Raw genomic sequence first — 143698 nt, 5'->3', positions numbered from 1 at the left:
AACATCCTTTTTACTGAAGACTTTTAGTGAAAAGTGTAATTTAACAGCTAAGTAATTTTTCAGGAGTATGTTACAGAGTATAAACATATTTTCATGAAATGTTAAGGTAAAATGTGAAACTTTAAAGGAATTTCATGCTAATGACAAGCTGCTTCAGGTACCTGTCTCAGTCCTTAGGCAGAGTCTCGTTATTGGAAGCCATAGGATCCTGGAAAATAGTCATTGAAAGGGAATCCTCTTAAAATGGGGACCAAGCATTTCATAATAAATAGTAGGGAGAAAAGGTATAGATTAGAATTTTATATTGAAAATAAACAAAAAATACAACAACTACGTTCATTTTTACCCCAAGTTTAACAAAATTTAAGTTAGGAACGTCATATTTCTTTAAAACACAAGGGTGATTTATGGAGCCTGGGTGGCTCAGTCAGTAAGCGTTCGACTTTGGCTCAGGTCATGATCTTATAGCTTGTGAGTTCAAGCCTTGCATTGGGCTCTATGCTGATGCCTCAGAGCCTGGAGCCGGCTTTGGATTCTGTATCTCCCTCTCTTCTGCCCCTCCCCTGCTCACACTCTGTCTCCCCCTCCTTCAAAAATAAAGACACATTAAGGGGCGCTTGGGTGGCTCAGTCGGTTAGGCGGCCGACTTCTGCTCAGGTCATGATCTCGCGGTCCGTGAGTTCGAGCCCTGCGTCGGGCTCTGTGCTGACAGCTCAGAGCCTGGAGCCTGTTTCAGATTCTGCCTCTCTCTCTCTCTCTGACCCTCCCCCGTTCATGCTCTGTCTCTCTCTGTCTCAAAAATAAATAAACGTTAAAAAAATTTTTAAAAAAATTAAAAAAAACAAAAATAAAGACACATTAAAAAAGTTTTTTTAGTAAAAAAAAACAAAAAACAAAGAATGATTTACGTTTTGGGAAGATTTTTGGCAGGACACGATACACAAATCTGCAGCACGGTACCGCATCATTCTTTCCCTTTTGACTTTTCCAGCTTGATCATAAAAATGGTAATGTTTACAAAAATGTTCCAAAGGTCCATCCATGTTCTCAAGGGAGCTAAATCCTCGTTATTCAAAAATTCTCTTTCAGAGCACCTATCCAGGCAACAATTTTGTCAATTTTCTCTGCAATCAACCGTGATCTGTCATTCTAAAAGGGCTTTGTGGGTGCTTCAGTAGTTTACCGAACACTGCTTCATTGACTTCATGAAATCCCGCATTGCGTGCACGTTTTGCCATTGTCTTTGCATCGTTTTGTCAAGTGTTCACCCCATCTACCACTCAGACCACCAGGGAGAGCCTGCCAGACGAGGATGCTAGGCAGGGTTGGGGGATAGGGTATAGAGTTGAATGCTAGGTGGAACCAGGAGGCTAATTGTATAAGTGGTCCATGTGCCAGAGAATATTTTCACACCTCAATGACATTTTTCTTCCCTACATAGCCTTAGAAACTATAGGGGCTCAGAAACACTTAAAAAGAGACTCCAGTATACATGCTTTTGAAATGAAAGATGTCTTGGCGGGACAGGTGGAAAAGCACTTCATCGTGTAGAACTTTGGGAAATTAACGGACTACTTGTTCGTGGACTATCACAAAATGAGATCGGTTTCTGAGAAAAAGTCTGTCTTTACTTGCAAGCATCCTTCCAGCCTTCCTCTGGAGGAGCTGGAAAGACCCTCCACACGGGTCAGAGTCTTGGTTACACACCTTCGAAACGATATCAAAATTATACGCCACTCAACTGGTTTCCGTGCATACGGACCTATTCTCAGTCATCAACAAAGAATATCTCTTTATGGAATATAATAGTGAACAATCTGCTATTTAGCTGTCATCAAAGATCACATTCGTGACAATTTCTCTGAAGAACACAGAATTTATCCATTTCTCCAAATTTAAAAATTCTGTAAGTTTATTTATTTGCAGAGAGAGCGAGCATGAGTGGGGGAGGGGCAGAGAGTGAGGGGGAGAGAGAGAAATCCCAAGCAGGCTCCGCACTGCCAGTGCAGAGCCCCACGCAGGACTCGAACTCACGAGCAGCAAGATCATGACCTGAGCTGAAGCCAAGAACCACACACTTAACCGACTGAGCCACCTAGGCACCCCTAAAATTTCTATCTTTTTCAAGCAAAAAGTTGTGTTCTAAGCTATATCTACCATTGCAAGTTGGGATATGTCTAAGCAAATTTGACAAACTGGTGGACTAAGTCCTTGACAAGTATATTTGCATGAGTGACCAAGAGCCTTCCAGGAAATAATCCCAAGGGAAAAGAGAGGGTGACAGGTTTGACCCAGCAACAAATCTTAGTGTTGAAGGGGAAGAGAGAGTATTTCTGAATATAACTTGCTGGAGGGGAGGGATAATCTTGTGCACAATACTTTTGGGGTTTGTTCCTTGCCGTTTCTGGGCCTAAAGAAGAAAAAGGAGCAGCTTCATACAACAATCAAGAGTTGTTTTAATTGCAATCTTTGTCGATATCAGGACATACGACTGTATTGCTTTAGTGGACCTCTGATGGAAAATAACCTAAGTGGGGAGAAGGGCATTATCTGTTTTCCAGTTGAGAGCACAGTGTGGTGTTCTGAGAGCTTCTGAGATCCTTGTCTCACTCTGAAGGGAAAGGGTGTCAATGTCCAGCATAGGCCATGACGCCTAACAAGCCCAGTGCTACCTGTGATGTTGCCAGGCCCCAGCAGGAAAGGCAGCTGACTTGGGACTTAGTATAAGCCCTTCCCAGCAGAGGTAGCAGTGCTCAGTGGGTGCCCAGAGGACTGGGTTGCTTTATGAGCACCCGAGAGACACTCCCCAAATTCTCCTAAGAATAATTATGGGAAGACTTTGTAGAGAACCGGAAGTCCTGCATGAGCACGTCTGAGCAAGAGCCAGGAGAATGTGGACTGGTGTTAGGGCATCACCGTGTATCCCCCAGGCCGATGGGACCAAAGCAGGAGAGTGTAGTAGATGCTGTCAGTACTTTGCCCACACCTCCTTGGCCAGCGGGCACACTAGTCTGTGGTCCCATGCCAGCACCCTCATCTCTTTCCTGAGGGCTTTCTCTGCCTGCTGGGGCCCATTCTGCGGGTGAGCATGGCCGACTGAAGTGTCGGGGAATTAATGCTCCCTAGCAGCAGCCTTCAGCCACTGACTGGTGGGAGTATAAATGCCCCAGCTCCCACCCCTCATGTAGGATAACTCAGGCTTGTTTAATATCCTAGCATCCCCCCGTGGGGTAAGCTCTCATATCTCTTAGTAGTAAGAGATAACATAACACATCTGATAACATAACACATCTTTTCTTTTTCCTTCTCTGTCTCACTCGCCTACTGCCCTACCAGTGTTTATTTACCGGGCTGGTATCTCAAATGACTTGCATTTGAATCCTTTACTTAAGGTCTATTTGTGGGGGAACCCAAATTCAAACAGATGGGTTATGCTAGGAGCAAACTAAAGCAGCACCAGGCCACTCTTTGGGACTGCTTTATCTTGTGTCTTCACCAACCTGTTTTTACCTTTGCATTGTAATGTTTATGCCTTTGGTTTTCATTGGCCAACCCCAGAGTCGGCCACAGAAGTCTATTTCCATAGGGAGCCAGCTAGAGACTCAGTTCTGTGACACAGCTTCCTATAGGAGGTTCGTTGTGAGAAATTTTTTCTGAAAATTTTTCTAAAAGAATTTTGCTTAGCCTCAGAAGCTGGTGTAGTTCTTCTATTCTGGTAAAGAGAATTAGATACGAGATTCTCTCCCTCTCTCTCTCCCTCCCCTCTCCTGCCTTCCAGGAAGCTCAGCAGCCACTTTGGAGTCCAATAACAGTAAATACATAGAACCTTATCACCTGCATATATGTGTTTCTCTCCCCTAGTCTTGATTTCACTTCTTGTGTGTTTTTGCCGGTCTTGGTAATTTATTCCCATTGATATTTAGCTCTATTTTATTATACACATCTCTTTGTAAGCAACCTCAAATCTTCTGTGGAGCTAGTGGTCCTAGAAATAAGGTGCCTTGCAAGCATTCATTTAATGAATCACATTTGGATGCCAACGATGCAGAAATATTGTTATGAAAATAGGAACGTATGAATCTCCCCTCTACAACGTCTTCTTATTCCTTAGGGCAGGGCTATTCAAATTCTCCGGGCTCTATGATTGCTTCTTCAAAATGAAATGTCATGTGAAATATATGTTAAGTAAATGAAAAAGCTACTGTCTGGTTGAGATGTGTGGATAAGAGGGTGGCAGCGGGGGGCGGGGGGGGGCACCCTTTGCTCAACTTGGACCTTCCCCTTTCCCCATCTCCCACTGGCCCTTAGGGCACCACCTCCTAAACCTGAGGTCTCTGCAGAGCACGGGTTGACAAATAGCCTTAGTGAGCAGCCAGCAGGGTGAAGGGTCTCAGAATCCCCCGGGGCCAGGGCTGGGCCACAGCAGCTGCATAAGAAGCTATTCTGATACCACCCAGGAGGGAGGAACCCCTCCCTCTCATACAGGGCCACCCTCTCCAGTTTACCTTATCCCAGGCGCTGACCCACAGGTCAAGAACGAGCCTCAGGGCAGGCCTCTGCCACGGCCACCTGTTTGTCACTTCCTGTCTGACTGGGGCCTCTTCTGGCCCACTTGACACCTCTTCAAGGGTGTGGTGAGATGGCAGGAGTGGGGTTGGGCAGAGACGAAGGTCCTAGGGGCTCGGGGTGGGAGGTGGGGGCTGGGTGTGGATGGAGACTGCCCATCACACCTCCAGCTCGGGCTCTTCTCTGGCCGATCATGGTTCCAAGCTGAGACTGAAAGGCGCACCGCCCCCCCCCCCCCCCCCCCGCCACTCTCAACCCCTGTTTGTCTAATAAGGAAACCTTTTTGACCTCGCCAGTTAAAAGTCCTGGCTCTTCGCCTCATTACTGCCAAGCCCAGAACTAAAAAGGTGAAAGCTGGCAGCCTTGGGCTGCCTTCAACTTGGCAAGTGCTCCTCGGGGTCTGTGTCTCAAAGTCCCAGCCTCTCAATAGGGCTGTGTTTTCAATCCTGGTTAAACAAAGCCGCGGTCTCCCCCCCTGGGCCTGAGCTCTCCATTCCCATCTTTCTGTGGGGGATTAAGAGCTGCTCTCTTGTTTGGGTGTCACTCTCCCTTTGAACTGCTGTGGCTTCATCGAGTTTCAGGCTCAGCTTCCTGCCAGGAAGTGGATTTACCTCTGATTTGTTGTTACTCTCCCCGCAGGATGACGCCCAGGGAGAGGGCCTGCGAGTGAGTCCCTTTCTCCTCAGACACCCCACCCCTCCCCCATCTCTCTCCAGCCTGAGTCCCCAAAAGAGCTCCAAACCACCTTTTCCTTGCCCTGTACTCTCCTCCCACACAGGCAGAATTGGGGACTCCGCAGGTAGGGGAGCCCCAGGCTGCTCACGCTGGGGGCACAGAGGCAAGTGTGATGGAGGGGGGCAGAGAGACTGGGTGTGCGAATGCCAGGCGGTGGTGGAAGATGTTCCCGAACTGATGGGAGGCTGGCCCCTGGAAGAGTTCTTACTCAGTTCTCGAGAGTCCCAGAAAACCGGTGAAAGAGAGGTTTCTGCTATGCAGCTAAGCTTAGCCAGGAAGACAGATCTATTGAGTGCAAATCTAGGGTTCTATCTACCTCTACCTACATTTTTGAAACGTGTACTTTTGCCTTTATTTGCAATCAACAGAATATTATAGATATAGGTCTTGGAGTGGGGAGACAGAGAGAATGCGTGTGATGTAGGAAGGAGGATAAAGGTCATTTGATTTTTGGCACACTGACATCCAGGCAAAAGAGATTATTTTTTCTGGAAGGGATATAATTTTCCTTATTCTGGAAAAGATTTCCCGGAAAAGATGAAGAGAAATAACAAAGCATACTTAGGCTGACATTACTTGTAGCATATAGAAAGTGGTTGTCCGTAGGACCTACAAAAAAACTTGTTTTGTTAATAGTCAGGAAAGGGTGTGCTGTGGCAGTAAGAACCCACATCGGTCCATATTTCTGGAAATCCTACTCAGGGGCACGGAGTAGTCCCTGGAGAGCTTTCCAGATCTCAGAGAAGAGAAGCTAAAGAAAGGTAGTGATCTTGCCCAGGGAAAGAGGCCATTTCTGGATCAAGACAGGTGGTTTTTCTTGCCTGTTTGTGTCTGGTTTCATGTGCTAACCCTGTACACTACCAGTTAAGAGAGAAACTTGCACTCCCAAGCTGAGAGCGAAGAATCTGAAATGCATTGAGATTACAACAGGTTCGGGCGTGGGGTGTGAGTGTGTGTGTGTGTGTGTGTGTGTGAAAGACAGCGAAAGAAACAGAGACAGAGATGGGTTAAGGTGATAGAAAGAACCTCAAAGCATTCACCAGGGGAGAAGAATGGGTAAAGCAGCTAAATGTGTTGGGCAAATGAGCTGAAAAGAGGACCATAGCTCAGGCGGAGAAACTGAGGTAGAGAGAAAGCCTGCAGATAGCACCATCAGGGCCTGGCCCTTCTCTGCGCGCTGGGTTGCGGCCCCAAGGGTGCTGGCCAGGCTCGGTCTGTCCTTCTCACAAAGCCCCGGCTGTGCTCTCCGCCAGGGCTGGGCCTCCCCGTGTCTGAGGTCCTGGCTGGGGCTGCCTGCCCTGGGAGCCTCCCTGCGCAGCCAGAAGCCCCAGATTTGTCCAAGTGCCAATACCTAATGAGGAGCTCATTTGAATCCCTGAAAGTACCAGGGAGCAAGGAGACATGCTAATTAAAGTGATTGCTGTTCTTTAATTAAGCAATAATTCCCCCAAAGAGGGCATTATCATGCAAATACAGCCCTCTTGGGTGAGGTAAGGGCTTTGGACAACAGCTGAGCTCTGTTAATAAGGCCCCTGAGTATTGGAGGGCAGGGATCCAGAATGCCCCATTGAGCTGGGTGATAGAGCAAGGGAAATAATCATGGTGGCCGCACAGCCCCGCGCTGCCTTTTGTCTCTCCAGGCTTTGGCTGCAGAGCTGTGGGAGGCAGGGACCCTCCTCTCCTTCCTCTGCCTTCTCTCCAAGAGAGGCTTTCAGAGCTGTGTGGGGTGGAGAGGTTTGTAGGACAGTGTCTAGTTCGGCCCTTTGTACAGTCAATGTCCCAATTATCAGAGCATCAGCACAGAAGGGGTGGAGTGAGGTGGGAATGGGGCCCCTCAAGGCTCATAAACACGGACGAAGCTATAAAAGGTCAAGCCCCATTCAGCTGCTGGAATACAATGGAAAGCACACTGAAATTACTCATGCATCTGGACCCTGGCGAAACGTCCCTCTCCAAGACACGTCCCTCTCCAAGACCCAGATTCGACATCTTCAGAATGGGTCGCTAATAACTGCCTTACCCAGGGTTCATGTGGGTGCGAGGCTATGAACGCACCAGGCACGGGGTCTGTCTAGCCCAGTAGTTCTCGACCGATGGCAATCTGCCCCAGAGTAAAGCTGCCAGATTAAAAAGAAAATCTTTATATATTCATTTGCTAACTCTGATAACCTTATGTCTGGGGACATGGGCAAAATCTACAGATATTTTGGATTGTCACGACCGGGGCCATGCTGCTAAATGTCTTACGGGCTAGCCCCCTCAACAAAGAATTATCTAGTCCAGAATATCACAGCGTGCTCAGGCTGAGAAACTCTGATCTTAACAGCACTCAATAAATCTGAGTTAAATGAAAAACTGAACGGGGAGATGGTGCATTTTCTGGAGCAAGACTGGGGCAGTGTGGTTATAAATCACCTCCGGGGACAAACCCTTTAGATGTTTCTCCTTTCTTGAAAGGCAGAGTTTAAAAAATAATTTTTTTAAGTTTATTTATTTATTTATTTATTTATTTTTTTCAACGTTTATTTATTTTTGGGACAGAGAGAGACAGAGCATGAACGGGGGAGGGGCAGAGAGAGAGGGAGACACAGAATCGGAAACAGGCTCCAGGCTCTGAGCCATCAGCCCAGAGCCTGATGCGGGGCTCGAACTCACGGACCGCAAGATCGTGACCTGGCTGAAGTCGGACGCTTAACCGACTGCGCCACCCAGGCGCCCCAAGTTTATTTTGAGAAAGAGAGAGAGAGAGAGAGAGAGCATGAGGTGGGGGTGCAGGGGGGAGGGAGAGAGGGTGGAGCCCGATGTAGGGCTTGAACTCATGAACTGCGAGATCATGACCCTAGCTGAGATCACGACCCTAGCCAGAATCAAGAGACAGGCACTCAACCAACTGAGCCACCCATCTCCCGCTGCCCATGGAAAGCAGAGTTTAGACAAAGATTGTGGGAGGGTTTTTTGGGGGGGGGGGCATTGTGTTTTTGTTTGTTTTTTTTAAATATTTTATTTTTAATTTTTTTTAATGTTTATTCATCTTTTGAGAGACAGAGCATGAGCGGGGGAGGGGCAGAGAGAGAGGGAGACACATCCAAAGCAGGATCCAGCCTCTCAGCTGTCAGCACAGAGCCTGATGCGGGGCTCGAACCCATGAACCGCGAGACCTTGACCTGAGCTGAAGTTGGACACTTAATCCACTGAGGTGGCCCCAAAATATTTTTATTTTATCTTAAAGAGAGAGAGTGAGAGCAGGGAAGAGCAGAGGGAGAGAGAGAGACTCATATAAGCAGGCTCTATGCTCAGCGTGGAGCCCGAAGTGGGGCTTGATCCCATGACCCAGGGGTTATAACCTGAGTCGAAATCAAGAGTCAGATGCTTAACCCACTTGGTTAAGGCATCTTGGACAAAGATTGTGTTTTTAAACACTGAACAGACTGAGCGATACAGGCTGGTGCTGGAAGCCCCATGTAAGAAGCAGGAGCGAAGAAATTGGTTCTGAAAGCCAGGAGCCTCAGAGACAACACAAAGCCAGCTGGGAGGTAAGAAGAAGGTGCTCCTTCATGAGATGAGAGCCCTGGGAGAAGCACCAGGGCCCAGCCTGTGGGCACAATGACGCCGCTGAGAGCAGGTGCTCATGACTCAGACTGCGAAGCAGGACTTTACTCCCCCTTCCCCACCGATCATAATAGTAATAGCGTAGCCGACACTTATATTGAGCCTACGTTCTAATTGTCACAACAGCCCACGGGGGTAGGTACAATTATTATCCTCATTTTGCAGACACAGAAATTAAATAACTTGCCCAGGGGCACATGCCTAGTAAGATCCGGGATTTCAACTGAGGCAGCGTCTGAGGCTGGTACAGCCAGGGAACTAAGTCCGCCGTGACGTTGCCTCGGTGGTCACAGATCTGGAGGCGCCGTGGTCCGGCTGCGTGGAAGTGAGGCCCTCCACAAAGTGCCCCGTGTGACTGCTGAGGCTGCTGTGTGGGCCCTGAGCCACACTTGCATCTGGGGCTTTGGGAAGAAGCGGGAGAAGTGGGAGGCCATCACCAAACCTGGTTTTGCCCATCAGAGCTCATCTCTTCTGCTGTACGTTTCTCGTCCTCTCAGCCGCCTAGACAGTTTTCCTAACTTCTGGGGCCTCAGGTGGGGGACGATCTGGTGCTTCTAGAACTGCCTTCCTAATTGCATAGGTCTCAGGTGGAGCTTATCACTGCCACGGGGGGAGACAAAAGGCAGAAAGTCAACAAACCAGGCGGTCCAGCTAAGGGGAGATCAAGCCTCTTGCTCCCAGAAATCTTGGAGCCCTTTCAATTTTGTGTTCACTCGCTGCAAAATAAATGTTTTGTGTTACAAGGAGACAGAGATAGTATCTCATCGGCCCTACTAGTTTAGCACTGCCTCTGCCAACCTCTCACTCGACAGGGGTGGGGGGAGCGTGGAGAAAAACAGGCCCGGGTTCTGTTTGCAAAACATTTGCATCAGTCAAAAAACTGCCAGCACTGTGAATATTAAATATTAAATGACTCATGGAGACTCATGGAGACATATACCTTGCTTTGCTTTGCTTTGCTGATCGGCTGGGTAACAGACAGAGTTACGTTACTCTAGAAGCGACAGCTCTAACATTCTGCAGGCTTCTCGAGACTGCTCTGGCTTTTTCTGAACAAAGAACAATCCACAAAAACGCCCATGGTTTGCAAGGCCTAGGAGTCTGTTTACGGGATCACAGACTCCGGCCCTCTCCTTGGTCAAAGGGGACGTGGTGAGATCACCCGTTTAATCGCCTTCCTCCTCCAGGTGGGGCTGGGTGGCCCAAAGGTCTTCTGCCAGTGGATTTAGTGAGACTATGGCGCGAGCCTCAGGCCCTTACAGTGAGTTCCCGAAGGGCCAGCCTCGTTTTTTCCATTGCAGAATTTATAAGTGGGTTTGAAATGAGAGCATGGCGTTGCTTTGCCAAGGAACAAAGGTTTTCAGTGTATTCCAGTCACTAACCTAAGACACCATAATATAAGCCAGGCTCCCCTCTCCCCAACTGTAGCCAGGCTCGAAGTGAAAGTTCATCCAAGAACAATAATAGTAATAGTACAGCCAACACTTGACACTGAGCCTGCTACGTGCACGGCATTGTTCTAATCCTCACGAAACCAGGAGGGAGGTACTATTCTTACCATCACTTTGTGGAAAAGAACTTTGCTATTTTCCTGACTCTGAAGTCAGGCAAGGTTCCCACCCTCTGTCTTTCTTAGCTTCTCTTTGGATCCCCGGGTTGTCTGCCTCACGCTGCCTGAGAACAATGTATTCCATCAGCCAACCCAGCTCTTTCTGTGGTTCTTTCCCAAGAACCATTGCTTTCCTGCTTTTTAAACCCATAACCTCAGTCTACACCATAGCAAACGAGCGTTCGTTTATACGCTGCTTTGTGTGGCTTCCTCACCGTCACGGAGACCCGTTGGAAAGGCTGCATAGCCTGAGTTATGCGTGTGGATTCTGAAGTTCAGCTACTGGGATTCGAATCCAGCTCTATCCTCCCTAGTCGTGTCACCTTGAGCAAGTTACTCAATCTCTGAACTTTGGTTTCCTCACCTGTAAAGTTAGGAACCCTGAGGCCCATCTCGGGGTGCCTGGGGTGGCTCAGTCGGTTAAGCATCTCCGACTCTTGGTTTTGGTTCAGGTCATGATCTCATGGTTCGTGAGTTCGAGCCCCGCGTCAGGCTCTGCACTGACAGCGAGGAGCCTGCTTGGGATTCTCTCTCTCTTCCTCGCTCTCTGCCCCTCCCCCACTCTCTCTTGCTCTTTCTCTCTCTCAAAGTAAATAAATAAACTTAAAAAAAATAATGCCTATCTCACAGGAATATTAAATGAGTGCTTATAAAAAATGCTTAGCACTCTGTGCCTGGCGCTTAATAGAGACTACATAAGTGCGTATTTTATCGTATTTTATCTCCACAGCTGAAATGCTGTTGTGTTCTTCTACAGGCAAGTGATGAACAAACGGAAAAAAGCCTGATAAGCATTTGTTGATTTGCCTGGGTCTTTGGTGGCTCAAAAAAAAAAAAAAAAGGTAGGAAAATATATGGTGATCTCTCCCAGGAAAGCAAAAATAGGAGGCAGACACAACCAAGCGTAGAAACATTATGTTTTGCTTGACAATATAGCTTAGTAATAGCTTAGTAAATGTCATCGAATACATTTATTCTATTTAAAAATCAGTGAACTTTAGCCCTGAGAGCTATAGCAATGTCAGCATTTTAAAGGGAGAGAGAGAGAGGAGCGCCTGGGTGGCTCAGTCAGTGAAGCAACCGACTTCGGCTCAGGTCATGACCTCACAGTTTGTGGGTTCGAGCCCCGCATTGGGATCTCTGCTGACGGCTCAGAGCCTGAAGCCTGCTTCAGGTTCTGTGACTCCCTCTCTTTCTGCCCCTCCCCCACTGGTGCTCTCTCTCTCTCTCTCTCTCTCTCTCTCTCTCTCAAAATTAAATAAACATTTAAAAAATTCAAAACAACAATAAAGGTAGAGAGAGAACTACAGGAAGAGAGAGAAGAGGGACAGTGATCTATTCCACCTCCTTCGTGCCTTTGGCTCACTTTGCCAAGCGCTTATTAAGTTCGGCACCCTCTGAGCCATCTCTAAGGTCACCTTAAGCGTGGAAATACGCACAGATCCAGGCACTGGAGGAAAACAAAGGGCTAACTTTCCACACTGTGGCTGCAAATGTTGATAGAGGAGAAGCCTGGGAATGACCGTCTCACTGGTGACTTTCCCCTGCAGACAGATCACATGGCTCACAGACAGGAATCCAGATGGCCTGAGCATCTCAAAGAGGTCCTGAAACATTTCCCATGTTAGAGGACTATGCAGCCAGCCTTCTCGGTCTGCAAAGGACCCCTGAGATTACATGCCTCCTGGTCAGGAGTGTGAGGCACTGACTTGCGAGGGGGTAAATTAAGGCTTTTGCTGAGAGGAGCAAGCCATCTCTGAGCCATCCTTGTGCGTGGGAGCAGGGGCCAGGGCCTGCTGAGTTTAAGAGGGCACATATAATCCCCAAAGTCATGGCTCATGGTAGGTAATAAAGAAAATTATCTCACTCTGGAAAAAAGGTGGAGTCCTGACATTTTGTGTTGATTTTGAGTTTTAAGTCTCAACTTCCCCACTTCGATTCCTTTCTTCTACAGAAAGGCCTATCGCCCTCCCCCTCAGGCATCTGTGAAGAATGCTACACATAGCGTCTCCTCAGGCACAGTGCCACCATTAGGGTGAAGGGGCCCAAGAGCTGGCTGCTGGCTGTGGGCAGAGGCTAATTGTCTCAGTGTTGAGCTTTTGACAAAGCCTGAAATGAGGGGTGCCTGGGTGGCTCAGTCGGTTAAGCGTCCGACTTCGGCTCAGGTCATGATCTCACGGTTCGTGGGTTCGAGCCCCGCGTCCGGCTCTGTGCTGACAGCTCAGAGCCTGGAGCCTGTTTCAGATTCTGTGTCTCCCTCTCTCTCTGCCCCTCCCCCACTTGCACTCTGTCTCTCTCTGTCTCAAAAATAAATAAACATTAAAAAAAAAAAAATAAAAGCCTGAAATGAATACCACAGAGGAAAGGGGAAAGAGGTATTCCTGAATGCAGGTGGGGGTGTGAGTTAGAATGGGAGCGGCCACGTGAATGGGCTCTTCTCCAGCTTTTCTCGTGCCCCCTCCCAGCCTGGGACCAGGTTGGGATGGTTGCTAATCTCTGCCCTTAAAGCATTGCTTGTCACCTGAAAGAGCGGCTACCTGAGAGGTGGAGGAGATAGATGGTCCCCCAAATCCAAAACATCTCCCTAGGAATCTACTTACAATATCCAAAAATCTACTCCCGGAGAGCCATTTCCTTACATACTGGGAGAACTACTTATAAAGCTATCAGTCACTGACACCTTGGATTGAATTAGTTCACTCAAGTCTTGCAGCCCAAAAACACACTGGGAAGCCCATAGCCAGTGTGCATCTCCAACCTGGAGAAACCTGCAGAAAACCTGTCTCCTCGATTGCTTTCCCTTCATTAACAGTTCCCACGCAAGGAAGCCAGGGGCAGTGAGTAACAGCATCATGTAATTTCGTAACAGCAAAATGGCTCAGCAAAGAGAGAGGGAGGAGTGGATTGGAAGGAGAAAGGGAAATGACCCCTGATTTCAATTTTTCTCCATCCCTGCTGCCTCTTCCTAAGCCTCCCTCACTCAGTATCAGCTCCCAGGTGCTCTCTCCCTCTTTGCTTCCCCCCTCTACCCCACTTTGCTGGCATAAATGTGAACGTACAGGCTGTACCCAAAACTGCTGGGAGGAGAGTCACCCAAGACATGAGCCACTAGCTTCTTTAGTCTGTTAACTCTGCTCCAACATGCCAGAGTCCAGATCCCCTCTAATGGGATCCTCTCCCTGCGGGGCCCTGGTGGGGGGTGGGGTGTGTGTGTGTGTGTGTGTGTGTGTGTGTGTGTGTCTCTCTAGCCCCCAGGGAATCCATCTGGCTGGATGGCAATGCGGAAGTGAAGAGGACTCTGTTCAGAACCCTGGTCTTAAAGGGTATCAGCACTGATACCCCTTATAAGTACTTTTAATTAACCAAAAGAAAACACCTTGTTACATAAGGCAAAAGCAAGAGTAAAAGTAATGATTAATGAGATTCCCTTTTAAAATATACGTTTGCATTCATTTTGTTAACAAGCACAATGTAATATTTACGGAGCGCCAAGCTTCTCTGATCCTTACCAGTCTTCCAAATTGATGCCCCTTGTGGATAAATACCTATACGGTGTACACAGCAAGCATCACCCTTATTACTAATCTGTGAAAGGCCGTCACACAAACCAGTAGGTCATGTGTGCTTTGCTCTTTTATTGTCTGCCTAACATGATAGGTGCTCACAGCTAAAGCAATTAGAGACAACTTTGGTCTGTAGGAGGGAATGATTTTTACCACGATGATGATGATAAAAATAGTAACAGGCCGGGGCGCCTGGCTGGCTCAGTCGGTTGAGCATTTGACTCTTGATTTCATCTCGGGGCGTGATCCCAGGGTTCTGAATTGAGTCCCATGGCTGTGGAGCCTGCTTAAGATTCTCTCTCCTCTTTGGGGTGCCTGGGTGACTCAGCTGGTTAAGCATCTGACTTAGGCTCAGGTCATGATCTCACAGTTTGTGGGTTCGAGCCCCACGTCAGGCTCTGTGATGACCACTCAGAGCCTGGAGCCTGCTTCATTCTGTGTCTCCCTCTCTCTCTGTGTCCCTCCCGCACTCATGCTCTGTCTCTCTCTCTTTCAAAAATAAACATTAAAAATAAGATTCTCTCTCTCCCTCTGCACCTCTCCTGCTCATTCGCTTTCTAAAATAAAAAACAAATAAAAAACCCCTACAAAATAATAACAGTTCATCTTTACTCTTGATTATGTCCTTGTTTCTGGGCCAAGTTCTTTGTATGCATTATGTCACTAAACCCTCACAACAGTCTTAGCAAATGGTACCTTTCCCGTTTCTCATTGTGAATCGTACCTATTTGGATGGGAAGACGGATGCACAAAGCATGTTAAGTAATTTGTCCAAAGTGCAAGTTAATTTTCCTAACATTTTCTGCTGCTGCCATAAGGAATATTCACAACTGATAAAAAGGCCTCCAGCACCCCCGGAGACTAGCCCAGTTAGACTGCCCTAGATGTTTGATGTCCGGAAGAGACTCAAAACCAAATCCTTCCAGCAGCAGCTAAGACATTATGTCAAAATCTTTTTGTTCCAACTCATGCTAGAGCTTTGAAGTTGCCAGAATTTGCTCTGACAATGCCAGGCTCTCAGAGACCTTGATGCACTGTAGCTCCTTTCTCCTCTTTGAGAGAAAGGAAGGAAATTCTACCGTAGAGATGAAATGTTTGCCCCACGTTCACACAGTGGACAGGAGGATGAGGGATCTGGGAATAAATTGTACTGAACAGGTTTCCCTCCTTAGTTCAATAACTTTTTCTATGAGGCCATCCAGCCTCAAATAACTCATTCGTTAGCTGCTACCTTCTGCAAATATCCCCGGCTGGTCATTCTCTTTCACATCTCAGACAGGCGCTCCTTTGCCGCATGTAACTCAATGGCATGGAAGGTGGCATCCATATCTGTTCAGCGCCTCCCTGTCTTTCCATTTTCCGTAAAATGATCTCCACATTCTTTGCTAGCGCAAAGAAGATAGCGTAAAGTCATTTTCTTCTGTCCTGGTGTGTGGGTAAGTTAATCTAGCATCACAAACCCAGTCACAGAGTTAGGTGATCTGTGTGTAATGGGTTTAGGCGGTGAGTCTCCGGGGCTTAGCCTGTTCAGCATAAAAAAGGCCATAGAACTCTCCCTCTCCGTGAAATCCTCTTGCACACAATTCAGGAAATGTATAAGACAGTGAGAATACAGTCAAGCTGTAGGAATTTCTTTTTGAAGAAAACAATACCTCGCAGGGCCAAACTGTTGATTACCAACCTCTGGTCATGGTAAGAGAGTTTACCTTGTAGTCCTCAGATGTAAAACTCTGAAAGTCTGGGGGAGGGTCAGGTCATTTAATAGCATGTCAATATTAAATTACATCATAAATAATTAGAACTTCCTGCATATTTAATGGGAACTTTGTTGTATAAATTTGGAAATTATCCAAATAGAACAAGCGACTTCTGTTATTATTTAACCCTCTGGGTCCAGCTTATTGTGGGGATTTAGTTGCTGTTTTGAACTTTGGAACCCTTAGCAGAGAGCAAAGAGAAAGGCCTTAAACCAATTGACTTTTAGATGGTCATTTTCCCTTCTCTTTGTCAATTTTGAATGGATTAATGTTTTTCTTATGCAAATAAGATCACATAAAATCCAAAGCCATGACCCAAAGCAAAACATGTGAAATCACTCTTTACTTGGCAAACCTTCAACAGACTGAGCCAGCTTGATGCTGATCCACTTTGACCAATCTTGCTGTTGCCAAAAGGGACACTTTTTCACATTTGCAATGTCTTTTAGATTGTTTCTAGTTCAGGGATATTTTTTCTATTTTTAAGTGTTTATTTCTTTATTTTGATAGAGAGAAATAGAGAGTGAGCAGGGGAGGGGCAGAAAGAGAGGGAGATGGAGAATCCCAAGCAGGCTCTGAACTGTCCACTGGGGAGCCCGATGTGAGGCTCAAACTCATGAACTGTGAGATCATGCCCTGAGCTGAAATCAAGAGTCAGACACTTAACTGACTGAGCTACCCAGGCACCCCCAGCCCAAGGATATTTTAGAGGCTTGTAACATTAATGTGAGCTGGTATTGGATCCAGACACTAAGATTTGAGTTCCTAACGTAAGATACAATACAGTTAGTTATTATTACCCAAGAATAAAGGTCTTATCTACAATTCAAATCCTCCCCTATGTGGCCCCAATTTGTCTCACTAACTTCTTCACTAACTTCACTGCTCCTCTGCTGGAATCCCCCGGGTCATCCCCTATCTAGAGTCTTCTATCTGCAACCTTGATTTGATAGCTTTGTTCCATTGTCCCCTGCACGTCCTCATTGGGCATGGACCCCATTTCTCTACCTCTTTCTGAGTATTCCCCAGCCTCTGAGCTGAGGTTAAGTTCTCTTTCCTTCTTGAAGCCTTTATTTCTCCATTTCAGCTGAATGTTGGTTTTTTGTTTTTTGTTTTTTTGGTTTTGGTGGGGGTTTTTTTGTAGTGACCGTTTACTGAGCTCCTACTGTCCTTCAGTTACTACGCTAGGAATTCAACACATTATCTCATTTAAGCCTTGAAAGACAGATACTATTTTCACATTAAATTTTTGTTTTGTATAAGTAACCTATTTACGTGTTCAAAAATCAAAATATTATAAAAAGCTTTGGGGCACCTGGGTGACTCAGTAGGTTAAGCATCCAACTCTTGATTTCAGCTCAGGCCACGCTCAAGTTTCTTGAGTTCGAGCCCCTTGTCGGGCTCATCACTGACAGCGCAGAATCTGCTTGGGATTCTCTTTCTCTCTGTCCCTCCTCTGCTCTCTTTCTCTCAAAAATAAATTAAAAAACCTTTTCTTAAAAGCCTCAATTTTATCTCTGTTTCTGTCAATACTGTTTACCCACCTTCCACCAAAGCTAATCATTTTTAAGTTATTCTTTGCATCCCTCCCGTGGTTCTTTATGCAAAAGATCAGTAAATACAAATATATATTCCTAGTTTTTCCTTCCTAACTCTACATAATAGCACATAACAGTATATACACCATTCTTTTTTTCTAATTAAAAAAATTTTTTTTAACATTTATTCATTCTTGAGAGACAGAGAGAGACAGAGTGTGAATTGGGGAGGTGCAGAGAGAGAGGGGGACACAGAATCTGAAGCAGGCTCCAGGCTCTGAGCTGTCAGCACAGAGCCCAATGTGGGGCTCGAACTCACAGACCGTTAGATCATGACCTGAGCTGAAGTTGGAAGCTTAACCAATTGAGCCCCCACTATATACACCATTCTGCATTTACATCGCCCTCCCTCTCTTCCATTTCATGATGTGTCCTAGAGTACTTTTCTCCTCCCCAGTTTTACTATGATAGAATTGCCATATAACATTGTACAAGTAGAAGGTGCAAAACATAACAATTTGATAAATGGGTATATTGTGAAAAGACCCCCACAATAAGTTAAAATCTATCACCTCACGTAACTATAATTTTTCTTCTTATGATGAGAACCCTTAACATCTACTATCTTGGAAATTTTCAAATACACAAGCCATGATTGTTCACCATAGTGGCCACTCTGTGTGTTACGTCCCCAGGACCTCTCTATCTAATAACTACAGGGTTGTGCTTTTGACCACCTTCACCCAATTCCCCCTACCCCCAACCCCATCTCCAGTAACCCCCAACCTGTTCTCTGCTTCTGTGAGTTCTGTTCCCTAGATTCCACATACAAGTGAGATCATATAGCATTTGTTTTTCTGGGTCTGGTTGATTTCACCGAGCATGAAGGTCCATCCGTGTTGTCACAAACGGTAGAATCTGGAGTATCTTCCGTAGCAGCTATCTAGAGTGTCTTTTTTTCTTTTCTCAGCGGCATACTATTCCATTGTGTGGATATAGTTCCTCGTAATGGACACTCCGGTTATTTTCAATGTGTCATAGATAATGTTGCGATGAATGGGCCTTACATGCAGCATTTTACGTGAGTGCAAGAGCATCTGTAGGATAAGTTTTAAGACTGGAACCACTGGATCCAAGGGCAAAATCACAATAAATTTTGATAAATGTCATCAAATGTTCTTCCCTGGAGGTTGTACCATTTTTTACTCTCACCATCAGTGTATGAAAGTGCATACACTGGGGACAGTGATAATTCTCCCCATTTTATTTTCAACTTTTTTTTTTTGGGGGGGGGACAGTGAGAGACAGAGCATGAACGGGGGAGGGGCAGAGAGAGAGGGAGACACAGAATCGGAAACAGGCTCCAGGCTCTGAGCCATCAGCCCAGAGCCCGACGCGGGGCACGAACCCACGGACCGCGAGATCGTGACCTGGCTGAAGTCGGACGCTTAACCGACTGCGCCACCCAGGCGCCCCTCTCCCCATTTTACATATGAGGAAACTGAGGCATAGAAAATACAAGACCACGTAGCTCAGATTCAGGTGAGGACTCAAACTTGTGCCCTGCTGCATCCTACTCACTCAGTATTTATCACATACTTATCTGCATTGTTACTTACATTTTATGTAGAGGTAGGTCTGATCCTTCTAAAGTTTTATGAACATAAGTCCTTATGTTTAGAGTCTCTCTGGTAAACAGAAATTGGGGCAATTAAGTCAATTCCAGGTGAGAGTGAGGGAAAATGGAAATGTGGTAGGAAAAGTTGGGAAACAAATGCAAGGTCACAGCTGGTCACACAACAGGTGCTCCTGCTTGGTCCCGAGGTCACACAACAGGTGCTCCTGTTCCGGCACCAGGGACGTCTCCAGATAAGATTTACCGAAAACTCATGCCACCGGGTGGAGGGAAGGAGAAGGAAATCTGTTGAGCTCTTCTTCCATGTCCTTCTCACATTCATGGGGGAAACACGTCCTGCATTCTTGGGTTGGGTCACCTGGCCGTCTCAGCAGATGCTGGGCGGTGAGGCCCTAAGCTGTGCAGGGCCCAGGCACAGTGGGAGGAGCACCAAATACGTTGCCATGGTAGCCGAGTGTCCTAGAGACAGGCGAAGCCGAGGGATCCTGAGGAGGTCCATAGATGTGTTTAAATCTAGGCATTTTCTTACACCTTTTTTTTTTTTAATTTTTAAATGTTATTTTTGAGAAAGAGAGAGAGACAGAGCGTGAGCATGGGAGGGGCAGAGAGAGAGAGAGAGAGAGAGAGGGAGACAGAATCTGAAGCAGGCTCCAGGCTCTGAGCTGTCAGCACAGAGCCTGATGTGGGGCTCGAACCCACGAACCGTGAGATCATAGCCTCAGCCGAAATCGGACACCTAACTAAACGGATTAAGCCACCCAAGCACCCCTCTTATACCTCTTTTAAAAAATGTTTATTTGTTTTTGAGAAAGAGAGAGAGAGAAAGAGAGAGCGTGCACACCTGAGCTCGAGTCGGGGAGGGGCAGAGAGAGAGGGCCACAGAGGCTCTGGAAGGGGGCTCTGCTCTGGCAATGGAGAGCCCGCCGGGAGCTTGAACTCAGGAACCTAACTCAGGAACTGTGAGATCGTGACCCGAGCCAAAGTCGGATGCTTAACTGAGTCACCCAGGCGCCCCTTTTTTATACCTCTTTAATCTAGTGCCTTACGCCTAAAAGGTGCTCAATAGAAGTTTTTTGATTGACACAATCATTTGAAGTGATAGCAATAACAATAAATATTCTTATTGTGGGGATACATTAATGTGCGGTAATTAAGAGTCCAGCCTCTATCTAGAACCGGACTACTTGAGTCTAAACACAAGGTCTACACTAACTAGGTGTGTGATCCTGGTCAGGACACATCACGTTGCTCGGCCTCAAGTTCTCTCATTTGTAATACAGGACTAATGCTTAAAATAATACTTGGCATAACAAGTGCTAGATAAGCATTAACTATTATTATTATAATAGCTAAATTTTATTCAGTGTTTGCTTTTGCCAACTAGTATTTCACAGGTATTAGCTCAATTAATCTTCCTATGAAAAGAAGTCATATTATCAACTCTCAGTCGGGTGTTAGTATCATCCCTATTTCACAAATGACCAGCAAAAACAAGACTCCCAAGAGTTTAAATAACTTGACCAAGTCAAATGAGGTAGAGTCAGAATTTGATATAGGTCTGCTTGGCTCTACTTAGTCTATCATGTTATTCTTGGAGAACCAGCTTTAGTATCTATTTTGTATTATAAAAGCACCCAATTCAGGCCTAAAATTCATTGAATGTACCTCCGTGTCACTTAAGCATCTATCAGCCTTCCCACCCAGTCATTGTGGACTCGGGCACTGGGCTCATGGTATTTCTTTGAACATTTCTCTTGGGCTCTTCAATGTTGCCCATGTCTCCAGCTCTGATCCCATAAATTATGATGACCTGAGGTCTCTGCACCATTTCCTCCACCAGCATCCCGTAGCGTTCTAGATCTATAATCATTACCATCACTGTTGCGCTTCAGAAATGGTGAGTAATCATAACCAAAGACCTCTTGTCTTTTTTACTCCTCAATCTTGTAACAACCTCACGGAAATCTCCTTTTCTTTTGTCTGACCTTTTATTCCAATCTATCATTCTTTTCCAGCTGACATTTTGGATCCTGTGATTGATGATTTAAATTACTTTCTTGTGACTACCATGTATTTTTCTCCTTCTTGCACATCCCCCAGTGAAGCTGCAAACTTGGATCAGTGTTATGCTTCTCCCCTTACATCTGAATGGTTAAATTTTGATAGAGGAAATCAAACAATCATGCAGATGCCTCCCCTACAAATTCATGATCCCCAACCTTAGCCAGGCTCTCAGCATCACTCATTACTCCGGGGATTGATTTTCAACTTTTAGTTTTCAACTCTCATTTTTCCTAATGGTTATTCCAAACCCTTACCACCTTACTCAAGCATCTTTTTCATGTGTCACACCTTGAAGTCAGTCAACAACCTTCCGTCCAAATTCATCAAGATAATCAAGGGCTTTAGTTATCAGAGTTTTAGAAATTGACCCTTGGCTACAACTTTATAGGGTTCCATATTCTTTCTGAGGGAATATTTTTGTGACATAAATATACTCTATACTGATGACTTTCAAATCTATATGTCCAGCTTGGACTTATCAATCTGTGGACACCTGTACTTGGAGGTTCCACAGGGACCTCAAATTCAAAAGGCTCAAACTGAACACATCATTGTTTCCCTAAAACCTGTATCTCCTGCTGGGCATTATTTTCTCCCAGGTACCATGGGGGTAGGGAGCATGACTATCATCCACTAAAGCTAGAAGGCTGTTGTCATCCTTGAGTCCCCTGTCTTCTTCATTTTCCACATGAAGTCAGTTTCCAAGTCCTGCCAAATTTTCCTCTTGTTTCTGGACTCTCTCCTCTCTTCTCTGCTCTTGCTTTACTACTGTCCTTGATTCAACTGGAGCAGTTCAGTCTCTTGCTCCAACTGGACTGTCTAGACAGCTTCTGAAGCTTCTAAATTTTTTGATCTCAGACTTGGCTCCCTCAGTCCATCCTCATCACCGATGCTAGGTGATGTTTCTAAAGACAAATCTGACCATATTACACTCCCATGTAAAACCCTGCATTGATTCTCCATTGCCTATAGGATAAAGTACCAGCTTCTTGGTATGATTTGTGATTTGACTTTGGGTTCATTCTGCAGTGCCTTCATTTACCAATCCTCACCTAGCCCCTTACACTTCAACCACAAAGAAGAGCTTATGGGGCGCCTGGGTGGCTCAATTGGTTAGGTGTCCAACTTTGGCTCAGGTCGTGATCTCCTGGTTCATGAGTTTGAGCCCTGCATCAGGCTCTCTGCTGTCAGCAGAGTCCACTTTGGATCCTCTGTCCCCCTCTCTCTCTGCTCCTCTGCCGCTCACACACTCTCAAAAAAGAAAAAAAAAAGGAGAAGAGCTTGAAGATCCAGTGGGCTGCCTTGTTTCTCACCTCTATGCCTTTAATCATAATGTCCCTTCTGCCAAACTGCCCTTCCACTCCTTGACCTTTACCTGGCCAACTCCTACTATCCTTTAAGACTTAGTTCATGAGTCACTTCTTTTAGGAAGCCTTTCTTGACAAGCCACCCTCCCCTTCCCCCAAACTCCAGGCACTGTTAGCACCACTGCCCTGTGCTTCCACAGCTCCTTGTTCATTATACTGAAGACATGTCTGTGTACTTACCCATTTATGCACCTGGATCACAATTAGATTGTGAGCTCTTTGGGGACTATGTCATAATTCTCCATGTACCTCTTTGCCTAGCAGCAGCATAGAGTAGGTGCTTACTAAGTATATTTTTTTATTTTTTCTTTGTCTTTCCTTCTTTTTTTTTTTTTTTTTTTTTTTTTAATTTGAGAGAGAGACAGAGACAGAGAGTATGGGAGAGGGGCAGAGGGAGGGAGAGGGAGAAATCTTTAACCCGATGTAGGGCTCCATCCCTTGATCAGATCATGACTTGAAATGAAATCAAGAGTCAGATGCTCTGGGTGCTTGGGTGGCTCAGCTGGTTACACGTGTGGTTCAAGTGTGGGTTAGAGCCCAGCATCGGGCTCTGCCTGACACTCAGAGCCTGCTTGGGATTCTCTCTCCCTGCCTCCTCTGCCCCTCCCCCACTCTCTCTGTCCCTCCCCCTTGCTCTCTCTCACAATAAATAAATAAATAAATAAATAAATAAATAAATAAAATGTTTAAAAAAAGAGTTGGATGGTCAACCAACTGAGCTATGCTGGTGCCCCTTGATTTGTTTTGTTTTGTTTTTAGCATTTTTAAGTTTTTTAAAAATTTATTTTGAGTGAGAGAGAGAGAGAGATTGAGAGAGAGACTGAAAGTGGGAGACAGGGAATCCTCAGCAGGCTCTGAACTGTCAGTGCAGAGCCCAACCCAGGGCTCATACCCATGAGCTGCAAGATCATGACCTGAGCACAAGCTGGATGCTTAACTGACTGAGACACCCAGGTGCCCCTGGGTTTTTTTTTTTTTTTTTTTTAGCATTTTTAAAGCAAATGCTGAACAAATAAATGATTCATTGGTGAAATCCTTTTTTCATTTCTCTTTCTTTCTTTCTTTCTTTTTTTTTGAGAGAGAAAGAGAGAGAGAGAGAGAGAGAGAGAGAGAGAGAATCCCAAGCAGGGTCCATGCTCAGTACAGAGCTGATGTGGGGCTCAATCCCATGACCCTGGGATCATGATCTGAGTTGAAATCAAGAGTTGGAAGGTCAACCAACTGAGCCATCCAGATGCCCCTATGAAATACTATTTTATATCTGAAATGATTTCTCCACTTTATGAACAAGGCAGAAAAAGTAATCATTATCAATAAACATCATCATGATTATTTCTCAGCCTGATTATGAGGAATAATAGGTACAGTGATATTCAAATGGCACTGTGAGATTGGGGGTTCCCAGAGTCATATGGGCTCCAAGAGAGGAACCTGTAAGTGTCTCTAGTGTAACTGCAGTGGTGGGGGATGGCTACGATTCTTAACGAGTGTCACAAGAAATCTGCAAGACTTCCATTCTATTCAGACAGAACTCTCTCAGTGTTTATAAAATGTATATGCTGAATGAAAAATCATTTACTATACCTTAAGTTAATAACATACCGATTTGTGATTTGAAGTAAAACATGGGACAATGGAACACAAACTAGAGTCACAGCTTCTTTTTTGCCTCCTATCCTGACTTTCATAGGATCTAATGCTTTCACAAAGATCTTGGACATAGCAAAAGCAGAAAGTTAAACTGTTTGAACCCTACCACTTTCAAAGCATTTCTTTGTGAAATTCAAGTAAGAAGGTAAGGGAGACTGGCATATTTCTCCTGAAGTTCACTATTGAATGTTGGGTGTGTGTGTGTGTGTGTGTGTGTTCAGAGATTTTGTTTTATTTATTTTTATGTTTATTTTTGAGAGAGAGTATGAGTGACAGAGTGTGAGTAGGGGAGGGGCAGAGAGAGAAGGAGACACAGAATCAGAAGCAGGCTCCAGGCTCTGGGCTGTCAGCACAGAGCCAGGCGCAGGGCTTGAACCCATTAACCACCATCACGACATCCTGACCTGAGCCGAAGCTGGAGGCTTGACAGACTGAGCCACCTAGGCACCCCTAAAGATTTTAAGTAATCTCTACACCCACGCAACATGCGCTCAAACCCACAACCTGGAGATCAAGAGCCACTCACTCTACCAACTGAGCCAGCCAGTCATCCCAGTACTGAATGTTTTTGAACTTTCACTAGACTCCTTTGTAGTTAAACTATTAACAAGTAATGACAGTGGTTAAAAAAAAAAAAAAAAAAAAAAAAAAGAACTTCTAGTAATAGAAGTCACAGCTCTCAAATGCCCAGTGAATGTCAGGTGCTTTTCACCAAGTATCATACTTAGGCTTCACAACAACCTTTAAATAGAATTTATTTTTCCCTTTTTCACGTTTAACAACTTAAGTTCAGTGAGATCAAATAACTCGAGGCAGGTCCAAAGGACGAGGTGGGAAGACTCTGGGACCAAAGACCAGGTTAGTTTCACCAGGTGACACTGAGCCTCTCCTAGTCTCTTGAGTTTTGCTACCTGCTTGCGTGTATATGAATGCACGGCGGGATGCAGCTGCTTAAGAAAGGACGCACAGAAAGTGCTGAAAAGGCTCAGGCGCCTTAAGCGGCGGGAAGCTGGAATCCGAAGGCAGAGCCCAGGTAGGAGCCAAAAGAAGGGTTGGACTCATTGCCTCCACACACAACTTAGGTAAAGGAGCGAGGGGCGGGACCTGGGCGGGCAAACAGGGGAGCGTGGAGACCATTTGTGGACGGGCCAGAAATGCCGCCTCTCCCGGGGAAGCAAGGTGAGGGGAAAGTGAGTGCAGGCATCTTGGAGTCTCCGTGAGTTGCTGAGGCCGCTCAGCCTCACTGTCCTAAACCAAAGCAGAGACCGTACTCAACTTTCCTGGGGACGCTTTCCCGTGGAGCAAGCAGGAAGGGGACGAAGAGAAGCTCCTGGACGGAGCGCCCCCCCCTCACCGCAGATTGGTACGGCCCATCCCCCCGCCGCTGATCTGGCAGGCTGCGCGCGCACCCTCCGGCAGGGCGCGGGCCGGCGGGGCGCTGCGGCCTCTGCGGCCCGGTTCCCTCCTCCCGCTCCTCGCGTGCTGCTCGCTGGCCCCGAGCCCGCCGGTTACGCGCCCGCGCGCCTGAGCGGAGAGGAGCGCGGCCGCGGGGACGCGCCCCGGTGGCTCCGCCCCCCCCAGCTCCCCTCCCCTGAGTCCCGGGTGCCCGGCTCGCGCGGCTCGGTGCGAGGAGAGCGGGGACCCCGCGCTAGCCAGCCCGCCCGCCCCTGCGTCCCCGCCCCGGCGTGCGAGGCGCCGCGCCCTCCTGCTGCCCTGCTCTGTGCATGGAGGGGCCCGTTCGGATCGCAGCCGCCGCCGCCGTAGCCGCCGCCAGCGCGCGGGGGATGACCTGGGGGTGGTTTTCGGAGCCGGCTGCCGCGCAGGAGGTCCGGGGACTGAGTCTGCCCCGCTGAGAGGTGCGGGGGTGGGCCCGCCGCAGGATCGGAGGGAGGGGTGGTCCGGGGACCCCGGGTTTGGGGGCCACGCGGCTTGGGAGCGGGAGGTCCGCGGGAGGGCAGGTCGGTGCGCCCCGCAAGGCGTGGGGATCCCAGACTGCGTGCGGGTTCTGGGGAGGGCAGCTGACGGATGCCCACCGGGGAGCTGCGACGTTCCGCGTCCTCGGGGACGCTGAGCCACCTCGTGGGAGGAGGCGGGGTGAGGTGTCAGTAACACGATTAAATCTCTTTGACAATGATCCGCTGGGGCAGGTGAGCTCCAGCGTAGCCGGGAGTCTGGGGCGCCAGCACGTTTTCCCAAGGGAGCGGAGCGGGGTCCCTCGCCTCTCTCAACCTCCATCCCGCAGAGCCTCCGCGAGAGACAGTGATTTATGTGTAGGGAGAAGCAAGAGAAATTTCCTGCACAATGTATCTTTCTCTTGCCTTCCCAGGCTCAGTGACTTCCCAGCCCCAGGGAGTGTATTTTTCCTTCTTCTCTGTAAAGCTTTCTGTGGATTGCATTATCATTTGCTAAATACATTACAGCTCGCTATTTATCTCGGTCTGCAGCTTCCAGACCTTTGTTGCTTTCTCTGCACATCTAGGGATTTCAGTAATAAATCACTGAGGGGGATAGATAGACTCCCTTGCCCTTGCCTTCATTGTTCTCCCTAACCCCACCAAATCAGGTGGAAGGCTCTCCAAAAGGAGTTCTTCTCCAGAATGCCTGCCTTTCCTGGTGAGGACTACAGAGGGTGGCAGGTGCCTTAAGGGCCGGCTGCTTTCCACTTTAGATCTAGAATTTAGAGAACATCATAAGAGAAAGTCAGCCTCTGTGTCCTAAATCAAACACCTTGAGAAACAGAAAGTTGAACTAAAAGCTAACATGAGATTATTCTCAGGCCAGTGGCCAGCAAAAATGAAAGAGGCCAATTCTGTTTCCATGCCTCACTGGTACCATTGCCCTCAGACTCCCAGCTAACACCTGGTGTCCCTAAAGGGCAGTGTCACAGAGGGACAAGGTGGGAGGGGACCTGGGAAATAAATGGGTTTATTCTCAGTGTAATTCTAAGCATTTTATTACATTTTATAGCTCATTTTTTGAAAAGGAGTCTATTTTAGCTGAAAATGGGAGGGGGAATGTAGTTCAACTTTTAGGACAAGATGAAAGAAAAAAATTCTGGAAATTTTAAATTAGTGCTTAACTAGAAAGCATTCTTAGGAACCCAGAGAGGCACCAAATACTTATAGTATAGTTTCTGTTATACACATGTTGAAATAAACTGCCTCATACTTTAAGTTATATGAGAAGGATGGAGAAAACCTGTTTCATTTTGTAAAGACGTGCCCTGGGTGTGTGCTTGGCAGTGGGTAGAGCAGAAACATTTATATTTCTATAAAAAACACACAAGTGTATATTGTTTAACTTTCATGCAAAAGCTCAGATACAGTATTTGGAAATCTGTCTTTGTTTGAATAGTTTAGTTAACCAGGAAAATCAGTTACTAGAAGTACTGTGCTATTGTTTGTGTAGTAACTCACTTGGGATGCTTTGATTGATTGCTATGGTTCTCATCAACCTCCTCTTCTGTGGAAAGTACTTAAACAGCTCTGACTCTCAAGCCGGGAAGTACAAAGAACCCTTAGGACTTGGAACATACTGATCTAGCTTGTGTAGGTTGGCTTCTAAAATCAGTCTTATCCTTTGCCTTCTTTGCAAGTGAGGAATTAAGTTCACTTCAAGATAGGATTCCCCCGCCCCCTGTCAGCAAGGTATATATAGATGGAGGCTTTGTGTGGAAACTTTTGTCAAAGGGCTGTGCTCTAAAGCGGGCAGGTAAAATTTGTTGACCAGGTCTTCTGCTTTTCTCTTTTCCGCTTTGCCCTTATGCTCTCATAACTTTCTAGACGATTTCATTTATGGGTTTGTCAAAATATAAGTTGAAGTAAAAGTTTTCTTCTCTAGGAAGGTTTCTTTTGCAAAAACTTAGACTAAAAACTGGTGATTGTGTCCAGGTATATCCTGGGAAAATGATTTCAGGAATTAAACATTATCTTAGGGAAATTAGACTGGGATAGGAACTTAAAAATAACTAATTGAAAAATTGGTTGTTTATAACATGTAATTACATTAGCTATGGCCTTGTAATTAGCATTTGTACTTTGCAGAAGGAAAAATAAGACAGCACATCACAAGAGCAGAGGAGTTGTCTCCAAGGTAGTCTTTCTTTAAGATATATGGTCTTACTACTTAATAGGAACTAATTAGATTAGAAAGAATTTGGAGTCTGGTTGCTAAATAGATTGCTTTGAAGGACTTGATTTTATGGTGATTTTCAGTTAGTGCTTTTTTCTTCCCCAAGAAGTTTTGTTAATTGGATTAGATAATGTTTTATTGTTTTTATTCAGGATTTTATATTGTATGTAAATATCCTATTTATTTATAAACATTTCACTTATACATTTTTGTCATGTATATGGTATTAATTCACTTTTAAGAGGCTGACAAGGAGGGCTTTGATTCTTCTCAATTAAACTTCAAAGATGGTATATGGAATATACTTAATGTCACTTTAAAAATACTGGATTACAATTAAGTGAAAAACTGGTTTGTTGGTTTTTTTTTTTTTTTAATCCTTCAAGTTTTCCGTCATTGTTTGTGCTCTTTCCCCCATTGTCAGGCTTAAAACATACAGTATCATTGTCATCTGTCCCCTGAATAATGGTCCTGAGGTGATATTATTAATGTGGCTTTTTAAAATCAAACTAATTATACTTGCCTAAAAGAGCCACATGTGTGTGATTCTAGCTGCCTGGTGCCTTTTGAGAGCCCTGGAGACAAGCTAGTGAATAGAGCTGAAAATTCATTCTGTATTTGATTAAATGGAACAGACTCGCTGCTCCTTACCCCAGCAGGGGCTATGAGATCTCTTGATCCCCGAAGCGGCTCCAAGACCCTGGGAATAACATTAGCGAGCACCTGAGGAATTTCTGCCCTGCAGTGCCTTTTGTGTGTGTGTGTGTGTGTGTGTGTGTGTGTGTGTGTGTGTGTAGAGGGATTGGAGCTGAGTGGTGATGGGGCGGTGGAGGGAGGGGGCGGAGAGAGGCTACATTAGAAGACTCCATATGTTAGCAGATCTAAAATCAAGGCATGACTTAACAGCTTATCTTATAAGAGAAAACAGCCCAACCCGAAGGCAGATTGCTAGTCAGGACTCTCTTACGAGCAGGGCTGTGGTGATGTGTTTTTAGCACTGAACTGAACGCCACTGTTAAGTACAAAAAGTCACTTCTCTGCTCTCCCTCTGAAGCACAAGCATCTACACGTTGAAGACTTGGTAAGTTTTCTCTGAATGATCTTTTGATAAATATATAAAATTGTGTTACAGTTTGGTCTTGCCGGTAAGGGCTGATGTATTGTTCTAATAACTTTTTAAACTGAGGGCAAAATCAGACTTTTATGTGAAGCACATTGCTTTGCAGAGATGAAATGCTTGTTTGAATAGGCATATTTCACTTTTCTCTTTTGTTTTTATACGATTTCATTGCATTCTTGTTGCATTATTGAAGGATTTAAATTCATTTAGGGTATATGTCTCTTTCCTGGTGTCTTATTGAGAGGTCTGATCTTTAGTATTTTTTAAGGCATTGCTTTGCAGACTTTGCTTGCAGCCACAAGTAAATGAAAATATATCTACCAAAAACATTCTATAAAGTCTTTGGAGCAAAATTTTTGAGAAACATGAGTGTGTCCTCCTCCCCAGCCACCCGCCCCCGCAGCTGCCCCAAATAATTTTTGGATACAAACATTTTTCAGGATATTTGCCCAGTTTGTTTCTTGTGTACTTTTCCAGGAAGGGCAGTTCTGAATCTTGGATAGTATCATCAATCAATTTCCATATTCCAAGAAGAGTTAAAAATGAATTTGAATTCTGGTGCTAGTTTTCCACTGATGGAGAACTCAGTAGCGTATTTGCTGGGCAATTTGGTATATTTTGTTCCTGATTATAATCCTGTTGTGTGTCACAGTTCTCTCCATCCTATTACCATGTAGTCCTCTCCCAAATTCTCACAATACTGAGTGTTGGGAAAATAAAGAAGCCTTTTAGAGACTGTGTTTAATTTTTTTCTCACCTTAATCCTAGCACGACCAAATTGAAAGGACCTTTGCATGCATTGGGGTCAACACTGCAAGTTAGCATTGTGCCAGTCTTGGTTCACAGGTTTTTAGTGGCTTTTGCTGTGTGATACATTTTGATGGCCAGAGATCATAAAAAACTACCCCTAAAGCACATTTTGTTCTGCCGAATATTGGTCGGAATGTGACTAGGGACTTCAGTTCTTGAGAGCTAGAATGATGTGCCTTTCAATCATAGGATTAAGGGACAGTGAAGTTCCTTGTATCTTACGTCAGAGGGTAAAGAAATATACAGGTCATATGACTGAGTGTAGAAATATTCTGCTTACCATTTTGTTGCTTGGAACTGTGTGGTTGATTTTATTTTTATATTACCCTACTACAAACAGCATTCAAAAGTTGATCTACAAAGCTTGCTTCTCAGCTACCTCTTCTTGTTAGATACTCGCTCACCTTTTTTTATTTGGGGAAGCGAGCTTGACCGAAGTCTTGGTTTCCTCATCTGTAAAATGGGGATAACAATAGTATCTCTTACCACGGTTGTGGGGATTACATGGGATAATGAAAGTAAATTGCTTGGGATATGCTAAAACTGTAACACGTGAGTGTTAGCTCCTATTACTTTTACTTAGCTCCTTCTGTACATATTACTCTGATCCAGAGTTGGTTTAAGGACTAACATAGTAAGGAATTCTCAGAAGTTAGTAATCGTATGGGTACATGCAAGAGCTATAGATGTAATGTGCTCTTAATTTTGCAGTTGAACTGAAAGGTGCTTGGAAACAATGTTGCATTTTTCCTAGTTGATTGTGTGATATAGAAATGTACATGAGCGTGCAGTTAATGTACACTAAGTGCACAGCTGGATGAAGTTTTACATATGCACATATGGGTGGCAACTATTAGCCAGATCAAGATCTAGAATATTTCTTTCACCTCGAAGTTCTCCTGGTGCCCCTTCCCAGACAACCCTGCCACCCCCATCAGGCAGCCACTGTTGCGCCTCATCTGACCATAGATTAGTTTTGCCTGTTCTCCAGCTATACTCATAAAAGTGGATTCCTATGGCATGTATGTACTCTTTTATATGTGGTTTCTTGCACACTGCTCATAAGGTCTGTGAGATTCATCCATGCTATTGTGTATGGTAGTAATTTGTGCTTTTGAAATTGTTACTTAAAGTTTTTGTGTGTTTTGAAATTGGTAGTAGTTCATTTTATCGGCACATTGGATATGTGGTCACTGGGAAAAAAGAAAAGGACACTTCTTCTCACATTATTTGAAAATCGGATCCTAGTGGCTAGCTTGAAAATTTACCGTGACCTTATTTTTGTACATAAATACTAAAATGGGGTTGAATAGTTGCTCTCAGTCATAATTACATAAACCAAACCTGTTGTTAACTGTCCTTCTGTGTGTGTGTGTGTGTGTTTAGAAGGGAAGGAGGAGAGCCCCAAAACAGAGAAGAAGGATCATCTAAGGTAGCTTAGATCTTTTCGTGCTTAGGATTTAATGCCATAATCAATACTTAGAAACGTACAGAAGAAAGCACCAGCTAGCACTAGCATGAGAGTCTTAGAAGAAAACAAAATAACGTAATATTCTTTTGAAAACAAAAATACACCAAAAATGGAAGAAAGTGGAGTAGGATGTGATGCTACAGAAAAATTTTGAAGAACAGGGCTGCTTGCTTCAAGAAGAAGACTTTTGGCTACTAACCTGATGTGCTAAATAAAATTTATTTCACCAAACAGTGAAACAAGAATGCAAGATGATGTTGATGAATGAGAAGGTTCTTTGTTTGTTTGTTTGTTCATTTTGAGGGGTTGTGGTTGAGGTAAATAGTTTATTATATTTCTGTCCTTGGAAATGTTGATGAAGGATTTTCTGGGTGTCCTGCTGGAACACAAGCCACTTTTCTCCTTAGGAGACATTGTATTCTTCAGCTTTTGTAATTTCATTAAGTCTTATTTCTTCGTACTCCGTGATGCAAGGTCGTTCTTGGCATACAGCCACGTGCATGGATGGCTTCCCCTGGATCCCAGAGGGGCAAGCTGACCCCCTTTCCTTCTTAAATCAGACCCCCCGGTGGCCCAGATTTCGAGGGGATGGGGGTTGAAATAGTGATAAATGATTCATCTTCTGCCCTGTATGGGTTACTCAAAAGATGCAGATTTTGTTTCAAAAGAAGGGAGAACTGTCTGTCAAATAGAGCTGCCTCATGATAGAGAATGCTCTTTTGAGGGGACACGAGCCCCTGATTACTGGACATTTGCTAAAGACACTGGGGAAGGGATCTCTTCCTTGGGTGAGAGATTGACCTACACGACCTCTGAGAGCCTTGCAGTAGTGAGACTCCATGAAATGGGCTTTTACTACGTAGTGATTCTACATAACCAATACATGCATGATTTTGGAGGGAGAAAAATGTGTCAAAAATGTCCAAACAGCCACTGAGTCCATACATTTTCTCAAACCAACCCGAGTTTAAAGTTGAGGACTGCCTCAGCTTGCTGGCTTTGTTCACTTTAAATGTAATTCTTCGTTTATATCACTGACAACTAAATGTCAGCTACTCTTTTCTTTCTTACATAAAGAGAAAACAGAAACTTCCCAGTATTCTACGTGTGCCAGCATCAGCAGTGATAATACTTTCCAAGTATAGTATTTGCTCCCTCTTGATGTAGGTACACATCTGAGAAGTTTCTTGAGGCCATCTGCTGGCCCAGGTGTATTTCTTCACTCTTACAACAGGTGTACTGTAAAAATGAATAAATATACATCTTCTCTCTCTGCCTTCTCTCCTCCACCCTACTTTTCTGTACTTGAATTTCGAGAGAGAGAAATCACTCATCCTGGGTGGGGGAAAGTGACTTATCCAAGGAAAAAAACTATATCTGGGATATTTTCTGAGTCCCATAGTTACTTAATCTAACCATGTACATATCTTGTATCTGTAAATATATGTTAACTCGTGTTAATAATTGATACTTAACAATGGCTGAAGGTAATGTAGAATCCTGAATCACTGAAATAATCTTTATTTTGTAAGCAGAAAAGTATAGTATACTGAGTTTACTGAGCTTTTACTGTTTTGTGTTCATGTACACATATAAATAAACCCTCCGTTGCCTCCCTGTAACGTATAAGCAGGTCTGCTATGTTACCATTACCTTTTACCCCTCCAGCCACCTTTCCAAAATGGGAGAGGGGTGAGAGGAGATTTCGAATGTGTGACCAAAAAACCCAACTTTTGGTCTTCTGCTGAAACTGCTTCTGTGTCGCCTCCCTATCTCCAGTGGGGGTTTTGCCCCCACTCCAAATCATCCATTTTTCTCCGTGTTACCAGAGTAGCAATCTTCCTAAAACATAAATCCGACCATGTGACTGCTCTCCTTAAAATCGATTTCTCCAGAGACCCTGAATCGCTCACTTATTAAGGCCCAGGTCTTCAGTGGGGTGTACAGGTGCTCTACCTACTGGATGCTACTGCCATCTTTAGCTACTTTGAATCACTTGAATGTACCTTGCTTTCTGTCTTGCAGGCTGGGAACTCTGTCTCTCCTTTGCCTGATACTGTATCATCATTGTTTACATGTCTGCTCATCCTCGTCTTTCTCCTTAAGGACAGATGAAGTGCTGTCCCCTCTATGTGTGATCATCCCTCTCACCCCCTTACTCGCACTATGCCTAATGAGTACTAAATACCCAAATGGCTGAATGTATCCGAGTGGTAATCACAGTGCTTCTGAAGTGTCACTGTGCTTTTGGATTTCTTGGGGGCTGTTTTTTTTTTTTCTTTTAATTTTTTTAAAATGCTTATTTATTATTTTTGAGGGAGAGACAGAGTATGAATTGGGGAGGGGCAGAGAGCGAGGGAGACGCAGAATCTGAAGCAGGCTCCAGGCTCTGAGCTGTCAGCACAGAGCCCAACTTGGGGCTTGAACTCACGGACCCCGAGATGATGACCTGAGCCAAACTCAGTTGCTTAACTGACAGCCACCCAGGTGGCCCTCTTGGGGGCTGTTTAAAATGATTTAATGAGTCCGGGGTGAATCCCAAGATTGATTCTCCCTTTGTAGCGAGTTTCCAAATGGTGTTGATGATGTTGCCTGGACCCTACTGAGTAGCAAGATGCTAAACTGTCCTCTCTAGACCCATGCGTGATTTCAACATACAGTCTGCTCTTAAAAATCCAGTGAAAGTGGTGCCTGGGCGGCTCAGTCGGTTCAGCTCAAGTCACGATCTCACGGTTCATGGGTTCGAGCCCCGCGTCGAACTCTTTGCTGCCAGCTCAGAGCCTGGAGCCTGCTTCGGATTCTGTGTCTCCCTCTCTCTCTGCCCCTCTCCCCCACTTGCACTCTGTCTCTTCTGCCTTTCTCTCTCTCTTTCTCAAGAATAAATAAACATTAAAAAAGTTTTAAAAAATCCAGTTAAAGTCTGATTCTTCATGTCAAATTCAGGTAGACCACAGCTTCAAATAATGAAGATTAAAGAACGCTTTAGACAAAGGAAAAAAAAAAGTTAAATGTCTCATTATTGGAATGTTTGCATGATATCTTAACAGTTTTTTTTTCAGTTTTTGAACTTTTTAGTGTTAAAAAATTTAAATGGATGAATTTTTAAAATGATTATATATATTTAAAATGTGTATTTTTCTTCTGTGCAACATTTGGTGTCTGGAGAGGTGATACCAAGTTTTGTCTGGTTTTAAAATACTCACTATCGCAGGTGTTCTCTCGGATATATAGGTACTAAAAAGTGCAATTCTGGCTTCTGTCTCTTGCCAGGGAAATGCCTGGCAGTTATTGGCTTAATGAGTAATTGTACACACGGCCTGCTTGGAGGTAAATTTGGCAAGGGGGACAGATGTTTAATGGATAAAATACTACTTTTATCAGGCCATGAAATTACTGTAGTGACATCAGAACTTGGCAGCCTCTTTTATTCCAATAAAAACAAAAATAGCATCGTAAGCTAGGGAGAAGACATTTTTCTTGTCCATTTATTTTGGCTTATTTTCATGGTTTTGGCCTCAGGGTGTGTGTATAGCAAAATAACAACACAGTGAGTAACAGGCAAGAAGAATTAGGGAGTGAACATAGTTTCAGTTGAAACGGCCATGCTGTTTATCATTCACCTCTGTTTCAGTAATTTAAACTGTTCCTCTCAGTTTGGTGACTAGGAGAGTAGGAGGGGTGGGTATGAGGAACCCTCATCCATAGAGTGGAGTTAAACTTCATTATTTGGCTTGATATTATATAGCTCACGATGTATTGACAAAATCTGACAGTTGGCTTATAAAAATACTCACGTGAGGGTAAATGTCTGGGTGTGATTACAGATGCGACAGTACAGTTTTGCAGAAAAGGTGCCATTTAATTCTTTTTATAAACACTGGTAAAATAACATCGTGTTGCCAGTCAATTCAATTTGATTGAATATAGTGTTTCCTCCCGCCCGTTTTCCCCTGTTCACGCTCGTCGGGAAATTAGATTTTTAGATTGTTGCCATGACTTAGCGACCCCTCATATACCAGGATTTCAGTTTTGTGTCCAGGCATCTGAATAGCAGGTCAGTAGATCCTGGGACCACTCAATACTGAGAAGATACTTTTATTGTTCTTGATAGATTGTTAAACTCCTGAACAGAACCATACTGAAGTCTAACTATTACATTCTGTCCATGATTTACTTTGTGGGTTCGTCTTACTGTGATCACCTTTTTAAACAAGCTCATTTCATTTCTTTCATCAAATCTTGGATGTTCATCCAAAGTGGAATTACAAGTTTAGTTTTATAGTAAGGACTGTATAGTTCTGATGGGGTAAAGTATATTTCAAACTGTATTCTAAATAGATATTTCTGCTTAAGATGTATTTTCAAGTCCTATTATAATCTGATTAGGATGGTTCTGATCTCTTTATCCATTTGTTTGATTTCTATTTATTGATGATTAGGCATATTTTCTTTATTTATGGTCAAATCCATTTTGAGATTAAAACACATCAGAACTCTACCTTGAATTTCTAATTTCAATCTCTATTGATCATGTTTTAGATTATTTTGTGTTTGAATTGGGCTTTGTAGACCTATATAGGTCTTTCACATAATTTTCTTCTTACATTTTGGAGCTAAGTTTTTTTAAATCCCGTGGCTAACAAAAACCAATTTGAGTCATTATAAGATGGGTTGTTAACTGTGGTCTCCTATTAGGCTAGCAAACACAGTTGTCATTATTTGTTATTTCTTTTGTGTTTGAGGATGCATTTTAAAAGAGCTATTGTCGTAGTGGTTAGGTCTTAAAGTAATTTCACATTTGTTACTATGACAGCAGCCACAGTGGGGTTTTTAATCATACAATGCAGCTCGTGCAGAGATTGATATCAGCATTTTGTGGCATCAAATAAATTTTAGCCCAGGGATTTGACTACATACATCTTACTGTTGTCGGTAGGGGTCTTATAGCCAGCTCCCAAAGTGGGTTTCTAAATGTGAACCTTCCAAGTCCTGGCTGTATCCCATTCCACGGGAAAATAACAAATCGTTTTAAAGAGACATTGTCAGTGTTTTACTTATTTTGGGATTTCTCTTTGAGATAGGAGATTATCAGGGAAGAAAGATGAGGAAATGATTAACCCTGCAGGACAAAGATCAGATTCAGTGTTTTCTTAGCTGGCTGCGCATACATACAGAATACTTAATTAGTTGTGGTCACAGATGTCAGCTGGTCGTGGAATCAAATCAGCAGGCACCCCCTATCGAACTCCCATGGCCCTTCAACAACCAAGAAAGAGAAACTGAGTTTTCAGTTTTTCCTTTCTGCAATGCAGGCTTCCTACCACCCCCGCCTCCCGCCCCCTTCATGTGAAATGCCAGTTTTCTGGATAAAAAAAAAAAATCCTTTCGCTTGATATTTGGTACACAAAGGAAGTCCCCGTTTGCTTTGTGGAAGTTCTTTCTAATTCACTGAGAAATACTAACCTCTTCCGTATCTGATTTACCTGGAGCGGATGTAAACTCTGGCAGCTTAACAACAGGTGACGTGGTGACGTAGGAGTGACTGTATTGCTTTTGCAGACCAGGACTCTGGTCTGTCTGGTGTGCTGCAGCCTGGGAAAGGGAAGTGCTGTCCTGTGTGGGGTTGCAGTGGAGAACCACATCACCCGCCTTGCTCACTTAGCGCCTTGTGAAGTGTTCCAGCGATGACGACTCCTGCCTTGTGTTTCTTTTTATTCCAGAAGCAGAATGATCTCCTCTTTCTGATGGTGGTGTGTGTTTGTTTTTCTGCTTAAATGTACGAAACAGTAAAATTGTCATGAGAGTGGAAACCATGAGGACAATACGTGATTGAGCATTAGGATCGTGTTTATGAGAGTTTTCATGTAGTTGAAAGTTAGATCTTTAACATCTCTCTAATGCTGGGAAAGGAGGTTCTTTGAAACTGTAGTCATTCTTCTAAAGCTTAAATTAGATTATAATTGCACATTTGTCTGTGCTTAGGAAGAGAATAAAATACTTCTACGTTTTGTTTTGTTTTGTTTTCTCTTTGACATTTCTTTGACATTTCTAAACCACAGACTCTGCATTCTGGATTCTGTTGACCTCACAGAAGATATGGAAGTGAATTTTGCCTAAGATAAAATTGATTCCCTGGTGTCTTATAGTTTTGAACTCTTTCCTCTACAGAGGTTACGTTATTTTTATTTCTAGCCACAGGGATCCTTGCTTTCTAGCACATTTCTTTAAAGCAGGCGCTTGGAAATTTCTCTAACAGAGTGTCCCAGCTGAAATGAGGTTTGGAAACCCTTTCCAATTCTATGTAAAATCAGGAAAATAGCAAAGGAGCTTTTTTTTTTTTTTAATTTTTTTTTTAACATTTTATTTGTTTTTGAGACAGGGAGAGACAGAGCATGAACAGGGGAGGGTCAGAGAGAGGGAGACACAGAATCTGAAACAGGCTCCAGGCTCTGAGCTGTCAGCACAGAGCCCGACGTGGGGCTCGAACTCACGGAGTGCGAGATCATGACCTGAGCCGAAGTCGGATGCTCCACCGACTGAGCCACCCAGGCGCCCCGCAAAGGAGCTTTTTAGAAGTAAATCTCATTTTACATTTGCGTCTTTGTGGAATGAACATCAAATCTACATTGAGATGTTCTTTTCTCTTAATGGTTGTTCCATGATACCCCTGTATCCAAAACATGACGGATGATTATCAAGACATAATTTGGTTTTTCGTTTCTTAGATTTGTTAGAAAATGAATTCAAGCTTTGCAGTTTTTTTAATTTTATTTTTTTAATTTTTTTTTTAACGTTTATTTATTATTGAGAGACCGAGCATGAGCAGGGGAAGGGCAGACACAGAATCGGAAGCAGGCTCCAGGCTCTGAGCTGTCAGCACAGAGCCTGACGTGGGCTCGAACTCACAAACTTCAAGATCATGACCTGAGCTGAAGCCGGGACACTCAACCAACTGAACCACCGAGGCACCCCTCAAACTTTGCAGTTTTACATGATGCTTTTAATGTTGCTTTGACCAGTTGTTAACTTCTCTTTCATTTTGTGTCACTGTATAAGGTTGGCTAAAACAAATGCTAACGCTAAAGCATTTAATGACAGCTAATTTGTATTATTTTGGTGAAAATTAAGCCAGTCGTTAACTGTTTAATGAAACAGTTTAAAAATGGTTTTGATGACAAGATCGAGAAGAAAGAAAAATAGACATTCTTAAAGGCAAATTTTGCTCCTCCTTCATTGGAGTGAAGAGTGAGTTGTGATAGCAACAGAGACCAGCTTCCAGTAAGAGGTGTGAGGCTGTTTATTTTCACTCTGGAGATGTATATACTACAGAAGGAAAACTCTGGCCTTGCTTAACCTAAGCAAGTCATTACTTATCTACGATCTGGCAAGCAATTTGATTAAAGTTGACAGAGCTCATATAATACCAGAACCAGGCCCTCTTAATGATTGATGAGGCTTGTCTGTAAGTCTTTTTTTTTTTTTTTTGAAAGAAGAGAAACTGAACAAGAATGAATACTTGTTCAGATCTCTAATTGCCCGGTATAAGCCAAGTCTATAATGTAGTTTTGTGTATAGTGATTAATATGTATTAATTTGTATGTTGTTTTAGGTAATGGTTAAATGGCTTTAAAATAATACTTTTATGTCAGCAGGTTAATTTGGCTTTTACATGATTAAATTCTTAAAATATTAGGGTTCCTGCCCGATATTTTTAACATCTTTCAAATAATGGTTTTCTTTGATGTTTCTTTGATATTGTTTAGTATAGTGGAAGTTTTAACCTATAATTTTCTTCTTTGTTCTCTTGTGAAATTGAATTATTTGGAAAGTCTTCAGCTTTAATTTTAATTTTTCAACCCCTTGCTCTCTAAGGTTATGAAAATGATTTGGACAATTGTTAGAGCATATTTGGGCTGTGGGGTGTTGTGACTCATTTCTTTGCTGCATTATTTGTTTCTTTCCCAACAGACTGATACTAGGTGTGACTGGAATGTGCTGAATGTTCTTGCAACGCTTTACATCATTATTCTATGTAGGGTGCTTAGCTCAACTAATGAAGAGAATTGTTTTTTTTTTTTTATCATTCATATGCTGCTTAGTAGATGGTGGGCTACTAAGGACTGGCGGACAGCTCCCCCAACCCCACAACTTGTTTTAGGTAAACTTAGCATGTGGAATTTCCATTAATGGAACAGTTGAATTGAGAATGAATTAGTTTTCTGTAAAATTCTGGGAATTTTTAGGCATCGTATCATAGGGGTTTGGATGAGGGTAAGCTCTAGAGAGTGAGTACCTGGGGTCAAAGCCAGCTTGCACTACAGTCTAGTGACATGACCTCCCTGTGCTTTGGTTTCTTCACCTGTATAATGGGAATGAATGATAGCTCATCAGGCTCTTGGCCATCTCATTTTAGTGTTCGTGTGATCAGGTAGATGGTTCTCGAGGGCGGTGTTGCTGCTCTGATTGTTATAATTGCTATCGGTGAGATGGGCTCATATCCACAAAAGGGGGTATTATGGTGACACGGTGAATTAGAAACTGTGGAATCAGAATCAAATGAGTGGGGATTAAACTCTGGGGAGCCACAAATGGGGGAATACGCTGGAATTGATTATATGTTTTTGGACTGGTTAGAACCCAGTGCATAGCAAAGAGCACAGTTGGGTGAGTATTGAGCTAATACTCAATTAGCTCAATTAGTAAGAGCTAATGGGGAACTTTGGGGAACATTCCTTTGACTTTCCAAACAAGTGAACACCGTTTGACTCTCTTGTTCCACATGTTCAATTTTGTAACTTTGTGATCTCCCCTTCTCCCTTCTTACCTCCCCAAACAGTGTAAACATACTTCAGTTTAATACCAAGAAAATAAAATTTATTTTGTGAGAGATGTACTTTATACCTACCTTCACTGACATGTTCTTAGAAGCAAGGACTATTGTTGGTACCCTTTGCTAATTTTCTGTTGATAATTTCCCCAACAAATGTTTTTTCTTTTTTAATTTTTTTAATGTTTATTTATTTTTGAAGGGGAGAGAGACAGAGCGTGAGCAGGGGAGGGGCAGAGAGAGAGGGAGACACAGAATCTGAAACAGGCTCCAGGCTCTGAGCTGTCAGCACAGATCCCCATGTGGGGCTAAACTCACAAGCTGTGAGATCATGACCTGAGCTGAAGTTGGACGCTTAGCCGACTGAGCCACCCAGGTGCCCCATCCCCAGCAAATCTTCTTATCTATGGGAAATCCCGGTGTTTTCTGGAATTCTTATATGTATACTTAAATAATGAGCTTGACTCTTACGTCCTTTTAAATTTGTTACTTTTCTTTTGGGCTTACATATGGTCAGAACAAATAAACACTTAACTGGGATTGGTAGCATTAAAGACCACCAATAAAGTGCCATCCCCAAGTTGTTTCCAAGAGAGAAATAGAATAGATGTGGAATCATCAGATGCAAATATTTGACATGGAGATAGGCCAGTTATGCACACTGTCAGCCCCACCCCGGCCACTCCCCTATTTTGTTTCTAGTTGGCCAGCTTAAGTATGTTGCCCTCAAGTGACTGTTGAAGATCGAAGTTTAGCGGTGGAGGTGCATCCAAAAAATTGAAGAGGGGATTGTGGAACCAGAACATGACAGGTGGTGGGCAGTCTTCCCTTTTTGGCTCGCCATTCCCTCTTTATCTGTAGGGGTTTTTTTTTTTTGGTTGTTGTCCACAGTGACAGTAATAATGCTTCAGGAAGGAGGCACTTATGCATTTTGTTGTTGTTGTTGTATTCTTTCAGTTAAGCACTGAAAACTCCATCTGTTTTCTTCTAGTCCACTGGTTGGCCTCATTATTGTATTTCTATCACTGGAATCTGGGTTTTCAGGGAAACACAGTAATTTTTGTAGTGATACTGAATGCGTTTGCAGGAGAAAACGTTGTGCCACAACTCTGCAAATGCACAGACTTTAAGGTATTCCCAGGGGTGCCTGGGTGGCTCAGTCAGTTAAGCATCTGACTTTAACTCAGGTCATGATCTCATGGTTTGTGGGTTCGAGCCCTGTGTCAGACTCTGTGTTGACAGCTCAGAGCCTGGAGCCTGCTTCAGATTCTTTGTCTCCCTCTCTCTCTGCCCCTCTCCCGCTCATGCTCTGTCTTTCAAAAATAAATAAACGTTAAAAAAAATAAAAAAAGATATTCCTTCTGGGTCCTATAACATAGAGGATAAAGCTTGATTGTATTGCATTTATAGAGTTTTCTTAGGGTGGTGGTCTTGGTGGCTTTGGAGGTAGGTGGCATTTATAGGATTCTTTTAACTGTTTTGATTTGGGGGACTGTGAATCTTGTATTTGAAACTGTAATTCTTGTTCTATCCCCCAACCCCACTCTCAACTCAGATTTGCAGGAATGTGTGTGATCAAGGAAATAGCTGTGTGTTTGATTAGTGAACATAGTGTCTTAACTGAGATGATAATGTATTTTGCTAAAAAGGGGTCAGCACTCAAACTTTGTCAAAGGGCAAAATTGTTATAAACTATTACTGATTAAATGATTTTTATCACGAATCTCTTAATTATATAGAAAAGAAACTAGATGCAAACTTCTTGTAAAACTAAAATTTACAAAATAAATATATTACCACAAAACCAATATAATTCAAAAATGTAAAATCTTTAAAACATTTTTTAGATTGTCAGTATTGTAGAAAGAAACTTTTGCTTGTTTTATATTTCACTTGCTTATTTCATATGATTGTTTTAAAATTTTAAGCGTGATTTAGTACGGTTTTTCTTTTTTTAATAATGACCTTGTTTTTAACTACTGGTCCAATATTTTGTGGGCAATCACTTTAAAAGTGCACTGCTATATATATAGTACTGAGCAATTAAACAACCCATTCAACGAAGTGTTTGTATGTATTAATATTTGCTTATTGCCGATGAGCCAGAGTGATAGGGGATCTTTGTAATTTGTGTGTTCATGATGTTGTATAAGGCTGTGTGCCATGACATGCTTTTCGAGTTTGTCACACTTATGCCGCCATGAGCTGGAAGATAATTCACATCTGCTTTTCCTCTTACCTGTTTCAGAACTTCCTTTGAACTCTGTATTCTGTAACTTCATGTGACTTTCACATGTCACAGACATGACCCAAGAACACGAATGCAAATTAGGCACTGAAATCTTGTGTCCTGCCTTCATTGTCTGGCTAATGATTCACAGTAAGTTTACAGTAATTGAGTTCCAGAAGCGCAGAAACACAGTGAAATTTATAAAAAATAATTTTCGTCCCTCCGACAATCATTTCGCAGATTAAAATCGAGAAAGAGAGAATAAAAGTTGCTGGAGCTTGAAAAAATTAAAAAAAAAAAAAAAAAGAGAAAGAAAACTAAAACCTGATAGTTTTGAGAATCACTCCAGAATGGGAAGTGACCGTGGATTCTCACAGACATCAATGGACATAAAACCGGCTTTCTACTCAAGGCCTTTCTTTTAATTAGGAAGCTGTAGGTAGAAAGGGGTAAGAGGTAAGCGTAGGCCTGGGATTGCCCTGGGTTCAGATGTTACCCCTGCCCTTTACAAGCTCTAGAATCTTGGGGAGGTTACTAGAGTTCTCTTCTTTACTGTTACCCCTCTTGTAAAATGGAAACAATACCCATCTTTAGGAACGTTGTGGGGATCAACAATAATGCATGTAAAATCTTTCACCAATAAACTTAATAATTGGTAGTTGTTATCCTTTAGAATAATTAATTTCATAAGACAGCTGTTTGGTAAGATGTACAAGTAGATTTACTTTCACACACAGTAAAGCCAGTTAACTCCCTGCCTAGTGGAAGCAAGAGGCAAGGGTGGGGTAGAGTATCAGAATTATTTGGCAAGGTTTCTCATGCTGCGCGTAGAGCCCCGCCTCCTTAACTCATTTCCAAGTGACCTACCATCACCACTGGGACTGGATCATCGCTCTTTGGTGCTGGGGCAGAAAGATGACAGATCTACTGACTGAAGCATTTGAGTCTTTCTCCGGTAACTCGGACGTAGTAAGTGCTTGTACGACCTTTTAAAATCTTAATTTTATAAATACGTATAAAGACAAACATTTGTTTATGCAGGTAAATCAGCGAGTTGATTTTGTCCGGTATCGACAGGGAGTGACTAATCCACCTCATGTGTGTGTATAAATTAGCATTGTGGCATTTTGCTTTAAAAATGTGCTTGTTGGGGCGCCTGGGTGGCGCAGTCGGTTAAGTGTCCGACTTCAGCCAGGTCACGACCTCGCGTTCCGGGAGTTCGAGCCCCGCGTCAGGCTCTGGGCTGATGGCTCAGAGCCTGGAGCCCGTTTCCGATTCTGTGTCTCCCTCTCTCTCTGCTCCTCCCCCGTTCATGCTCTGTCTCTCTCTGTCCCAAAAATAAATAAACGTTGAAAAAAAAATATTTTAAAAATGTGCTTGTTTTCCTTAGGTATTTTTTTTGCCAAATTCAGTACTTTAAAAAGTGTTGGCAAGAGGTGGGACAGATTGACTCGATAGTTTTAAGGGAATTTATATAACTCTCTGTGGTTTCACCCAATGAATTTGGCCAGTACTGTCTAAGTATGTTTGAAACACCTCCTTGAGAGTTATCTTCCTAAATTTAATAACAACTTTATATGGCAGGATTTTATTTACGTGGTTTTGACCTTACAGAAATTCATGCCACATTGCAGGAAACATGAGTATGTACAGCAAGAAGCCCTGATGTTTTCGTCTGTAATGCCAATCTCTGTCATAAGTATATGAAGTCTTTTGTTTTAGCTACAAACCCTTCAACTGTAGTAAAAGCAGAGAATTGCATTTACCTATTGTTGGCGCTATGCCTGTATGACTTTCAAGTTCATGGTGAATGTTTCTGCAGACTCTACTGGGTTATTTCTGTGGGTGAGCACAGTGATAATAGTGCTTCTGATATTGTCGATAGTATCCTTTTCTCTTCAGGTTGAAAAGAACTTTTGATAACATCTTTTATTTACTGTCTTCTCACTTTTGCCCGTGGCTTTTCTGTAATGCTGTGTCCTGCACTGTGTTAGTCATTTGGCTTAAGTACCTATCACATTATACAGCACATGACTATTAGCTATTGATTTAAAAAAAATTGACATAATAAAAAATAGGAAAATATGGGTGTTCACTTCCATCAAAGACCAAATAAACTCAGTGAACAGGTCATAAAGCATTAGTGTTGATTGTCTTAAACTGCTATTTAGGAGTGGGACACTATTCTTGTATCTTCTCTTTTGGCTTACTAGAATGTTTTTAAGCATATTAAATTAGTAGTCTGTGAAATAACTTCATAATTCACAGGAAACATTGCTGGGTTTCTCTCAATGTACATTCATTCATTCATCGACATTTGTTAAGCACTCATTTTGTGCAAGAAACTTCCCAGGTATGGTACATAGTGGTGAGCAAAATAGACCTGGCTCCTTCCCCTCATGGAACTGACAAACTAGTGGTTAATCCAGGTCAGGTAGGAATTTTTCACATTTATGTGACCTGTAAGTATCTAGCCTAGTTCTTTTTTTTCACAGTATAAAGAGTCAGATGAAGTCAAATTGTGCACGTTCTCTTCAAGGAATCCTCCTTGGCCATAATTTTGACCCGGGGGAAATCAGGTTAAAATGAAAATCAAAGCCATTACTGAAGAAGGAAAGAAATTTTAAAGCATGAAGTTTTAGAGCGGTATGTGGAGAGAGAGTAATGGATTTTTTTTTTAGTTGAATGTGGGGATGTATACATGTAAATTTCCTGCGTCTGAAACACCGTTTTCCTAGCAGGGTCTAAAAGTTTGACCTATTTTGGAGGGGAATGTTACTAATGAAGAGAAGGGATGACACTCTGGTATCAGAGGGGTATCTTTGAGTGGTAGAAACCTGTCAATACCAAGAAGATTAAAAATGGTGTTTTAGGGACATTTGTTGGTTGAGATTCAGGATGAAAAGCTATGGGGATGTCTGTGTTCAATGCTCCATTGGGGGGCGCGTGATTTAGCCTATATTGTAACCAAAGGTTGGTATTGACTATTATACTATATGTATATTATAATACACTATGTAACAATTGTGTATACTATGCTTGTAATACACGACAGATTATAATATATGTTATAATATTAAATATACTGAGTTAAGACAATGAAAACTTAGGTCTATTGATTAGTTGTTTCTCAACATCAGTCTTCAAAGCAGCATCGTTTATAATGAAGATTTTATATTTGGAGTCAAATGAGGAGCGGTGGACCAAAAGACATGTAGTGATTGCTTTCTACAGCTAAATTTATTCTGAAACTATGTTTTGCCTGCCTTTTTGTTCTGTTCCACTGAGATGATAGTGGATGGCAGTTTTTAATTTGTCTAAAAAAGTATTCTTGGCGAATGGTTGGCCGGCTTGCATGAGATCATCCAGGTGTATTGCCTTAGTTTTCAGTATCACTGGTTATTGAAATCCGAATTTCTGGGAACCAGTGCTGTAGATTAAACCTAGTAAGTTGTCAGTATGCAGTCGTCTGTCCTGGGATGTGGCTTCTTTGCCATTTCTCGTGCCAGATGTTTGTCTGTGAGATACATGTGCCCAAGGGTTGACGATGCATCAGCATCAAGGAGGGTTCCCTTCTTGCCACAACCTTAAGTTGGCTTTTTATCTTTCTCTAAAAGAAATAGAAATGCCTCACTTGGTTTTCAGTGCACCTTCATTGTTCCCTGTACTGAGGTCAGGAGGCAAGCACCTAAAAGTCTCTCTATATAAAGGCTGCTTTTTAGATGTTTTATTGGTACTGCTGTTGGTTATTTTAATTAGTAGTATGTTTTATGTGCGCCCCGAGGCTGTTCAAGCAAAGAATGTAATTCAAATAAACAAAATAATATCTGATGTTTTGGAACACCCACACCTGCCATCTGGGCCTTTCCTCTTAAGGTAGACTTACTTAGGTTGGCAGGGAAGCTAGGAAGAGAAAAAGGAGATGATTATGTAGAGTTATGAAATGTTTTAAATGTAAATTCTTGGAAAGCTCGATAACCCAAGTGTTAAAATTGGGAAGGCCATTTTCTTCATAAGCAGTGGTTGAAGATAAATACTGAGTGTTCACAAGAAGACCGATCTTTTCCATTGTTTTACATGTTCCTAACAACTTTTACATGTCTCTCTAACAGTGTTTCCAGAGTTCTGCGAGTACCTTAGAGATAATTTGACTGTAAAACGGTGAAGGACACTTTCATAATGCAAGAGCATTTGCCAGGGAAATTTCTCCAGTTTTTTTAGTTGGATATGAAATAAAGGGGCCACCTCTATAGGTTTTTACAATGAAATCGTAAAATAGTCTCCGACTAAAATAACGTGTAAAAAATTTTTCTTTTCAACTTAGCTTTTTTTTTTTTTTTTGAGTTAACACAAATACTCTTTTTCTGTTTGCAAACTGAAGTGAGCTATATATGCTTTTGACTTAATTTTTAGAGCTGAAAATGTGTTGATTTTGGATACCTTGGCTGGATTCCCCCCCCCCCCCCTTCCCTCTTTCATTAAGTGCAGTCTTTTCTGGAGTTTGCCAGAGATGAGGCAAAACTTGTATAAGAGTTGCACCTGAGCTTTTAAGTGTTTTTTTTTTCCCCCTCACTTAAACACGGCACTTGTAAAAGGTTTGTCATAGAATCCTAAAGCTGGAAAAACTTACGTGGTTCTTTTCCCCTTTACAGACAGAACCTAAGCCACACTAAATTAGCAAATGTTCTACCTGGCTGACATTCTCTAGGAAAAAAGAAATATATCCATTTGGAGCACTAACTTCATTTTTAAAAAATATATTTAAAATATATTTATTAAAATATATTTAAATGCCTTATAGCAGTTTTTAAACATAATATTTTAAAAATGAGGGCTCCTGTCACTTCTTGAAACTTTTTTATACCTCAAAAATAGTTTTAAATGCTATCGTTTATATGTAATCCAAGAGTTAAAGATGCCAGAAACTTAGGAAATGAGATCATGGTAGTCCCTATTGTGTTACTCTACTTTTTGCCCCCCGCCCATCTTTTTTTTCCCCAGCTACCTTGAATATAAGCATGCAGTACATTTTTGTTGTGTAAATGAATGGGAAACTGCTTTTTTGTGTGTTTTTAGGCGGCAGATTCCAACTGTACTCACAGTCTGGCTTAGAAAATGGGTCAAGTGAAGAGATTTTAGACTATTAAGCTAAGGATCCAACCCACAACACTCTTATAATTCCAAGACCCACATTAATCATGTCATTGTATAAACAGTGAAGCTGTAACTCTCCTGTAACTCTCACCAAAACAAAACAAAACAAACCAAAATGAGACAAAACCCCCCTCATGTTGTTCATAGAAGCCAATGATGACAAGTCCTTAAAAGTATAGGGTCTATAGATGTATCAACATATAAATTGTATTCTACACATGTAAGGTGTTGCTATGTTGTGTATATAGGAAATGTTGAATACAGTGTAATATAAAAAATTTTAAGAAATAATACCAGAACTTGTATGTCTAAGTCAGAATCTGTAAGCTGTGTGTTCAGTCTCACATTGCTGTTATGCCACGAAATTTGGAGTTCCTTTGGAATTATCTTTACTGGTTATAGCACTGTAAAACAAAATTTGGTGTTCTTGATTTATTGGGAAATAGCCACTAATGAATAAATTTGTCGATAATGTTGGAGTTAGGACACTATAGTTTTAAACATCAGATGTTATCATAACAATGAGAATGGTTTTTTTTTAATTTTTTTTTTTCAATATTTTTATTTATTTTTTTGGGACAGAGAGAGACAGAGCATAAACGGGGGAGGGGCAGAGAGAGAGGGAGACACAGAATTGGAAACAGGCTCCAGGCTCCGAGCCATCAGCCCAGAGCCTGACGCGGGGCTCAAACTCACGGACCGCGAGATCGTGACCTGGCTGAAGTCGGACGCTTAACCGACTGCGCCACCCAGGCGCCCCAAGAATGGTTTTTACACCTGGTTTACACATTGTCACTGAAAATATTTAACAAAGGATTTTCAGAACAGTTTTACACAGAGGAGTGTCACTGGAATAAGTTGATGTGTCTTCCAAGTTGGGTCAGTCTGCTACTATGGTTTTCCCAGTATTTGTGTGTGTGTGTGTGTGTGTGTGTGTGTGTGTGTGTGAGAGAGAGAGAGAGAGAGAGAGAGAGAGAGAGATTTCTGTTTCAATGTGTCATTGGATCATTTCCTTTGACCATCCTATTTACTGTTGCTTAACTTCATGTCGAAATGTAGGCACTGTTATTTTCTACATAACGCTGGTGGCCAGCTTTGCTTCATTTCTGGTAGACAGGCTGTGCCTAAGGCTACATACAGCTACTTCTTTGGCTGCTTCTTTGGACTAAAAGGATATGCCATTACTGTGCTGTGTTTACAAAGATACCATGATGTTAATTGATTTTTCTATTTTCTAGTTCATCGGGGCATTGTATCTTGAGCATTTCTTTGACTTTAACTGCCTATCAAAGTTTTCTGGGGCTGCAAGTTTTCTTCATACAGGCCAATGCGTATTTTCACGTTTCTATAGACTTAACAGTCCACTTGAGGTAATTAGGTACTGACTACATAGTAATCTATGATTGGCTTGTATGTCCATTTATGAATGTGCTTGAAGAGTCCTATTATCAATGCACGGTCAGTCTTCCGTGGTGCTATGACAGCTTTGATGAAGCTGTGTCTGATCTAATTCCTGTCACTAGTTGAACAAAGCAGGGGCGCCTAAGAAATCCAAACCCCTTCGGTTGTTTTATGCAGCCATGTTTAAAGATGGAATGAAGTCCTTGGAAACCAGTGTCACTATGTTCCCGCTAGGAAGCTTCCAGCTCAGCAGGTAACATAATATAAGAGTCATTGTGATGGAGATCCCGTGCCCAGCCAGCGTTGATTCAAGTTTATTTACAGCACAGATATTTTTCTTAGATTTCTAATTTTTTCCTTATTTTGCTATGTCCTAAAGGTTTAATTGTATACAGTAGAATATATTTCATGGAAATGAATTTCTCCTTGAGGTTTTATTTCCTTGTTATTAAAATGAAATCTAAACCAAACCCCTGAGGGGGAGTCTTTTGTAACAGCCAGGGAAAAATTTGTTTCATTTGGTAAGCTCTGAGCAATGCCCTGGACATAATAACAACTATATTAAATTTATTACCCAACACTCCTCTAAAGCCCCCTTTCAAATGCATTCATATTCCTCCTCCTCATCCTTCATCGAAACAAGTTAGCCGAATGTCTGTCTGGACCTTTGTAAGATCAGTCTGTTCAAGTTTAACTAGTTCTTCGCAAACTTAAACATTTTTGCTCTTAGCTAGCTTTTGTTTTGTGGTTATTTTTTTTCCCCGTGAAGCCAATGCCAGTGACAAGCTTGAAAATCTACTGATTTGTGGCAAGTGTTGACTCTTTGGTGCCTGCAAAGCAATCCTTTTGAAACTTGCTGTATTTTGTCTTTTTAATAATCTCTCCCAAGTCTCCTTGGAGAATTTTGCTGTTTGCAGCTGTGTTTTAGAATATTCATAATGCTCCTGTCCAGTTCACGGTGGGTGTCAGAATTAGCCTGTTTCCGTGATTTTTGGTTTCCTGTGTTCTAGAGGCAGGAAGAAATAGGCTCTTTGAAAGACAGTGGAACAGGAACACTTGACTTTTTTAAACACACAAATACTGTGAAGAGACCTGAAATCCACACTCAGACCCCTTCTCTTTTGGAGCGTAATTAGGACCACGCTGACTCCCATTGCTGGCAGCTGCTCACTGTTGCCTTTTTCTGCTGGTGACCTTTGATCTCCGTGACCTTTCCTGGGGTTAGTCCTAGGCCCTTTTCATTGTGTTGGAGCTGAAGTGGCTCATGTGGAGTTGATTATTTCTTTGCTCATTTGGCCTTTTTGGTGCCATAACTCCAAGTCACTTCCATTTTATCCCTCTACTCTTGATGGTCCACAGTGAAAGGAAATGCTTTTGCAGACAGCAGGATCAGTTTGTACGCTTGGCTGACTCGATGGAGGCCCCGGGGACGTGGGGGGAAGGGTTGTGAAGCCTGTAGGTGTCAACAGTTTTCTAGAAGTTTGATCTGAATGATGGCGCGATCATCACCGTGCGCATAAAATGGGCACCGTGAAGAGCTGCCTTTCGTACGGAGGGGTCTGAGTTCTGGTAAGAAGAGATGGCCGCAAGTTACTGATGTGGACCTGGGTGTTTTGATGTCCTGCAGCTCTACGTTTGTAAGATTTATATGTTCTTCCTACTGCCTCCGAGCTACTTGGCAGGTCAGAGCATGCATCATCGTCAATTGCACATGACTGCTCTAAGGGATGCTTTCATTTCTAAGAGAAGGAGAGTAACCCCCGTAGATTAACATGCTATTAGATGGCGTATTTGCTGCAGCTGGACTGAGGAGAGCACTTTGCTGCTTTTCCTCACCTTCCTCCTGCCCCCACCGGCTCCTCCAGTGAAATCACTGAAAGATGGGTGACAGCTGTTACTCTCATGTTTTGAGGCCCCGCGTGTACAGCGTGAGGACTGTCGCGGATCAAAGGCTGGAGCGATCGTGAAGGAGTCAGCAGTTGAGGAATGTGTCTGATCACCCTAAACCGTAGTACCTTTGAAGGGTATATGTGTGTGAAATTCGGTGACATTTTGAAACTCATTTTTAAGAAACCCGAGTGTGCATCCCTATTTCATCCCCATTTTCTTTTTCGTTTTAAAAGTTTGTATTCATGGTATTGATAAGGTGGATTATTTTGAATGAGGAATTGCTACTCCTTCCAATGTAGTGGATTTTTTTTAAATAAGGATTAAAAGGGAGCACCTCCTCAAAAGGGAGCACAATCTCGTCTCTCTGTTATTGCCCCCCTCCAATCTCTGAAGCACTTCAGGCTTCTTTCTGTGCCTACTTGGCCTCTTTCTTAGAGTTCCACTTATGCCCAACCCAACTCATTTTCTCTACGCCTTACGGGATGCACTCTGTATTCACGCTGCCATCAAAACAGCGACAACAAGCCGTGGAAAACCCTGCTGCTTCTCGTGTATTTCCTGTGCTTAAGTGAACGCATGTCAAGCACTCACTCACTTGTCCAAGTAGAAATCTGGACAGCAGCCTTGTTCTTTTACTTAAGGTCAAAGCACTGGGCAGGGGAAGCAGATGACTGGACGGTAGTGAATTCCAGAGATGTCTAAGAGACCGGTTCTTTCCCAGTCCAAATCCTTCACTGTTAAGTTCTATCAATGCCACCTCTTAATAACATCTGGTAAATATGTCCATGTTGAAAAAATTTTTAAAAATCTTTTAAATCTATCCCCTGGTATTTCTCTAGTACACATCTCCACCCTCATTCGCCAGGGCCTTCTAACTTCTCTTCCATCCCTCGGCCATGCTCCACATTGCAGTGTAAATGATTTTTCAAAGGCACAAGTCAGATCTTGTCCCTTGCCTGCTTAGGAGCCATTAGTACTCCCCTCTCATGATAAAAGCTGATACCTTGACCTGATTTCTTTTCTTCTGTATGCTGCAGCTTCTGCTTAACTACGCTGCCTTACCTGCTACCCCATATTTCCTCCTCTTATCTGCAGCCATACTTCCTTACTCTTTTTTTATTATTATTTATTTTTGAGAGAGAAAGAGACAGAGCGTGAGTGGGGGAGGGGCAGAGAGAGAGGGAGACACAGAATCCGGAGCAGGCTCCAGGCTCTGAGCTGTCAGGACAGATCCCGATGTGGGGCTCAAACTCACAAGCTGTGAGATCATGACCTGAGCCGAAGTCCAACGCCCAACCGATTGAGCCACCCAGGTGCCCCTCCTTACTCTTTTGTTAAATGTTTATTAATTTATTTTGAGAGAGAGGGAGAGAGAGTGTGAGAACGGGGGAGTGACAGAGAGAGAGAGAGAGAGAGAGAGAGAGAGAGAATCCCAAGCAGGCTCCACACTGAGTGCAGAGCCCGACACCAGGCTCTATCTCATGAACCGCAAGATCATGACCTGAGCTGAAATCAAGAGTTGGATGCTTAACCGATGGAGCCACCCAGGCACCCCATCTCCTTGCTCTTTCTAGTTCTGCACACACATCGCTCTTTATGTTTCGGAGTACCACCTCCCCTTGCTTTTCCTCTCTTCCGCCCCCCAGAGCCCTCTCTATCAATTCTCCTAATCATTGTTTCTTCTGAGGTGTCTTCTTAAATTTTTTTTTTTCAACGTTTTTATTTATTTGTTTTGGGACAGAGAGAGACAGAGCGTGAACGGGGGAGGGGCAGAGAGAGAGGGAGACACAGAATCGGAAACAGGCTCCAGGCTCTGGGCGGATTGCTCGGAGCTCCAGGCTCGTCACTCCCAGAGCCTGACGCGGGGCTCGAACTCACGGACCGCGAGATCGTGACCTGGCTGAAGTCAGACGCTTAACCGACTGTGCCACCCAGGTGCCCCTGAGGTGTCTTCTTAAACCTTCTCTAAGTCCAGGTGAAGTGACCCTTCTGTGTTTCCTGCAGCATCTCTGCTTTGGTCTGTGGCTCAGCCACCTCCCCCCCTCACTTAACTACTTTAATTCTTGAAAACTTGTATTCCCCAAAAGCTTTACCTCTTAGCAAAAACCATTTCCTTGATTTTGGTGGGAAAAAATAATCATGACGTATTCCATCCCAATCCAAGATAGCCACGGTTTTCATGGGTGGAAAAAAAAGTCAACTGAGCGATAAAAACAAATTTGTTTTAAAAAAAATTGTACAGGTGATAAACAGTATTTTGAAAGTAAATAAGTACAGGATGTTCTTAAATACAGTGCAGTGAGTTTACTGTGCTCAACCAAGGAAGAGAAGACTTGAGGCTGGTGGCTGGAGGAGGAGGACCATGAGGAAGTCCTCCTCTCGAGACAGTGGAGAGACAGGAAGTTGACTTTCAGACAATGAGTCTTTTTAAGGCTCACAGTGGTCTTCACTTACATTGCACTTAAAAGCTGACAGTACAGAAAAACACTTCATGGCAAAATAAAGGCTAAACATGGGAGTGCTCCCCAACTCGCAGAAATGGTGCTCACAGCGCAGAGAGATTAGCAGAAAATGCTAACCGATCTCCCACTCACATGGCATCTGTACACAGAGCACAGTGTTTTGGGTTCATCCAAACACAGCGGGCCATTCCAATTCTCCTGTACGATACTTTCCGACTAAACACTGTGGGGTCATGTAAACTGGTGGGTGTGTCTTTGCCCGAAGCTGTAATATCGAAGTACTCCTTTTTTGCTTCTAATTGAAAAAGTTCTGACGCTGAATAAAAAGCCATCCAAAAAGTGAAATAACCACAGGAGCGCTTGTGGCAAAAATGTTAGTCGTTCTGTTAGGTGAGTCTGTGTTTGGGTGGCTTCTTAGTTGTCCCTTCCCTCACGCGACCATGAACCTCAGGGAGACAGAAGTCCTATCTGTCTGTGGCTGAGTTCCCAGCACAGCCTGATGTAATATTTGTTGAATAAAAGATGGGTTCCTCTGCTTTGAACTCTGAATATATTTTACACGCTCATTGCACTTAATGATACTTTGTTCCAAAGCCAATTATGATTGTGCCCTCTTTTCTCAATTAGACTGCAGAATCCTTTAGTTCAGAATGATGCCTGATGCCTGCCTCATCTTCCTTATCTTTGTACCCCTTGTAGGTTCTTGCCCAAAGTAGATTCCCTGTGTATGAAATTCTTTGATTGGATGAATGTCTCCTAGAAAAGGTAGGGTTCTTTGAGAAGTCTGTGTAGAAAATGGTTATTAGCTGCTTAGGTAAATTATTCAAATATTCAGAGTGAAGAAAACTTTTATGGGAGATTTACAATTTGATGTGATTAAGGTCAGGGTAGCTCAGTGGGCTGGGAAAAAGAAGTGTATGTTTGACTTCTGTAATTGAAATTGTGCTGAATTAATCTTGATAGCATTCAAAAATTTTTCGGTAAACCTGTTTTGTTTTTTTTTTTGCTTAGTTACTGCAGAAGATCCACTTTTTAAAATCAACAGTTGAGAAATAGCATGTTATGGAAGAGATTATTTGCAAATAAAGACCAATCTTTTATTTTTCAAGAAGGAAATTGTTTTTAAAAAAGGAAACCAACTTAAAGACTTTTTCTGTTTTGAAAACCTATCCAGGTCCCAAGTGGAGGTTTTGTTCACAGATTAATCACAGTTATTCCCTGAACCTGAAAGAGAACTATAAGAAAATTTGATATAGGACTCTGGGGAGGGGGATGATTCAGGGAGACAGCTTTGATCATCCTTAGGAAAGCAAAGGCATTGCTTCAAAAACAAAAGAATCAAATCGAGAAATTCAGGAAAGACTTTTCCCAAAGGATTATTCTGGCAGCATGTTAAAAAGAGGTTATAAAAGCATTAAGTTCACAACCTGAACAATAAGTTAAGTAAATGTTAGGGAAGTATTTCCTTTCTTATTCTAAGACCAGGCATACCTTTAGCTTGCTTTTGCCAACAGAAATGCTGGTAATCCTGGGCCTGGCCTTAAAGTAGTTTGCTATACAAGACAGATTGCCTTCTGTGTAGATGTGAAGGAGAGGCTTAAAGAAAGCTTTATAAGTTAGGAGATACCAGTCATTCTTTGGGAACATCAAGCAAAGACTCCAGGAACAGCACTCATCCCATGCAAAAGTGGAGGGTCCTCCAACGATTTTTATAGCATGAACGAAAGGGTTGTCCCGATTTGTAGGTTTGATGGTGGCACTCCGCCTAGCTGTTCTTTTTTTTTTTTTTTTTGTAGCTTATAGTCTTTTCCTTGGAGAGATTGTCCTACCAGGTGCTTTCTTGGGAGGATCTTCTCAGACACTTAATCAGCCACTCAGAACTGCCGTGAAAATAATAGAATTACGTTGGCCGTAACTGAAGTTATGATCAGGGTAGAAGAACTTCCTCATGGTCATGTTAATTTCTTCTGGGACCAGTGAGTTGGATAAGTCTCAAGAGTTCAGATTTTCACATAGGGAATTGATCATGTCTTTGTTAAAGCCCTATAGTAAGGCAAGAACAAATCCAGTTTAAAAGCCAGTGCCTTGGGGCACCTGGGTGCCTCAAGTGTTTTGAGCATCTGATCTGGGCTCAGGTCATGATCCCAGGATCGTGGGATTGAGCCCCGTGTTGGGCTCGGTGCTTAGCATGGACCTTGCTTGGGATTCTCTGTCTCTCTCCCCTTCTGTCCCTTTTCCCTGCTTGCATTCTCTCTCTCTCTCTCTCTCTTAAAAAAAAAAAATCCAATGCCTTGAATTATTTTACTGCCTCTAGTAGTTTAGGGAAGTAGAGGTGTTTAAATGCTTTTTGGACAAGAAAAGCAGTAGGGAAGGGAGAACAAAGCTTTGAAATGAATGGTAATTTACTATTTTTAATGCCAGCAAATATTGCCAAAAAACGTCTGTCAGCAGTTTTCACACACAAATTTATTTTTAGAGAAATGCATGTTACAAATTAAAATCACCCAGTATAACAACAGTGACCCGTATCCTATTTTACAATAAATTTTGGGTAAAAAGCAGAGATTTTTGTGTCCGTGGTGTTTTTTGTAATTAAAAGTTCAGAGATTAACAAGGTTGATGAATGTGGCCTGCAGCATCCATTCCTTTTATTTTATTTTTTTGTAGTTTTATGTATATTTAGAATATTATTTTTAAAAGTCTCTCATAAGATTAGGCAGTAAATGTTGCTCTATGCCTTCACAGATATTTTAATGAATTGCTCAAATTCATATGTTACATCCAAGCTTTGTTCACCGCAGAGTTGGGATGTAAATCATACTCTGGTGACTGGGAGTCTACCCCCCCTACTGTGTTGATGGTGCTTACGGGGGATAGAGTTATGCATTATTGCCATTTTGGGGGAAAACTACTTGCCAGTATATAAGTTAGGAGTATTAAAAATGTTTATACTCCTTGACTCAGTAATTCCACTTTAAAAAATCTATCCTAAGGACATAAGTAGAAGAGTGATTAATGATTTACGGACAAAGATTCATGACAGCATTATCTGTAATAGCAAGGAAACACACATGTGTACGCACACATATCAAAAATGTACCTGGGGTACCTGGGTGGCTCAGTCGGTTAAGCATGTGACTTTGGCTCAGGTCATGATCTTACATGGGTTCGAGCCTGGCGCTGGGGTCTGTGCTGACAGCTTGGAGCCTGGAGCCTGCTTTGGATTCTGTGTCTCCCTCTCTCTCTGCCTCTCCCCTACTCATGCTCTGTCTCTCTCTCTCAAAAATAAACAAACATTAAAAAAAATAAATAAAAAGTAGAAAATGTACCTAATTATCCAGAAGAGAGTGACTAAAGTATGTCTATTCAGTAAAGTTATCAATCACTGTTATAAATTGTGTTTATGAATTATTTAACAAGTAAAAATGATCATTAGATAAAAAATGGATAAAGCAGGTTTAAAACTGTATTGCACACGTTATGACCGCAATTATGTACATAAACACATATACGAAAAGGATTAGAAGGAAATGCATCAAAATATTGATGTGTTCTCTTAAGGTGGTAGAATTGTGTTGACTTGTTTCGGTTTATCATTTATGCATTTCCCAGATTTTCTGTTATGAATGTGTAGGGTTTTTGGGGTTTTTTTGTTTTTTGTTTTGGTCAATGAGCATTTGTAGAAATTTTCTGTTAACAATTTTCTACTTTGTGAAAGTAGCATATTCAATGGAGAATATGTGAAGAAAACTTGAATATTTTGTTTAAAAATATCGTCTGGCATTATGTTAACCACATTGGGTACTTTAAAAAATTTTTAAATGAGAAAAACACTGAAGCTGAAAACATGACAGTATGATTTAAATCAGAATTCTGTTTTTAATTTTTTAAAGTTTGTTTTATTTATTTATTTATTTATTTATTTATTTATTTATTTATTATTTAGAGAGCATGAGCGGGGGAAGGGCAGAGAGAGTCGGAGAGAGAGAATCCCAAGCAGGCTCCGTGCTGTCATCACAGAGCCTGACATGGAGCTCAAACTCATGAACCTTGAGATCATGACCTGAGCCGAAACCAAGAGTTGGGCGCTTAACCGACTGAGCCATCCAGGCGCTCCTGTTTTTAATGTTTGCATGAGAATATTTGAATGTTATACATGCTAGAACAAGAGGTCAGACAGGCTTTGGCAAGTGATGTGGCAAAAATGATGTGTGGAGGACTGGGCTGTTGTGATCCTACCATGGACCTTTTCTCTGTTGCCCACTGTTTCCAGATCAGAAGAGAGGGTAAGAGGAGGATAGGATAAGTATTTCTGTGCAGAGGAAATTAAAGCTGTTGTCTCTTGCCCCGGTAAATTTCTGTAGGTAGGAAAAGTGACATATGTGTTAAAGGCCATAGTTGTTTTCCAGTACCTTCTTAGTTCAAAAAGTATAAGACCAATATTAAACGTTTTCTTTTTTTTTAAACAAAGATAGAACTTTTGAAAGTGACATAGCATTGAGCAGTTTTCCAGTAGTGCTAATGGATATATTCTGTTTTATACATCATCTCACCCTCTTTGTGGGTGAGATTGGACCTACATTACTCTTGGTGGCTGTTAAATGTAATTTTAAGGTACCTGACTCCTATAGCAATGGAATCCAGGTCCGGGTCCTCATTACCATGGTTCTCTAACAGACGGAGCAAGCTTTCTCCTTGGATAAATGTAAACCAAGTCAACAAATATTTACGTTATGGTCCTAAGTTCTTTCCAACCTCCAAAGTCAACTGGCAGCGTGTTGTGAGTAACCTAATAGAAAGATAGAATTAAAAAAGGATGGTCCTGTGGGATAACTATTTAGGTAGTAATGAACTGTGAAGATTTAAAGGACAGCTGTAAAATAACTCAGCAGATCGTGTGCTAGGGTTAAAGTTGACTCTGGAATTTGTTTCACCGCTTTTTAATAAATAAATAGTTGAGGAAAGATTTGGCAAAAGGAAGAACACCCCTCCTTTTCCTCATTCTTTCAGGACAGCGTCTCCTGTTAACAAGTTGTTTGAATGTTTACTTTGCCTTGACTGCTCACCAGTGGTGTGTCAGTCCTTGCCCTTGAACCAAGTGAGAATTCAAATAAACCGAAAAAAGCTTTCACACAGCTGGCCCCTTCCGCCAATGAGTGGTACCAAAATATCCTCTCCCACTTTTTAAAAGAGGTCAGCAAGAAAAAACGTACAAGGCAATCCATGAACTGATAGTCTGTGATGTAGATACACTTAAGTTTGCAACCTGTAGATTTGGGATTGCATGCCATAGAGAAGTGAGCAGATCCCGGGAGACATTATTTGCTTTCTTTTTTATTTTTTTTAATTTTCAATTTTTTGTGACACTTTGATTTGTTTAAAGTCATACTCAAGGTGCCTTTGTATTTCTACCCAGTGTTACCAATGGTTAGAATTAACCTTTGCAGGGGCGCCTGGGTGGCGCAGTCGGTTAAGTGTCCGACTTCAGTCAGGTCGCGATCTCGCGGTCCGTGAGTTCGAGCCCCGCGTCGGGCTCTGGGCTAATGGCTCGGAGCCTGGAGCCTGTTTCCAATTCTGTGTCTCCCTCTCTCTCTGCCCCTCCCCCGTTCATGCTCTGTCTCTCTCTGTCCCCAAAATAAATAAACGTTGAAAAAAATTAAAAAAAAAAAAAAAGAATTAACCTTTGCAGGAGTGAATATGCACACAAAATTCACAGTTCTAAAATGTCATTACTGTAGCTCTTTGGCTACATTGTTGTGTTCCATAGTCACAGAAGCTGTGTCCAACCCTGGCCGAGTAGGAATGTCGGGGAGAATTTGCAGACAGAGTAACCGCTCTTTGGATCCCTCATCTAACAAAGTGCCTGGCCTATCTACAGTAGACACTTTATTTTTGATTTAAGAAATCATATATATGCGTGAATAAATAAAGGAAAAAAATATAGCTAGAATATGCGGAATTCACATGACATGAAAGTTCTCACTAAATACTCTTTAAGGTATTTCTGGGAATTGCATTATATTAAGGTATTACTTACATTAAAAAAAAATGTTCTGTGCCTATTTTCTGCTAGGTTTTAGAATTTACAGAGTTAAACGTGAGGCCATTCTTGCCTTCAAGGACGACAAAGTTATGTAACCAGATAAATTATAGAACACAATGATGAGTGCGATGGTAGACATATGTCCAAGGTGTAGAGGCAGCACGGAGGAGGGAGAATGGATCACATCTGGAGGGTGGCATAGACATTGTTAATTTTAGTAATTTCATTTATCGTGTTTGTTGTCCATCATTCCCACTAGAAGATGAGGTGTACATTCTTGTCTGTGTTACTTGTTCCTACTCATGTATTTTTACATTGTTCTCTCTCTAGCTTCTAGAATACTGCCTGGCATGTAATTAATAAGCATTCCTTAAGTATTTGTTGCACAGATGAATGATTTTTGATAGATATCGCTAAATTCCCTCCAGAAAGAATTTACTGATTATATTTCCGCCAACAATGCATGGGAGTGATTTTTACCCTCATCCTTGCCTGTGCTGTTTTGTTTTTGTTTTTTGCTTTTTTTAGCTTTAGCTAAATATGCTATACTTTATGTTACAAAAACACAAAACCAAACCTTCCCTTGACTGTCATGTGTTTACAGCAATTCTCCTTATTTTTCTGCTGCCCGTTTTTTTTTTTTTTTGGTATGTATGTATGTATGTATGTATGTATGTATGTATGTTAAGAGAGAGAGTGCATGCATACATGAGCAGGGAAGGGGCAGAGAGGGAGAGAGAGAGAATCCCAAGCAGGCTCTGCACTGTCAGCACAGAGCCCGACACTTGGGGCTCAATCTCATGAACTGTGAGATCATGACCTGAGTGGAAATCAAGTCAGATGTTTAACTAACTGAGCCACCCAGCACCCCTCTGCTGGCCTTTTATAGCAAGGTCCTTGAAGGAGTTTTCTGTGCTTTTTTCGTTTCCTCCCTTCCCGTTCTGTCCTGAACCCACCATCAGATGGTAGTCGCCCCACCACTGAAACCACTCTTGTCTGTATCACCTGTGCCCCAACGTGTCTTCAAGATGGTGTCTCACTTTTCAGCAGCGTTTGCAACATGCCCTTCTTCTAGAAATATTTTCCATTTTTCTCCATGGACACAACATTCTCCTGGATTTCTTCCTATTTCATTGGCTACTTTTCTTAGTCTCCCTTGCTGCTTCCTTGTCTGTTTGGTTTCTAAAGGTTGAAGTATTCCAAGGCTTCTGCCTGGGCTCTCCTCTCCTCTGTCATACTTTCCTTAGAGCTCATCTAGCACTAAGGCTCTAATAGTTCTGGCATCTGTATTTCCAGCTCTGACTTCTCTACACAGCTCCAGACTCCTGTCTGCAGCTGTGAACTTGACACTAGTACTTGGATGCCTCATGGATATCTCAGACTTACCTTCCCAAAACGGAACGGCTGACTAACCTCCTCTTCAGTCTGTCTCCCCCTTTCCTGCCTTCCCCTCTTCAGTAAACAGAACTGTTCCTGATTCTGTTACACCAAATAGTAAGTTAGCCTTGACACATCTTTTGATCATACTCTATATCCAGATCTTCAGCAAATTCTGGTGGTTTTACCTTTAGAATGTATTCTGAATCTCGTTACTCTTCACCACCTCCACAGTTGACTCACTGGTCTGCCCCACCGTGTGCTCACCTCCCTCCTGAGTGATTACATTACCTCCTACTTGGTTTCCCTCTTCCCTTCCTGGCTTAGTCCCATCTAGTCTCACCACAGTGGTCTTTGGATGATCTGCAGACATGCCAAGCTTGATCCCCACACAAGTCTGCCCTTAAATCTGTTTGAACAATCCATGAGTCTGAGTCCCCCATCTGAAAAAAAGGGAAGAAACCCAGTAGTACCTATCTCCTGGGGTTGTTGTCTGAAGATTTCATTAGTATACACAAAACATTGAAATGCTGTCTGGCACATACTCAGCACCATGTAAACGTTTGCTGTTATTTTGTTATTACTGTGTCTATTTTAGGACTGTCAAGGGGGTAGTGGGGCATTTTGGTGGGGTTGGGTTTTCGATCCTTGTGAAATGTGCAAACAAATGGACTAAAGGCAGTTGAACGTGTTCATTTGAGATGATTGATTCTGTACAATAAGAGGCATCCTAGTACCTTGGAAGGATGAGCAGAGCTTCCATGTTTATTTAGTGTCTGGAGATTGGTTTGTGAATCGGGGAGATACGGACCATTAAGTGCCTTGTATTTGCCGCACTCTATACAGAGCTTTCAAAATTGACGGCAGCCATCATGCTCACAACCCTGACTACTCAGATACAAGATTTCAGCTGTTTTGGGGTGTTTAGATGATCTTTTCTTTCTCTCTTTCTTCTTCTTCTTCTTTTTTTTTTTCCTGGATGTCTTTTAGTGAGCCAAAGCCTGGAAGTCTGTCCTGCCTGCTTCTGTAATCTGGCGCTATGCATCCAGATCCTCGGCCCTTACAGACACTGCTGTATGTTGTTACTCTTGCGATTCTGTGTCCTTCCGTGAATTCAGGTAAGAGCTGAAGAATGGTTGTGTTTTTGTTTTTTTCAGGTTTTAAATTTTAATCCCAGTATAGTTACCATGCAGTGTTCTATTAGTTTTCAGTATATAATATAGCGATTCAGCAGTTCTCTGTATGGCTCAATGCTTGTCATCAGTCCCCAGGAATGGTCATGTCTTTTTGTTGTTGTTGTTGTTGTTTAAGTTTTTACTTATTTGAGAGGGACAGAGAGAGAACGAACAAGTGGGGGAAGGGCAGAGAGGAGAGACAGAGCCCCAATCAGGCTTCGTGTTGTCAGTGTGGGGCCTGAACTCACTGCACTGCAAAATCATGCCCCGAGCTGAGATCAAGAGTTGGACACCCAGGGTGCCTGGGTGGCTCAGTCAGTTGAACGTCCGACTTTGGCTCAGGTCACGATCTCACAGTCCGTGAGTTCGAGCCCCACATCGGGCTCTGTGCTGACAGCTCAGAGCCTAAAGCCTGCTTTGGATTCTGTGTCTCCCTCTCTCTCTGCCCCTTCCCTGCTTGCGCTCTGTGTCTGTCTCTCCCCAAAATAAATAAACAGTAAAAAAAAAAAGTCAGACATCCAATGACTGAGCCACCCAGGCACCCCAAGAACGGTCATGTCTTAACTGAAGCTTTTCCTCATCTTAATCCTAATCCTATACAAAACAGACTTCAGCTTCAAATCTTTGCTGATAATAATGATTTCCAAAGACGTTTCTAAGATTTGTTTGACCCAGCCAAATGACTTAAAACTGATTAATTCAGCAATTTAAGGATCTCTTAGTAGTGCTTCTGGGCACTGGCAGGCCTTCCCATCATTGTCCTTATAAATTCATTCCTCTTGTTGCCTTAAAAACAAATATTGTCCTAGCCTGCTCTTTTCCGTAAGAGGATATGTTACAAATGTCTGATTTGGGAGATTATAACAGGAATAAAATGCTGACTACATACGACCGAAGAAATTTTAGAATCAGCACATATCAGCGCTCGTCTTGGAGCAAGAGAACTTGGTTCAAATCCCAGATCTGCCACTTTCTCGCCTGAGCTTGTCTGAGATTCTCTCTGCTTCTGGGTCACTGAAAAGCTTAAAAGTGTTTAATGTTAAATGTGTTTATAAGCCCAGGCCCATATGCATCTCTAGTAATTTTAGGTCTGTGGAGAGATTTCTTTGTAAGTATATAGAAATGCGAGTGATGTTTATTCATTAAGTAATATTTGTTGTCTCTGTTAAGAATACTGTATAACTATATTGGATTTGTAAGCAAAAATCTTGGCTCGCTGGTTTTATTTCTGTTTTTGTTTTGCTAAACAACCACCTCAGATTTTAGTCAAGAGAGGCACTTCCCTTAATCTTCGTATCTAATTAAATATCCTGCGAAAGTAGAGTCAGGAATTTATTGGTCTTTTTTTTTTTTTTTGGAAGTACTTTATTCCCCCAGATTAACAGTATTCTTGTCCCCCTCATTCTTTTGGGGGGTGGAGGGGGATTTGTTCTGATATGTTAGTGTAAGAACTCACCCTCTCCCCCAAGTTGCTGAGGAAAAGGTCTAACAAATGAAACTATTCTAAACACCAAATAAAAATATTAAGATCAATGCTCCAAAAAAGGGTGGACTGTATTTCACCCTGGCTTCCTAATGTTCTACTTCTGCTTTCCTAGAAGTTGAATGTTATTTTCTATTAAAGTTGAATGTTATTTTCTATTTTCTATTCTTTCTTTCCAGGAAAGAAGACCGTAGCCACTATTTATACAATAATTTACTCTTTAAAATCAAGTCCTTAGTAATGTAGGAGAGAATTCTTTTTACTTTGCAAGTTATCTTCAGTTTTTCATATATATATTTTTAAATTATTTTTGAGAGAGAGAGAGAGAGAGAGTGTGAGCAGGGGAGGGGCAGAGAAAGAGGGAGACACAGAATCCGAAGCGGGCTCCAGGCTCTGAGCTGTCGGCACAGAGCACGATGCGGGGCTTGAACTCGTGAATCGCGAGATCATGACCTGAGCCAGAGTTGGACACTTAACTGACTGAGCCGCCCAGGAGCCCCTCAGATTCTTGACTTCCATTTCTCAGAAGCTACTTCATACACAGAGCAGTTTGCTTTTTCTCACTTAAAGAATTGGTATTTTGTCGGATTTACATCATAAGGTTTTTCATCTGTTCTACCCTGGTCCTTAAGTCCTAGCTTCACGCATTGCCCTTTTTTACTTCCAAAAATAGTCATATCAGAATGTTCCTAGAACTTGTACAAGCATTAAGAACTGTAACAGGTATGGATAAAATACGGAATTGCCTCTGGTTCCATAGATTCAGATGAAATGTATTCAATGTACTCTTCTCTCTCCCCTTACCTCCTTTCTCTCCTATTCTCCCCACCCCTTTGCACGTGGGGAACGTTTCCTGGTAGACTTGGCACCGTCTTTTATTTCTGAGCCACTGTCCGCTGTCCAGAGACTTGGTGGACCCGTAGTACTCCATTGTTCTGCTAAGCCTGTGACCGCTCATATCTCATGGTTGCATAATGGAAAAAGACTGGATAGAAACATGGAACAGATTAAGATGCATCAGGGGACTTTGACTATTCTGTCCCTTAATCCCTCCCTTTCGGGTTCCTACCAGTGCGTTGCCAACAATAGCATCGGGGCAATTGTGAGCGGCCCTGCAACAGTATCTACTGCTGGTGAGTTTAATTTTATCCCTCAGATTTATGCTTTTTCCTAGAAACTAGAATGCTGGTACTTGCATGTGTGAATAGAGGGAAGAGCGTGGGCTTTGGAGTAAACACATAGCGTTCTCATCTCAGCCTTGACTCTCACTGTTGAGCTGGGGGAAGTGCACTTGAACCTCCGTGAGCTTGGCCTCCTGTCTTCCTGTGTAACAGGGGCATGGAAGTAACTCTTACATGGTTAGGAGGGTTTTCTAATGCAAATTCTGAATTTCTTTGCGAATATTTAGAAGTCCTTTAATAGCAGCAGCAACTAAAAAGCTGTTGTCAACTTTGACACTCAGTTGTTTCATGCAGTCCCATATCTCGCTCACATCTAATTGTTTTATTTGTCTTGATCACTGAGTGATTTTAGTTTATTTAATTGAAACCAGGCTAAAGAAGGAGGAATGAAATCACTGGCTGTAGAGAAAGGAATGTCGGGTATTGAACTTATGGCAAATCTGGAATGTGGTGGTTTTCTTAGTAGGTTTGAGCCATCTGCCATTCAAATGGTGATGGCTTCCAGTAATGGAAGATGTCTTTGTCAGGGCACCCCTATTTACAGAAGAAATCTGGATCCCCCAGGAGTAGTGAGTTTGTCGTAACTGAGAAGAGTAAATGTTTTCGTAGAGCTTTGACCCATGGACAGCTCCAGGACTCACACGGGAAGGCTGAACTCCTAGTGGCAGGCGGCTGGATGCTTTCAGCACTGCAGGTCATAAAGAACCCTTCCATGCAGGCTCCATCTGTAGTGAACTCTTAGTAGTGAGAGGAATTGGGTTTGTTCCTGAAAGCCATTTTATTGCAGTGTGAGTAGCGACAAACAGCATAAAGATGCGTAGGGAAAGTGGGTGTTCATGAGGGACTGGATTGGAAAAGGATGTCTCTTGACAGAATGGGAATGACTATGCTTTATGGTTCTCCTCCATGTTTTAAGGGCCGCTTGCTTGTTTGTCTTGTGGTCTCCTGGAAGCGTTGGCTTCTGGAAAAGGGTGCCATGACTTAGCTCTAGGCCTCAACCGGGCACCTCTACTCCAGCCCCTTCCTGAGATAAAAAAAATCACGCTCCTCTGTGAACTGGGGTTAGCTGCCGCAAACGGCCGCATTGCAAGATGTGGCTTCTAGTTTTTAAATTTCCTTGGGGATCGTTCACATTTGCATTGATTAATCAATTAATTTTCTACTTATTTACTTATGTATTTTAGTTCTTGGTGATTTTGGTTCACCAACAAAGCAGGTTATTACAGCGGAAGAAAAAAGTACCGGTTTCATTGGCTGCAACGTACCAGATAGTAACCCCAAGGCTGAGGTGCGCTATAAAATCCGGGGAAAGTGGCTGAAACATTCCACAGGTGAGACCTTCAACAAAAAGCCAGTGGTACCCACAGCACAAATGTCATGAAGCAACCTACTGTTGAACTCCGTGTCCTAAGGACTGTGGCTACAAAAATGCATAAGATATATTGCCTCTACTCTCAGAAGTCAGAAGAAGACCGGCATGAGTGGTTACACTGTAGAAATGATTACAATCCCAGATTCCCTCCATTCATTCAGGGTTCCACTCGGATATTTCTTCCTCTGAGAAGACCTCCCTCATCATGGCTCTATGTAAAATACTATGCCATGCCCCATTGGTCCGTGTCCCCTTTACTTAGCTGCTTTTTAAAGTTTCCACAGCACTGTAATAGACAGATTTCTGGTTGTTTGTTTGTTATTTATCCCTTTCTTTGCGGCCCCCATTTCCTGCACTGGAATGTTGGCTGCCTGAGTGCAGGGCTTGCAGTCTGCTTTCTTCATCGTATCACTTGTGCCTGGATCAATACAGGCACCCAGTGTGTATTTGTTGAGAAAAAAATGAATGGGTAGACATGAGTGGACACTGGCGGATCAGTGAGTGCTGTCCGGAGAGGTTTGCTCAAGGTGGGGGCTGTGGGCATTGTATCTCTTTCTACATATGCTTGTGCTTTCAGTGTGCTCAACAAATGGTCTGAGGCCAGATGTTTCTGATGGGTTCGATTTTGTTACTCTAGAACTGTTGACTCTTCCCCCCACCGCCTTGACTTCCCCTTTCTTTCATTTAATAAATTTTCTCTGATTGTTGCTGCTGTTCTGATGTCTAAATTGAAAGCACGACTGCTAGCCTTTGTTTTCATTGGGGTCTTTCATATAGAGGCCTAACTGCATTCCCTTCTTTCCTCAGAGAAGTACTTAATCCTTCCATCAGGGAATCTGCAGATTCTGAATGTATCTTCAGAGGACAAGGGATCATATAAGTGTGCAGCTTTTAATCCTGTCACTCATGAATTAAAAGTTGAACCCATTGGCCGAAAGCTTCTTGTCAGTCGTAAGTATTTGGGAGAATAACGGTAACCAGAAGCATTCCTCCGGAGAAGCTTCCTCAGAAGCATTCTTTAGAAAGCACTGGAAAATCAGAGTGAATTTTTCTTTCAGATCCTATTTGCTTATCATAAGAAAGTCTTATAAAAAAATTAAATACACGAATGCATTATAGTATAGTACTGTACATGTGTTTAAAAGATAATGAATTTTTAATTCATTGATTAATTTTTAAAAATATTTATGTATTTATTTATTTTGAGAGAGAGGGAGAGAGTGTGACCAGAGGAGAGTTGCGGGGCAGGGAGCAGAGGATCCAAAGTGAGCTCTGTGCTAATAGCAGAGAGCCCAATGTGGGGCTTGAACTCATGAACTGTGAGATCATGACCTGAGCCAAAGTTGGATGCTGAACCGACTGAGCCACCCAGGTGCCTCCCCGGCCCCTACCCTCCACCCCCGCCGCGATAATGAATTTTTAGAAGAGAATTTTGGTCAGGATGACAGAGTGGAAACCAGACAGAGAACTTGACCCTTTGCTCAAATAAAAATAAATAATAGAGACAATATAACTTTATAACAGTGGTAATCAAATTGGTGGCTAACTGAATTATGAAAAATTAATAGCTGTCCTCTTTCAGCTGACAGTAGTCATAGCTGATTTTGAGATTACGGTAGCTGAACTCAGAACCAGTGGTCAAAGCACAACGAAGTGGTGGTTTCTGGACTGGTCAAAAATTCTACATATCTAAACTGCTAATGCAGAGATAGCCCTAAGGGGCCACAAAGTGTTTTCATTTTAATTCTCCACTACAAATGGATTAAGCTACCATGTAGGACCTTGTGGCATAAAGAAGAATAAATGGGAAGATGAGAAAGCTTGCAGATTTGGTAAGGAAGAGATTGGAAGTGGATGTTTAATAATGACATTTTTTTGTTCCCTTCTTTTTCCAGGCCCTTCTTCAGACGATTTTCACATTCTTCACCCCACCTTTTCACAGGCACTAGCTGTGCTTTCTCATAGCCCCGTCACCCTGGAGTGTGTGGTGAGTGGGGTCCCAGTTTCTCAAGTGCACTGGCTGAAGGACGGTCAGGACGCTGTGCCGGGAAGCAACTGGCGAAGGTTGCATTCCCATCTTGCCACAGACAGCATTGACCCGGTGGACTCTGGAAACTATTCTTGTATAGTGGGAAACAAGTCTGGAGACGTAAAACATGTGACTTACATGGTTAATGTGCTTGGTAAGACGTTACTTCTTAAATTGCTTTTCGGGTCAGGCTATTTTTCTGGTCTAACTGATGTTTGAATGGAAGATCTATTTGGGAACTATAAATGACATGTAAATAACGTCTTCACATATGATGTCACAAGAAGCTTCGTTTTTTGTTTTTTTTTTTAAAGGACTGCTGATTTCAGCAGTATATCTTGGTGGCACAGAACAGTTCACTTGGGATGTTTATGGGAACCTCCCCCCCAACCTGGTTATACAACACAAAGCTTGTTCTTCCTTCCTGATGATGTGGAAGATTCTGGGCCATGTCAGTGTGTTGGACCTAGTAGGAGTACCTAACAGTACTGACTAGAAAAGGTCACCTCAAAAAGAAATCTATTTCATTTTATTTTCCCTTAAGGAATGCTTTCACTGTATTATTTGCATTATTTCCACCCACATTGCTGTGTATACACTCTTTATCTCAAAGCTTTTCCTTCCTTTTTTTTCCAGTTCCCTGTCTCACTGTCATGTCTAGCACCGGAAAATGTTTTCCTTTATCAAAACAGATTTTCATGAAAGCCAGAAAAAAATAGGTTGTAAGTGGTTTCATAGTAAATATTGTTGCTGTAAACCTTCTGCATGTGTTTATTTGCAACATAGGTAACCCTGGAATTAAATAAGTGTACGGCAAATTAGATTTAAAGTGACGTGATAATCAGGTCTAAGTTAATATGCATAATCATATAATTTGGGCATATGTTACCAATGTTGCTAAATGATTTACTCGGTCTAGGGAAAAGTGGCTTCATGGATAGTAAAGGAAGTTTTCTGCCCAGTATAACATCTAGCCTAATGGCAGAATTGACCATAAAAAGAATTTAACCTGTGAATAAACATTCTTCTTTTGGCTCTTGTTTAGTGTGAAGTCATGGGAAACTACTTATTTCAAACAAATCACCTGCAACAAATGCTCAGGGAGCCCAAGATGTGTGTGTGTGTGTGTGTGTGTGTGAGAGAGAGAGAGAGAGAGAGACAGAGAGAGAGAGAGAGAGAGAGAGAGATAAGTGGGTGGGAAGATCTAGAAAAAGAGACTATGAAATGTTAGTAACATATGGTTTATTTGATTAGAAGGAAGTTCAAATACATTTCTAATTTTGTCTTGATGACCATAGCAGGTAGGAGAATGTGAGTAAACAATGCAATTTGATTTCAACTAGTTATTGGTAGAGAGATTTTATGTGTCTTGTGTGATAATTTAAAAAGTACCTCTTAAGGGCTAGAGTTTAATTTATATGTTTTATTTTTAGAAAATGCTTCAATTTCTAAAGGACTTCAGGACCAGACAGTCTCTCTGGGTGCCACAGTACAATTTACTTGTGAGATTCATGGGAACCCAACTCCAAACCGTACCTGGTTTCATAACGCACAACCTGTTCATCCTTCCCCACGACATCTAACTGTAGGAAACAGACTGAAAATCAGTGGTGTTACCATGGAAGATTCTGGGCTGTATCAGTGTGTAGCAGATAATGGGATTGGATTCATACAGTCTACTGGGAGACTTGAAATTGAAAAAGGTAGGCTTTTGGGTCCAGAAATCATAGGAAGTTTTACTTTACAGATAGGCTTTTGTTTTGGTTAAAAATTAAATCATTTTCACTAGAGAACATAATTCCGTTACCATAAAGGAACTATGCCTATTTTCCATGTTCCTTTCTAGTTGCAGATGGGCATTTCCATGAAGAGGCAATATTATTTGATTAACTTCATTAAAAAAAAATTTTTTTTTAATTATTTTTTTCAAAAGATACTATAGTTTAAAAGGCATATGGTGAAAGTCTCTCATTTCTATTCCCTGGCCAGCCATATTGCCTTTAGAACTAACCAGTTTTATCAGTGTCTTTAATATCCTTGTGTGTATATATACAGTCACACACAATGTGTCTGTGTGCACTTAATAACGTCTTTTTTCCCCCCGTAAATGGAGGTAGTATTCCTCAGTTTGAGTTTTTTATTTACCATATCTTTGATATCTTCCCAGATGGTTCATTAAACAGTGTTTTCATTCTTTTTCAAATGACTGCTTATTAAGGAGTTCTATAATGAATGTCCCTCTGCATAGATTATTTTGCACAGGTGTAAATATCTATAGAATAGATTTCTGGAAATGAATTTGCTAAATGAAAGCATCTTTGTTTGGTAATTTTGGTAGATATCACTGAGTTGCTCTGCAAAATTGTTACTGGTTTTTATTCACAGCAATGTGTATCTGCCTGTCTCCTCATATCCTCACCAGGGCAAGGTGTTAAATCTTTGCCCATCTGATAGTTTAAAAAAAAAATACCTTTTGGTCTGTATTTATATTACTATGAGTGAAGTTGGGCTTCCTATCATATGTTTATGAGTCATTTGAATTTGTTTTCCTATGTATTGACTGTTCATTGTCTTTTGTCCATTTTAAAAATTAGATTGTTGGTCATTTTTCTTGTGGATTGGTAGGAATTCTACATTAGGGATATTAATCTTTTGCCTATGAGTTATAAATATTTCAAGTGTCAAAGAAACAGTGTGATACAGACCAGTTCTCTGACCTTGGTGCAATTATTTTAGAAGTTAATAGTAAAAGTCATTTTTTACTGGCATGTATTTGGAAATGTAAAATTATGCTTCTCAATAACAGAGAAAAAACTACAGTGCAATGTGAAAATGCCACAGATTGAATTGTGTGGGATGTAGTAAAAATGGAATTTACATGGGACTGTATAGCCTTAAATGCTTATAAAAGAAAACTAGTAAGACTGAAAATAAGGAAGCAGAGGAAAAGAGATACTAAAGGGCAGAAATCAATTGAATAGAAAATGAAGATAAAATGGAGAGGTTCAGTAAAGAAAAAAGTTGGTTCTTTGCAAATCTAATAAAATGGACCTACCTTTGTGGCAAAATACAAATAAACAGTTTTAAGAATAAAAAGTACAAGTCTTGTAGAGATTAAAAATAATAAATAAAGGTAAAGATAAAATAAAAGATAAAGATATATTGTGATAAACTTTATGTCAACAGTTTACAATGTCCTAGGGAATAGACAAATTCTTAGGAAAAATACGACTTAGTAAGGATGACTTAAAAGAAATTAAAAAGCCTATGTAGTCCTGTACTCATGAAGGAAACTGATTAGGGGTTTAAAATCTTCCCACAGAGAAAACACCAGGCCATATAGGTTTTATCGAGAGGTCTACGAAATTTCAAGTAACAGACCATTCCAAATATTACACAAACTCTTCCGGAGAAAAGTAAAAACTGGGAACTCTCCAGTCCTTATGATTTTGATTCTAAAATCACAAAGGAATGGCATAAGAAAGGAAAACCAAACGCCAATGTCATTTATGAACATAGATACAAAAATCTTATGAAAATATTAGCAAGCCATCAATATTTAAAAAAGGAAATACATCTTAACTAAGGAGTCAGCCCAGGAATCAGTCAGAAAATTTAAAGTGTCATTCATCATGATTGAATAGAGGCAGGAAAACATTTGACACAATTCAGTATCCATGTTAGACACACTTAGAAAAATAGAAATAAAAGGGAATTTTCTTAATATGATAAAGAGTATCTAACAAAAACTTACAGGAAACGTCACTTTTATGGTGAAATGTTGGAAGCATTCTCTTTAAAATCTCTTTTATTGGGGCACCTGGGTGGCTCAGTTGGTTAAGTGTCCAACTTTGGCTCAGGTCATGATCTCACCATTCGTGGATTCAGGCCCCACCTCAGGCTCTGTGCTGACAGCTTAGAGCCTGGAGCCTGCTTTGGATTCTGTGTCACCCTCTCTCTCTGCCCCTTCCTGCTCACACTCTGTCTCTCTCTCTCAAGAATAAATAAACAGTAAAAAAAAAAAAAAAAATTTAAAATCTTTTATTTGCCATCATACTGGAGACTCTGATCAGCACAGAATGACAAAAAAATATGTAAACAAAATAAAATATATAAAGATAGGAAAGAAAAAAATCAAACCCATAACTGCCGTGATTGCCAATACAGAGAATTCTCAATTTGCTGGCAAATTATTAGAAATAATAAAGGCACTTAGCAAGGTATCTGGATGAAGACCAACAAAGAAGAATCACTGTCTTTCTATATACCAGTGCATTAGTCATGCTTCTCCAGAGAAACAAACCCAGTAGGATATATAAGATATAAATAAGAGGTGGTTTATAATAGGAATCGGCTCACATGATTATGGGGGTTGGGAAGTCCCATAGTCTAACCTCTATACACTGGAGAAGGAGGAAAACCAATAGTGTAATTCATTTGTGGGGTGGTGGAGAGCCTGTTGGTTTAAGTCTTGAGCAAAGTCCAAAAGCTGGAGAACCAGAAGCGCTGATGTCCAGTGTTCGAGGGCAGGAGAAGGTGGATCAGCTTAAGCAGAGAGAAAGAATTCACCTTTACTCTGCATTTTTGCTCTACAGAGTGCTCAGCAGATTGGATGTTGCTCACCCGCGTTGGGCAGCGCCATCTGCTATACTCTGTTCACCAATTCAAATGCTAATCTCTTCTGGAAGCACTCTTGCAGACCCACCCAGTTATGTGGACATCCTTTCGTCCAATCAAGTTGATACATAAAATTAACCACTATAGCCAACAACAGGCAGAAAATATAATTTAAAAGTCACCTTTTAATATTAGCAACACTTAAAAAGACCAAGGTATATCCTAGAAAGATATACCAGTTGGTACATACCGAAATTCAGTATTACACAGTTGTCAGGTCTTTCCAGAAACTTTCTGTAACTTCATGCAATTCCAATTAAAATCTTATTTGGATATTTTGAGGATGTTGACAAACTGATTCTGGGATTTATATGCAGGACCAAAGGCCCAAGAATAGTTAAGGCATGCTGAAAGAAGAAGAAAAACACAGGGACTTATTTTTACAGGTATTAGAACATATATAAAAATCTGTGGTAACTAAGATATATTGTATTGGTGCAGGAACAGATAGGCTATTGAAACAAGACAAAGACCCACCAAGAAGACATTTGCACCTAAGGATTTGACTTAGGTGGCATTGCAGATTACCAAGAGGAGGACATCCATTTCAAGTGTGGATGTGGGATAATTGCTCATCAAAATGGAGAAAAAGAAATGAAATCTCTAACTTGTAATGTGTATAAAGACAAATTACCAGTGGATTAAAGACCTATCTGTGCAAGGCAAGATGGCAGAGTTTTTGAAGAAAATGCAGGAGACATCTATCTGATTGGATATAACTTAACATTTTAGGCTAATTTTTTTTTTTTAAAGATTGATATGACTACATTGAAATTAGAACATCCTTATTAATAAAGGATACCATTAAAAATGAAAAGAAAAGAGGCGCCTGGGTGGCTCGGTCGGTTAAGCGTCTGACTTTGGCTCACGTCATGATCTCGCAGTCCGTGAGTTCGAGCCCCACGTCGGGCTCGGTGCTGACTGCTCAGAGCCTGGAGCCTGTTTCAGATTCTGTGTCTCCCTCTCTCTCTGACCCTCCCCTGTTCATGCTCTCTCTCTGTCTCAAAAATAAATAAACGTTAAAAAAAAAATTAAAAAAAAAAATGAAAAGAAAAGCAGGGGCCCCTGGGTGGCTCAGTTGGTTAAGCGTCCGACTTAAGCTCAGGTCATGCTCTCGCGGTCTGTGAGTTCGAGGCCCGCGTCGAGCCCTGTGTTGACAGTTCAGAGCCTGGAGCCTGCTTCTGATTCTGTGTCTCCCACTCTTTCTGCCCCTCCCCCACTCATGCTCTGTCTCTCTCACTCTCAAAAATGAATAATGTTAAAAAAAATTTTTTTAAAAAGCAATAAACTGTGAGAAGATATTAGCAGCATATATAACGAATAACAGAACACTAGCTGGAATATACAAAGAACTCTGAAACCATTACAAAAAAGATAGATGACCCAACAGAAAAATGGACAGAAAGCATTTCAAAGAGGAGGAAAAATACCAGTGACACATAAACACGTGAAAAGATGTTCAAGCTCATTAGTACTCAGGAGAGTGCAGTTTATGACCAGTGAGACAGCATCTTACACTTTCTAGATTGGCAGAGATTCGGGAATCTAACCATACCGAGTATTGGTTTTGTCAAAGGTAGGAAGTAGGGCTGGAGAAAGAGAAGGATGCACTGGAGAAAATTCCATTTGTAATCGATATTCCATAGTAGGCACACTTAAAAATGGCTCCAGAGAATACCTGGGACCAAAAGGAAAGAGAGTTAGTTTAGAGACAAAAAATGTTGTTTGTGTAACATGATAAGAAATATACTCATTGACTTTCACTCAGAACAGATTTCTCTCCCAGGCTTTTTGTAATCAGAGGTTCCCCCTGGAATGAACTATTTTTGTGAAGGAATATTATTTTGTTTTATGCTCCTTGACACCTTGTTCATGGCTTCACCTGTTTTATACTTAACAGCAGTCAAATGTGTATAGGAAACCCTTTTTTTTTCCCTAAAGGACAGGAAGTCTGTGTAGGAAATGTCCAGGAGCCCACAATTAAGAATTCTACTTTTTAGGGACAGTTTTACGTGGTGAAAGTTGAGAAGAGAATTAACAAGGAGGGGGGTTATCTTTGTTTTAGTTATTACTGTCATGTATCCCTGTTTGCCCATGTCTTTGCAAACACTTATTTCAGTGAATGAATGTGTTCTCCATACTGTTCTGCATGTAAAACATTGTTTAGGGGATGGTAACCAGATTTATTGTGGTGATCATTTGCCAGGGTGTATCCATATGTTAAATCATGATGTTGTGCACCTGAAACTAATGTTGTATGTCGATTATACTTCAATTAAAAAAAAAACACTGTTAAGAAATACATGTACGAAAGATGCTTTTAAGGCTGTTACTTGGGCATGACATGGATAACATTTATGCAAGAAGATGAATTTATTTTGCATTGTAGGTACTATACTCTTAATTATGTGTGTGTATTTGTGTGTGAATTACTGTTTTAATAGGCAGTGGACTCAAGCCAGTTATAATTACAGCACCAGCAAGTACAAAGGTGGTAGATGGAGACTTTGTTACTCTGTCCTGCAATGCCACTGGTGTGCCAGTCCCAGTCATGCGTTGGTATGACAGGCACGGGTTGATAACCAGCCATCCGTCTCAAGTGCTCAGATCAAAATCCCGGAAATCACACTTACGACCTGGGGGCTATGACCTGGAGCCTGTCTACTTCATCATGTCCCGAGCTGGCTCAAGCTCTCTGTATATTCAGGCCATCACTCAGGAGCATGCTGGGAAATACATCTGCGAAGCCGCAAATGAACATGGTGCCACACAGTCGGAGGCAGTCCTCACAGTTGGTGAGTTGCCATTAGTACTTTTTCTCGGGTGATTAGCTTCCTCTGATTGTAGGGGATAAAGTGCTTTGAAGTATGTTTTTTTCTTGAGTCCAGCAATCTCTGAATATATATATATATATATATATATATATATATATATATATATATATATATATATATTTTCCCCAGCAATAGTGAAACACAGAACTGTGGTTTTGGGTATTTGGCCTTACCATGAACCGGATGAACCTTGGTTTCCATTTCTGATGTTTTGGTTAAGGTTGTAGTTGTCCTATAGAAAGCTCTCATATGGGAGCAAGCCCGAGTTGTGACCTGTTTTCATGATTAATGCTTTTGGTTGTCTAAGCTACTGAAAGTGATCATTGCTGACATTTTTTAGGTGAGCCTTTGATAAGTACAGTATCCAGAGTCTAAAGGGTTGGCTTTCTTTTTTTTTTTTTAATGTTTTTATTTATTTTTGAGACAGAGAGAGACAGAGCATGAACGGGGGAGGGGCAGAGAGAGAGGGAGACACAGAATCGGAAGCAGGCTCCAGCCTCTGAGCCATCAGCCCAGAGCCGGACGCGGGGCTCGAACTCACGGACCATGAGATTGTGACCTGAGCCGAAGTCGGACGCTTAACCGACTGAGCCACCCAGGCGCCCCTAAAGGGTTGGCTTTCATTGAGAAAGTAGAATCATGGTACTACCAAACAGTATCTCCTATTCAAAGTTATTTTTCTAATGGGATGTATAACATTAATTCTTGATATTTTATTGATTTTTGGTGAGGATGACTTAAAAGCTTTATACAGTATCAATATTGTTAAAATTAAATAGGTATAGAGTATCAGTATTGTTAAAGTTAATTCAAATTTGACTTAATTCAAATTCAAGCCTTACATCAGTATTTAGAGCAGCAATGCGCCAGCAGGTAGTCAGCTGAGTGGGACTGTCACCTTATTTGTCATGCAAGAAGCAGAGTGTCAAACACAGTACTGCCCTTAGTCTTGGCAACTGAGTTCCCTGCCTTGGGCCAGTGCGTTAGAGGACTCCTTGCAGCTTTCTTCTGCCTGGGTCCTCAGCTCCCACTGGTCAAATAGTCCATGTGGTTAAGGGGTTAAGTTATAGTCCCTGGAGCCTGGAGCCCGTGTTCCTCCTTGTGTATAGCAGGTCTGGGGCTCTGGGAGTCCTTGCTTTAATTAGTTCACAGTCTGGTTCCACACAGGTCCCGTTCCCTGACCCATCCTCCAGAGTGTAGACCACACCACCAGTGTGCAGGCACCCTTAATCCAGAGGAGCGGCCAAGGGGTGGTCTTTTGCAGAGGAAGGAAGGTAAAGTAGACAGAAATTGGGTGTGCACACAGGTATTTCCATTCACAGGCACACAAGGCCCCTGGAGCTCCAGAGGAAGCTGGAGGTAGAAAGAGAAGTGGGGAAGGCCAAGGACATCCATTTGTATTAGATTATAATTATTACTGTCTGATTATTGGTAAATTAGGATTATTCCATGTAGCAGTTAGGGAAGGAAGAAATAGCTACTCACTTCAGACATGTTAAGAATCCTCCAATGAAGAGGGTAGTTGGGTGTTGTATAAATTTATACATGTGTAAATATGAATATGTATACGTGTGTGTGTTTATATATCTGCTCTGCCAAGCGAAAATCAGAGTGGCTCTGCTCAAATTGTTAGCTGGAGGACAGGTATAACACAGGTGATGCTTGGTTAGCTTTTGGCTGAAGTGATTGTTTTATATAAATATAGGATAGCAAGAGGCACAGATGTGATAGTCACGGTTGATGGAACTGGATCTTTTGTCTCACTGCCTCACTTTAAATATCAAAGATCTGAAGCCTTTAGAAAATACACAGGCTAACTTGTTTAGGTTAGAATTTTTTAGGTCTTTAAGGTCTTCCCCACCCCTTCCAGGATTTTATGTCTTGATAAATACCATTTTCATGTACAGTAACCCCATCACCGACCTCCTTCCGAAATGTTCTTATATTTTCTCTTTCGCGCGCCCTATAACTATTAAGATCCAGCCAGGTTTACTAAAGCTCACAATACATAACAACCCACCTCTTTCTACAGGAATCTGAGCCATATTAAATTCTAGCATACTGAGAGCCATTTACTTGTTTTTTTGGGGGGTAAGCAAGGGCAAAGAGAGAGATGACTGCCCCCTCCTCCTTTTTCTTTCCAGAGACCTTGGGTTTTGAGGTCTTAGATGTACAAATATTTGTAGAGTGGGTTGTAACTCTTGAAAACTCTAATGGGAGTTGGTTTGGGATAGTTGGGGTAGGGGATGCTGGTGTGAGTGGTCACAGTGGGAACGGCTTTGACAAGTTTGGTTATATTCCTTATTTAGTTTCAGCTCTGAGTCATTAAATTCACTGCCATAGTTATAGTACTTAGAAAAGCAGAATTTTATCAGCCTCTTCTAATTCAAAAAGCGTTCTACATTTAAAAATACTTGGTCTATTTTTTTTTCTATTTTTTTTTTTAATTTTTATTTATTTTTTTGAGACAGAGAGAGACAGAGCATGAACAAGGGAGGGTCAGAGAGAGAGGGAGACACAGAATCCGAAACAGGCTCCGGGCTCTGAGCTGTTGGCACAGAGCCCGACACGGGGCTCGAACTCACAGACTGTGAGATCATGACCTGAGCCGAAGTCGGACGCTCAACCGACTAAGCCACCCAGGCGCCCCAATACTTGATGTCTAAACTGATCATTTCACACTTGATCTTAGCCAAAAGGCCAAGAAGTGATCTCGTCTGACCATTTCACAGAGTTGTTTTGAAGACAAGTTGAGATAATATATGTGAAAAAACTTTTGAAAGTGGTGTTCAGGCCTTATAAATTATATCGTGTGAGTACTCAAATATTACTGGAAATAGCAGAGAGAAAAGAATTGAATCTTCCTCCTCCTCCCCTCTTCTCGAATCCCCTTTTTAATAAACGTGGCAGAAAAGTCTCATCGCGTCCAGAATAGCAGGAGCAGAATTGTGACACTGATACCGTTAGACACAGGCTGCGGCATAAGTTTGTCTCCTGCCTCTGCATAAATTGAGGCCTGTGGTCTTTAAACTCTTGTACGGCCAGATACCACTTCCCAGTGGTAAGCAGCCCAAAGGCTCCGTGGAACTCCTAATGATGAAAAGGTCATTCTCCGCTACCCTAAGCCACAGCTAATTACCTCCACTTGCTAGAGCCCATCTCTCGCCCCAGTGGGCACCAGCCGCACGCCCTTACCAGCCAGCCCACGTCCTGACTCACTAGATAAACACGGCTGCTCCAGAAGCAATATTGTGAAGTTGTCTCAGTGAAGTTAATTAGTTTTCTCCTGGATTATTTTCTCACTAGCTTCTTTAATGGAGGACGCGTCGGAGACACCTTTTCTCCTCTAAACAGAAAACCGACCTTACGCCGTTAGCCGTGGTTTGTGTCGGTTCCCTCCTGAACTGCAGGGCTTCTCAGAACACACCCACCTTTTACCAGGAATCCGACTTCACTGTGCAAAAGAAACTCTTTCACATTGTTTCCTCTGCTCCCTTCCTCCACAAAAGTGGACAAAAAGAGGAGACCTTTTTGTTGCCAGCGTGAATAGCACTTGAGAGAAACCAAACTGTCAGCACTTGGGTTTCATGGTGCTCGGAGTGTATTTGTTTTCATCAGCTGCTTTCTCATTTTTTTCCAGCAGCATCACCGGAGTTCTTCTGCTGCCTGTTGTCCCTTAATCTCCCAGAACCCTAATTTCCTCAGCTGTGAAGTAGGAATATTACTGTCCACCTAAGAATGTTGTTTTGAGAGCTTGAGGAGATTATATTTATTAAATGTCTAACACAATGCGTGGCCCATAATATGTGCTCAGTAAATTTGGGGGATGGGATGTGCAACCTATTTCTTTTTTCAGCGCAAATATTTTTCCCTTCTCTTGTGTTCTGTATGCTTTTAGTAGCATTAGGACTATTTGCTTGTTTCATTTTTCTTTAGATTGGCAATTTTTTTGACGTTTCTTTATTTTTGAGAGAGCGCGAGCAAGGGAGGGGCACAGAGAGGGGGACAAAGGATCCAAAGCGGGCTCTGCATTGAGAGCAGCAAGCCCGATGTGGGGCTTGAACTCATGAACTGTGGGATCATGACCTGAGGCGAAGTTGGGCGCTCAGCCGGCTGAGACACCCAGGTGCCCCTAGATTGGCGATTTCTTAAGCCAGTCTTCAGTTCTATCCAGAAAGAGGGCTTGCTTGGAAATAGGTAAACCCTTCTTTTACCTTGTTTCCTCTTGTCGAGTGTAAATTGTTTTGCTTGTGTAGGGTATTTTCATTATCTGTTGCTGCATAACTACCCCCAAAGATTACTGAAACGGTAGCCCCTTTATTATCTCTTACAGTTCCTAGGGTTAACTGGACGCAGCTGGGCAATTCTGCCGGCCTTGCTTGGGGTCTCTTCCGCCATTGCAGTCAGATGTACCTGGGGCTGGAACAGCCAAAGTGGCTTTCCCCACATGTGTGACACTTTTGTGAAGGCTGGAATAACCGGCCACCTCCCCTTCCTTCCCTTTCTCTCCCCCTCTCCCCCCGCCACTCCACATGGCTAGCTTGGATGTCTGTATAGGGCGACACAAAAGTAGACGTGCCAGGCCTTGTGAAGACTCAAGCCTGGAAGAGCACAGTCTCACTTTGGTTGAAGCCAGTCATAGGGCCAGCCTGATTCAGCAGGGAGGGGACTGTCCAAGGGTGTGGATACTGAGGGGTATCATTGGAGACTGGCTCCCCAGCAGGTAACAGCCTAGCTCTTGGTTGTTTCCTTACTATTGAGTTCACCTTGCCGCTGAGGGAATGCATCGCTTCATGTGTTTCATTTACCAACTGGAATTACCACTCGGTGTTCTCCAACTTAAAATCTTTCAAGGTTAAACTAGCAAATTGTTGTTGTAAAAGAGGGAATACTAGCGTAGAGCAAGGAAAAATAACATCCTCAAAATCACTTCACTGCCGCAGCTTTTTCAATAAGAGATTACAGTTGGAGGTTGGAGGTTTCCATGAATTACAAACTGAGCTGTTAACCTGCTGTCACTTCTGGGGCTCAGATTGTCTGTATCCTTGTGGGCAGTTGGATCACTGTGAAGAAGGCACTGAAATAATGAATTTCCTCAAGCTGTCTCTTCTCTCTCTCTCTCTCTCTCTCTCTTTCTTCCATTCCCTGCAGTTCCTTTTGAAACAAATACAAAAGCAGAAACAGTTACACCTTCCAATCCCACTCAGAATGATAAAAGAGATGGTTCAGAAGCTGGATTATTGAGCTCATTTCCAGGGAAGAAACGCTCCAGCGCAGTGGAATCATCGCCAGAGAAAAACACTAGTGGTGCCTCTGTCCCTGATGCCCCCATCATTCTGAGCCCTCCGCAGACTTACACATCTGATACGTACAACCTGGTCTGGAGGGCGGGGAAGGATGGCGGGCTGCCCATCAATGCCTATTTTGTGAAGTATCGAAAGGTAATGTCTTCTCATTTATCAGCTTTCTCTTCTCTCACCTTAACGTTGTGTGTATATAACACATGCTTATTATCTTCGACATTTATAGAGCAGCAGGAAACAGGAGTGTTCTAGGATTATGAGTTTGGGAGAGCTATCCCAACAGCCATGCTGGTTTTACCAGTAAGCAGTAAGAATGAAAGATACACAGTATCCCCCAGAATAGGAATTCCAAGAACCCAGTGACTTCTTGACATTTTTTTTTTGACATTTTTTATCAAACACTTTAACCCCTTGAGTGTAAACCTCTAGAAACCACTTTTTTAAAAGTCACCCTTTGCGAGATAGTAAAACACAGTTTATTTAACAAATAAAGCAGTTTCTTATTAGAAACATCAAAGTCCTCTGGTATAATCTCTGACAATTATTTTTATTTCAAGTTGTCTTCTTAATTGTATCGGAATCTTATGTTGTTTGGTGATTTCTTTGAGTGAACCTCGATCCTCTCAGTTAATTTTCCAGTGTTTCTTCCAGAGGCTTGTATTAAAGCAAAATGAAAAAAAAGTGTTTCTTTGTTTATGAGACTAAAAAATGAACAAAAGACACCCTCATATTTAAAATACCTTTCTTTGTCCAAGACATTTTGGTGCCCATCGTTTAATAGTATATATTTTTATTTTTTTTTTAATTTTTTTTTCAACGTTTTTATTTATTTTTGGGACAGAGAGAGACAGAGTATGAACGGGGGAGGTGCAGAGAGAGAGGGAGACACAGAATCGGAACCAGGCTCCAGGCTCCGAGCCATCAGCCCAGAGCCTGACGCGGGGCTCGAACTCACGGACCGCGAGATCGTGACCTGGCTGAAGACGGACGCTCAAACGACTGCGCCACCCAGGCGCCCCAATAGTATATATTTTTAATATCTGGAACAATTAACATGGTGATATTTGAACGTTTATTCACTGTTTCTAACCTGATGATTCAAGATGTAGAAACTTTGAATGATTCAAGATGAAACTTTCACTGGGATTCTTACCCACACAAAAACTTCTGTGTGATGTCGTTTCCTGGTTCTATTAACTAAGACACAACAGATTGGATCTTTTTTTTTTTTTTTTTAGTTTATTTATTTATTTTTGAGAGAGCAAGAGAGAATACGCACAAGTAAGGGAGGGGCAGAGAGAGAGGGAGAGAGAATCCCAAGCACACTCTGAGCTGAGTATGAAGCCTGACACGGGACTCCAACCCACAAACCGTGAGAACATGACCTGAGCTGAAATCAAGAGTTGGACGCTTAACTGACTGAGCCACCCAGGCGCCCCAGATCTTTTTAACATTTATTTCCTCCAGTACATGTGGAAGTGGTGAGACGTGAAGAATGCTGGAAATATAAAATGCATAATTATGTAACTCATATATGCATCTGTATTCTAACTTAACATGTATTTATTTATATTATATATTATCATTAGTCCAGATTATTATGTACTTATTTTATGCTCCCATTAGCCCAGTAAGAAAGGAGTATTGTTTCCTTTACAAGTAAAGGAGGCAAACTCTGGGAGATAAGTAACTTGCTTGAGGCCACAAATGAGCGGTAAGTAGGAGAGCCAGGAAGGAGTCTTTTTATTCCGGAGAATTCCTAAGTTCATGTTACGGGTCTCCTTATATTTCTTAATGTGAAGAAATATCATGTCTCTTTCTTCCAGCAGTATATTCCTTACCAACATACATCTGGAATGGAAGATTTTCTCAAATTGGAATGGAAGGTTTTTCTGCCCTTTATGTCCTTTTCTTTAATGACTTATTTTCTCTTGAGCAGCTAGATGATGGCGTTGGCCTGGTGGGAAGCTGGCACACAGTTCGAGTCCCGGGAAGTGAGAATGAGCTCCATCTGACAGAACTGGAGCCATCTAGTCTCTACGAAGTTTTGATGGTGGCAAGGAGTGCGGCAGGTGAAGGGCAGCCCGCCATGCTTACCTTCCGAACCAGCAAAGGTGAGTATAATCTTCCTCAGGAGGAGCGAGCTGGCCGTGTTGATGTCTCTTTATTACTGAGTGTCCTTTGGGGTCATAGACATTCTTTTTTATTTTTTTTTTTATTTTTGAGAGAGAGAGAGAGAGAGAGAGAGACAGAATGCAAGCAAATCCAAAGCAGGCTGCAGGCTCCAGGCTCTGAGCTGTCAGTAAGAGTGCTTGACAAGGGGCTTGAACCCACAAACCATGAGATCATGACCTGAGCCAAAGTTGGACGCTTAACTGACTCTAGGTGCCCCTAGAGATTCTTATATATAAATCCATTAAATAATTTTAGTATAGTACCTTTGTTGGCCATGCTTGGATGGTTGTATTATTCCATCCCATCCAATGTTCTACGAGTATTTCTGAGAGTTTGTGATATGTAAGGCGTTGGGGTAGGTGATACAGGGAAAACAAAGATGATCAAGATAAGATTCATCCTAATGGTACCTCTACTTTGCTAAGTAGGCTAAGACACATAAATACCAACTGCAAGGCAGGATTTCAGTTCAGTTAATATTTACTGAATGCCTTCTTTGTGTCAGGCAATAAACAAAAGGGACAAACTCCTTGCCCTCATGGAGCTTACAGTCTAGTTGGGAGATGTTTCCACCTGAGTTATAAGTACATTAGAAAGTGGTGAATGCTAATAAGAGAACTAAATTAGGGGGTGGCTGTAGGAAGTGCGTGGGGTAGCACTTGTCACAATGTAAGCAGGTGGCCAGGGAAGTCCTCAGTGAGGAGTCGACAGCAGAGCAGCACGTCGAGGTTTAAAGTGGAAAGCCACGTGGATGTCCGGGAAAAGAACACCCCGGCTGAGAGGATAGCAAGTGCAGAGACTCTGGGGTGGGGTGTGCGGGGTGTACCCCAGGAACACTGAGGGCACCACGGTGACGGTAGCCAAGGGACTGTGACCGTGGGGGAGGGCGCTCAGGAAGATGACAGAGCGGCCACCCCACACAGTGCCTTGTCCATCCTGCAAGGACATTGACTGACTCTGAGAAAGTGGAAACGTTGGAGGGTTTGAGCTGAGTTGTGTGACATAATCTGTTGTGTGTTTCAACGGGGGTAGGGTAAGGATAGACCGCAGAAGGGCAAGGGTGTGAGCGAAGTACGACAAATACTGGGAAGGACTGAGAGACAGTACAAAGAAAGGATGTTCTTTCAAGTGGGGTAGCTCGTTGAGGGTAGGCTTGATTGAGAAGATGCCATTATAGCTTGGCCATCAATGAACAAAAAAGATTTCAGTGAGGAGAGAGGGGAACTGGGTAGCAGAGTATTTTAGTACAGTACAAAAATAAAAAGGAGGTATGATTGAGAAGAAATTATTTATTGGCTTTTGGAAAAGACCCGTTCATACTAACTACAGAGTGTAGCTAGAAAAATGAGTATTTCTTGTTTGAACTGCACTTTGAGTTAATGTTCATCATCAGTCCACAGTCGTTTATAGAATCTGACCTATAAATACTGAATAAGAAGAACATATTTCAGTTTTAAGATAATCACCCATTTTCACTTTTTGCCTCTTGGAGTTTTTAAGCTTAACATGATAATTTTCCCACGAAGAAACAGAAGCTCTTTAAGAATGAGTTTTATGTTTTAGAATGAAGAAATAGGTACAGTAAGAAGAAAAAGGGATGAATAGTTTGAAAGCTTTTCGGCATTTGGCTTTTTTACTTGTGGTGTTTATTCTGTGTGTAAATTTAAATTAGCCTGATGAAGAAAGACACATTTTAGTTTTCCCTTAAAGCTACTAGAAAAAGACGAAGTAATTTTTAAAAACAATATTTATTTATTTTGATAGAGAAAGAGAGGGAGAGAAGTGGAGGGAGGGGCAGAGAGGGAAAGGGAGGAAGAATCCCAATCAGGCTCCACGCCTGACGCAGGGCTTGATCTCACAAATTGAGATCATGACCTGAGCCAAAATCAGGAGTCAGCTGCTTAACTGACTGAGCCACCCAGGTGCCCTGACAAAGTAATTTTTTTAAGTCAGTTCCTCAGATTATCTAAGTGTTGACAATGTAGGTCTTAAACTCAGACCCTGTAACAGACAAGTTCATGTATTTATATTGATACACCAGTTGAGTTTAGTATCTTTCCTTAACTCTACATCTACACAGAAGCTTATATTACTGTCCGTGATTATGTGTTTTCTAACTTCTCTAGAGAAAACAACCTCATCAAAAAACACCCAGGCGTCCTCTCCACCCATGGGCATCCCTAGGCGTCCTGTTGTTTCGGAGGCTGCGGACAACTTTGGGGTGGTACTTACAGATTCCTCTAGGCATAGTGGAGGTAAAGTAGAGAACCTTCATTTTTATTGATTTTGTTTGTTTGCACATGTAACTGGCATGTTTCAAATTATTTAGGGGGTGGAGTGGGAGAGAGTGTTTGTTTATTGTTCAGATTATAGCCTACCATAAAGCTCTTTCAGGTCCTATTTCAACCATGTTTAAAAAAAAAATTTTTTTTTAATGTTTATTTTTGAGAGTGAGAGAGAGCACGAGTGGGGGAGGGTCAGAGAGAGAGAGGGAGACACAGAATCCGAAGCGGGCTCCAGGCTTCGAGCTGTCAGCACAGAACCCGACGTGGGGCTCGAACCCACGAACCATGAGATCACGACCTGAGCCGAAGTCAGGTGCTTAACCGACTGAGCCACCCAGGCACCCCCATTACCATTTTTTTAATGCCCTGTGCTCCGATCTTGGTAACTCAGTGTCATGATTGCTTTTTGAGGTAATAAACTCAGACCCAAAATGTTCTGGTACTAAGATTTTATAGCTCATAACAAGGATTTTTCTCTCTCCTCTCTGGCAAAGAAACTAAATTTATGTTTTGAACTCTGAAAGTCTGACTTTTTCTTTTTTTTTTTCGGTGATTTATCAAAACGTGTGGTGGTGCCTACGGTATGGTTTAGTGTTTTGAATGATTACATGTCATATTCCATTTTATTGCTATATCTTGCCACTTGTATGGTTTTCAGATGTCATAGCCATACAGTTTTCAAAAGATTCTTTTTAGTATTTAAATTTCACACATACTAATTCTACAATTACAACATAACGTGCTCTTTGTGGCTGTGTTAATGTGTGTTAGCAGGATGTCTAGGGAGGGCTTAAAATTTCATTGCTGAGCTCTAACAGTGTTCAAGCCTCTCTTCCCTATTTGTATAGTCTTTCACGAATTGGCCTCAGACAAAAGCAGGTCATAACATTTGAACACCCTTCTGGAACCCCTCTGCTTCTTCAATATCATGAGCCTCTTCTGCTTGAGTACTTTAGCCTCTGAGGAGCAGTTCAGCTCCCTTAATAGAGTACTTACACGAGTATCAACTTTATATAATTTTTTTTAATGTTTATTTGTATTTGAGAGAGAGAGAGACAGATAGAGCATGAGTGGGGGAGGGGAAGAGAGAGAGGGAGACACAGAATCCAAAGCAGGCTCCAGGCTCTGAGCTATCAGCACAGAGCCCAACGGGGGGCTTGAATTCACAAACTGCGAGATCATGACCTGAGCTGAAGTCAGCCGCTCAGATGACTGAGCCCCCCAGGGGCCCCGAGTATCAACTATATATGAATAAAGTTGACATCTGAAAAACAAAAACCTTATGACTTATTTAACATCCTGTGGTAGATACTGGACCAAATGCTGTTGCAGCAGAGGCAAAATAAATCTTGCCTTCAAGGAGTTTACAGCATCGTGAATGATCTAGACAATAAGTCCGCAACAATATAGTGGGTAATATATACACATTAACCCATAACAATGATTTGGATTCATTGTGCTGAGAGTCTACCCTTGGCGTTCTGGGATCGCGAGAGAAATATGCAGAAGAGGCAGGTGGTGGTAAGAGAGGCTCCCTCTGCTGAGCTTCAAAGACAAGAATGCTATAAAGACAAGAATGGAGGAAGGAACAAGAAATGCAAGACAGCTCCTGTGCAAAGAGATGCAAAATTGACATGTTGGATTTCGTGTCGAGGTTTAGAGGTTAGGGTTTTAATTTGGTGTGATTGGTTACTGTTGGGAGTGACACCAGAGTAGGGGGGGAGGCAGGTGGGCACCTTGTATGATGTACTTAAAATTTTAATCTTTCCTAAAAAAAAAAAAAATAATAATTTTTCCTGGAAAGCTGTGAAGAACCATAGAAGACTTTAAAGAGGGGGAAAGGAGAAATGGCCAAAGATGAGGCTAGAGAAATAACGAAAATAGTGAGAGTGTGGATGGAGAGGGACACAGCTGTCAGACAAAGGAGATTGAGTCCACGTTGAAAGAGAGGCAGAGGTGTGGGGCCTCGGGCTTGGGCAACCAGGGCCCATTTACCGAGACAGGTAATAAGGATAGTTTCGTGTAGCTTAAGGGTTCAGTTCTGGAAGTCATGAGTTTGGAATCACCCAGGCAGAGATAGCCGTAGGAAGTGATCTCTTGAATCTTCGCAATAACCCTGGGGGAAGGATTAGCATATTTTACAAATCCGTTAACTGAGACTCAAGAAGGCCATGCAGCTTTGCCTGAGCTCTCCAGAACTGCTATTCAAAATTCAGATTTTTGAACTCCCAACTACAGTCTTTCTTTTATCCCATAACTGCCACAAGCTCTCTCTTTTACATATTGAAGATTCTTTTCTGTAATGATTCTTTTCCCTAATAACCTTCTCTTTCTGTTTGATCTTTGGTGTTCTTTGATGAGTTTTAACCTCCTATGCATCAGTGTAAGGAAGTGGTTGGTTATCTAGTACCAAAAGAGAGATTCACTAACAGTACTGTTCATTCTGTTTCCATTGCTTTCTAACTTGAAAGGAATACAGTAAGTATCACTCAAAAGTTGCCTGCTTTGAGTATTTTCCTCTTTTTAATCCATCAAGCGCTTTGCTTTTAAAATGCTACCAATTTCTCCATACAAGTACCATCTGCAACATTATTATGTTCTTTCTTATGTGTTTGTTCAGGCTAAAGGGGTGTCGAGTTGAGACAGAGTGGTGTTGCTTAAGGAATGTGGCACGGGCCACACAGACAGGGTTCGCTTAGTGACTTTACCCAGGTAACATCACCATGGCCCAGAGCTGGACCTCCTCCTTCAGCTCTGGACACCTGATTGTTAGCATGCCAAACGACAGTCAGTCTCTTGAGACCCAGCTCGCCTTTGCAGAATTCATAGGCGATCAGCGTAAACCAGAATGGAGACTTACTAATTTCCACTGAAACCGTCCCACAGACCAGATTGTCTCTGTCGGCATTCTTCCCTGGTAGGAACCAAGTGGGAAGACAGTTACAACCACAAGTGTGTGGTCTTCTTGGTCAGCAAGAAGAGTTAGGTACGTGCTTTAAATGGCTGGTGGACTTAATCCTGACGTTTCTACCTGCCACGGGAGTCTAGACTGTCCAGGTTGTGGGCCAGGACCTCCCCTCCCCTTGGCCGTGTCACCTGTAACTGCTAGACATTCGTTCTCTGACTCCTTTTTCTAAAGTTTGTGTGGATGACTAGGTGGCTCATCTCGTTACTGAGAGCCGTTTTCTTGATTTTTTTAATAATTTTTAAATGTTTATTCGTTTTAGAGAGAGAGCAGAGACAGAGCATGAGTGGGGGAGGGTCAGAGAGCAAGGGAGACACAGAAAGTGAAGCCAGCTCCAGGCTCTGAGCTGTCAGCACAGAGCCTGACGCAGGGCTGGAACTCACGAACCATGAGATCATGACCTGAGCCGAAGTCAGATGCTCAACCGACTGAGCCACCCAGGCGCCCCACCCCCTTTTCTTTATTTAACTACATATCCTGTCTTCCTGCTTCCATCCCACGTAGCATTCTCTTTGCCCATTAATATCACTGTTGATTTATTAATCAAATTTTATCTCTTTACTGCCTGCAGTCTGTGTTTTTGGAGTAGCATTCCTATAGCCTTGAGGTGTGTTAAGATAGGATATGATAGTCATAGCTAATAATCTGTATGTGTGTTATGTAGCTTGGATGGGTAAAGAAAAACATTTAAATAACACCTAATTTTGAAAATTTACTATAAATTATAAGCACCAGGTAATAATTACTTATACACTATTTAGCCATGAATCTAAAGTAGCATGGTCACTATTATGATGCCCATTAACTTTCCATTTTCTAGAGCTAATTATCAAGTTTATAGATGACTTTGTTTTTCCTTTATTTCCTGTATCTGGTCATTTCATTGCCCCTTAGCTTTTAAAAGATAATAGGAAGATTGTCTTAATATTATTAACTCTGGCAGTTAGTTTGGTGACGAATCTTTAATAAAATGACCCTTTTAGTTTGAGTTATTCTTGTCTCTGACACCAGGGGTTATTGGAATAAATGTTTCCGTGTTTAGTTCCAGAGGCACCTGATCGGCCTACCATCTCTACGGCATCAGAGACGTCCGTCTATGTCACTTGGATTCCTCGGGCCAATGGGGGTTCTCCAATCACTGCCTTCAAGGTCGAGTACAAACGGATGAGGACTAGTGATTGGCTGGTGGCAGCTGAAGATATCCCTCCTTCCAAACTTTCTGTGGAAGTTCGTAGCTTAGAGCCAGGTAGTAATATTCAAACATTTCCTTTTTTGCCATCCACTGCTGACTTGAGATGCATATTTATAGTGGTCTCGTACTCTTCTGATTGTTAAAGTAATACAAGCCTGTTGTGTGAAAACGGAAGAGAAACTATGAAGAAAAGAATAAGTCACCTGAAACCCATCCAGCCAGAGATAAGCATTGTTTACAGTTTGGTGTATTTTTGTAGCCTTTTTTTTTTTTTTTTCATACAAACCAGGATCGTGCCATAAATACTGTTTTGTGATCCCATTTTCCCTCTATCACATGCCTTTTCCAATATCATTAGAAATTCTTCAAAAACTCAAGTTTTTAAGAACTGTATATCTGCTGTATTTACTTAACACGTTCTTTTCTTCTGGGTCTTGGATTCTTTCTAACTGCTAATCAGTAGAAACAGTGCTGTGTGACATCTTTGTGTGTGTGTGTGTAAGGTGTTTTGCTATAATTACATATTTTAAGAGGAAAATTGCTGGTTGTTTGACAAAAATTGTTGGCTCTGATGATGAATCTCTCAACGGAAATGGGAGAACACTCATGCTTTGCTCAGCAGAACACCCGACTTCCCTGTCCGTATTGAGGCTGTATTGAGACGTTAAACCACACAAGGAAAAAGCAGTAATCACAAATACACTTTGGTTGCTTTTATCTATGTTCCATGACCATTTTTGTTTATGGCCTTTTTAAATGTACTTTAGTGACAGATGTCGGTGTTTGTCTAGACAGGTAACATGAGCCTCAGAACCTGCAGGTAGAGTTGGGAGAAGGTGACAGTTTTAAATGTGGGCGAAGCTGGGTAGCATTTTACAGACAGAAAACACCGTCTTCAGAAGCCCCGTGGTTATTTATGAGCCATCAGGAAACGTGCTGGGGGAGTCTAATTTATTCTTTAGATCTAGATCGTCAGAAACTCACAATCCTTAGAGGTTTTTGTTTTTTTTTTTTTTTTAAGTTCTTAATATGTAATACAAATAAATACCTTCTGTTGTGGCTTAAATCTGTCCGCTCTTATCCCATTATTGGTGAAATCAAGTGACATCTGCTGTCACCCACACAGCGCCCCTTCCTAAGTGTATTCACTGTGTTAAACTTCGCTTCAGTTGTTTCTTTCAAAGGGGAAAGAACCTCGTTTTGAACACAGATACTTCAACCAATACTGCATTTGATGGTTATGATTTTAGAACGTGATGGTAAAAAAAAGTAAATGCGCTCTTTCCTGTTCTCTACCTGCCCCTGCCATGACAGACATCATTAATCTTTCATGGCCTTGTCTCCCAGTGGCTCCTAATAAGCTCTTGGACCCGGGAACACGACATCTTGAACATCCGCTGCCAGTTGACAGAAGCTGGCAAGTGGATTGAAATCTGTTTACCGTGGAGACTTCAGAGTGTGTTTTCGTGACTGTAGATAGATACTTAGGCACAGTTGTCATATCTCGTATAATGAGATGACCTTCCGTTGTCTGTTTGCAGATTTTTAAAAACTCTGTTTTTTCCTTTTTTTTTTCCCTCCCTCAAAAGGTTCAACATACAAATTCAGGGTTATTGCCATCAACCATTATGGTGAGAGTTTTCGGAGTTCGGCATCTCGTCCTTATCAGGTGGCTGGGTTCCCCAATCGTTTCTCTAACCGTCCAATAACTGGACCCCACATTGCTTACACTGAAGCTGTCAGTGATACGCAGATCATGCTGAAGTGGACGGTAAGTGGGACAGCTTTTCTAATGAGACGGTTGTCTAGTTTGGCCATGGTAATGATTGATTTGATATCCTCATGACACGATATTACGAATAGCAAATGTTTTTAACTTCTAAGTGAGGGAAAGTTGAAGGGCATAGAATATTTATCTAAAAGCACCTGTGATGAGTGGGACAGTCTTCTCAGCTCTCAGCCAAGTGTTAACTTAATTGCCATTTCAAGATTGAGTGATAGATTTTTTATCGTGTTTATTTATTTATTTTGAGGGGGAGGGAGGGGGAGAGGGAGAGAGAGGGAGAATCCCAAGCAGGCTCCATGCTGTCAGTGCAGAGCCCGACATAGGGCTTGATCTCACAAACCACGAGATCATGACCTGAGCCGAAATCAAGAGTTGGACGTTCGACCAACTGAGCCACCCGGGCACCCCCAAGATTTATTTATTTTGAACCAAACGTACTTTTATGCCTTAGAACCTGGTGAAATATATTACATTATTTTTGCCCAGCCCTCCAGTAAATTAAATGCTTGCAATACCTTTGAATTAAATTTAAAATAGCCATCAAGGATGTTTACAAAATGAAGCTGGAAAAGTATTGCCACACAGATATTTCACATCATGGATGCTGAAAGTTACACTCATTTTTGTCTTTGACAAGTCTTTGCTTCTATTTTTTAGTACATTCCATCAAGTAACAATAATACTCCCATTCAAGGATTTTATATCTACTACCGGCCAACAGATAGTGACAATGACAGTGATTACAAGAGGGATGTTGTAGAAGGTAAGTCCCACTGGCAAGCTGGTGTAAAGAGCTTTGGGCGGAGAAAGTTTATAAATATTATGAAAAACATCGTCCCAGGTTAAGCTAGATAAAATATGAAATGTCATAGACACTATTACTTTGATTTGTTTTCCCAAAGAGAGACCATCTTTCCAAGGTAATATATATAGTATCTTCCATTTTGGTTATAGAAACAGTTAAAAAACCCTGGGGGAGATCTGACTTGTCAGTAGTTCATCTGAAAAAAATTCTTGTTTTCTGTTTTATTTAAGTGAATAGTAACGTGAGTATAAAAATCACTTGCAACTTCTAGCTATATGTAAAAAAATGTCTCCGTCTCAGTTCCATTAACGTCTCTACTGGAATGATTGAGTCTTAAGCATGTTCTCCGCTTTGAGAGATGCTCAGGAATTGGAATATATAGAGACAAAAAACCAGCCAAGATAGGGAAGTGTGTTGAAACTACCTTTCCCTTGCATTTAAAATACAATCTAGAACTTTGCATGTGGTCTGAAGGCCCCACATGACCTGGCTGGCCCCTGCCTGCACCTTCCTCCAGTCTCACACACGTCTCCCCTCTCACTGTGTCTTCCGTGACACGCCGGCCCTCTTTGAGTTTCCTTGTGTGCACCAGGATCTCTCTTGCCTCAGTACTATGACACGTGGCAGTTCCTACTCCCTACTGTGTTCCTCTTCTGGTGTTTTATTTAGTTTTTTCTGTTGTGGGCCGAAACGGTACTTCCTCAGGTAACCTCTGCCGGTTCATGTGAGTTACCCTTGGTGTAATTTCTAAGTGTGCCCTTTATGGTTATGTCATAGAATTCACCACAGTTGGTATGTAAGGAGTATGTGTGCATGTGTGCGTGTGTGTATGAAAGTATTTACTTAGTTTGTCCCCACCGCTAAACGTTAGCCTCTTTGTGGGCAAGGAGTCTTTTCTCTAGTGTCGTATCCCCAGCCCCTCCAGTGGTGAGGTGTTCAGTATTTAATGAATGAATGGAGTCGAAAAGAACAGTGGAATATCTGAGGATGATCAGGCTGGAAAAAGGACGACTAACAAGCAATGTGACAGCTGCCTTCAAATACTGAAAGACTATTATGTGGAGGAAGAACTCAGCCGGTGGGGAGGGGCAGCTAAAAGGAAGTAGCATGAAGAAGAAACCTCCAACACGGCTCTTTTAACAAACTCAGAAACTCCTTAATTTTGGAGGTGTTCAGTAGAAGCTGGATGCTTCTTTCTCAGTGATCTCTTAGAAGGGATTCTTGCTTTGGGAGGAAGGCTTCCTCCAAGGGTTATTTTCCCCTCCCAAGATTCTGATCCTTTGAGCTATTAACATCACGATGGATCATGTCAAAAAATGGCCCTGGGCCAAGGTTGTTTTCATACGACTTCTTGATGTCAAAGGCTGCATATAAATTTCGTTGTAAGTAGTCTTATAATAAATTCATTTAAATATGCTAAATTAAGTTTTCTTTAAATAGTGTAATTTAAATAATGTTTTTCCAGCAGATTACTTTTGTAATATAGTAAAAAATTATCATCTGAGTTTTAATACCTGGTGCGTAGCAGGTGCTCAGTAAATATTTTTTGAATGAAAGAGTGATTATTTTTCTTAATGTGGAAAAGTAGGAAACAAATTAGTTTCCAAAATCCACTTTAAACATGAAGCACTGGGGGAATGAGGTAAGATACTTGTTAGCGGCCAGACTATTCTGTGAAGTTAAGACGGTAGCTGTCTTGAGGGAGATATGACCGGAAGAAGCATGGGGGGTACTTTTGGGGTGCCGGTAATGTTTTCTTTCTTGACCTAGGTATCGGTGCCATGGGTATGTTCAATTCATGAACATTCAGCGAGCTGTTCCGTTATGGGTACTTTTCCGTGTGCGCATTTCACTTTCTGAAAAAGCTATGCAAAAAGAAGAAATGATAAGAGTTATTAGTAACTGTTCTATATTTGAGTTCTAGCTAGGTCGTCATTTTAGTTTAGCTGGGTTAGGAGAGTGGCGCTGTCACTTTTATTTCTAAAATCTTTTGACAGAGATTAACATTTGCTATGAAATAGTTCTAAACAAGGTAAATGTAAACAAAGCGAACATCTCTCTTTGTCTCGCTCTGTGCCATTCTTTTTCCAACCTCCCCTGGTTCTACTCTCTAGAAATATCCACCAGTGAACAGTTTTTAAAATATATTCCCTAGTTCAATCTTTGAAATTTTTGCAAGCTTTTGTGATGTGAATATGGCGTGTGGAACTGGGAAATTAACTTTCGTATCCAGTAGTCGTGTCTGCAGATGTGAGTTTTGCCTTACGGTTCACAGAGAACTTGTTTATAAACTTCATAGACGGAGCAGTTAGATGTTTAAGTGGGCTTCACTGTGCTGTGTAATTTGCTTATTCCTTATTTTCAAGTTTATGCATTTGAAATTCTTTTTGTGGCAGTTGGAAACTATTGGCCTGTTCTCCCAAACCAAGGAACAAAAGTATTTACCCTTTGCCCGTAAAGTTTTCTTTAAGGCAAAGTTTTAGATTACTTATGTATATGGACTCAGAATTGTTTAAGCTTTTGGAAAAAACCTGAAACTCAATTACAGTGTTAAAGAATACACCAAGAGCAATTACATCAAGTTATCCTATCTTCTGAATTAAGTTCCACATTGGAGTAAACCGTAAATGTTTCCAGCATACCAGTGCTTTTGTGGTGAATATTTTTGTCTTATAAAGTTGAGTTTCCAAAAAAATTAAAGTATCAGGCATCCTAATCGTTAAGCCTGTGCTTTGGCTTTTCACCTTTTCTAAAATATTCTTTGAGAAAAAAAGAAAAAAAAAATGACCCGTTTAAGAAAAGGGTATGCTGGTTGGTTGACTTTCAACCTAATAATGTACTTTGTTGTCTTACTCATCAGTGATCAGGAAAACTCTCTCTGCTAGTGCTTCCTGTCATTTTAGCCATTTGAATAATTACCATAACAGTGGAGTATTATTCTAACAAGATATGTGTTCTTTTACCTGTTTTTCTCTTATTAGTTAACATATTGCAAGCGCAGTTTAATTACGTTTTGACTAGGACTCTGAAAGGAAAACTTCCAATCTAGTGTGGTCATTATTCAGGAGAACGTTTATAGTTAGGTGAGTGTAGGGCTGAGCTAGGAAAGGCCCAAGGACAGAGAAAAAATAGAAGTCTTTGAGAAAGTGTTTGGAACTTAGAAATAGATCTATTCCAGTCTTTGAATCAAGATTGTGAGTCAAGTTTATTTTAGGGTCCTCTTTATACTTACAAAGGGGGCATAGAATTCCTTACTTCTTGAGCCTTTCAGAGTCCCTTGATCCTAAAGCAAGCAGATTCTCTTCTGTGTAAACTATGGGTCTTTATGAATGAGGGGTTTTGTAGTGGTGACCTGGAAAAGGGGCTGTGTTTCCGGTCTGAAATATTTTTGTCTGTGTTGAATTAGAAAGGAACCCAGTGCTGTTGGACCTGTCAGCCGAGTAGATTTGACTTGCTTGTGTGGTTTGGTTTTGTTTTTCCTCCCCCTTCAATTAATTCTTAAATCAGTAGGTGGTATAGTTGAGCTTCTAAGGAACTGTGGAAACAGTTTGAGGAGGTATGCTCTAAGAGGGATTAAAGGTGCAGGAAGAGTTCATTAAATCTGCCAGAAGTGTCCCTGTTTATTAAAGTTCATCACATGTCCATGGAAGTAAAAATGGAGAGTGGTTCGCATGAGAGTTGGTTCAGTTTGGGGAGTGTTTCTAAATGAAACGTTGGCTGGGTGCCATGGATAACAGAAGTCATTCTATTAGAGATACTTGTGTGGTTTGGAGACCCTGACTCAAAAGAAAAGAAACAGTGGAGCAGGAACCAAGAGTTTCCGCTAGTAGATTTTGCTTTTTGATTATTCTCAACCATTTGTTCAGACATTCACTTAGACGTCTGTTCACGTCACATCCAGTCCAGCAGAACTGAGAGTTTCTCTGAGGCCTGTCTTGTAAATAAATGGTCACTTATTCTGGGTCGGGCGCCATTTGCTGATCTCGTTTATAGTACTGCTTTCTGGAGGGTGGACGGACTGGATTGACTTGCTAGGCTAAAATAGACCATCAGAGGACTTGAGGGGTTTTTCTCCCTTAACTTATGCATAAAATTAACATGGATTTTACGAAAGGCCTACTGCTAATTCTTGGTAACGAAACAAAATATTACTGCCAGTGCACGGGTATAGCTTTAATTCTGTGTACCTCTTGTCATTTGTTTCATGGCATGTCACAGAAATGCTGTTTATCTTGCTGCATTACTGAAGTGCTTCGCTGAAGGACATTTTCATCACGCAAACAGACGCTATGGCGATAGGATGCTGTTCCAACTGCGTTTCGAAGTTACCTTTGGGTCGTGCGATGCGTAAAGCTTGCCTTTTCCTTTTCCTTTCTAGGTTCAAAGCAGTGGCACATGATTGGCCATCTGCAGCCAGAAACCTCCTACGATATTAAAATGCAGTGCTTCAACGAAGGGGGAGAAAGCGAGTTTAGTAACGTGATGATCTGTGAAACTAAAGGTAAGAGAGGAATGAGAACTCATGCTTTTTTTTCCTGGCGTGAAGACTGTCCCAGCGGAAAACATAATACGTTGACTAGAGCACTTGTCTAAAACCTAGTTTACGGAAACATTGATCATATTCATTAATTTCTGTGTGGCTCCAAGCAACTCACTCCTCTTCTGTTTTTCTTTTTCTCCACAAAGAGAGTAGAAATATTTGCCGAGTAATTGCTGAGATTGCTGTGAAAATTAGAATACTTTTTTAAAAAAAGCATAATTTTAGGGAAAAGTGCTTTATACCCTTCAAGTGGTTTCTTGAATGACAGTTATGTGTAACTCTATTTACTTAAGTGTGGTGGTTAAATTCAGAATTAGCAGTGCGCTATGCTAAATTGAAATTCCCAACTCTGCCTCTGTATGTAGATTGACTATAAAATATCTTCTAGTTGTTTTTTTTAATGTTTATTTATTTATTTTGAGAGAGAGAGAGACAGAGACAGAGAGAGAGAGCTGGAGAGGGGCAGAGGGAGGGAGAGAGAGAATCCCACACGGGCACCTCACTGTCAGTGCAGAGCCTGATGCAGGGCTCGAACTCAGGAACTGTGAGATCATGACCGGAGCCAAAATCAAGAGTTGAACGCTTAACCCACTGAGCCACCCAGGTACTCCTATTATCTGTTTTTAAAGGTGATAATACTACACGTAATAGAAACAGCTAATGTGGCTATTTACAAATTCGTGTCCAGTCTCAGTTAAGCTAATAGAAAAAGAGACTGTTTTTAACTTGTGTCTGTTTTTAAGAACAAGAGAAAATTTCCCATATTCCTCCCCGTCCCCCACTGGTCTCAGTGATCAGGACTCAGTCACATGCTCCCCAAACTATTCCCGGGAGTGAAATGATTGATCAGGACCTACTTTAGTTGTTGGGGTTTGAGTGGACAGCTCAACAAAATTGGGGCTCTGCAAGTATGGGAGGAAAAGGCTGCTGACTGGGCTGGGCAGCCTTGAGTGTGTCTGCTACAGGTGATTTTATGATACCAATTCAAAAATGGAACTGGGGCACCTGGGTGGCTCAGTCAGTTGAGCGTCCAACTCTTGATTTCGGCTCAGGTCATGATCCCAGGCTCTTGGGATCGAACCCATGTTGGGGTCCACGCTGAGTGTGGAGCCTGCTTAAGATTGTCTCTCTCTCCCCCTGTCCCTCTCCCCTGCTTGCTGTCTCAAATAAAATAAAAAACATTTTTTTTAATGAAGAAACTGAGGCTCAGATAAATTGAATTATAAATTTTTTAAAATGTTTTATTTATTTTTGAGACGGAGAGAGACAGAGTGTGAGCAGGGGAGGGGCAGAGAGAGGGGGAGACACAGAATCCAAAGCAGGCTCCAGGCTCTGAGCTGTCAGCACAGAGCCCGACACGGGGCTCAAACTCACAAACCGTGAGATCATGACCTGAGCCAAAGTCGGATGCTTGACCGACTGAGCCACCCAGATGCCCCACATAAACTGAATTATAAAGACAAGACATTGTTCCATCTTTTAATGCTAAGTTAGTCATATGACTTTCTGCTGCAAAACCCGCATATTAAATCCACATTAAACGTGTATATAAATATACAGACATTTAAATTTACCTTGGATTTAATTTGGGTAGTATATATTTGAGGGGCTTTTTGTATTAGTCACTGTGATACGTTAACGGACATTTCTTACTTGCCTCTAGAGTGTTGTAATACGTAGGGCAAAATTAAACAAAAATGGAATTTATCATCTCTGTCCCCAGGACATTTAAGAATCTAGCCAGGCAAAACATAAAAGATAGACAACAGTGTAATAACTGTATTATTTAAGCATAGATGTGTCTATAATAGTATATGCCTCATTAATTGACTTTGTTGGAGAATAAAAGGTTCTACCTACAGACTTCCAGGTCACTAAAAAATGAAAACAGCTCTTTAAAACAGTAACTGTTCATATTGAATAACTTTCTGAAATGTATTACACAATTCCCAGCCTGTTTAAATAGAATGTATAATACACAATCTCAGTTTTTAAAGAAATGACTCAAGGGGTGCCTGGATGGCTCAGTCAGTTAAACGTCCAACTTTGACTCAGGTCATGATTTCAGGATTTGTGAGTCCAAGCCCCACACTGGACTCTGTGCTGTCGGCACAGAGCCTGCTTTGGTGGATCCTTCTACAGATTCTCTGTCCCGCCTCCCACCCCTCCCCCACTCGTACTCCTCTCTCTGTCAAAAATTATAAAAACATTAAAATAAAAAAAATAAATGACTCAAGGTTCTTGTTTTTTTTTTTTTTTAATTTTTTTTTAAAACAATCTTTATTTATTTTGAGAGAGAGACAGAGTGTGAGCAGGGGAGGAGCTGAGGAGAGGGAGACACAGAATCCGAAGCAGGTTCCAGGCCCTGAGCTGTCAGCACAGAGCCCGACGCGGGCCTTGAACTCACAAAGTATGAGATCATGACCTGAGCCGAAGTCGGATGCTTAACCAGGCGCCCCTCAGGGTTCTTGTTAACGGTGATTGTCTTATCTTTAGTGATTTAGTAAGGTTTTTCAGGAATGGTGTTGAAACCAGCCCATTTCCCCCCACTCTTAAATATCAGAGACTGTCATAATTTTTCTTAGTTCTTTGTTTTCTCTTTATGTTTTCCATCTCACTTTTCTTGTTCCATGCTCTTAGCCTCTTCTTCTTCCTCATCCTCATTCTCCTTCTTCTTCCTCTTCTTTTCTTTTGTTTTAAAGTTTATTTGTTTATTTGGAGGGGGAAGGAGCCAGCAGAGAGAGAGAGAAAGAGAAAGAGAATCCCAAGCAGGCTCCACACTGCCAGCACAGAGCCTGAGGCAGGGCTGGAACCCATGAACAATGAGATAATGACCTGAGCCGAAATCAAGAGCCAGAGCCGAGGCTTAACCAATTGAGCCACCCAGGCACTCCTCTTTTTTTCTTTTTCTGCTTCCCCCTGCCTCCTCCCCTGCCTCCTCCTCCCCCCTTCTTCCTCTTCCTCCCCCTTCCTCCTCCTCATCCCTTCTTTTTCTTCCTTCCTTCTTCTCTTCCCTTCCTTCTTCTCCTCCCCTCCTCCTCCCTTCCTCCTCCCCGTCCTCCTATTTCTTCTTACTGATGTTGATGAGTCTGTGTCACCTCCACCACAGAATTTATTAACTTTAGCAGCAGTTGGCAAAATCATCAAGCTTGGTAGAATGGTGAATAAATAAAAAGTAAATGAAGAGTAGATAAATCTGACGGACTTCCCCATGGGTAATCATGATCTTTAATGTATGATCTGTAACGTCTGTTTTGCCTCAGAAACTCATTTGTTTCCTTTAGAATTGGCAGGGACCTTCAAATTGTCTAAGCCAACATACTACCTGAAGTAGGAGTTTCTTTTAGAGTCTCTGCCGAGTATTCATCTAGTTTTCACTGTTGGAGACCTCTTTCCTTTGAAAGGTGGCCTCTTTTTTATGGATTCCCAGCTCTGTGCTGCATAAAGTTGCTAGAAAGTTCAACCCCACTGTACTACTTATTGACTGAGATTGTTTTTAAAGACCACTCTGCCCCAGTACAAGCCGTAACAGGAAGTATAATAACTAATAATAACAAAAGTGATCGAACACTGCTATGTGCCAGTCTCTGTTCTAAGTGCTTTACATGATTAACTCATTTACCCTTCATTACAGCCTTCTGATAGAGCAGTTGTTATCTCCAGTTTCCACCTACAGACACTGGTCCGTGGAGGTTAAAGTCCTACAGCTAAGGATAAATGGTAGAGCTGAGAATATAAAGCTGGGCTGTGTGGTTCCAGAGGCCGGGCTGTCAGCCACTATGCTCTGTTGCTACTCTATGACATTTAAAACATTCAGAACATGTTTTTTGAGGACAGAGACAATGGGGTTTGAGGCCACCTGTTACTAGCTTCTGTTGTCACTCTTACTCAGAATATCAATGCATTAGGTAAAAAGACTGCATGTACGTGGACTCCATAGGGTATTGGTTTTGAAATGCTTGTCTTCAGAATTGCAGATGATTGTTTGAATAGTATCTTGTAATAGTAATCACATGAAAGAGACATAAAATATGTACTTTTGAGTCTTCTTCAGCTCAGAGTATATCACAGAGAAATATTTGTTCCATCCGTAAGTTGGAATATTTTTATTTCAACTCTGATAGTCTTCTACAAGGATAATTGGGCAGATAATCATATAGGAGCTTGGGTTCAAGTAGGTACATTTGTTTCCCTGATTTTATGATTTCTCTAGAATTTGTGGACAAAGACTTTGGCACATCCGAGTTTTCAACTTTTGAGCCCTCTTTGTGACTCATTGGTGGTCACATCATCTCAGTAACAAGTATAAACACATTGGTTTGCATTCCTAACCAGACCTCCTTCAGAGAGTAAACCATTTCATGGAGTCTGTTCGCTCTGACATCATGTTTTCCTTTATATTTCAACTAGTAAAACGTGTTCCTGGAGCTTCTGAGTATCCCGTCAAAGACTTGAGTACCCCTCCAAATTCCCCAGGAGGTGGACGAAACGTTGGGCCTGCCACCAGCCCCACCAGAAGCAGCGATATGTTGTATCTGATAGTTGGCTGCGTGCTGGGTGTCATGGTCCTCATTCTCATGGCTTTCATCGCAATGTGCCTGTGGAAGAACCGCCAGCAAAGCACCATACAGAGTAAGCCATTCAGAAATATTTCCTTGTCCTTTTATAAAGATGGGTGGGAAAATATTGTCAGAATACATACTGATCCCTAATACTTTTGTGCGTGAGTGTCATGGCATAAAACATGTTAGATACTCTTCATTCAGGGAGGGGACTTTAAAACTGTTCTAGCTGTCAGCCAGAATAAGTGGAGCATCACATTAAATTGCCCAGTAGAAATAAACAGCAAAGCCAAAACCAGGCAGGTCTCTAAGTAAATAGCTGACTTAGTGCTGGGAAACCCTGGCTTTGTCGGACCACCAAAGAGCAAAGAGTTTTTGAAGCGTGAGCTCTGGGATTGCTGCAGGAACGCTTTCTTACTGGTACAAGACCTGTCAGCAGGAATAGAAGAGGCTGGAAAGTCTGGAAAGGAATACTTTTCTAAGTTGCTTTTACTGAATGACACAAATTAAGGTAACATGGTCCTGTTTCAGTACCTGGTGTACCCAAACAGCTCGAGACTGCTATCTCTTCCCCCTAAGTGTATCTTGTAATGAGAGTGTTTACACGGTCAGTGATGATGCTATATGAAAACAGCTAGCCCAGGACCCCTCTTCCTTTCTCTTTCCCGACCTCTCTCCCTTCCCCTCTCCTTTGCCCCTTTCTTGTTCTCCCATCCGTTATAATCAGGGGAATCAGATCCAGCAGAGACTTTAGTCTTTGGTGGGAGGAGGTTTTTTGATTTTCTCACTGGCCCCAGAATAAGAGAATTAAAGCTAACAGCTCAGGGGGAGAAAAGATGATTTGTTTTTATCGAATTGGTGCCCCCCAGGAGACAGTAGGGAGAGAATTGGTAGTGGTGGTGGTACCAGGCTGAAAGGGTTGGAGATCATTTGATTGGCTCTTTTTCTAAATGGTTTCAGTATCATTGACTTTAATTGTGTGAGCTGAATCATTAAAGGAAAAATACTGCTTTGGTTGTCTGGGCGAGATTAATCTGGTTAAGGTCATTTCCCTTTATGACTTGGTAATATGTTCAAAGATAGAAGCTTATGATAGTGATGTTCATTCAGTCATTTATTCAGAAGATACTCATTAACTATCTTTGAGGCGCCTGGCACTGTTTTAAGCAATGAACGCTGGTAAAAAAGTAAACATGGCCCCTGCCCTGTCAACTTACAGTTGTAGTGGAAAAGATAATCAGATATACTGATAATAACTCACCTGTGCAAAAAGTTCAGTAATAGGAAGAACACCTAATCCAATCTTGGCATGTTCTAATACCTTCAAAGAATTTATCCGAACTCTGCCAGTAAGTACTGTAGAGTTTAGGTACCATATTCTCTGAGGACTATTTCACTTTTTCTAGATATGTCTAGTAAGTGTACCCCTGGAAATCAGAATTGAGGCAACTATTTAATGTTTTTAGTATAAGGAAATGGAATAATTAGCCTTTAGTAAACCACAACTTCCATGTGGACTGTATTAACCAAGGAACTGTATGGATAGTCAGTGAATGTATACATAACTCCATCCTTTCATTTAAAAGTGTTATTACTATTTAAAATATCCTACCTAGGGGCGCCTGGGTGGCTCAGTTCGTTGGGCATCCAACTTCAGCTCAGGTTGTGATCTCATGGTTTGTGAGTTCGAGTCCCGCGTCGGGCTCTGTGCTAACAGCTCAGAGCCTGGAGCCTGCTTCAGATTCTGTGTCTCCCTCTCTCTGTGTCCCTCCCCCATTCATGCTCTTTCTTTCTCTCTCTCTCTCAAAAGTAAATAAACATTTAACAAATTCAAAACAATAATAAAACATCCTACCTAAAGGTTGCCTTTTGTTGTTTAAAAAAACCCCTTTTTTAGTGTTTTATTTATTCTTTTTTTTTTTTTTTAATTTTTTTTTTTCAACATTTATTTATTTTTGGGACAGAGAGAGACAGAGCATGAACGGGTGAGAGGCAGAGAGAGAGGGAGACACAGAATCGGAAACAGGCTCCAGGCTCTGAGCCATCAGCCCAGAGCCCGACGCGGGGCTCGAACTCAGGGACCGCGAGATCGTGACCTGGCTGAAGTCGGACGGTTAACCGACTGCGCCACCCAGGCGCCCCGTGTTTTATTTATTCTTGAGAGAGAAAGAGAGAGAGAGAATAAGCAGGGGAGGGGCAGAGAGAGGGGGGGACACAAAATCCAAAGCAGACTCTAGGCTCTCAGCACAGAGCCTGACGTGGGGCTCGAACTCACGAACCGTGAGATCATGACCTGAGCCGAAGTTGGACGCTTAACCGACTGAGCCACCCAGGCGCCCTGTCTTTTGTTGTTTTTTTATACGGTTTCTCTCGGCACTTTGAAGCACGAGGGAGTTTAAACACTTTTTCTTAGTGTTGCCAGGACTTTGATAGTTTTAACTTACATAATTTATTAATTCTTTTGAGTAATTTCTCTCTGGTTAATTTCTTTTCCCATTAACAGAGTCTTAATTAACTCAAAGTTCCTAGCTATCTCCTTACAAGGAAATAGCAATAATTTTCTCAAAGCATATCTCATAATTAGGCGTTAAGTGAACACAGTGAACATATTTAGGGCATTTTATTTTCTTGTATTTATAGTTTCTTAGGGGTTTGTTTCATTAATCAAACTGCCTACCCAAGAAGATTGTCTTTTTTAGTGTCTTACTGTTGTGTGTTTTTGGTTTTTTTGTTTGTTTCATTTTGTTTTGTTTTGCTTCTTCTCTTTTAACAGAGTATGACCCTCCAGGATATCTCTACCAAGGGTCAGATATTAATGGGCAGATGGTGGAATACACTACTCTGCCTGGCACAAATCGGATAAATGGGAATGTTCATGGAAGCTTCATAAGTAATGGAGGTCTCAGCAATGGCTGCTCCCATGTTCACCATAAGATCTCTAATGGAGTCAATGGAGTCATGAATGGGAACTTAAATGGAGGGCTTTACGCAGGACACACAAGCTCACTAACCAGGACGCATGTGGATTTTGAACATCCTCGTCACCTAGTAAATGTAAGAGACCTAATTATAAATAAAGCCTCCCTGGGCATCTGGATGGCTCAGTCGGTTAAGCATGTGAGTTTGGCTCAGGTCATGATCTCACAGTTTGTGTTTCAAGCCCCACGTCAGACTCTGTGCTGACAGCTCAGAGCCTAGAGCCTGTTTCAGATTCTGTTTCTCCCTTTCTCTCTCTGCCCCTCCCCTGCTCGCTCAGTCTCTCTCTCTCTCTCTCTCTCTCTCTCTCTCTCTCTCTCTCAAAAATAAACATTTAAAATTTTTGAAATAAATAAACAAACAAACAGACAAATAAATAAATCCTCCCTAGGCCCCACGGTACCAGGGTGCAATAACATGGTTGGCCTACTTGGCCTTTGTGACCATAGAAACCTTACAGGCTCACTGGACTGGAAATAGTATGTATCAGTGGCAACCCCTTAATCCAGAGTAATCTGTGTAAACTTTCTGTTGTCAGGTGATAGTTATGTTCATCGGTTTGGTTTATATTTTAAAATTCTTTCATGGTGAAAGTGGAATACCAGTAACGAACTTGCCGGAAGTTATTCTTGAGAGCTGGAAATACCACAGGGCATAGATTGGACCTGAGACTTTAAATTTGCTTCATGTAGAGCAAAATCTGAAAACTCGCAGGCCCAGGGGAGTCAGGCAGATCGTGAAACTGCGTGAAGCAAGCTGGGAAAGAGAGCAGTTGGAGGCGGGAGCAATCTGGAGAACACCAGGTGCAGTTCACTCCTGTTGTTGGCACGGACAGAGGGCCTGGGGTTACCGGTTTTCTGATTTTTCCAAAACATCTTGTAAATCCAGGTGAAATGGCGAGATTTTTTACACGTTGGCAACTAATTCCAATTTTTGAAAGCAGCGCATAGGCCACGTGGAACATGTCTGCAGGCCACCAGATTGTGACTTCTGACCTATAATGAGTTTCTTTTGTCTCTTGTGCCTGATGTGTGGTAGGGCTGTTACCTGTAAGATTTTTGCCTTTTATAGTATTACCATCCTTTAGCCACAAGGAGTGATGGGCCTTTAAAAATACTTTATTTCAGGGATAACTTAGTGATCTAGTTCAATTTTTGAAACGGGACTAGAGTAACTAGCTTATTTTGCATTTATGCTGGTTAAAGAGGTTCTCTGCATTAGGAAGTTTGATTTATGATGTCGTTAGGATGTATGTGGATCCACATTATTTTTCAAATAGATAATATGTTTAGTTGATCAAATTAAGCACTCACTGACATTTTTGTCATTGTTCTGATTACAGATAAACTTGCCATAACCCACAATGTGCTAAAATTTGAAGGGAGTTTAGAGGTATTTTTTCACCCTCAACTCAACAAAGACTTATTGAAATTTTACATTTGGAGAATAAAACTGTAATATATGTTCGTATCTTAAAGCTGGACATCTGCTGGGTTTTCGTGTGATCTAGTTTTAACGTGTTGTAGAAAAATACCTCGTTTGTCTGAGTGCATCTCATTATCAAAAGAGAATGGTGATTTCATTATTTTGTGGGGAAAGACATGGCTTATATTCAGACTTTCTAAATTTTTCTTGGTCTCCACTCCTAGTCCAAGCTAGTAACATTGTCCAGGAAACTAAAGGAGAGAGCATTAAAGTTTGAATAGCATATGCTGTTTCCATACGCAGAAAAGAATAAGTCTGATGTTTGGTTTAAGATTCGGACGCAAGAGTTTGGGTTTTTCTGAACGGCGAAATTCTGTTTAAATAATAGTTGCTCCTTTAGGTGTACTAATCCTTTAGAGGCTAACATCTGTGGTTTTCACGTATTAGTTTTCTTACACCTCTTTTCTGGGTGGGAGGAAATAGGGAAATTTTTAAAAACGCTGGTGATCATAAAAATCATTGAATTAACTTTGATGTGTTTAGTGACTCAAATAAGCACATTACCCCGTAGGTGAACTTGATCTTGTGAAGCTTTGGAGCTTATGCTCATGATCTGAATGTGGCAGAGGATATTCTTTCTCTCAATGTTTTCCCAAAAATTCCTGTTGCTAGTTGGATCAGGAATGTGGAGAGACATTTTCAGTACTTTTGGTTTGCTTAGATTCTGGCCGTTGTTATGAGATGAATGGAAATGGAAAGTATTCTGGGAAAAACAATGGCCTGAACTTTCCTTAACCTTGCAGAACTGCCCTGGGTTTGGGTGCAGTGTGACAGCCTCTCCCACCCTTATCAAATTCGGTTCTGCTGTTTTTCGTCTGAAAGCAGAATTTTTACTCTGACCGTAAGCCTGCTTCAGTTCCCAACACCCAGTTTGGAAGAACTCTTGCCATTGTATATGTCAAGCGAGTGTTTTACAATGAGGTATGTGTTAATCTGGGCATTTTTCTTAATTGCCAGGCAGTTTCCGCCAAAAGCAACATCAAAATATTAATCCTCCCCTCCAAGTCATTGCTGGCTGAGAATCTACTCCATCTGGAAAAATATAACATGTTTGAAAACTTAGTGTAGTCAAGTGAACAGACCTAATCGAAATAATTACAGGAAAATGAAGATGGGTTTATCTTGTGACATCATTCAAACAGATTTCCACCCTGTTTCTCCAACTGGCATCACGTAAAATTCTTCCATGACTGCTAGAAAAGTAAAAATGAATAGGAGGTTGTAATGTGCAGTGTGTTTTGGGCCCAGTAGATTTGAAACCCTGAAGGGGAAGTGACTAAATGTCTCCATTTCTTTGGCTCCTTCCAGTACAAAAAGACTTGGGAAAAACATGGCGATTAGCTTGTAGGGTATAGTCTTAATATTGTACAGAATTCATTGGTGAGTATTGGTAACTAACCATCAGCATAACGTTTTGCTCAGAGGTTGGTTAAAATATAGCGTATAACTGTTTCTTATTGGCCCGGCTTTTACATTTAAGGCCGTTTGATTATTGGTCTGTGACACCTTCTCGCTTTTCTCTTTTTCTTTTTCCCTGCACTTCCTTCCTGACCAGGGTGGTGGGAGGTACACAGCAGTACCTCAGTCGGACCCGCTGGAGCGCGTTAGCTGTCGAAATTGCCGGAACAACAATAGGTAAGTGGCTCTGTATTTGCACAGGTTGTTGTGACTATGGTATACGAAGGACTCTTCTTTTTCTCCCCTTTGGCAAAGGAAGTTCTTGAAATTTTATGTAAGATATAAATCTCAGAATATGGAGACTTAACTTTAAGGCCATTACTAATTTTTTGGCCCTGCTTTACAGTTTTTACTTTTCTGGCCTTTGGTTATTTAGCTATATGGACAATGTTCAAGACGTTGTTTCTCACTGAGATGTTATTAAAAGGTTTGGTGTTTTTGAAATCTTTAAAGTAGAGGCATTCTCTGCATATAGACTTTGTCTTTTCTCATCTGTTTTTTTCCGTCTGTGTCATGAATGAGAGCATGTTTGAATGTTAGACGAAAAACCCTGTGTATACAGTAATGTGTTTTCATAGTAATTTTACTGAAATTTTCTTACCAGATTATTCAGCGCTTCTTAAAATTATTCTTAAAACCTCAAGATAAGTAAGTAGCAAAATCTCACTTTCTTTTAATTTTCTGCATTTCAGAAACCTCTTAAGAGGTATATACACTCACAATATTTCAAACAAGATAGAAATATGTAGGGTAACATGTTCATTTAAATTTTGACAAGATTCAGGAAGCTTTCGGGCTACCTCTGTATATAGTAACTCCAAAGGATTGTCAGACGTTTCGTTGTATTAAAGTTCTGTCTGTCAAAAATCTCAGTTCTTTTTTTTTTCTGTAACGATGGTGTTGGATTACGTGGTCTCAGAAGCCCATCCCGGGTCTAAAATTCTACAGTGTAAAAGTTGTGTTATAGTTACTACATAAGATAACTGGAGTATGGACTGGACTTTGGATATTTCATTATTGAAATGGGATGGGACCTATATTTTTCAAATCAACGACAAGGTTAAGAGTTGTGTCTGGGAGTTACCAAAACCAGAGCTTGGAAGGAAACGGTCAGCTATACAACTAACAGTCCATTTCTCGGCATGTGTTTTGAGTTGCAGACCAAAAGCAATGAAAACTTCCTCGAGACTTTTCTTTATTGTTTACTTAGCCCATCTTAGGGTGTGTATGTGAGCAAGTCAGCTGCCTATTTTGTGTACTAAGATTTCTTGTTACATTTTTTTCATGTTTATTTTTGAGAGAGAGGGAGAGAGAGTGTAAGCAAGCACACGTGTGTGCTCACACAGCGCATGTGCAAGTGGGGGAGGGGCAGAGAGAGGGAGAAAGAGAATCCATAGACAGTGCAGAGCCCAGCAGAGGGCTCAAACTCGTGAACTGTGAGATCATGACCTGAGCCGAAATCCAGAGTCAGACACTTAATCGACTGAGCCACCCAGGAGCCCCTGCTTGTTACATTTTTAAATAAAATCTATATGACCCAGCTAAATTTTAAGATGTTTTATAACACTGAAGCCCTATTTTTTGTCCTGAACTGGCTGTAGGCTTTATCACAATTTGTTAGGAACATGCTAAAGATGCTTCATACACCTGGTAAGTAATCTAATAGATTTAATGAAAACGAATGGTATTGCCTGCATATGTAATGTATTGTCCTTTGTGTTTCTCTTCAGCAGGTCTCAGTTCAACTGTAGGCATCAGAGTAATGTTGTAAGAGAACCTCTGGTCTAAGAATAAGTAGACAGAGGCTTTCCCACTGCCCAAATCTATGATCTTGGGAAAGTTATATAATCTCTCTATAGCTATGTCCTTATCTGAAAAATGAAAAATTGTCCTAGGAAATGTAAAATCAGCCCAACATACTCTGATTATAGATTTTGGTAATTTGCTGCTAATCATGTCTTTATGGTGATGTTATCATCCTGGTACCAAAATGCATCCCATTTATACGAATGTGACCAGTATCTACTGTCATGCACTCACTCATAGCCATTTTTATGTGTGTGTGAGTGAGAGTATGTGTATAGTATTGGGGGTTTTGTTATACATGTTTGGTTTTTTTTCCCCTTTAAGACAGTGGACAGTTAATAGTTCTATTAACTTTTCAAGTTGATAACTTCTTGAATTTCATGTTTGGGGTTTTCCTTTTACCTGGGAATATGGGTACATTCTTTTTAGCCTGAGAAAACCAGCTTCTGTCTCACCCCAGCTTAAATTTACTTCTTCCTACATAAGAGTCTGCCTGTTCAGGGCAAATCTTGGCTTGTCTGCATTGCCTTCAAGGTTAGCCAAATGTCTCACCTGGCTCCCAGGAGCCATTATGTGATTTTGAAACTTAGTGATTGGCCAGATAAATATCAGTAAGTACCTACCTTCAACTCTGGAAAATTGGAATCATTAAATGTAAAGCTTCTCCTTTCACTTTGAAACTGAAAAGAGACATCTTTTCTCAAGATCCCCCAAGATGGCAAAGTTTGTAATAAGCTTCTGATGCTGAGACGTACATGATATATGATTTACTCCCCCAAATACGCACAATTTTAGTTAATTTACACCTTTAGGATATTGACATTGCTAAGAATACATTTGCATTTCCTAACACCCGTTGAACTAGTGTGTATGCAAAACGAGGCAAAATTTCAGTTCAGTTATGTGAACATTTATCTGAGGGTGGATACAGGCATACCTCATTTTGTTGTGCTTTATTTCATTGCACTCTTCAGATGCTGTGTTTTGTCCAAGTTAAAGGTTTGTGGTAACCCTACCTCAGGCATGTCCATCAGTGCCCATTTTCCGACGGCATTTGCTTACTTCGCGACTCGGTCACATTTTGGTTAATTCTCACAATATTTCATGCTTTTTCATTATTATAATTCTTATTATAAGTCTTATAATATCATTATAGTTCTCTTTCATTATTATAGTTTCATTGTTATAGTGATCTGATCAGTGATTATGACTCACTGAAAGCTCAGATAATGGTTAAAGTTTTTAGCAATAAAGTATTTTTTTAATTAAGCTGTGTATATGTTTCTTTAGGCGTAATGCTATTGCACACTTTATAGTAGAGTGTTAACAGAACTTTTATATGCACTGGGAAACCAACAGATCCATTTGACTTGCTCCATTGTGACATTTGCTTTATTGCCGTCGTCTGGAACCAAACCTCTTTATCTCAAAGGTATGCCAATAGTGCAGTTCAGTGATTATCACACTTTAGCATACGTTAGAATCACTTGGAGCACTGTGAAAACACAAATGAGGAGGCTCTACCCTTAGAGTTGGTGATTCAGTAGGTATAGAGTGGGGCCTGAGAATTTGCGTTCCTCATGAATCCCTACTGGGACAGATGCTACTGGTCCTGGGACCATGCTTTAAGAACCACTGGAGAATCTGGCTGGTGAAATGCAAGTAGAGGGTAGCAGGATATAAAATGGAAAAGTGGATTGAATTTATATCTTGAATGACCCTGAATGTCACGGTGTAGTAGTTTACTTAAGAAACATTTATTGAGTGCCTACCATGTACTGGGTACTGGCCCACGTCCTACCTCTGGAGAGCCCACGGTCTGATCACAGTGATTTACAACAGAGCTCGAAATATAGTGAGCAGAGTTTGAAGAAGCATGTTGAATCTCGTAGTTCTACATTTAAGGAATGGAAAAAGTCCCTGTTGTTTCAGTAATAACAGTGCAGGAGGGATAGGAGATTTTTATGTTAATCACAAGTGGGGGACATTGGCTGCCTGGGTGGCTCAGTCAGTTAAGCATCCGACTTTGGCTGAAGTCATGATCTCATGGTTTGTGAGTTCAAGCCCCACAGCAGATAAGCTCGGGCCCCACTTCGGGCTCCACACTTTCTCCCTCTCTCTCTCTTTCTCTCTGCCCCTCACTCACTTGAGCGCGCGCTCTCTCTCTCTCTCTCAAAAAGAAATAAATTAATTAATTAAAACACAAAGAAGTGGGGGATATTGGTTAAATGTTGAAAATCAATGGGCCAGTTGCATCATAATTCTCTGGAAGGTTTTTGAGAAGGGGAGCAGTGTATTCAAGAGATGCGTTTAGGCTATGATTAGTGGTTGCAGTACACAGGTGGGATTGCAGGGAGGAGACCAGTTTGTTTCCATAACGAAGACTTGGCTTTCATGTAAGGAGTGAAGGTAGAAAGGAAGAGATGAGGAAGGTTCTAGAGTGGGAATCTTTAGGCCTTGGCCACTGACTGATACGGATCTAGAAAAAAAGGAAGATGCATAATGAAGAGAAAGTTCCCAGCATGGATGGCATGGTAATTGCCACAGTAATAGTCATAGAAATAAGGAACTTAAATAAAGTGACATTGAGAAAAGGTGATGGATTTGGTTTTGGGCATTTAGAGTTCCAAGTTCCAGTTGGATATCTAAGCCAAGATGACAAATGAAAATGCTGACGTTGGGTTTGGGGGTAGATCAGGGCTGTGCTACATATCTAAGAGTCATTTGCATCAAAGTGATAGAACTTAGGGCGCCTGGATGGCTCGGTTAAGCTTCCAACTTTGGCTCAGGTCATGATCTCATGGTTCGTGAGTTTGAGCCCTGCATCGGGCTCTGTGCTGACAGCTCAGAGCCTGGAGCCTGCTTCGGATTCTGTGTCTCCCTCTCTCTCTCTGCCCACCCCCCCTCCCCATTCATTCATTCTCTCTCTCTCTCTCTCTCTCTCTCTCTCTCATAATAAACATTAAAGAATTTTTTAAAAAGTGATAAAACTTAAGTATGGATGGGATCACCAAGGGAGACGGTAGCTTTGGCTAATTGATTATTTTTATATTTTTAATTATTTAAAGTACTGTTGTTGCCTTATTTCCTAGGCATTTAAAGTGATTAGACATCCTTTTTATAAGACTTTCTTCTCTCTTTCATAATTTTTGCTTATAGCCTTGAAATGTCTTCAAGGAGCTGATGAAAGGGACGTGATAAAATAAGGAGAGTGAAAGGAAAAAGCAGTTATTCATTCATTCAGCAAACATTTGTTGAAGGTCTGTAGTGGGCCAAACACCAAGCTAGGTCCTGGGGGATATGTCGTGAGCACACCAGGCATTGTCCTTGCCTTCACTGAGCTTACAGTTTGATGGGGAGACATACCTTTCCCAAAATGATATAAATGAAACATAAAAATGGCCATGCACTCAAAACTGCATGCTTTAAAGGAAAAGTGAAGAATGGCTTTGAAAGGACTGATCTCCCTAAGCAAGTGACATTTTGCTCTAAAGCTCTGAAGAATTTGTAAAACTAGGGAAAAGAGAAGGGGATAGGTTTAAAACTTTCCAGGCGAACGAGAGGTACCATTTATGCAGGGCCATAAAGCAGAATGCTAGGATCCTTACCAAGCTTCAGGAAGATTAACGTGGCAGGAACCTGGCAAGCAAAAGGGTTAGAGGTCAAAGGTAAGTGAAAGCAGGTCATACAGAGCCATGGCGAGTCAGTGAGAGATTTTAAGTAGGACAGCCTTATGCTAGAACAGTCTGGATGGAATTTGGAGAATAAATTGGAGGGGGCAAAAGAGGATACAAGGGACCAGTTAGATGGCTATTGCAGTAGCCCAGATGAGAAGCAGTGCCCTTGGATGGTTGCAGTAGATATGGAGAGAAGTAGATGAGTTTGAGAGATTTAGGAGGTACCAATTAAAAAAAATAGACACCTGGGGCCCCTGGGTGGCTCAGTTGGTTAAGCGTCCAACTTTGGCTCAGGTCATGATCTCGCAGTTCGTGTGTTGCAGCCCCGCGTCGGCCTTTGTGCTGACAGCTCAGAGCCTGGAGCCTGCTTCGGATTCTGTGTCTCCCTCTCTCTCTGCCCCTCCCCTGCTTGTGTGCTCGCTCTCTCTCTCTCTCTCTCTCTCTCTCTCAAAAATAAACCCTAAAAAAAATTTTTTTAAGACACCAGTGATCAGTTGAGGGAAGAGGCAGGCAGGGGGGTATCTAGGTAAGTGATGCAACCTACTAAGTAGGAATCACTGCAGGAGATGAGGAGAAACGGTTTACCCCTTAGCACACCCTTGGGAGTCATCCTTTTAGACTCCTTTTCCAACTCTCCTTTACCCAGGGTGGCTCTCGTATTCCACAGATGCCTAATGGATGAAGTCTTGTGTGGGACCTGTCCCCGGTGGAATCTTACCTGTGCGGTGTCCTGCCGTGCTTTCTTGGGTTTAAACTTAAACATGTTTTGTAGAGTGGGCACTTAAGAAACAAATCAGTGCCAGCCTTAGACCCCTTTTACCATCCGTCTGTTTTGGTCATAACTATCTGGAGAGAAAACATCGCCTTTATTGTCTAAATTGGAGTACTGATGTGAAAATTTGAGAACAGGTAAGAGGGGAATGTGCACTCCAGCAGTCTGTCGAGTTTTATTTGATGTGCTAGTGCTTTTGTGGCATGTTGTAAATGACTGCCTGCTTCATCATGTTCAGCTAATTTGAACCCTTTTCGGGTTTTAAGAGTGATATGTAATAGCTCACGATGGACAGCTAGAAAGAAGCGTATTTAATGCACCTTTGTGGGGAGCCAATCCCCTGCACTGAAGACTTAATTGAGAAATCCTTGTGCATTTCAAGAATGTAACAGATTTTAATCAAATAAATCAAAAGCTTTCTGTCTTTCCCCTTCTCTTCTCAATTTAAAAGGCAGTGGAGCAGTTCTGGATATGTAATCAAATGGGGTTTGTCAGTTGCTTGGCTAGTTTAATGGGAAAGGATTGAGGTTAAATCCTGCCTGTTTATCATCAGTCTTGATAATGTGTAGAAAAAGAGTAGAGAGGACACTGATGGAATTCACAGATGAATGAATTGAGAGGTCCCATCAGGAAAAAACAAGAAATTAAGCGTCCTAGAGAGATTAGAAGTGGGCAGGAAGTAGCCAAGTAAAAACCAGCTTGGAGAAATGGATATAATCCACCTGGGAAGAAAAAGTGCAAGCTATATGTGGCTGATGGTCAAAGGAGAAATCACTTGACTGGGACTGGTGCCTTAGGAAGCACAGATCGTACGAATGATCCCCAAGTTCTTGCATGAGGACAACCTTGAAAGTCTGTGTGTTGCTGAGCTTGGGGACACTTTTTAACCAATTTGGAACCTTTCACTGATAATCAGATAGACGCAGATAAAAATCATGTGTCAAGATGAGTATGCAAACATTGCATTATAGCACTAGCTCTTTCTGGCCTACGATTAGAGCTACCCAGCTGGTTTGTGAAGTATGAAAGTGACTGCTTGTTGAGTGCGTCTAAATTCTTTGCTCCAGCAAGTGAATTTGTTATGACTTCATCTATCTATTGCTGATCATGTAGCTACTTCAGAAATAGCCATAAAAACCAAAGGCAGCAAACACATAAAACCTAAGGTTTGGTTTCTCTTCCATCTGTGGTAATCTGCCCAATTCCCTAAGAAAAAAAATTCAAAACATTCTGTCTAGTTTTTTTTTTCATTACTTAAAATTTTTTGTTATTGAAGTATAGTTGACATATGATACATTAGTTTTACATGTACCAGATAGTGATTCAATAATTAATACATTATGTAATGCTCACAACAGTGTCACCATCTGTCACTGGATGTTATTATATTATTATTATTATTATATTATTGACTGTCACTGGCTGTTATTATATATTATGTTAATATATTATTATTGTATTATTATTGGCTGTACTTTTCATCCCCTTGACCTATTTTATTTATTTATTTACTTACTTATTTATTTATTTATCTTAATTTTATTTTTTAAAATTTACATCCAAAGTAGTTAGCATATAGTGCAACAATGATTTCAGGAGTAGATTCCTTAGTGCCCCTTATCCATTTAGCCCATCCCCCCTCCCACGACCCCTCCCATAACCCTCAGTTTGTTCTCCATATTTATGAGTCTCATCTGTTTTGTCCCCCTCCCTGTTTTTTTATATTATTTTTGTTTCCCTTCCCTTATGAGTCTCGTCTGTTTTGTCTCTTAAAGTCCTCATATGAGAGAAGTCATATGATTTTTGTCTTTCTCTGACTGACTCATTTCACTTAGCACCATACCCTCCAGTTCCATCCACATAGTTGCAAATGGCAAGGTTTCATTCTTTCTGATTCCCGACTAATACTCCATTGTATATATATTCCACATCTTCTTTATCCATCCGTCCATCGATGGACATTTGGGCTCTTTCCATACTTTGGCTATTGTTGATAGTGCTGCTATAAACATGGGGGTGCATATGTCCCTTCAAAGCAGCACACCCGTATCCCGTGGATAAATACCTAGTGGTGTAATTGCTGGGTCGTAGGGTAGTTCTATGTTTAGTTTTTTGAGGAACCTCTATACTGTTTTCCAGAGTGGCTGCACCAGCTTGCATTCCCACATTGTGTCCAATTTTTAAAATTGATCAGTACCATCCTTCTGAGGAAGTTCTATAGTTCCTACTTATAATATAGAGAACAGTGGCCTGTCGTCCGGGAGTCAGGTGGTTAGGATAGTGTTTTTGGTCTTTTATTTGTAAGACAATGTGGGTGTGAGCTTGCCATGTTCAGTAATTTACTCAGTCGTTTATTGTCATCTATTTTGTGACAGTCACAGTAAAGTAATTCCCAAAGGGCAACTCCCACTCTGAGACTGGGGTCGTTGCATCCAACAAAGAATGTACAATGAGAGTGGAGGACAGCTGTGGCCCTGGAGGAATGTCATCAAGCTTCTGTTGCATAGTAACTGATGAGCCTCCAAAAATAAAGGCTGGGTCAGCAATGTGACAGAGACACTGAGGCAAGAGGAAACAGAAGTAAGCTGAGTATTTACTTTAAGTTTATGTATTTATTTTGAGAGGGAGAGAGCCTGTGTGCAGGGGAGGGGCAGACGGAGGGGGAAAGCGAGAATCCCAAGCGGCCTCTGTGCCTCTACCATGGAGTCTGACTCAAGGTGCAGACTCATGAACTGGAGATCATGACCTAAAGCCGGAGTCAAGAGTCAGATGCTTAACCGACGGAGCCAGCCAGGCACCCAGTAAGCTGAGTATTAAAACAAACCACCACCAACATGTGAGTGTTTCAGAAGTTTCAAGAACATACTCGTGAAAATGAGTATCACACATCCAAGAGATCCATGGATAGTCAGTCTTTGCCCTTCAGGGATCATCAAAAGAGGAAACTTAAGGGGTGCCTGGGTGGCTCAGTCAGTTGGGCGGCTGACTGCGGCTCAGGTCATGATCTCGCAGTCTGTGGGTTCGAGCCCCGCGTCAGGCTCTGTGCTAACAGCTCGGAGCCTGGAGCCTGCTTCCAATTCTGTGCCTGCCTCTCTCTCTGCCCCTTCCCTGTTTGGTCTCTGTCTCTGTCTCTCTCTCTCTCAAAAAAAAAAAAAAAAAAAAAAAAAAAAAAACATTAAAAAAAAATTAAAAGAAAAAAAGGAAACAATGCAAAATTTATACACTTACCTGATCAGAGCCATTCTGTACATAATCAGTCACACTTAACAAATATTTAACTGTGTAAACAGAAATGGGCCACTTCTCTAGAAAATATTTCAGAGGTCCTATATAGTTTTTCTGGAATGTCCAAAATATATTTAGTCAAATACTAAACAACATACTCGTCGAAGCACAGTCCTGTGCCCCTGTTCCAATCTTCTGTTTCCTAGTGTGTGCTATCCAGATTGTTGGTTAAAGACTATTTCATGACTTTTATGACACCGTAACTGTCCTTTTTCTATCTTACCAATTTGTCAGGTCTTTCCTGTTAACCGAAAGAGATCTCAGTAAACTAACAGGCCCCAGACCACCTGAATTAATTTTAGCACACATTTTTGTACGTGGCAAGGTGCCCAGGGCTCTATTTACCCAGTGTTTTTACATTTGAAATGAAGCAAAGTAGTTTCATTGAGTCAGAGACAGCTCAGTGAAAACTTTCACTCTACCTTAAGCCAATAATAACTGCAATTGAAGGATTATTTGAGAAGCCTAAGGTAGTGAAACTACAAACTCTTTGTGCCTGTATAAACTGTAAAGTGTGCATTGTAAGAGCAGCTTGATAAATGTCCTATAGTTGTAGACATACTCATTTGACATGTTCTCTCATTCACTGCCTATAGATTTGGGTCTCTGAAGTTTACATGTATACACATCACTATTTTTGTGATTACCCGCTTGCTTTAGCGATTTTAATTCAAGTGGTAATCAGCAAAAGTGTTTCCACATGCTATCTTCTTAATTCTATTCAGAACAGGTATTATAGTCCTTTTTCATTTATTCATTTGTTTTTTATTTATTTAATTTATTTTTATTTTCTGAGAGAGAGAGAGGGTGCAAGTAAGCGAGGAGCAGAGAGGGAATCCCAGGAGGGACAGAGGGAAAAAGGGAGAGAGGGAGGAAGACATAGAATGAGAGAAGCGGGGTTCACCTGAAGTGGGGCTGGTGCTCACCTGACGTGGGACTTGAACTCACAAACCGTGAGATGATGACCTGAGCCAAAGTTAGATGGATTAATGACTGAGCCACCCATTTGCCCCTATGATATTCTTTTTTCATATACTTTGTCATCTATGCTTGTGTCTTAGCACATAACCCCCAAGTTAAAGCCATTTTTATGTTGATACATGTAGATACCTGGAACAGAAAAATGATTTCCATGTAGTTATCCAAATGGTAAATTCCTGGGGCACTTGGGTGGCTCAGTCGGTTAAGCGTCTGACTTAGGCTCGGGTCATGATCTCACAGTTTGTGAGTTCGAGCCCCGCATCAGGCTCTCCTCTGTCAGCACGGAGCCTGGAGCCTGCTTTAGATCTTCTGTCCCCTTCTCTCTCTGCCCCTCCCACACTCACGCTCTGTCAAAAATAAACATTAAAAAAAAGGTTAATTCCTGATGATTAGGGGTTAGGATTTGGTGTACTAGAAAATTTTATCAGTGTGGTTCAGCATGTTGAAAAGTGGGTAATCTAACCAAAGTATGATCAACGTCAACACTGTTCTGTTGAGAGTCACAATTCAGAACAAAGTAAACTGCTGTCCTCTTCTGTTTCACTTATCTGAAAAATAGATACCAAAGAATAGGGAACAGTTAAATTGTACTTCTTTTTTTTCTTGCTAAATATGCGTCACTTCTTATAAAACAGCTGAATATTTCATCTATGTGTTTTCTCCGGCACAGAAAAGCAGGTTATCATCCATCACAGTTGGCCATGGCCCCTCTGTCTTGGCCATCCCCTTAGTCCTGCTCCACCCATGTAGTTCACCTCCACTGCCTCCCAGCAAATCGCCCTTGCACTTCATCGAAAAAGCTCATCCTTTGGGGCACCTGGGTCACTCAGTCGGTTGAGCAGCTGACTCTTGATCTCAGCTCAGGTCTTGATCTCAGGGTCATGAGATCAAGCCTTGTGTGGGGGTCCTCACTGGGCATGGAGCCAAACAAACCAACAAACAAACAAACAAATATGTCATCCTTTGCTTTAAATTGAAGAAGTGAGTAGAAAAAAAGAAACTAAAAGGAAAGCAACAGAAGAATTTAAGGCCTCTGACTATCTGGTGAGTCTTCATTATTTTGTGTTAACATTATTTTATGTTAACATTAATTCCTCTTAGAGCTACCTCAACAAATTATTAATTTATACTATTTTGTTTTTAGGGAGGTGCCCTGGTTTTTCTAATTCTGGCAAGTATTTTTTTTTTTTTTTTTTTTTTTACTACAGTTTAACTTTGCTTTTTTTAAGTGAAAACTTTTCTTTCTGCCCTGATGATACTTTGTGGTCTTTTAGGTTTCTAGGACCTCCGTGTTGCTTCCAGATTCTTGCAGACACATGGGGCCTCAAGCCAGAAGCTTATCAGTTAGTTTGTTTTACAACATCACCATCGGGGGTTGTTTTTAAGGGTCTGCCTATGCTGTGCGTCTCACTGTTTTAAGAGGTTACTCTAACACTGGGACAGTTATCTCCTGTCCTCAAGGAGATTGAAGTTTAAGTCAGATATCTTTGGAACCAGCAGATGAGAGAAAACCCAGACAACAGAGCCAGTATGGAACAAAGACAGACATAACTACTATTGTCCTACAAAAATCCTAAGGCGTAAGTATATCCATTCATTCTCGCTAAAGTGGACATGTCTTATCTTAGTGCTGAGCATGGTCTGTTATGTTTTCCAGTCAGTTTAATCATTGCCCGCCCCCTCTGACGATGAATTTACTTACTTAAGAAAAAGCATATAAAAAATGGCTGATGTTTTAATGTTTATTATTTATTAGTTCAACATTTTTGAGGTCCTACTAATGTGCCACAAACTATGTGCCTGGTGCTAGACATTATGACTTTAATCGGAATCCCGTATACATCAGTACTTTGACCACTTCTTAGGCAATAAAACACTTTAGACCATTTTCACTCATTTCCTTCTTCAGGGTTTTGTGTTATTTTTGTCACGTTTTCATTCTACAGATACATAAAATTCTCTAAGACATTACCGCTACTGTTTTTTGAAGTCAGTATTTATTCAGAATTCCTGACACTACATTTTTTTGTTACTGTTCGTTCTTTCCAGTTTTTCCTTTCTTCTCTGTGCTGGTAGTCATTTCCTTCAACTTGGAAAAACTCCCTTTGGGATTTCTTATAATACAGGTCTGAGGGTGACAAATTGTCCCAGCGTTTTGGTCTGAAAATGTCTTCAGTTCATCTTCCTTTCTGACGGATCCTTTCTACTGTTTATTGAACTCTAGGCTGGCAGTTACTTTCTTTTTGTACTTGCACGATGTTGCATTATGGCTTCTATCGCTTCCGGTGAAGAATCGTCCGTGCAACTGTCATTGTTCCCTTCCAAAGTAATAATGTCTGTTTCTTTTGACTGCTTTTATGATTTTCACATTGTATTTTGCCTTCGGCAGTTTAATTATTCACATTAAACTCTGTGGTTAATTATTCACATTCGAAAGTGTGAATCTGTATTCTGCTTGGGGTTCATAGGACTTCTTGAATCTGCGGCCTGGGCTTTCGTCAGTTTTAGCAAATTCTTAGCCCTCTGTCTCCAGATATGGCTCTGTCTTGTTCTCTTTTCACGATGCTTCGTATGTCTTTAAAACGTCTCTCTATATTTCCCATCCTTTTGTCTCTGCCCTTCAGTCTGAATAGTATGCAGTGCCTGCTTCTAATTATTACTAGACTCTACGTGTCTATTAAAACTCTTCATCTTGTCATCTTTTTTCTTAAATACATGCATCCAAGTCTTTTAAAGTCTTTGTCTCCTAATTCAGTATCTGCATCACTTATTTTTCTCTTGATATGCCTGATAATTTTTAATTGAATTCTGGGCACTGCGTATGAAAACTCACAGAGGCTCTGGAAGAAGTTTTCTTCTTCCAGAAGGGACTGCTTTTGGCAGGCAGTTTGGCAAGGGGCAGATCGCTTTAACCCGATCAGGGACTGAGCTGATTATTTACTGCTGAGTTTCAACGTCTGTAAAAGTGTTGTCTGTTTCTGCTTCACCATTATTTTTACAGCATAAGCCTTCAAGGGTCCTAATTAAAAAGTCTTTTCTCTTTGGGAGGCTCTGAACTCCAATTTCTGTTTTCTCAGCCCCATGAAAGTGCCAGGAGTCCTGCTTAGCTTCTTAGCTTTGTAGCCAGCACTTTCTGCTTCATGCCTCAGCCTTTTCTTTTTGCACTGAATTGGGGAAATGCCTCAAGAGGAAAAGGGGATGCTGAAACTCGGGTTCACATTTACCTTCTCTCTGAAATCTCAGCCACTCAGGTGCTTGCTTGGGTAGTAGCCCTCTGCTGACTTCAACAGATTTAAAATACAAATTTCTTGGGGCGCCTGGGTGGCTCAGTCAGTTAAGCATCCGACTTCCACTCAGGTCATGATCTCGCTGTCCATGAGTTTGAGCCCCACATTGGGCTCTGTGCTGACAGCTCAGAGCCTGGAGCCTGCTTCAGATTCAGATCTACCTTATTTATTTCTCCCTCTCTCTCTGTCTCTCTCTCTCTCTTTCTCTCAAAAATAAATAAACATTAAAAAAGTTTTAAAATAAAAATTTCTCCATCCTTTGTAGTTGTCCTTGGCAGGAGAATTGTTCTGATACAAACTAATCAGTCATAGCCAGAAACCAGCAGTTTAATTTTTTAAAAGTTATTTCCAACAAATCATGGAAACCATGTAGATTCCCCCAACTAGAGTTATTTCCAATTTGGGGAAACCAGAATCCTTCTTACTTTTTTTTTTTTTTTAATTTTTTTTTTTTAACGTTTATTTATTTTTGAGACAGAGAGAAACACAGCATGAACGGGGGAGGGGCAGAGAGAGAGGGAGACACAGAATCGGAAGCAGGCTCCAGGCTCTGAGCCATCAGCCCAGAGCCCGATGCGGGGCTTGAACTTGCGAACCGCGAGATCGTGACCTGAGCTGAAGTCGGACACCCAACCGACTGAGGCACCCAGGCGCCCCTCCTTCTTACTCTCTAATTCTGTAATTGTGACCTAATGTAATTTCTTCGATTATAAAACAATTGGGTCTGAACCAGTAGGAAAGAATAGACACTAGTCTCTGGCTGGTCACATGGGAAGTGCCCTGTTCTCATCAAGCACACATCTATTACCGTCTCACAGACAGTGTCTTTTATATCTTCTTGTGTAACTTACTGCATCATGCTGGAACCATTTGTTTACTTGTCCATCTCTGCTTGACTGGAAGCTGGAAATGTGCCTTATTTACCTTTATATTTTCAGTCTCTTACCACAGTGTCTGACATTTAGAAGGGGTTCAGCAAATGCTTTTAGAATAAAGGGTTCTTCTAGGTAAGGTTATTTATATAAATGGAGAATACCCGTTAAATTTTCATTAGTAGCGTTTGAATTCAGAAAGGCTATTTTTGTCTGTGTTTTGGTTTTGCCTCTGACCATGCCCCACATTTTGGGTGAATACCCTACTTAACAGTCTGTATTTGATTCGACGAATTGAATATGTTCAGAGGGATTCTCAGGTTCCCTGGGTATTGGGACAGAGGAAGAGACCTGACAAAATCCAAGAAGGAAAGAGGGCGATGACATGGACCTTATTAAATGGCTGTCAGGAGATTAGTGCTCACTTTTGCCAGCATCCCAGAAAAGTTTTTAAAATTCAGAGTTGAATAAAATGTAGAACGGGACAAATAAGGAATGCCATACTCTCCTGGAGTCATGATCTGTCTAGTCCAGTGCTCTGATTCTGCCTCCAGCAAACTTCCTTCTTACTAGTGCTTCCTTCATTTTTTATTGGCTTAAGACATGCATGGGAACACTTAGGTTTTATTTGAATCAGGTATGTATTTCTTGCTAGATATTATTAAAACGTAAAATAGAGTCCTAGTAGATAATCCTGTACTCAGACTGTTCTGTACAAATGAATACCTCACATACTTGGCTTTCCATTCCAGGTGACTAGTATCCAGACTCCACTAAATTTATAGTAAGTATACTTCTCTATTTGAAATTAATGTTGGACTTACTTAAATGAAGGATCTGGTTAACTGACAGATATCTTCCTGTCTTGCAGGTTCAGATCTTTCTTCCTGCTTAGCATTTAGTATTTCCAATAACCTGAACCAACAGAGATGCTCGTAACAGTTGCATGGACTTCTTTTACTCATTTGCATATGCCCCATCCCATGGTAAAAAAGTGGAAATCCAAAAGATTCTTATTTTTATTCCCCAACATCGCCTAGCTCCATCACACTGCTGGTCAGTTCTGTGTGTTTCCTACCTAACATGCCCAAATCAAAGCCAAATGAAATGTCTTCCTAAGACTTTTCTTACGATTATTGAAATAAAAAATATATTTCTGTTATTCCAGTTTCTGTTTATGATGGAATAGCTTGATCATCTATAGGTAATAATAGTGATGAAATCTGGACAGTTTGAAATTATTGGAGAATAGCCTGAAGCAGGCAGGAACTGAATAAATCTAAACTTGAAAGACAGTGGCTGACATTTATTTGTGAATTTTTGCCAGAGGGCATTCTCCAGTCTTGGGTCAGGGACCCAAACAGAGGTGTCAGAGGATAGAGTTCAAGACCAATAGAAAACCTGCAAAAAAAAAAAAAAAAAAAAAAAAAAGGAAAATGTGATACTTAAAGGAAAAAAGTCAACAGAAACAGACCCTGAGGTGACACAGATGTCACAATGAGCAGACAGTGACTTTTGAGGCAGCTGTTATAAATATGTTCAAGCACCTAAAGGAGGATAAAAACATTGAATTCACACTTGAGGAATTGCAGCAGAGAAATAGAAACTATAGAAAAGACCACAAGGAAATTCCAAAGCTGAAAAGTACAATTAACAGGAATGGAAAATTTACTGAATGGTGTTAACAGCGGACTGGAAACGACAGAAGACAGAATCCGTGAACTAGAAGATCAATAGAAATGATCTAATCTGAAGAACTGAAAGAAAAAAAGACAATGCGTATCTTAGGTGAGGGCAGGAATAAAAGTAAGTCAGGATTGAAGTGAATGCTCCGTGCCAATAAATTCTAGCAATCAGTTCTTCAAAGAAAAAAATTTAAAAATATACAAAACATGGATTTCGAACATCTGATCCTTGTAGTGCCCCTGCCCTGCAAGGGGGAAGAGGGAACATATTACCTGACTTCAAAGCCGTGTGTTTTTTGTTGGCTTTCATAAGATTCGTCCTCTCACGTGGCCATAGGTTTCTTAGCTTTCTGTTCTCTTCTTCCTCTCTGTTCTCTTCCATTCCTTCCAGTGGCTAATGACCTTTTTCTTCTGTGTGCTGTATTCAGGAACCAGTTAATTATGAAATGGAAGACAACTTCTGACAGAGGACCAAGGCAAAGGAAGCCTGTGAGATTGGTCATCCTATATGGCTTTATTCTTAAGTGGTGCAGTCTCCTGCTGTATTCCACTTTAACTGCAATTTCTGAGTTCTTGATCTTGCAAATCAGAGTGAATCACTGCATTATTTTTAAGCACTGATCTTTCTTAATGAGAGTCTGTGATTACAAAACACCAAATGGTATTTCAAAGTAAGTGTATTTTAACGATTGATCCCTGAAGGCACAATTCTGTTTCTTTTGGTTGTATTTTGTAGGTGTTTCACCAAAACCAGCAGCACTTTCAGCAGCAGCCCCCTTCCTGTGGTCCCAGTGGTAGCACCTTATCCTCACGATGGCTTGGAAATGAAGCCCCTCAGTCACATGAAGGTGCCCGTATGTCTGGCTTCCACAGCCCCCGACTGTAGCCAGTCACCTGAGGAGAGCTTCAAAGATGACATGGCACCAAGACCTGAGCATACTTGCTGTCAGGACAATAGAAATGACATCGACATTGAGTGCACAGAAGATACAGCAGAGTTCAGCAGAGGTACCGGGAGCCATTAGCAATCTCAAGTTTCATGTGCAAATACTGCTCACATAATCTAAAACAATTTTCCCCTCATACGGTTGTTTTTAGAATGCACAGAATAAGCTGTTCCCAGATCTGTCTTCTATAGTTTACAAAAATACAAGAGTTCACGTAAGTCATTTGCAAGAAGAATGGAAATGGGGGGAAAGGGATCGTTTCTGCGTCTTTCCATGTTTGTGAAAATTGGAGTGCTCCATCCCACTCGTGTGTGTTGGGGGGAAAATCCCATCATAATTTCAGAGTACATAACGGGCTCACTCCTTTTCTCACACGTGTAAAATATAGTTACAGCAATTTCTCTGTCTAGTTAGACAACATATTATCTGGTAGCAGAATTGTGTATGTTAATTTAATGCATTTCCCCATACATTTCCCAGGGTATAGTCAGAAACCATTCTATCCCTACTAGAAAAATAAAAGGTTCTTAGTAATGCCATCGATCCAGTCATATTTGATAGTTTAGGGACAGAATCACTGTGTGTAAAGATGCTTTTAATAATTTCAAACCATCTGTGATACAAACATAAAAATGATAAACATGTGAAAAATGTTTCCCAAGTTCCATTAAACTACGTGCTTTAAGAAAAAAGAAAGAAAAAAGAAATCTTAAGTTTCAAGCTAGTCTTCAGTTACTTAAGACCTATATGAAGGAAGTTGCTTTTTTCTGTGATCAACTCACATATTTCTTAAATAGTAGGTGGGGTTAGTGGGTACTTCAAAAAAGTTGACAATACAGGGAATTCTGTGAAATTCTGTTATCCACATCCTTCAGCTCAGGCTGTTAATCCCATTACATTTTGGAGAATAAATCCAAATAGGCTTTGATTCAGTTTGTACCTGAACAGTAGACTTGTGGGGCAATGCATTTTGTGATCATGGGCCTCTTTTACATTTGCATTAATTCTGGAGTTGTAGCCTTTCTTTTCTTTCTTTCTTTCTCTCTTTCTTTCTTTCTTTCTTTCTTTCTTTCCTTCTTTCTCTTTCTTTCTTTCTTTCTTTCTTTCTTTCTTTCTTTCTTTCTAAATGTTTATATATTTTATTTAGTTTTGAGGTGGAGGGGATTAAGAGAGAGAGAGAGAGAGAGAAAATATCTCAAGCAGGCTCCTCGCTATCAGTGTGGGGCCCTATGTGGGGCTCAAACCCACAAACTGTAGATCATGATCTGAGCTGAAATCAAGAGTCAGACGCTTAACTGATGGAGCCACCAGGCACCCCTGTAGCCTTTCTTTATTATTTTTTTTTGTAGCCTTTGTTTAAAAACATTTTTTTGAATGTTTGTTTATTTTTTGAGAGAGACCCCATGCAAGCAGGGGAGGGGCAGAGAGAGAGGGAGACACAGAATCTGAAGCAGGCTCTAGGCTCTGAGCTGTCAGCACAGAGCCCAACGTGGAGCTCGAACTCAGGAACCATGAGATCTCAGGTCACACCTGAGCCGAAATCGGATGCTTAACCTACTGAGCCACCCAGGCGCCCCTGTAGCCTTTCTTTAAAGTGGTTATTTGCAGGGTTTTAAGGGGGTTTTGCTTTTAGCCCTCAGATGAATTGTACAGCTGTCCATGAGAGCTCAGCTTTATTTTAGATCTTTGAAACCTACTTCCTCTCTCAAAGTCAAACTCAACACAACTGGCTCTACTCTTGCTCATGATTCTTCCTTTATTGATCAAAGTAATATTTTTAGACTGTGTTGTGAAAGGCAGCTTTATGATTTCCGAATGCTCCCAAACCTTTGTGTTTTTCAGGAGACAGCTGTGTCCATTCAGAAACAGAGAACAAAATTTTAAGTCGGAATCCTCTTATTTTGCCACATGGGTCAAAGGACTGTACCGAAAAGACAGCGTGGTCTCCTCCCGGCATTCCTCTAGACAGCCCTTCAGGGGTCCTTCAGCAACCCCAAGAAACCTGAGGATGTGCGTACGACTGGTCACGCTCCCACTTCAAGCCAGTACCTGCACAAAACAGGCCTGGGGATGGACTGTGTGAAGGACATTCATTCAAATCAGAGAAAATCGTTATTTATTTTTTGTAGTAGTAATGTCATATGAATGTATCTTAAATTGTGTGCCCTTTTTTATTATTTATGCCTTAACAATTCCTATTCCTCCCTCCCCCTCAGTAGGAAACCTAGTTTTGCGTAGTTTTCAATCATCTGAGAGCAGTGGTATCATTCCATGTTTCCGAGAACCTCAGTGACCAGAAGAGCTCCTCCTGCAAGGATCCAGCCTCTTGGCCGATACCGCTTGAGAGGGAACTGATCTGGCTGTTCGAAGTTTTCAGATGGAAAGCTGGCTTTTGATACTATGTTTATTATTATTGAGAACATTTGAAATCACCCTCAGCTGTCACCTAGTGTTTACAATAGCAGGTCTCTTTTGTATTTTAGGAGTGCCTTCCACAGAAGTGATAGGGGACCTGCTGACTGTCTGCACATGGGCACAAATTATGTTCCGTTTTCTAGACACTAGTCACAAAGTGTCACGAACATGGTTTGAGGTTAAGGTCTGTGGGGTTACTGCATTTTGCAGAGAGGGAACCAGGGCCAGAGAGAAAAATGAATGTCCTCAGGTCCCACTACCTTAAAATTGGATCGGTTTATAAAATCATCACTGTGGGGCTCTTTTTGACTGTTCTGAGAGTAGGAACAACATAAGTTTAAAGTGGCGACTTGAAAAGAAAGACCCACATTGTGCTCCCGGTGTCATGACACCCGAAAATTATTATTTTCCAGCTTCCAACATGGGCAATGCTTGGAAGACGTGAATGTCAGAAAAGATTTAATTTGGAGGGAAAGGGGTATGGTCTGAAATTTCCTGACTTTTTTCAGAATGTCGTCATTGTAAACAGGCACCTGAAGCTTCGGTTAGCAGAGCTCATAAATCACAGTTACTGCTCCCTCTGAGTGACGAGGACATTTGCAGCTGCCTTTGGAAGGCTTTTCTTCTCTACATCTAAAAAAAAAAAAGAAACAAAAGCTCACAAAAAAACACTACTACTATTTAATAGCTATTTTAATAGCTTTTGAGTCAAGGTTTAATGGATCACTGCTTATTTTTGGATTGTGCATCCCTTGGGGGGAAAAAAAAACAAAATGATTCTCTTTATGTAGAGTCAAACAGTTTCAGCATAAATGAAAAAAGCTTCTTTCCCAAAAATTGCAGTGAAATAGACTAGAATACTATGTTAATCAACTGTTTATGTAAATGCATCAATATTCCCTTACATATGTCTATATATTTTATAAATAGAGCTGTTAGCGAAATACGCTGTTTGAGCTGGGTCACTATGCGAGAATGTCTTCAAGTGGAATGTAGTGAATATAATTTCAGGGTCCGGTATTAGGAGTGCTGTAGAATCAAATTCTGCATTCCAGATGTCCATACCTATAGTATGCTGGATTTATGCTTCATGTGGCGTAGATACAATTGGCTCTGGAGGGGGATATCTGCATCCCTTCTGTGATTAGCAAAGGACGGAGTCCTAGTGCACAGAATATGAAAACATGCCCTGTGTTTGCCAGCCAACTCACAGCCATGCGGTCACAAAGGGAGTTTGAGAAAACTGGGAGTAAATGTTCGTAGGCAGTCATTTTGATTCAGGAAACAGAGGTATATTAGCATGAGCCTTAGGTCATAAACTGCTTTTAAAGATTGAGTTTGAATATGGGATTTGTCCACCCGGTAGAGGAGACAACTTCTACCTTTAGGGCAAACTCATTGTGGACTGCTTTATTTATATTATTAGTAACGCTGTTTTAAGTGTTATCCCTTTTATTGTATTTTATTTATAAAAAAATGCCTTTATATATTGAGACATAAATATAAATATAAATATATAAATATATATATATATATACAGTTGCCGTACTGTTCAGGAGTTCTGCATTCTCCCTGACCTTGAGTTATTCTGAACTTGTATGACCTGCACAGTCAACCAGCAACCGTCCTGCCTGCTGTCGGCTTCCCCGGGAAGTCCGAGGACATAGCACAGGGTGGGAGATGGCCCTAGCATTTGTGGAGTAGCTGCGGTGGACCAGGCACCGTGCTCAGTGCTGGCCTCTGCTATCTCGTTAACCCTCACAGCAAATCTGCAGCATAGCCAGTCACCCACCACAGAGCCTGAACTTTAGCCCAATTTATCTGGAGCCGTAATCTGGGCTCCTTCCATTTTTTTCCATACTGCTTTCCAAAAGCATGTGGTTCCCTCTTTCGATGGAACCGGTCCAGTTCCGTATGCTCTCCTCCCCTGCCGCATGGTGCCTCCGATGCCCTGACCCCACAGCCTGAGAAGCTGTGCTCGGTCCTGCAGGGGCAGAGCTGCGTGCTCTGGGTCTTTCCAGAGTCCCTGTTTCTCCCCAGGACACCCCTCACCTCTTCCTACAACCCCCCCCCCCCCCACCCCGCCAGGGAATGTGATCTTCCCTCGGCTTAGTGAGCATCTCACTGGTCAGGCCTCTTCATGTGCCTTCTCGTCTTAGAATTCTCTGTGGTTCTTTGCTTTAGCATCAAACTTCCCCCGCTCCTGTCGTATCGGTTCACTATCTCCTTTTTTTCCATCACGTACCGATAGTCTGGTGATGGGTGCCGTACAGGATGTAAGCGAAATTGCAGTGTTTTCAGCCTTTTGAAGTGGTCTTTTAGGAAGGCATTTCTGGGTTGTGTTTATGTTGAGTGAGTCTGTGAACACCAATACGTCTGTATCAGGCCGACCGTGTCGCAGCGATCTTTCCAGATACAGTACTGCAAAGAGCTTAATTTCAGAATTGAATTCCACCTGTGTTGCCCTTTTACAGCAATGACTTTGAGATGCATGTCTTTGTATCATATTGAAGAGTGTGTTTTTATTTTCCTTCAAGTTGTAATATTCTGTTTGGAACTGTACATATTTTAAGTGATGTAGCTTTGACAGGCTTTATCTGGTTGATACGACTTCATATTAAAAAGGGAACGCTGCTTTCCTGTAGAGTAGCACGTGAAAATGGGGATCCTGAGATACTCCCTGTTTGTATAAAGCTGCTTATAGCTTGTGATGGGGGTGGGTGGGTGTATGTCTTACTCTGAAATTCTCTGGAACCTCCATCCCTGTCCTCCCCTGAAAATCCCTGTGCGCGCCCCAGAGCCAAGCGAGTTAATCCCTCCTGTTCTGACCGAAGAGATCCAGGCCCTGAAGGAACAGGATCTAGGACAACAAGAGTTTTATGGGGAGGCTGGGAAAATGCCTGAGCCAAAGAGCTGTGTGGAAGGAGGCAGACCGCCTGCGGGGGTTGGGGGGGGAAACTCAGTATCTCTTTGGAAGGAAGACAGGAGGGAGGGAGAGGAACGCGGGGAGGAGAGTGGTCTGTGTTTACCATTAACTTGGAGCTACATCGGTGTGAACTCCTGGGTAGACAGCTCGCCTCCTCAAGGCGCAGCCCTAACAAGTCAAAGTGTCTGGGCTGTGGTGACCAGAGAGCCAGAGGGTCTTTGGCATGGGGTGGGGCCTTGTTCTGGTTTATTCCCCGTGTTGAAATAAGCCTTCTTTAAACCTTAGCTCCAGTCCTGAGAGCCTTGAGAGAACTTGAAATCCCTTTTCTAATAAAGTCTAAGTCTGTGAGAACCTGAGAAGCAACTTAAGTTTCTGTCCGTCTCCTGTCTCCTTCCAGGCGCCACTTTCCTTATTCCTGGCAAGATCATCCCTTGGCTCTCTTGCTGTTTCTTCTCATCCGAGTCCCCTGCGGAGGCAGCTCTGACTCCTGACTCTTGTAGCCCAGTTGAACAAGCATTCGTTTGTGTTTCCCCCAGATTTCAGACACACGCACACGCACGCTGGAGCCAGTGAGTCATGCTGGCAGCTGACAGGGTACGATTCTGGAAGGTCCCCTGTCAGCCAGCATCCCCCGGGCCTGGTGGCAAGAAGCCGCATCTGGAATACCTCTGCTCTGTCGTGTCAGCACAGACTCCCGGAGTCTAGCGACTGTGTGTCCCTGTGACCACTGCAGACTCCGCGACACTCCTGCACCAAAGGTCGGAGACGGACAAAGACCCTGGCATTGGCATGTGGCTCTACTACCCCTCTGATTAAGCTGGTCCCATAACCGAAGTTTGCGTTCCTGGGGGAGGAATTCGAGATCTGGAAAGTAAGGAACTCCCAGAAGGGCACCTTCCTTGCTACAGTTGAATGAAGGCGGCACACGCCTGCCTACAGGTCTTGCTTCCCATCTCCTCGCTTCCCGCCAGTAGGAGAACCCGGCTGAAGCTGGGGCCGGCCTCTCCCTGTGGGAGTTGCAACTGAAATAAGCCTCCACCGGTGAGAGCATCACGTACGATTTATTTAGCAGTTTCTCGGTTCACAGGCTTCGTGCGCCAGCAGCTGGCTTGCTCGGCAGAGCGCCAGGCACCGTCCCCAGAACCATCCTCCTCCCCGGCCCTCGGACACCCGCCTGGTCTCTTCTCCAGTTGTGGGTCTTCCTCATCCTTCCACCTCCGGGTTCCACAAGCTGGGCCAGGACTCCTCTTGGAAGCAGGTCCTCCAGAGGCACGGCAGCCTTGTCCTGATTGTGAAGGCTGGGTGTTCAAGGGGGTGGGGCAGCTGGGGTCTTCGCTTTCTTGGCTCTAGGGCCGACTACACGGAGGGATCTTTCCACTCCCACCTGTCCCTGTGCGTATTTGCACCTAACTCTTGGGGCCTCATGGGGTTGCAGTCACAGTGATGGTGACGTTAACTGGAGCATCCGTGGCTTCTTGCACAGGCTCCACACCTGGGGTGGCGGGTGGGGGTTCAATGCCTACCAAGGACAGACACAAGCAGAGGAGACCGATGCCTCGGGGGCATCCCCGCCTGTTCGCAGGACAAGAGACTGAGCCTCATGCATGAAACTCAGGACTGCTGTCCTTACACATGAGTGGTCCTTGGGACGGAAGCATGCTTACCTGCCTGTTCCTCAAGGCCTTCCCTCGACTCCCTATATTGATGACTTTGCTCCCTGAGGGTGAAGTGCGAGAGTGAAGTCAGTGACAGCCTCGGTTCCCCAGCCTTCCTTTCCAATTAGAGGAAAATCCCGACACACAACCGCCCCCCCCGCCCCCCCCCAGAAGGACGAAGGTTCTACACTCACATGGGAACAAGCAACCGACCAAGGCCTGTAGGAAGAAAAGAAAAGAAGAAAGGGTGTTAACTTGAGCAATCCACCACAGGTCCCTGGAGAGTAGCCCTCCCTTCCTTCGTAGGCCCTGTATTAGAGACTCGGGAGCATAGATGGGGATGGCCTCAGATGGCTGGGGTTGGGGGTTGGAGCCCGGATGAACCGCTAGCATTGAGCAGAAGTTACAGTTAAGGAAGAGCCTAGACTCTTTGCCCAGGGGAAGTCTGCGTCTCTCCTTGGATAGGTCTAGACCTGGCCACCTATGGACTCAAGCAACCCCGCCCTTCAGCCTTCCACTCACAGGGGACAGTCCCCGGGTGCCGGGCAGCATACTGGAACACCAGTAGAGAGGCCACCGTTGCCACCACCACTCCTGTGCCCGCTGCACCCAGCACTGCAGGATAGGCGCTGAAGGGTGGATCCGCTGGGAGGGGAGAGCGCTGGTTACGTGGCTTTGGTGCCACTACTGAAACATGACAGTGGCTTAGGGGGCGGCATGCAGGCAATGCCCTGCAGTGAGCAATCAAGAGCAAGACTTGACCCAGAGAACCTGTGAGTCAGGCCTTTCCCAAGGAAAGAGGTGCTCTGCCTGCTTTCAAGTCCCCAGCCAAGTCCCCCATTTGTGGCACTGAAGGCCACAGGCCAGTTATCTTGGAGCTTGGGGCCGAAGGGAAGGACACCAGGAAAAAAGGGAGTTTCCGGGAGGGAGACAGAGCAGCAGGAAGCTGAGAGCCCACCTGTGTCCCGGGAGGTGAGACTGAGGCACAGAGTTGGGCCCCTACCCTTCTCGAATCACTGGCATCCTGTGCCTCCCCCTTCCCTATTTCTCCGGATTCAAGCTGAACTGTGGCTCCTACCCCTAGGCCCGGGGCCTCTGGAGCCTCCCAGGGAGGGACGGGAAAGACAGCCGTGACTACCGCAGGGGAAGGTGGAGAAGAGGAAAGAGACCAGGAGACAGGACTTCAAGTGGGAGGGAGGCGGAGGAAAGGAGCAGGGGAGGCCCCGCGAGGAGGAAAATGAAGCGGGGCTCGGTTTGGTGGAGAAAAGGTGAGTCCCTCCATGGCCCTAGCCCCGGCACCTGGTATCTTCACCTCAGAGGGATGTCCAGCCGTGTGGTGATTCAGAGCCAGGACGCGGAAGGCGTAACGGACACCTGGGTCCAGGCCCCCCAGCCTCCGGCCCCTGCTCTCTGGCTCAATGTCACTGGCTGCTGTCTCCCAAGCCCCAGCTCCTGGGCTCGGGACACTGGCCCTCCGCTGCACCAGGAAGCCTGTCAGGTTCCCAGGGCCTCGGACGGCCCACTGCAGCTGCACCTCCCTCCGGTGTCTCCCGTATGTCAGGCGGCTGATGGTGACGTTGGGAGGAGCTGGGTATCCTGGGGGTGAGGGCGGGGACACATATGGCACCTGCACACCTATAAGCACATATGTCGGTGTGCTTGCGCCCCCAGATTGATTCCAATGTTGTTGAGAGAGAGCCAGGAGTGCGGCACCACACTGAGGTCTGTAGACCTGATCAGTCCTGTGTAGTTTCAGTCTATGGTGCCCTAGTGTCGTCACCTACAAACTGAGGACGTTATTCTGACAGCATGGAGTGCTGCTGGCCTTTATTCAAGAGTGCATCAGGTTCATCAGGTTCACGTTCACATAAGCCCGTCTGGGTTTGCGCTTTTGAGGGCCTGTCTGTGCCTGAGGAGTTAACGGGTCTAAATTTTGGAGCCGAGGGGGCACCTGGGTGGCTCAGTCGGTTGGGCGTCCGACATCGGCTCAGCTCAGGATCTCGCGATTCGTGAGTTCAAGCCCCACGTCAGGCTCTGTGCTGACAGCCTAGAGCCTCCTTCAGATTCTGTCTCCCTCTCTTTCTGCCCCTCCCCTGCTCGCTCGCTCTCTCTCTCTCTCTCAAAAACGAACATTAAATTTTTTTTTTTTTTTAATTTTGGAGCAGAGGATTCCTGCGTCTTTCCACCTGCAGGGTTACGGCTAGAGGTTTCCCCATGCCCCTCGCCACGCAAACACCCACTACCGCTCACTCACTCAGGACCTCCAACAGGACGCTCCGACTGCTGTTCCCTAAGGCGTTGCGAGCCATGCACTGGTAGGCGCCCCTGTGGCGTGCTGGGTCAGCGTCCCGGATGCTAAGGTGGAGCTGGGCCCCCTCAGGGTGCAGCATGAATCCAGAAGGGCCAGCTTCCACTTGCTGTCGCTGGGGTCCCAGCCAGAGGAGCTGGACAGGTGGCGTGCCCCCCAGGAGGGCACACCCCAGCCAGGCCTCTCCCCCTTCCAGCACGGACACCTGGGGCTTAGCCACTGCCACCTGTGGGGCTTCTGCAGGGACAGAGAGGGTAAGGCTGGAAGGTGTCCCCTGTGCCTGGGCTAGTGGGAAGGCTTGGAGGTAGCCCAGCAGTGGAGGGGATAGGGAGGGGAAACAGAGGAGAGACGGGGCCAGTGGAGTTGGCAGTGGAGCTTGTCTTGGGCCAGTCTGCTGCCTCTTCCAGGATCCCGTTCTATGCCAGAGTCCTACCACAATCTGCTTCCAGATTTCTTGACAATAGCAGTGTGCCTTCAGGCCCCATCTCTAGTCTCAGCTCCTATAGGTGGGGCCCCTGCCTTATTCACCCCTGTGTTAACCAGCTCCCTCCTACTACCTGGCATGGGGCCTCCTAATACCTCCCTAAATAGCCCACCAGCTCCCACCCCCAGGGCATTGGGCTGAGCCCAGAGCAGATGCTTTTTATGGACTGAGTCCTAAAGACCCAGAGTTTCAGGTGTCAGTGAATCTCCTAGGATAGAATTTCCAACCCCAAGACTGAATAATAAGGGAGGGAAATATTCCCAGATGAGGGCCTTCTGAGAGCCCAGGGAGGCTGTCACCAAGCCCCTGGAGACCAAGATGTAAATCATTTTGTGCGAACTGTTATATGTGACTGTGTGTTTTCTCACATTTTTCACTTCAGTATTTAACTCTTTTTCGCAGAGTTGGCAATAAAAAGGAATGGCAGGGCCAGATGAGGACAGAGAAGGAAACCAGACCAAAACAAATAGAAGCAGTGAGAGAGGAAGAGAGAGACCTCTGACACCTGAAACACTAATGCAAGGCAGGAATATAATCAGGCACCTCTCATGCAAATTGATGCAAATGAGGGAGGCAGAATCCCTCAGGCAAATGAAGGAGACAGACTCCCTCATGCAAATTGATGCAAATGAGGGAGACAGAATTCCCTCACCGGCTAGACAGGGTGCTGCCCAATAGCGGTAGCCCCTGGTCACACCGGACTGTTGCACACTTGAAAGGGGGCCAGACCACACTGAGATGGGTTGTAAGTAAATACACTGGATTTTGAGGACAGTAGAATAAGATACTTCATTCATAATTGTTTATTATTAAACATCGAAGTAATAATATGTTGGATATATTGAGTTCCATAAAATTTTTCTCTTATTTCTTTGTACTTTTTTTAAATGTAAAATTTTAAATTATATATACGGCTCGCTCACCTATTTTTATTGGGCAACACAGACCCAGACCAAACCCCCTGACTTTATGGATCGAAACAACTTGAGTTCTGGGAGGTGAGGTGACTCAGTCTCCTGACTCACTTTGCATCCAGCGCAGACACCACCCCCCCAGAGGCCCTCATCACAATTCCAAAGGGCTGCTCTCCCACCTCAGCCCCAGAACCAAGCCACCAGCCCCTACTCACCCAGCAGGAGGCGGCAGTGGGGGTCAGGGATCCTGAGTGGGTGACTGCCCCTGCAGGTGAACTCTCGGCCAGCCAGATCGTCCTGGGTATGCAGGAGGTGGATGGCCAGTGAGGGGCTAGTGGTGCCCAGGGGTTGCTGCTGTCCATCCAGCCAGCTCAGCATGGCACGGGGCTCGCCTCCAGGCCACTCACAGCTCAGCATGATGAACTGGTCTCCAACTGTGGCTGTGGTCCAGCAGGTGGGGCTCTGGAGGGGTTCCCCTGGATAGGGAATAATGGCTCAGCCTGGCCCTACAGGAGGAGGAAGGGCTTGGTAGGCCTACCCCACCCCACCCCTCCTTCCTTCATTTATTGCTCACTCATTCCTCCATTCCTCCATTGACTCAGTAACTCGTTCATTCATTCATCATTATTGAGAGCTGGCCATGTACCAGAGAAATAGTGAGAACAGACACCAAGCAAACAATGACAATATAATTTGATGAATGCTAGAGTACAGGTAGAAAGACAAACTTTGTGGGGCTTTAGGGAGAAGCACTTTGAAGATAGGATGGCATCTGAACTTGGTCTTGGGGGGTGGGTAAAAATCTCCAAAGTGGAGAGAAAGCTAAAGGCACATTTCAAGGCCAACATGCAATAGGGCAGTAGAAGTATAGTGTAAGTAAGGTCAATGACAGCCTGCTGACCCTGGAGGCTGGGAGACAGGAAGGCGTCACAGGGCTCCAAGCCCGAACTGCGGAGGACAGGGCAGTGTGGCTGGACGTCCGGCTGGAGTGGAGAGTCAGAGCTGAGTGCTGCCCACCTCCTTGCTACATGGCAAGTCTTGGAGTTTGCGATCTGGAGCCGCATCCCAGGTCCCAGGGCTCCTCTAAGGCTCTCCCCGGGCTCCCACCCACGCCTCTGCCTGGAACATCCGAGCCCTGCTGTGTCCTATGTCCACTCACACAGTGTGATCCTGCAGAGGGTGGGCAGCGCCAGGGCTGGGTGCTCGCCGGCACAGGTGAAAACGCCGCCGTTAGGGAGCTGGGTGGTGCCACGACTCCAGGTGACATTGCTGAGAGCAGCAGGGCCAGTTCCCCGGGGCCCTTCCCACCGCAGCCGGGCAGCTGGAAGCCCCCCCTGCCAGGCGCAGACCAAGGTCACAGCCCCAAGGGTGGGGAGCGCAGAACAGGAGGGCTGCCCCTCAGGGGGATCTGGGCAGAGAAGTGGGTGAGGATGGGGCTGGACAGACTCCGCTGCCAGGGCACCGTGGCCCCCGGGCCCAGTGTAGAGGCCCGGAGGCCACAGGGTCAAGGGTGGGAGAAGGAGCGAGAAGTGGGTGGGAGGGAAACGACTCGATTTCTCTGAGGGGCTGGAGAGCAAAGAGCTGAGCTCTCAGGTCAGGGGCAGGAGCTGACGGGGTGAGCGGGAGTTCAGAGCCCCTGAGGAATCCCAGAGGCCCGTGGAAGCCCCCAGAGGGGAAGCTTCCCCATTGCCTCTTCTTTGCCACTGGGTGCTTTGCCTCACGGTCATTTCTCTACCCTTCTCTGTGCCTCAGTTCAGTCCCCAAGGCCGTGGGAAGAATCACTTGGGGATGAGGTCGACATAGGGTCAGGGGCTTCCTCTCTCCCTGTCCCTTCCCACAGCTTTCTCAGCCTGTCCCCCTGCTCTCCACCTCCTGACTCCCACACCTCCCTCCCCTACAACGTCTACACCGCTTTCCACAGGGCGCCTGGAGTCTGCCAGAACACAGGGCTGTGGTGGTCCTGGCTTTGAGCGGCCCCTTCCCCCACACTCACAGTAGATGGTGAGCCTGACGGTGGTCTGGCTGTGGGTGTCCAGGCGGCTGTTGTGGGCCAGGCAGGTGTACAGGCCTGTGTGGGCACGGCTGGCGCTGGTGATGGTGTAGGCGGGCCCCACTTGGACCTGAGTGTGGTCGCGGAGCCACACGTAGTGACAAGGGGGGTTGGATGCAGCCCGGCAGCTCAGGGTCACCTCTTCCCCCTCGCCGGCCCAGAAACCCTCCTCGGTCAAGCCCAGTGGCTCCACCGTGATCACAGGATTGTCTGGACCATCTGGGGGGCAAGGAAGACGCGTCACATCTCTCCAGTCTTCATTCCCTGACTCACTCATGTAATCGTCACTGAACTCACCATCCAACAAGCTCGTACTATGGACCTACTATGTCAACCACTGCACTAGGCCCCCGAGGAGCTCAGAGTCTGCGGGCCATAGGCACCGTCCAGTGTAGGTGTTCAGGGTCCGTGGAGGCAATCACCCTAGGCTGTGGGAGGCTTCCCTGAGGGACCGAGTTTGGGGTACGACAAGAGTTGGCTAGGCAGGAGGGGGGTGCCAACCTTCCCAGTTTGCCCAGGATGGAGGGGCTTCTTGGGACTGGGACCGTTGGCCTTTGACTTGGTCCAACTTGGACCAACTTGGACCAACTTGCAGCCCTCTCTCCCTATTGTGTCCCTCCTCCCTGTTTCCTCAGGGTTCAGTTGGTCCCGAGAGACCTTCAGGTTCAGCCCAGAGGCAGGCTCTGTGGGCCATCCCCTTTACCGTAAATACGCATAAAATTGTGACTCTGAACGTATGCCCATTTTCCTGGGAAGAGGGGCCCATGAGCTTGAAAAGGTTAAAACCCCTGTCCTAGACCTGTATTTTGTACCAGCGGGCCCAGTGCCCTGATGTTCTTGCCTTCTGGAGCCTCTGAGAGGGCCGTGGCCCTCCTGGTGGCCCTGAGGTGTGGCAGGAGGCAGAGTGCAGAGTGCAGACCACGTGCCCCACCCCCACCGATCTGACTCACAGACGACATCAAGGAAGTTTCCATCACTGCTCAGCCGGTTGACGGCGTTGCGGGCACTGCACGCGTACCAGCCCAGGTGCGTCCTGTTGACTGGGTCCAGCTGAAGCAGTTGCCCTGTGACCTCCACCAGGTCCTCCTCAGGGCCTCGAGGTGCCTGATGTCTCCAGGCAAAAGTCACAGGCTCTGTGCCCTCCCGTACTGCACATGTGGCCACCACGGAAGTCCCCTCCACTGGGGATGGGTCACTCAGTCTCACCTGAGGCTTTGATACGGGCACTGGCCAGGGGAAGGAGAGGCCTTGTGTTTACTATCGCAGACCCAGGCCATGCCCGGCTGTGTCACACGGCTCAGCCCTTGCTGGCTGGGGGTTGGCCTGCCCATGGGGCCCTGACCATCCCTTTCCTAGGACCCCAGGTTTTCTCGCCCCCCCCCCCGCCCCCGGAGGTGTACAGGCCTGGGTGGGCGCGGCTGGCGCTGGCGATGGTGTAGGCGGGCCCCACTTGGACCTGAGTGTGGTCGCGGAGCCACACGTAGTGACAAGGGGGGTTGGATGCAGCCCGGCAGCTCAGGGTCACCTCTTCCCCCTCGCCGGCCCCCTCACCGGTGGAACCTGGGCCCGGCCCAATGCAATGAGAAGCACATGCAAATAGAGGCTAAACGGCATGCAGAGCAACCCAGGTCACCCGTCCCAGCTAGGCTCCTCACCCAGCACGGCCAGAGTGAGGTAGGAGTAGGTGGTGTGGAGCTGGCCACCGGCCGCGTGCAGGGCCTGGCACAGGAAGTGGCCACGGGCGCCCTCCCGCAGCTCCTGAAGCACCAGGCTGCTGTTCCAAAGACTCACGGCCCCCAGCGCGGAGGCCCCGGCCTCCACCTTGGACTCTGCTCCATTGGTGACAGCCACAGGTCGGGGAATCAGCGAGCCCAGGGGAGTGAAGCTCCAGAAGACCACCAGGGGGGCGGGCCCAGAGCCACAGGCCAGCTCCACAGAGCCGCCCCGCACTCCTTGAATGGCTGTGGCCTCCTCGTCAGGGGCTCTGCGTGTCAAGTGGGGCTGCCCTACGGACAGAGTGGCAATTCAGGACATCTGGGCTGTGCTGGGCTCTCCTCCCTCCCCTCCTCGGGCCCTTCCTCCTTCTCCTCCTTGGAGTTAGTGGGGAAGCGACAGTGTCTGAGGGAGCTTTGGAGTTTCCTGTCTGGCCGTGCCAGAGCAGGCAGCCTGGGGGAGTCCTTGCCTGAGATCAGGGAACAGACTGGAGCTGAGGTTCCCATCCCCAGGTGCCGGCAGACCACTGTGGAAGACTGATAAAAATACATATTCCTGGGCCTCATCTCAGACCACCGACTCAGAATCCCCAGGCATCAGGGCCCAGGAATCTGTATTTTTTTTTAAATTTTTTTTCAACGTTTTTTATTTATTTTGGGGACAGAGAGAGACAGAGCATGAACGGAGGAGGGGCAGAGAGAGAGGGAGACACAGAATCGGAAACAGGCTCCAGGCTCCGAGCCATCAGCCCAGAGCCTGACGCGGGGCTCGAACTCACGGACCGCGAGATCGTGACCTGGCTGAAGTCGGACGCTTAACCGACTGCGCCACCCAGGTGCCCCATGTATTTTTAACAAACATCTAGAAGTCAGCCTGATGATCAGCCCGAGATGGGAGATCTACACGGCCACTGGTAATCGAGGCTGTGGGGGTCTCTGTGTAAAGATTCCAGGGGGATTCCAGACCCACTACAGCAAAGAGAAGATGACCCCAGCCTGCCATCAGCCCATCCAGCACGTATGCATCAACTGCTAATTACAGAGTACCTGCTCTGTACCAGGCACCAGGGTTACAAGGACAGATGAGCCGCCCCAACCCGGTTCTCATGGATCTTTCAGTCTATTGGGGAGTCTGACATTAAACAGCCATCACAGAGTAAGGCTGTCAACGGGTGTTTTTTTTTATGCTCAGGACCTAGTACGGAGCCCCAGCATCTGCCTGAAGACCACGTTCTCCTGTCTCCTGTGGCCAAATAATGATACTGTCCTGGGCTTTGGCACGTGTGGATGATGATAGCACCTCAGAAGACAAGCAAGGCACAGAATATCTGCTGACCTTGACTGTAATGATAATAGCATCCCCTGAGACTCTGAAGCACGAAATCACGGTCTAAAACCACATGGCAGGTGGTAGAGCTGGGATTGGAGCCTGGCTCCCAATCTCAGACTCTTTCCACAGCTGCCAACTTCTCCAGCCAGAAGAGAAGACAGGCACGGAGCTGGAGGGAAGGGACCAAGGGCCAAATTCTGCTCTTCACTTGAGCAAGAAGCAAAACAACCCAGAAACTGGTTCTTCCCAACCCTGTGGACACTGCTGTGGCCCCAGCTACCAGCATCTCTCACCTAGCCTATCTCCAGATGCTCTCAGCTCCCAGGAAACCATCTGTCTTGAAGGGAATGTTTGGGGGGGGGGGGTGTGCCTGGGTGGCTCAGTTAGTTAAGAGTCTGACTGGCTCAGGTCACGGTCTCGTGGTCTGTGAGTCCGAGACTCGCATCCGGCTCTCTGCTGACAGCTCAGAGCCTGGAGCCTGCTTTGGATCCTGTGACTCCCCTCTCTCTGCTCCTCCCAGCTCATGATCTGTCTCTCTCAAAAATAAACAAACATTAAAAAAATTAAAAAATAGAGCGGGGGGCGAGGGGAACGTTTGGAAGCCCAGATCTGACCATGTCGCTCCATGCTTACAACCCGACAGTGGCCCTCAAGATAACCCCAGGCTTCTGAAGGTGTTCCGGCCCTGCCTCCCCGACTCCTGGCACATAGCGGTCGCTCAGGGAGAGCTGGTTAAGGCCTAGCAGATGAACAAAGTGGATGGACTTGGCAGAATGGCCACAAAAGTGTACAAGGGGGATCCCAAAGAAGAAAAGGAAGAAGTAACAGGATGTGAGGGGGGAATGGGCCCCCGTGAGGGGTGGTCTGAGTATCACTCACCCGAGACCCCTCGATGCAGAAGGCAGAGGGGTGTCAGCAGCAGGAGACTGAGCGGTTTGTGCAGAGCCCTCTGACGCACCATGGTCTCATCTCCCTGGGTGGCTGTCCATGTGGGGCTCCTGCCTGACTCTCGGGAGCTCTCTCTCCAGAGCAAAGCCCAGCCCTGGAAGGATTGGGGGTCTGGCTCGGGTGGCCAACCTCAGCCTTCCGACACCACCATCCCGCTCTCCTGTTACCCTCACTGTCCCAATGGCAAGTGAATTATTTACCAGATGATTCACTCCATCCATAATGCAGAGATGGGAGGGCAAGACCTAGCTGGGGCACACACCTCGGGGACAGCCCTGAGCTCCCCTGGCATTTCCATTTCAATGAGAGCATAACGTTAGAGAGTCGCTGAGCATAAAGTTGAAAACAGCCCAACCACATCAAGTGCAAGCACCTGCCCGGCACAAGCCCCCCATATGCAGCCGTCCGGACCTCAGGGACAAGGACATCAAAACATGTCATGAATGCCTTTCGTCCCCCCTTGTGTTTTCCTACTGTTTTGTTGGGAGAAGCTGGTAGAGGGCTGGAAGGAGCTCAGGAGTCCAACACAACACCAGAGTTCGGGTTTGACTGTTGAGCTATGACACTTCTGGAAATTTCTGAACCTCTCTGAGCTTTAGTTTCTTTGCAGATAAAGTGGGATAATAACACCTTTTTTCTAAGGCTATTGTGAATATCAGATAAAAACCTTATATTCGCATACCGGGGGGGGCTTCTCGGGTGCTAGTAAATTCCTATTTCTTGACTTGGGTGGGGGTTACAGTTCATCAAACTATCCACGTACACAGGCACGCAAATACTTGGGTCAGGCGCCCAGCGTGTAGTTGGTGCTGTCCTTCACGCTCCCAGCTGGATCTGATCTATGAAGCGTGGACCGGCTTTCCTGTTGCATAGCTGTCTCTGCCAGACAGCCTGACATGAGGTCAGTTTTCGGTCTTCTGGTGCAGGGTGAGGGATAGGGTGAGATTCCTGGACCCCAGTGGGATGGGGTATCTGGTGTCAGGTTCATCAGGGCTCAGCTGGGACAGAAGCCGTCAGAGCTGAGTGCCCCACAGGCTCTTCCTGGGCTCCGAGGTGCTCACCGGGGCACTCTTGGCTTCTCACTTGCCCCAGGCTAGTGGACAGACCCCTGTCCCACTTTCATTCAGTCATGGCCAAGGTCCTTCCATGCCCTCCTTTGGGTCATGAGCCTCTATTCCCTCCTAACTGGGCTTTGAACAGAATGACGGAGGGTCCCTGGGAGTCGGGCTCCCACAAGGCAGGGACAGCATGTTTTCCTGACACTACTGACCAGTCCGTATGGCTCACTCCTCTTGACCACCCCCCCACCCCAAACTGGGAATATCTTAATGTTCCTTTGGGAGCAAAAGAAATTCTTTGGGATCTGGCATTGCTGTCCGCCTCAAGATGGCCACAGGCCCTGTCTTTAGAGAAAACATGAGCATCCAGGCAGAATGAGTCAGGAAACCTTAAAGGATATTTGATCTTGAAGCAAGAATTTGTGCTGGCCTTGAAGTTAGCCAGAAGTTCCTCTTCTGCATGTGGAATTGGCCCCTGCGGCCAGCCTTTTCTCACCCAGAGCCATCAAGATCACAGAAGATGTTGGGAATGCAAGCTGGTGCAGCCACTCTGGAAAACAGTATGGAGGTTCCTCAAAAAACTAAACATAGAACTACCCTACGACCCAGCAATTGCACTACTAGGCATTTATCCAAGGGATACAGGTGTGCTGTTTCGAAGGGACACATGCACCCCCATGTTTATAGCAGCACTATCAACAATGGCCAAAGTATGAAAAGAGCCCACATGTCCATCAATGAATAAATGGATAATGAAGATGTGGTATATATATACAATGGAGTATTACTCGACAATCAAAAAGAATGAAATCTTGCCATTTGCAACTATGTGGATGGAACTGGATGGAACTGGTATTATGCTAAGTGAAATTAGTCAGAGAAAGACAAAAATCATATGACTTCACTCATATGAGGACTTTAAGAGACAAAACAGTTGAACGTAAGGGAAGGGAAACAAAAATAATATAAAAGCAGTGAGGGGGACAAAACAGAAGAGACTCATAAATATGGAGAACAAACTGAGGGTTACGGGAGGGGTTGTGGGAGGGGGGATGGGCTAAATGGGTAAGGGACACTAAGGAATCTACTCCTGAAATCATTGTTGCACTATATGCTAATTTGGATATAAATTTTAAAAAATAAAAAAAAAAATTAAAAAAAAAAAGATCACAGAAGATGTGGGCAGTGCTCCCCAACCCACTCTGCCTCCTTAGTGAGGGAGATTCTGGAAGGGAGAGTCAGGGAAGAAGGTGTATTAGGATTCTCCAGAGAAACAGAACCAATAGGATGTGT

At 43.1% G+C, this 143698-nt stretch overlaps 2 protein-coding genes across 5 annotated transcripts; one reads left to right on the top strand and one right to left on the bottom strand.

Annotated features, from left to right (window-relative positions):
* Positions 1-25843: 25843 nt before the first annotated feature.
* CDON (cell adhesion associated, oncogene regulated) lies at positions 25844-130309 on the top strand. 4 transcript variants are annotated; one of them, XM_043579757.1, is made up of 20 exons: positions 25844-25950; positions 62001-62128; positions 64529-64801; positions 66034-66180; positions 67029-67172; positions 68117-68404; positions 69684-69953; positions 75372-75722; positions 80913-81202; positions 83004-83178; positions 85366-85494; positions 89532-89735; positions 91271-91452; positions 92125-92230; positions 96651-96773; positions 101223-101444; positions 104148-104428; positions 107391-107470; positions 124395-124666; positions 126448-130309. In XM_043579757.1, exons 2-20 carry the CDS (start codon positions 62050-62052, stop codon positions 126609-126611), a joined length of 3780 nt encoding a protein of 1259 aa, XP_043435692.1. In that variant the 5' UTR covers positions 25844-25950; positions 62001-62049; the 3' UTR covers positions 126612-130309. The 4 variants fall into 4 exon arrangements, with proteins under 4 accessions (XP_043435692.1, XP_043435691.1, XP_043435694.1 ...); XM_043579756.1 differs by lacking the exon at positions 25844-25950 and adding an exon at positions 29082-29306; XM_043579759.1 differs by lacking the exon at positions 25844-25950 and adding an exon at positions 43324-43652.
* An 804-nt stretch (positions 130310-131113) lies between these two features.
* On the bottom strand, positions 131114-141433 carry VSIG10L2 (V-set and immunoglobulin domain containing 10 like 2). The gene is made up of 12 exons (XM_043579761.1): positions 141279-141433; positions 139013-139363; positions 138308-138583; positions 137301-137576; positions 136467-136715; positions 135523-135783; positions 133856-134146; positions 132901-133197; positions 132124-132246; positions 131796-131820; positions 131611-131663; positions 131114-131465 (listed from the first exon to the last, which is right to left on the bottom strand). Exons 1-12 carry the CDS (start codon positions 141358-141360, stop codon positions 131368-131370), a joined length of 2382 nt encoding a protein of 793 aa, XP_043435696.1. The 5' UTR covers positions 141361-141433; the 3' UTR covers positions 131114-131367.
* Positions 141434-143698: the final 2265 nt, after the last annotated feature.

This window comes from Prionailurus bengalensis, chromosome D1, assembly GCF_016509475.1.
Source record: "Prionailurus bengalensis isolate Pbe53 chromosome D1, Fcat_Pben_1.1_paternal_pri, whole genome shotgun sequence".
Classification (NCBI taxonomy): domain Eukaryota; kingdom Metazoa; phylum Chordata; class Mammalia; order Carnivora; family Felidae; genus Prionailurus; species Prionailurus bengalensis.
The sequence above is the reverse complement of the archived record's forward strand: the minus strand, read 5'-3'. Positions and strand labels throughout refer to the sequence as shown.

Bases quoted from the DNA above. Each gene is read 5' to 3' on its own strand.
- CDON (XM_043579757.1), top strand. From the start codon at position 62,050: ATGCATCCAGATCCTCGGCCCTTACAGACACTGCTGTATGTTGTTACT. The intron at 81,203-83,003 runs GTAATGTCTTCT...TCTCTTGAGCAG, and splicing joins ATTTTGTGAAGTATCGAAAG to CTAGATGATGGCGTTGGCCT. The intron at 92,231-96,650 runs GTAAGTCCCACT...TTTCCTTTCTAG, and splicing joins CAAGAGGGATGTTGTAGAAG to GTTCAAAGCAGTGGCACATG.
- VSIG10L2 (XM_043579761.1), bottom strand. From the start codon at position 141,360: ATGGTGCGTCAGAGGGCTCTGCACAAACCGCTCAGTCTCCTGCTGCTG. The intron at 139,364-141,278 runs GTGAGTGATACT...CTCTGTCCGTAG, and splicing joins TCTGCATCGAGGGGTCTCGG to GGCAGCCCCACTTGACACGC. The intron at 133,198-133,855 runs GTGAGTGAGCGG...CCTCACCCCCAG, and splicing joins CGTCCTGTTGGAGGTCCTGA to GATACCCAGCTCCTCCCAAC.